General features: G+C 39.0%; 2 protein-coding genes across 6 annotated transcripts; one reads left to right on the top strand and one right to left on the bottom strand.

Moving 5' to 3' along the window:
* The first annotated feature begins 6,705 nt into the window (after positions 1-6,705).
* CHES-1-like (Checkpoint suppressor 1-like) lies at positions 6,706-32,674 on the top strand. Of its 3 annotated transcripts, none has more exons than XM_036821097.3 (6): positions 6,706-6,877; positions 25,472-27,064; positions 27,126-27,644; positions 27,707-28,606; positions 28,676-28,894; positions 29,593-32,674. In XM_036821097.3, the coding sequence occupies exons 2-6, from the start codon at positions 25,473-25,475 to the stop codon at positions 30,245-30,247; spliced, it is 3,885 nt and encodes a 1,294-aa protein (XP_036676992.2). In that variant the 5' UTR covers positions 6,706-6,877; position 25,472; the 3' UTR covers positions 30,248-32,674. The 3 variants fall into 3 exon arrangements, with proteins under 3 accessions (XP_036676992.2, XP_036676990.2, XP_036676989.2); XM_036821095.3 differs by having other exon boundaries at positions 6,706-6,881; XM_036821094.3 differs by lacking the exon at positions 6,706-6,877 and adding an exon at positions 17,437-17,662.
* A 1,561-nt stretch (positions 32,675-34,235) lies between these two features.
* On the bottom strand, positions 34,236-114,253 carry ct (homeobox protein, cut). 3 transcript variants are annotated; one of them, XM_017067727.4, is made up of 7 exons: positions 112,926-114,253; positions 71,130-72,287; positions 53,488-54,011; positions 53,190-53,368; positions 50,384-51,874; positions 42,306-42,732; positions 34,236-41,813 (listed from the first exon to the last, which is right to left on the bottom strand). In XM_017067727.4, the coding sequence occupies exons 1-7, from the start codon at positions 113,046-113,048 to the stop codon at positions 38,588-38,590; spliced, it is 7,128 nt and encodes a 2,375-aa protein (XP_016923216.3). In that variant the 5' UTR covers positions 113,049-114,253; the 3' UTR covers positions 34,236-38,587. The 3 variants fall into 3 exon arrangements, with proteins under 3 accessions (XP_016923216.3, XP_016923217.3, XP_065724317.2); XM_017067728.4 differs by having other exon boundaries at positions 50,384-51,334; positions 112,926-114,252; XM_065868245.2 differs by lacking the exon at positions 50,384-51,874 and having other exon boundaries at positions 112,926-114,252.
* Between the last annotated feature and the right edge of the window lie 3,478 nt (positions 114,254-117,731).

Raw genomic sequence — 117,731 nt, 5'->3', positions numbered from 1 at the left:
ACGCTTTTGTTTTTGTTGTTGCATTAAATTCATGCTTGTAAATGAGTTCAAAATGCTGATTATATTAAAAGAGGAACGCGCCTTATTTGCTCATACATATTTATGAGAAAATTTTCCAGATTGCGCTCGCTGTGATTTTGTATTATTTTTTTATTACTTGTTCTTTTTGTACACTGTTATTTATTGATTTAGTTTGTTTTTTCTGTCTATCCAAATTTGCTAATTGTGGCAACACGTCAACAAAAAATAAGAGCATTAATAAAAAATCAAATAGTGTTTTGTTTACGTTTATTTTTTGGACAAGTATTTTTTAACTGCGCATTTCTTAAGCAAAAAAAAAACAACAATAACAAGGGAGGATTCAAAGTAGAAAAGAATAAAATAAAAGTAAAAGAAGATAGGCGAAAAACGAAGACGCAAAATCAAAGACAAATGTAATGTGGATCATTTTGCGTCTGTTGACAAAGTGAGAGAGATGGCGAGATCGATGGCAAGCGTGGGAGAGGGAGAAGGGGCTATAAAGGGTAAGAGAAAGGCCCTCAAGAGCGCCATTCAAAGAGCGTAAGAGAGCGAGGAAGAGCCGCCGTTATTTGTTTGACATTTATCAAGAACAACAATAACAAGAAAGTATAACAACAAATAGCAAAGAGAGAGAGAGAGAGAGAGAGGAGGGAGCGGGAGGGCAATAGTGATTTGTTTGACATTTTTAAGGTTCAATAATAACAAAAACCATTAAGAAAATTTGCAACTATGTAGAACAAGGTAAATGTCAACGACAAATTTAACAGTCAAAATACAACAAAAAAATAAAAGAAAGAAAAATGTTAATGCCATATGTACAGAAAAGCAAAATAAACTAATCAGCATCACAAGAAAAAAAAATTTTATAATATAAAACAACGAAATATCCGGTAAAATTAGAGGCGAAATTAGGAGCACTTTAAAATTACGCGCTAAACTTTTAAAATGTATCACTTCTAACGCTTTTAAAAAGCCATCTATTTCAAAACACTATCTTAAATTACAAAAAAAAGCTATACACCATTAAAAAAACAATAAATTAAAGAAAATTTAACGAGCAAAATAAAATGACAAGTCAACACCAAAAAACTTATAAGAAAAATGCCATAAAAATAAACAAAGATTAACACGAGAGAGTGGAAGGGGGTGGGAGGAATGCAATTTTCCGCCTATTTTTACATGCTCTTTATTTTATGCGAGGAGAGGCAAAAGGGAGGGAGAGAGGGAGAGACGGAGAGAGAGCGAGCGCGCTCAATGCAAACAAAATTAAACATGGCTAAATGCGTCCAACCGCCCGCCACCCACTGCCCCGCCCCCTTTTAGTTTACCGCTCCCTCTCCTCCTGCCCTCCTCTGCCCACCCCTCTTCGTTTCTCAACGACCTCACCTAGACAATGAGGCAAACAGAAGGAAGAGAAGCAGGAGAAGCAGAAGAAGAAGAAGACGATGTGGAGGCACCGTGGATCGAAAATGCAAATGGAAATGGGATAAAACGATTACGAATGTGCATATGCTAACCGATCAATTCATAGATACCGTGGATATTCGAATGGGATAGTCCGAAGATTTGAAATTCTAATTTTCGAAACTATAAACAATCCAAAACAAGGCCCTTTAAACAATTACAGATCAATTGATAAACATCCCAGGTGGAGTAAATATTCCAAATGAATAAATTGATTGATTTTGAGCCAAAATCATTGACAATCGGTTGTTTTGTTTTTAAAGTGTTTCTCCGAAAAATGTTTTTTCCAAATTCAAATGCAACCCTGAATAACCTAGAAATGTTTTTTTTTACCATAACTCCGTATAGTCTGTATCTTCATGACACTGTGCTACGCATAAGCTACCATATCTCGTTGGCGTCCCATCAACAACATTTTTTTCGGGCTATGTTCGTGTGTATGGCATATAGCCTCCGATTCGGATTCACATCTCTACACCTCTAGCTGCTAAAAATGTTTTTGTTAATGCCTTTAGAATTTCGCTTTTCTGTATCTTTAGTTATTTTCCTCTCAGTAGCGCTACTTTTGATGATCGCTTTGTTTTCAGTTGATTGAAATTTAATACATTAGCCGGCACCATTCACGAGATCGGAACATTGAGGCAAAAATAATTAGATCTATCGGTTCTGTAATTGTTTATTTACACATACATTTTTTTTAAAAAACGGAACAATCCCTTTATGTATTACCTGTTGGGAGAAATAAATATGAAAGACAATGAAATACAGATCCCTGTTTGTTGTGAAAGTTAAGGTTTTTGAAACTATTAACCGGGTTCTGCTAGCTCAAGGTCAAAAATAGTAAGAGATATTATAAAAAATCTTTATAATATTAAGGTTTCCCAGTTCCAAAGACTATACATACCCCCCTTAAACGGACTGTCTTTCTACTGATCTATCCCTACCATATCTGCTATCTCTAATCACATTTTCTTACCGAATTCGATGTCAAATGTGTATGATATTGTGCGTACCTTTTAATTGCATTCAATTTCGGTGCTGTCGGCATTTGCATATTATATTTTCGTGGCTGATCCGATCCGATCCGAAACTACATACGACATTGGATGGTTGATAGTGATGATGGAGATGGTTAGTTGGTTCGGTTTGGATGGTTTCGTGGGAGTGGGGGATGTGGATGGGGATGGTGCTGTTGTGGTCGGGGGTTGTACATGGCAACAGAAAAATTGTCGGGTTTGTTTGCTTTATTGCTCCACTTTTGCTTGTGACTTTTTAGTGCCCTGGCCGCTGCTGTCGCTGCTATTTGATTTTCACATTTTTCTTTATTTTGGTATCACATGATTATACAAACATACCCCACACACGGATACAGATACAGATACAGATATACCTGCCATGTGGATGTGTGTGTTGGTCTGTTTGTTCGGTGGAAAATGTCTTTTCGAAACGATCTTTTTGTTTTATTTCATTCTTTTTTGTTACTTTTTAGTTTCGGTTTTTGAGTGACTGATCTGTTGATCTCCACATTTGTCGCTGTCGTCGTCGTTTGCTCTGCACAGCAACAACATGGTGACGTCAAAGTTTGCCTTCGTTCTTTTGTTATCTACAAATATTAAGAATCCAACAGTAGTGCTAATGATGTCGAACGAATAATGACCATTTTTGATACTATCTGGAGTTATACAAGATTTGATCACTCACTGAATTTTTGTTAAATTATAGGGTATTCTAGGGTTCGCTTTCGTTTATAACTATTATAAGCATCTATTTGAACAATTTATTATTTTATATTTAACTAGAATCGGAAAAATTTAAAGATCAGATTTGAAAAACGAATCTTTTGTAGGGTAAATTAAGTATTATACGACCCCATTGTTTAATCACGTGTTGTTGTTTTGTCTGTCACATTCCGTAGCTTCGGCCACACTGATCCTGATCCATGCTCTTCTAAGCTTTCCCGCTCTCTTTCCGCTCTTTTGACTCCGTCTTGGTGTGCTTTTTTTTGCACCTGTTTAACTGTTTTTGTTTTTCGCCGTTTTAAGAGCGTTTTTGTGGGTGGGAAGGGGGCGGGTTGTAGAGGTTTACGCCGATGGTTTCAGCAGCGGCGGCGGCGTAGAGTTCTAAATTACCCAGCGGCGGCGGCGTAGCCGTTAGAAAGAACCGGCGGCGGCGGCGGGTACGCCGCCGGTGAAATTGTCGGCGGCTGGCGGCGTAAGCATTTAATAAACTGATTTTTTTTTCCTTTTTTTAATAAGTGAGTCAAGCGAAATAACAAATTAAACTAAAACTAAATAAGAGTCTTTTCTTGACTTGATAATTAATAAGTAAGTTAAGCGAAATAACAAATTAAACTGAAATTATTGATTTTAATTATTGTTAAATGTTTTAGAGATGGGACACATGTAAGGAGATGGGAGATGAGACATTTAATCGATAACTGAAAGCGATTATTGTCGAAAATTTTTTTAGGATATATTAATAATAACCTTTTTTATTTATAAAATGAATAAAAATTTGTATGACGCCGAACGCCGCCGCCGCCGCCGCCGCGCCGGTTTTTACGTGACTCGGCGGCGGCGCGTCAAAAAAGCAAAAAATCGGCGGCGGCGGCGGCGTGGCTCGGCGGCGTATATGTCTAGCGGGTTGGGACTGCAAAGCCCCATTTTCAACGTTGCCATGGTTCTAACTGGTTTTTCGAAATTCCTTCGCACTGCAATTTCACTTGCTCATTGGTATTTGGCCCCCAGAGCGAGTTGTATAACTATTTAAGTGAGATCGTGTATGTAGACCAGGCGACAACAACTACAGTGGAAACTCCAAAGCAGAAACTTAAATTATTGTGGGTTTAAGCAAAATGTATAATAAATTATAATTAAATAAATTTCCTAATTGTTCTTAAAAAATTTGTATATGCTAAGTTAGTAATTAATTTTAAGCTCGTAGTTTATGGAGTTTCCACTGTACAACAACGAAAACCGCATGGCAAAACGAATGGAAGAGCAAAAGAGAGCGTCACAACACAGTGGCGTCGCGTAAAAAAAGTTGTGTGTAAACAATTGGGCGCGCTCTCTATCGCCCCCCGCCCCCTCTCCATACATCTTTGCGAGAGAGTTTGTTTATGCGCCGTTTGTCCCACATAATTTTTGTTTGTTAGTTTTTCTGCAGGGTTGTCAGATGTCAAAAACTTACAAGTGTATACATATGTATAAGTTTGTACATATGTATTTCCTTTTTGTTTATAATTGAACAAGAACAATTCATAAAAATATATTTAAACCTGATTGAACCTTCAAGTTTAGTATAACTTTTTTTTAGCAATAAAATTTGATTACGGGTTTTTATATTATGTATATAATTATCAGATACCAATTTGTAAAATTTGAATAGTTTGGTTTTGAAAAAAACGTTATAGATGCAAATGGTTTTATAATTTAAAAAGCCTGTTGGCAAAAATAATAGACATTATTGGTTCAATGTTTTCGATTGATAATTTTCTAAATTTATAGTAAAGTTAAGTGACAACCCTATCTTTCAGCTGCTTCCACACGAGCTTCTGCTTTAGTTTTGTGTGTGTGGTGTGTTCTATTTTCCAACACACACGTTTTTCGTTTTCGTTAATTTCGCCTCTCTCTCTCCCTCGCTCTTTCGCGTATTTTTGGCCAAAGCCACGTTGTTGGAAAAATCGGTTTGTTGGAGGCGAAAAACCGGCCGGAAAAGTGAGAGAACTGAGAAAACAATTCCTATTGGAGTTACGTGAGCGATCTCTCACTCTCTCTCTCTCTCTCTCTCTCTCAGTGCGTTTGTGTTTTTCTGTGGCAATCATAAAAATTTTGTATAATTGAGTGACAAACGAAACGATAAGAACTTTTTTCATCTTGTTGCTTATCGTATTTCTGACTTTCTTTTCCTTGCTTTGTTTGTTTCTACTCGCTCTCTCGCCTTTTCCATTTCCTAATTAACGCGTTCGCATTACAATTCGGTTTCATTAATAGACCAAAAAACTAAGAGAGTTACCAAAACTAGAGCGATATTTAATATACAAATGCAAATACGCACGCAGCGTGAAAACAATAACGGCATCTTTCGCGCTCGCTCTCTTGGCCTCTCTTAATAAATGCCGATACATTGTATTTTTGTTATTTGCGCGCGGGTGTTGCGGTACCAATAAAAACAAAAACATTAATAATAACAACAAAGTCGGAGAGAGAAAGAGAGAGGCAAATGTGATTGACTTTTTTTGCCGCTGCGTGTGACACATGCTCACCCACACAGGGTCACTTTAATACAGTGTGTAGCATTTATGTAAATGTGATGAATACCTTTTGCCGATAGTAAAAACCAGCGCACAGTGGGCCAAAAAGAGGTGTTCTCTCTACTGTTACCTAACACATTTGAGTAAATGGGTTTTGACATACAAATTATGGCATTGATAGGACAAATTTATAAATCAGCAAACATTTACTTGAAAACAATTTACATATGGAGTTACTTATGATGTTCTATGATGTAAGTAAACTATTAACTTTCTATGTATATACGTAGGTTCAAATGTAAAAGAACATGAAAGTACACATATTCTTATCATAAACAGTATTATGCTTTTGATACAATAAAAACCATTTAAAAAACAACTGTGTGTAAATTTTTCACTTAACTTTGTATTTTTTCTACTGGCACATAAGGTGTTTGTTTGCTTTTCAAAAAAGTCTTTGACGTTACATTTTGTATCATTTTGTTCCACTGTGCAAGAACAACAACGCGAGGTAACTGTAAGCGCTTCTTCTTCTTCTGCTACTCTACGTTTTGGCAACAACAAAAACCATGTGTTTGCCACGCGCTTATTACGCTCTTTGGCTCTCTTCCGCTCTCCCAGACAGAGAGCAGCAAGAGAGAAACTCTCTTCGATGCCATGTGTTTTTGTTTTTTATTTTGCCGTATGTCGAAAACAAATCAAAATCAACAAATCGCAGCCATTTCAATCAATTAGTTGATTGGGCTTATATTAATTTGGCATCTCGAATATCACAAATGCCAGAGTTTTATTTTCCAACTCCATTCCCAATTGAAAGGCAATCGAACTGTGTGTGTGCATTTGTTTTATTTGTTTTTTTGCGCTTTTTGTTGTTGCCCCGTCTCAGCTGACGGCGCTGCCGGCGTCGACGCCCACTGCGCTGCTTGTCTGGTTGGCGTTCTCGTATTTGCCGCATTCATTTTTTTGCCTTTCAGCGCAGCGGACGTAAATATACTTATTAACAAAAAAAAAAATAAAAGAAAGAAGTCAAACCCTTAAACAATAAACTGCAATAAGTAAACATCAGCGAAAAAACAAGAGCCACAAACAACGCAAAGAAAACAAACAAAACGTCGTCGTTGATGAACCAAAAGTAATTGAGTAGGTATGCCAAATCTTTTTTTTTTTTGACAAGTGTATGTGTTTAATTAATTTATGTGATAATTAATACAACAACCGAACAAAAAACGTTTTTGCAAGTGCGCCCGCTAAAAACAAGAAAGAAACAGAGAGAAAAAAAAACATTGAGAGAGAGTCGAAGAAAATAAAGAAAAGAGAGAGCGCAGCAACAAAAACAGTGAGTGCCAAATAAATAACAGGAAAATAAAAATAACAGGGAAAGCAGCAACAACACGACTAAAACAAGGCAAAACAAAACCAAAACAACAAAAAAAGCTTAAAAAACGTGGTGAAACAACAACAAATATTGAAGAAATATTTTTAGTGCTGTCTATCTCGTGTGTGTGCGTGTGTTTGTTTGTGTGTCACCAAATGTGCGTGTGTGTCCCCCGCTAGGTCGTTGTTGTTGTTGTTGTTGTTGTTGCTGCTTCTGTTATTTCCACTTCTTTTCACGCCCCCCGCTTGGAAAGACGGGAAAATTGGAAGCTAGCGAAATTATCAATGATCCCTGGAAAGAAAAGGATAGGGGCGTTCCAAAACTGAAACAGAAAAGGGGGCGGGGCACCCGCATGGAATTTATAATAATCAAAACTACAATTGTTAGTTAAAATATGCTTACTATGTACACAGAAAGAAAACAACATTAAATTGATATTATTTTTAGACTAACTACCAGAATTTAATTGTCAAAACGATGATATTTTGTTTTCATGTTTGGTTAAATTAAATAGCCTATATTATATTCAATTTTTGAATTGAAATTTCGAATCTTTAAGATCCTCTCGATCAATCATTTAAAAATTAAATCTAAATCGTCGCCACCTGTTGGGCTTTTATATAAGCACGCACTCACAAAATCACACTACGCATATCAATCAAAATCTGGGTTATTTTCCCCTCTTCGACTTCGATTCTAATGCAAATCCCATGCCGAATGTTTGACACCCTTTTACCTAAACCTATTCTCCTATTCTACCCCAAAAAGTGAATGGTTGCGCTTTACAATTTACACCTACAGGCAGTACTAACTATGACGAATTTCATGCAAATTAAACAGCTTCACGTTGAACTTTAAAAAGGGGTTGCATTGGGACCTTTTAAATTGATGTAATTAATAAAGATTCGTACTAATTTATAAGATTTCGAATTGTATACCTGTTTTCCTTTGTTAAAAACCTTGTCAAGTCCTAAATTGATGATCATATCAAAGTTTCGATCGCTTTGGTTCACAAATAGCTTGAGACGGTACAGGGGTACCTCTATATGACGAACTTTCGTGAGTTTTAAATTACAAATATGGTATTTTAAAACATTTAACTCTGTATTGAAGTCTAAAAAATATTGATTTTTTTAATTCTCAAAGTAAATAGTAGATTCTAAGCTGGTATTATTTTATTTTTAGGTATAATAGTTTTTAGGATCACAAAACAAGCAAAATAATTTTTTTATTACTCAAACAAATTTGTATCTCACGGTTTTAGTGATGATATGGTACATTTTTGGTGATGTATAGAATTTCCACTGTAGTCTACTTTGGTTTGTTGTCGCTTTTTCTCGGTTTCGCGTTGGCCTGTTACCCTCACAAGCACACTCAAATTCACACACATGCAGGGTGTGTTCGTGTGTGTGTGTGTCTGGGGTGGGGTGGGGATGGTTGGGGAGGGGGTGTGCGTCGCCGCTGCGTCAGCAAGAAAATGTTCTGGTAGAGAAACGAGGCGCAGAATATCGACAACGCTTTGTCGTTATTATACCCTGTGATTTATACCCCATTAAGGTATATTAGGCAGCTAAATTGGATGTATAGCATGTCAATTGATCGTCGTTGAATATCAAGATTCTGAATATTGCTTCAGAACTCACAAATAAATACCATCTCTATAAGAACGTATCATACTCTGAGGACTTTCTAGAAGGTTTTTGCTATTTTTGCAAGGCAAATAATCATATCTTACATTTTGAATGTACTTATCTTATTCAGAATACCGAAATACAAAGATGTACCAAAATTCATAACGATTGATAGTCGTTTGACCAAAATTGACACCCGACATTGGGGATTTTTCTTGTAATCTCATGCCTGACAATGTTATTATCTGGGTGATGACCGCAATTCGGCATTATGATACTTATAGGGTATCTTATATTTGATTTACAGAACTCATTACTGGTTTTATTTTGGCGTCGTTGTTGTTATTGCTCTTGCATATTTCGTGTGTGAGTTTGCGATCGTGTGATTTGCTGCCGCTCTTCGCTCTCTTTCTCTCCCCATCTCTCCGCCTCGCTCGCTCGCTCGCCTGCTCCCTTTCTCTATCTGACCGAGACGCTAATTTGTTGTTGTTAGTGGTGCTATATAGCATATAGCGTCGTGTCTTGATAAAGCGACCTCGCCATTGCCTGGCTTTTTGTTATTTTTTTCCCCCCAGAAAACTTAACCGTCTTCTATAGTTTGTAAAATTCTGTTGTATCATCGATGGAAAATACGATTGAAAAAAATCGGTGAAATATATATGCAGATTTGAAGATCACTTGGGACTAGCTTTGGAATGGGTGGTTTTAAGGTTCCTAAAGTATTGTGCAATTAGCTGGGCGATTATGCAACGAGCATTCAAGAAAATCCAATGAATACTTGAAACTTTAAAAGCTCTTGGTGTGTTGTATGTATTGTTTATTGTTTTTCCTCTATGTTTTTTTTTCGTGAATTTTTTGTTTCACTATTTTTTCAGGTTGCGTGTGTGCGTGTGGCGGCAATTTCCGACTTAAAAACCAATTGGAAATTGAAATTCCTTGACGCTGGGCGGGATTAAAAACTAATTGAATATCGGCCGTAACATTTCCGACGTTTCGGGGGCGGCAAAGTGGGTGGTTGGGTGGTTGTCGTCGGCACGCAAGACGCGCACCAACCAAAACCAACAACGGAAAAACCTTAAAACTCGTGCTGCCAAAGTTTAACCTCGTGTGTGTTTTTTTTAAACCTATTTCTAAATTGTAGTATTCAGAAATATCGAAGAACACTGAAGGTTTCAGATTATTTTGGTGTACATAAGAAAAGACATTTAAAAATTCCTTAATAATAATGAAGCATTAGAACACATATTATATTTACCATAATATCATTACAAAATTCATGAGTGTTAATGAATCTTGATTTTAACAGATTTATGTCAATATAAAATGTATAATATTTTCAAAACTATAAAAATGTTTGTACCCATATTTAGTTTTTTAGCATTACAACCAGGTGCATATTTTTAGGTCTAGCCACAGTTAATAAATTCGATTTAACTCCGTTTGAAATTTATTTAGGTATGGTGCATTAAAATATATTGGTACTTATTATAGATCATCAAAATTCAAAAAACTCTGAATAAAAAAAAAATTTCTTAAATTTGGAAGCAATTATTTCCATTTCAGACCTGCTAACCCAAAAAGAGTACAGCTTAAAGTTACTGGATGATTTGTTAAAACCTCGTACTATTTTTACTATTATTTTTTTAAAAGTTTTTTTTAGAACTATTCACGTGACCACTGCTGTAGAATGTGTGCTTTTTTTGAGAACCTCAGCATAGAAGGCAAAAGGCAGCCGAACTGAGGCTGAGGCGTTGCTTTTTCTGTTTGTTGATTACATAAAAAATGAAAATAATTATGTATGTACAAATGGGGTGTGTGTGAGTGCTGTGTGTGTGCCCGTGTGTTGGTGCTCAACTAAAACGCACACACGTGCAACGAGAGCTGTGCCAACACACTCACAGCCAAGTTGTTAGCGCGATAAGATATAGCGACTATTAAAACAACAACTTAACGGCGGCTATAGTGCGCAAAATGCAAACAAAAAAAAAACAAAAAAACAACTTAAAAGTAGCAACAGGAGACGACAACTTTGTTGTTTCATCGTTGTTTGTTATACAACAGCAAAGGCGGAGAAAATAGAGCAACGCATCTGCATCAAAATTAGAATTGGAATTCGATTGCAATTACAATGGGATTTAAAATAGAAGCAGCGGATATAGCAGGTCAAAAGCAAGTTAGCAACGCGCTCATTTATAGAAACATCAGATGGTATATTCAAGTACGATCGGAATATTTAAATGAAATCAGAGGAACCTGGTTGACTTAAGATCCCTTACAAAGGAAAATGCGTCAGATGGTATATTCAAATACGATAATCGGAATATTTAAATGATATCAGGGGGAAACTGGTTGACTTAAGATCCCTTTCATAAAAAAATACGTCAGATGGTATATTAAAATACGATAATCGGAAGATTCTAATAAAATCAGAGGAACCTGGTGGACTTAAGATCCCTTACATAGGAAAATACGTAAACAAACCCAAATATTTTATTCTTAAGTGTGAATGGGATTTTAAAAATATTATGATTACCTCGCTTTTTAAATTATTCAAATTTCATTCATACTTGTAAATATTCATGTATTTATTTAGCTAACATATTCTATTTCTTGACGTCAGTTTTGTAATGAGTTTTAACTTGAAACAGAAGTCCATATGATAAAACTGCCTTTATTATTAATAACCCAGTATTACTAATTCCAAGATGTGTTTCATAAGCATTGTTTAAGGATGAATAATTGCAGATTATACGAACTAAAGCAAGTACTCATATTTCAATTTTGGATTCCACTTGACGGCGATACGTTTTCATTTTCATTTCAAGGGAGCATAATTATTTTCCATTAGTAATTGTTTAGAATACACCTGTTTCCCACTCTCTCATTCAGAATAATACGGAATGTTTTCCCAGCTGTTAGCACATATTCACATGTTCGTTTTTTCATTCAATGCTGAGCAAATGCAGTATGCAAATTATAAAAAATATATATATTTATACAAATAAAAAAAAATAACGTTAATCGTTAGCCAACAGTTTGCATACGTAACGCCCGACAACTTGCTCCTATTTTCATCAATTATCAATTCCATCTATTTAACTAAATGTTTAACAAAAAAATAACGTGTCTTAGTTCTCCATACTATTTCTTCGTTTTTATTGTATTTTCCTGCTCTCGGCATATACGAATGTGCTAATTAGTGGGAAACGTTTAACGTACGAGGCTGTGTCAATTGGTTTAAGTTGGTTGATTGAAGGGCAACCCACTGTGCCTGATGCCCACTGTACGAGTGTGCCAAACAAACAAAACGAGGCAATCGAGCACAGTGTTTGTCGAAAGTTTTCATCCCATTGCTAACCATCTGCCAGCACGCACTGTTGGGCTACAGTGGTCACTCGTGTTGAAGGCCATGTGACACTGGCTTAAATTTCGACTTTTTCATATAGAAAGGCGGTAGGAACCTCTAGAATATTCAAAAAATGTTTTTATCTAGAATATTTATTATTATCTGATTGTTTGAGAAAATCCAGTCTAGGCTATAAAGCAGATATGGAAAATAAAATTTAAAAAAATACATAATATCATATAAAATCCCTCCAAGTATTCACATTTTTAATGCCGCTGAAAATAGTTTATGAAAAAATATCAATGTTATAATTAAATCGATCTTATAAATATATCGATTTTAAAGTATATAAGTTTTTTATGTTTTTTTGGGCCAGTGTTATTATTTAAAATTAAATTATGTATATTTATGTATATAATATGAAACACCTACAAGTACCCACGTTTTTAATATCGCTGAAAATTGTTGATCTAAAAAATATCGATATTATCGATACTAGTTTTTATGAAATTTTAACAGAATAAATATAGAATGAACTTTGGTACAAATTTGTAAAGTTGGGGATATCCAAATATTATGGAAGGAAAAAAAAAAGTTCTTTGAAGAAGGCTCGTATCGCTGAGTATCGTTAATGAAAAAATATCGGTATTAACGATATACATAAGATAATTTTATTAGGTATATGTTTTTTAATAAACTTTGATGAAAATGTGTAAGGATAGGGATGCCCAAATGTAATACTATAAAAAAAAAAAAAGAAAGGTTCTTTGAAGAGGGCCCACTGTAGTTTGCGATGCTCGAAAAAGTGCTTTTCGATCAATTTCCAGCTGTTTGTTATGATATATTCTTATATATAGCTGGTGACACTTTGGTGGGGTGTGTGAAATGCAGTTGTGGATTTCAGAGGAGAGCGATTAGCTTTGTTTATGGACCCCCCGGAACACTCGGCTCCCTTATTTGGCCACATCACGTATACGCCACCGATGCAGATAGTTCTCACTGTTATCAGCGCTTTTATGTTTTTTTTTGCATTTTGTTTAATTTCAGAGCACTTTTGCCTGCTGCCCACAAAAGGGTAAACAACTTGTGCTCTGTCAACACTCAACACACTCATTATTCATTATTATTTTTCCCCTGCTTTTGTTGTATGCACATATTGTTTTTATTTTTTTTCTATTTTTTTCGCGAGGGAAATGTGCGCTTTGGCTATATTTAGTTGTATTAATTGCGGTTGACCCAATTTGTTGTTCTTGCACAGGCGACGCCTTGTGTAATTGCTTAGAGCAAATCAAAAAAAAAAAAAAACAAGAGCTAAAATAAACTCATCTAAAAACACCAGATAGTGAAATGCAGATGTGCACGAGGAAAAGCCAAAAAGAACACATGATGGGTTTATTTTGGTTGAAAGACGACGAAATCAATTGAAATTGAAATTTGCAGGCGACCCAACGAAATTGAGTAAAATCGAGCGGTATAAAACCAAAATTGTCAGTTGGTAAGGTAGAGTCCCTCGTTCGTCGTCTCAGATGATCGAGGTGATTTTTTTCGTTTTTTTCGTTTTTGATTTGATTTCTTTCTGCTTTTGTGTGGATTATCGGGGACTGTAAGTTTGCCTGGCAACAGCGAAAAAGACCTAAATGCCAAAGCGACAAAAACAGCAAACAAAATGAACTAGCAACCGGACTGCATAAATACATAAATATATGTGGGCACTAAGTATGCACATTCCTATATATTATTGAATATATACCATACCATCTTACATAAACTATGTAATTTGTTGTCAAAAATCAATTAAGCAATCAATATGGCATTGATAATGGGCTATTTTTAGCTTGATAGATTGCATTTGAACCTCATTTTGTAGGTTTTGAAGGAAACTTTTTTAATTTTATTAGATCTAGAACTCAGTATTATCGATACTAGACCAAATAAAGTACATTTCTTTGACGGATCTAAATATTAAATTTTTGAAAATGCAATGTAGAAATGATAATGGACTATTCTAAGCTTGATAGATTGCATTTGAACCTCATTTTGTAGGTTTTGAAGAAAATTTTTTAATTTTATTAAATTTATAACTCAGTAATATCGATATTAGACCAAATAAAGTATATTTCTTTAACGGATCTAAACTTTATATTTTTTAAAACACAAATAAGTATAAAAAAATAATCAAAAGTAAATATTTTTTAAAATTTTTTTTGTTTTACATAGAACTTTTAGAAAAAAAATGACAATGGGCTTTTTGCGTAGAGTCTTACATAAGTTTAATTGTTTTGAATAATTTTGGAGTATATTTTTATGTTGGAGAGAATCATAAATATTTTTTTTCTTAATTTTTTGGCCAGTGTTATTATTTAAAGTAACTATTTTATTAACCACAATTGTGAACAGATTAGTGCATAGATATGTGCAAGCATTCATACATAAGTATATATATTTATGTACATTGTACATACATATTTATATATAAATACTTACCTAACATACATACATTTATATTTAGTTCTTTCTTTTGTTGTCTCTCCTACTGCAGTTTTCACCGTCTTCTTCTTTCCACTCCTTTGGTTTCTTTTCAATTTTTTTGTATTTCTTTTATTTTTATTTTTTACTTATGTTTTTTTTTTTTTTGGTGTGCCCAAAAAGCCGGCAAACTTCATTTTATTTACGCTCTTTTCTGGCGTTTTAAGCTCTCCGAACGACGCTCTCTCTGTGATTTTCTCTTTTACTTTTTTTTTTGTCTTGGCGTTTTCATTTTCAATTTCGTTGTTGTGCGTGCGCCGTGGAATGGGGAAAAAGTTGTATAAATTTATTTTTATATTCAACAAATATAGGATGATACATAAGCGGCCGTCGTTGTTCAATTTTTCGCTGCTATTGCTAAAATTAAATATGGTTAAACAAGCAACACCAAAAAGCCACTAATATGAAACTAAAAACAAACCAAACAAAATGAATGCACTGCAAGAAATCATCTATGGTAAACGAAAATGGAAAAATGTGGATTTTTAAATGTTTTGATATTAATGAAAATCTAAAAACCAGATTCTAAGAAATTATTAATCTTAAAATAATAAATTTAATTTGAATTTATTTTTTGATTTGTTCCAAAATATTATTCATTTTTTCCAGTGCATTGCTGCATTCTATTTGTTGGTATTGGAATTTTTGCGTTTGCTTTATTTTTTGTAGTGTGTGTGCGTTTGTGTTTTGGCTTCTTGTATTTCCTGCTCTATCGCTTTCCTCTTTGGCTCTCTTCTCCCCCTCCGCCCCCTCTATTTACCCCCTTTATTTGTCGCACGTGTCGTTTTAGATTTTGTTTTTTTTTTGGCGTTGCGGAAAAATGTTGGCGTTACTTTAATTAATTTAATTATCCATTTAATCAACAATGAGAGCTAGTTTTTGTTATTAGGAAAATAAACAATTATTTGGAGGGGTTTTAAAGGCTTTTAGTTATGACGTGTATTTTGAATTATTCACATTTTGGGGAAACGATTTTTGGCTTGGGATACTTTTCATTAATTTAATTAGGCGCTTGGCTAGTTTTATTTTTCGTTGCCAAAAAGCCTATTATTAAATCTATTAGATTTTGTTCAGTTTTAAAGGCAAATACATATATAGTTTTTAGTTTCTTGATAAAAAATAGTATCTAATAAGCATTTAAATTTATAAGTTTTAAGTTTTTTCTGTTGCAATTTTTGTTTTTATAGTTAACAACTTATTAAGGATTATTCCAAGAAAACTATGACATATTTTTGTTGGTGCTTTAAAAATAGTGATTGTTTTGTTTTTCAAGTCATAAAATTTATCTGGTTAAGCCTTAACAATTAATCTTTTTTAGCAGAAACAATGACGTATTTTTTTTTGGCATAAATTTGTTGTTGCCATTTTGTTTATTTATAAATATTTAGAGGATTGTAATAAAAATACAGTCTTGTGAGTCACTTGGCTAACTTAAGAGAGCGAGCCAGAAAGAGCCGATTGAAAGAGTGTTATTTATTTAAGAGTTGCAATTCAAGCCTAGCCCAAACAGCTGTTTGTTGTGCCTTATTTTTGTTTTTGCCTCTGCCCTTTGTTGTTGCCCCGAGATCCTTGCCAAAAGTTGTTTATGTTAAGGCAAACCCAAAAAAAAGAGAGAGAGAGCAAACAAAAGGGGTGGAAAGGCGGGGTGGAGAAAGCGCAAAGGGCTGCAGAGAGAAAGAGACGGGTGGCAAACTGGCCTCCATGAGCCACAAATTTAAGCAATTTGTTTTTGTTGTCAAACTATAGTTTTATTTCGCATTTTTTCGACGTATTTGTATTTCTTTCTGCTCACTTCAATAAATGGCAATGTCATGCGCGAACGCACAACACACTTATAAATATATAGAGAGGTGTACAGTGGGCGCTCGATAAGGGGAATCGATTTGGTATTGATATTTTTGATAAATGAATACAGAATGTACTACATACATATATCATTTTTTTAAATAAGAAGCAGAAGATATTTGATATACATATGTTCAAATACTACACAGAGAGAAATATCCAAGAGTATGGTTCTTGAATTAAGGACATTCCTTCTTAAAAACATTTTGCTATCAATGTTCTCAATATGATAACGAAATGGTGAGAGGTGAAATTTTAAATTGAGTTTATTAATCAACTTTTTAATAAGTTTAAACTACTGACTGGACAAATAGTTCAGTTGTGGAGATGTACAATTTAAATAACGCCAATTCAACTTGATGCAAGCACAATGAAAACATTTTCAACTTCAAAAATATCGTTATATTTTTAAGCAAATTTTCAACTCTCTGTGTTAAAATACTACTTTACAAAAAAGAGTTACGAGTTCAAATCCCACTACTGCTCAAACAATTTTTTTTCTTTATCAATATTGTACAATATTTTATCAACTCTCTCTGTGTTAAAAAACTACTTTACAAAAAAGAGTTACGAGTTCAAATCCCACTACTGCTCAAATAATTTTTTTTTTTTTATTAAAATTTTATCATATTTTGAATTAAAATCAAGTTATGTATATAGCAAAAATTCATTCCATTTTTTTGTTTATTTATTTTTGTTTATCGATGTTTACTGTACCTACTCACAAGCTTGTTTACGACGCTTTGACTTTGCTTTGGCTTTTATTTATTTTTATTTATTTTTCGCTTTGCCGGCTCTCTCTGGCTCTCTGGCTCTCGCTCTCGCACACAATGAAAGCTTTGTGTGATTTTCGCCAGAGAGAGTGTGTGTGTCTGTGGGGGGGTGTGGTGGTGGTGTGTGTGTGTGCTGGGGAGTGTGTGTGTTGGTGGGGGTCGGTTTTTCAATTGCTGTTGCCGCCGCTTCGCTTCATTCGTTTGCCTGCTCGCGTGCTTTACGGTTCGAGATTAACGAGAAAATCTTGTAAAAACCTTTAAAAAAAGTAACTTAAAATTCCCTCACTAGTTTCTAAAACTAAATGTAGAAAAAAAGATTTTGAAAATTACATCAAAAAGCCTTAAACAATTGCCTAAAGTTTTGATACACACTTTTTTTTTGCGTGCCTATAAAACGACAACAAAACTGCGAGAACGCCTTGTATGGAGGTATGTGAATCTGAATCAACACAAAAAATAAAGATAAATACAAAATAAAAGAAAACAAAATAATTTAAAGCGGGCCATAAAAGTAAAGAAATAACAAAGTGTGTGTTTGTTTGTTGGTGTTCGTGTGTGTGTGTGAGTAAAACAAAAATAATAATAAGAAATACAAATGGCAAACAAAGAGAGAAAGAGAGAGGGAGACGGAGCATGGCAGATTACAATTTGAATTTTAAATTGGTTTTTTTCCAATCAAATATATAACTTGGCATTTTGTCATCTTTTTAACCTCCCCCCCATTTTTGGTTTATTTTGCGTAATGCCCGATTTTCTACACATTCTCTGATTTCATAATCATGCATTAAACTTAGCAACTAAATGTATAAAAATAACAACAACTAAAAAAGCCAAGAAAAGAAAACCACGTTGAAATTTTGGCTTGTTTCTCTCTTTCTCTCTGGCTGCCCTTTCTCTTTGCCACTCTCTTTTCGTTACTCTTTTGCATTTGAAGCAGTTCTAACTGCTTTTCTACAGTGAAAGCTCTTGCAATGAACAGAAATCACTATTTTTTAAGCATGGATCAAGTACTAAGTTCTAGAAAATACTTACTGTACCTAGAAATGATAATAGATTTAATATTCATGAGTAATTTGCTCAAGATCTTGAAAAGAGTAGATTGAAAAAAAGGTGACACACTAAAAAAAATTAGTTCTCTCCTCCTCTCGCACTCTTTCTCTCTTTTACGCTTTCTCGCACACACACGTGCAATGACATTTGTTTTTTTTTTTTTTTGAAAACGACGCGAAAAAGCTAACAATAAAACTAACAATAAATAGACAACAACAAAAGCGATCAACAGCAATTATAAACGCCAAAAGCGTTTTTCTAGCGGCCTTGTTGCGTTTTTCAGTGTATACAAAAACTAAAAAAAAAACAAAAAAAATTGTACAAATACAACTGAGGCGGCGTGTATATAGAAAACTTAACCAAACTTGTATAGATTCGTTGGCATTTTATTTATATTTATGCCAAGCACTCGATTTTATTGTTTCCAAGAAAATATTTGTTCGCCTAGTTTTTGGTAAATAGTTTAGGCCAAATAGAACAATATTTTTGCAATCATTTGTTTATACATATGTGTATTTATAGAGGGTTGGGGATTTTTTTTTTTTTACTTGTGTCTAGACTATTATAATCACTAGACTAAGCTTTTTTTTTGCAAATATATTTTTAAAATTGTTATGGCTTAAATGAATTATTTTTAGTTTGATTTTCTTGTTGATTTCATAGTTTTCATAACTCATACGCCCTGTTGTCGGTGTTTTATTGTTCTTTTCGATGATTTGACCCAGGCGTATACGTAATGTGCAAGGCAAGGAGCGTAAGAGAGAGAGAGAGGGAGAGCGGGAGAGAGAACCGACACACAGACACTGCACACACACACACGCGCGCCCGCGGGCACTCACTCACGCACACCAGTGCGGCAACACAGACATGGCGGCCACAACGTCAGGCATTACGTATACGCCGCGTGGTTGTCGCCATTCGCCATCGCATTTCTTTTCCTCTTTCATGTGCCTTTCTTTTGTTGTTGTTTCCAACGTCTATCGAGAAAATTCTGAAATATATTTAAATACGGACAATAAAGGTAAAATACTGTGATTTTCAAGAATTTTTTTATTTTAAGGAATAAAAATTCCAAATATCAGTTTAATGGTTTAAATACACTAATTAAACTCAAAGAACATTATAACATTCATTAAGTTAACAGAAAAATTATAAAACCCCTTATTAACTATATTTTAATCACCATCAAACAGCTCTTTAAATAATTGAGAGTTTAGAGAGTTCTTAAATTTCTTTGTTTTTTAATTCCAAAACCCAAAAAAAGTGACATTCACAAAAGTCCCATTCAATAAACGTTCTCACAAATGTAACATTTCAAAAACCATTTTGAATTCACCTTTGTTCTTTCTTGTTTGTATGAATTTCAGACATTTTTGTTTATATTCCATCGAATGTGAGCGAAAGAGAGCGCTTATAACACAGAGGAAAGAGAGGAGTGTGATAAATTCTCTCAAAAAATGCTGCTGCTGCTTTTCTTTTCTTTTTTTCGCTATTTTACTCGCTTTTATTACACTTTTTTCTTTCTGTTTTTTTTTTAGCTTTTGCCTTCTATGTTATCTTGTTGATGGCCGGAAGTATGCAAAAGCTTTTCTCTCTCTTTCTCTCTCTTTGTTACGTGAAATGTTTTGAAAGCTGTTGCAATATTTTCGCCTATTGTTTATTGTATATTTTATTTGACTGTCGAAAACAAAAAGGAATTGCCAACAAAGCATTGTAATTAAAGGCAATTACAATCATATTTTATTCAACAATAAGTGTGAGTGAGAGAAAAAGAGAGAAATGCCGGCTTCTCTTGGTTTCTCTTTGGCCTTTATTTATATTCCATATTTTTTTCCATCTCACGGTCTCTTTATTTTTTTGTGCTTTTTTCTATTACTTTTATTAAAAGAGGAAATAACTCATTTAACATTTTTTCCATAGATTTTTCCCCATTTTCCCCACTGGCATTTCAATTGGGCGACAATTTTCACAACAACAGCAACAAAAACAAAACATGCTGGCTGTCAATTATTTGTTTGTTTGTGTGTGTGTATTATTATTATTGAACCAGTCGCACGCTGATTACTCCACGAGGTTTCATTTTTTCAAACGTTTCTAGGGTATCAATGGGTATTTCTACTAGGAAATCTGGGTAAACAAAAAACTTTGTGTATATACATATGTGGGAGAAAAAAGTGGGTCAGGAAAATTAAGCGGAAAAAGGGTTGATATTTACTCGTGATTAGTGGGAATTCAGGGGAACCTTATGGTAGTTTCATTCATTCTGAATTCTGATGAAGTTTTTCGTACAGTCTTTAGTACGATTATGAATGGCGTATAGTAGTATACAGAGGTATAATAAGGTTATTATGCAGATTTTTCGCATAGATAATAAACTTAAAAAACTTTTTTGTAAATTTTACCAATATAATAGTTACATAAATGGTTCCAAACCATTGAATTGTCAATTCTACCAACGGAATAGTTACTCATCCAAATACCAAATACACACAATTTACTATTTAATGGTAGTTTTACTATGAAATAGTAACCGAAGCTAAAATAAAATACAAATAACTATTTTTAACAGTTGTAAACCTTTTTTTACAGTTACGTAACTATCCCTATTGGTTAATTTTACCAATAAAAATTAGTTCTCTGTAAGATTAAGACTTATGGAAAGTATTATTTTTATTTTTTTGGTAATATTTTGATCATATTATTTTTCAAATATTTTTTAATACTAAATTTTAAAGGGTATCAAAGAGTTGTGACCTTGCACCATAGTTTAACTCCACTTGCTAGTCGGTGGTTTTTATTCGCTGCTAAGTGGCTCCCTTACGATTATTTTTTTGACACGCTCATAAGCATCCGTGTGCCGCATTTGTGCACACTTTAGTATATATCATATATCTGGATGATTCATCCTCCTCCATCACCATCATCATAATCATGTTCTCCTCAGTAGTTTCATGGCGTTTCATTAGCGTGGCTGCTTTTCTACTTTTCTACTTTTCTATTCTTTCATTTTTTTTTGGGCTTTTGTTTTTTAGCAAGCAGTTTGCCCAGGTACAGTTACCGCTGGATTTTTTTTTGGTTTGTTTTTGCCTGTTAATTGGCTCGCCGAAGAAAATACCTCTAAATGCAAGACTTGCACTCTCTCCGGCACTCTCTTTTTCCCTTTTTTTTGCGGGTGCATGTTTGGGGGGGGGGGTTTCGGTTGACATTTAAAGGAGCTCCATGCTGGAGAAAGGTCCGCAGGTCACAGCCAAAAAGCCAACCAGAGAGCAATTTTGACGGTGACGTTGACGTTTCTAGAACACAAAACTAATCTCGAAAGGTTTACAGTGCCTGCTCTAAGGAATGAAAACTTAAAACTTAACTTAGAAAATAAATAAATAGTAGAAAACCAAAAGGCACATAACAAAAACAAAGGTGTAATTCTATAAAAAAAAATTTTAGATTTAAAAATAAAAAGTTTTGTCAAAAATTGAGTATTTTTGCCTTAAAACCACAGTGTTTTGCCTGGCAAATTGCAAATAAACTTTAGAATGAGGAATGTCATACCTTGTTAAGCTCATAGTTTAATTTCCAATCCTTTGGCATTTAAACCTGAAACCTGAACTACGACTAAAAAACCACTAAAAAATGTGTATTTTTGACCAAAGTCTGAATCCCAAAAAAAACTGATCTATCTCCTTATAAAAAATGAGAAAATGTGTCAAAAAATAAATGTTCCTTAAGTTGATGGGGGTCGAAAGCATTTGTAGCAAGCTGCTCAAAACAATCGGGTTTTTGGCTGTACGCCTTGATTTGGCTAAACTACGACTGAAAAACCACTAAAAAAGGTGTATTTTTGACCAAAATCTGAATCCCAAAAATAACTAATGTACCCCCTTATATAAAATGCGAAAATGGGTCAAAAACTAAATGTTCCTTAAAGTGATAGCACTTGTAGCAAGCTGCTCAAAACAGTCTGTCTTTTAGCTGTACGCCTTGATTTAGCTAAACTACGTTAGAAAAACTGAAAAAAAAGAAGTGTATTTTTGATTGAATCTGTCTGTGATAGCAAAGCTTCACTGTAATAACAAACCGAAAAAGCGGCTCAAAAGCAAATGCGTGGCTTCTCTCCCTCACTCTCTATTTCTGCCTCTCTTTTGGAAAACAACAAAAGCAAAGATAAACAATTTCAAGAGAAATTTACTGAAAAAGAGAGCCTTTCACCGGGCAAAGAGAGTGGTAGGGTATATGTATCGGCATTTTCGATGGAGAGTCTTTACAGTGTTGCATTGTCCAAAAATTGCTGTTGCTTCTCCCATTCTTATTGTTGTTGTTGTCGCCATGCGGCCATTTTTGCTAATTAATTATGTCAAAGGCAACGCACCACCCCAAACCACCCTCTTCCTCCATTCCCAATTCTCTTCTTATCTCAAACACGTTGTTTTTGCGCGCTCTCTTTTTTTGCCGCTCTCTTGCGACGCTGCAAATTAAAATTCGTACGCGTCTTGTTATTATTTTGTTGTTGTTGAGAAAATACAAAAAAAAAATTTATAAAAAAAGGCACAATAAAAAGTTGCCAAGACAACGAGCAGACTTTCGAAAAAAAAAGAAAACAAAATTGCGTCGTTGTTGCTACAATAAGCGAATTCCAGACTACACTAAATTAAAAATTGATGGAATATGATGATAAATTTATAGGTTTTACACACATCATTTGTGGCAATACCAATACTTAAATTTGATAACCAATCTACTTAAATATAGATCGGAAGTTAAACTAATAGTGTAGAAAAGCTATGCAATTTAAAAAAATATTATTCAAGTAGCGGTGGTATTTGAACCTATACCATTGGTAGAAATAATATCGAATATTGATATTGATATCGAATTCACACTTCTAGCATATCCAATATAATGTGAAATATTTCAATCATAGAAAAATGTTTTATTTTTTTTTTCTGTGTACAATAGTAAATAAATTCCAGGCTGTACTATTTGTTTGGACGGCCAGTGTAATGACGTCGACGTCGACAGCGCTGTCCGAGTTGGAGGTCAGCGGAGCATTTTTTTGTTGTTTTTATTGCTCGTGCGTTTCGTTCTCGCAGCGTTTGTTGTGTTTTTCGCATTTACGGTTACGGTTTTGTTGTGGCGGGTACTTTTCTCCCTCTCCTCGTTCTCCACCCCCCCATTCGTCTCTTGGCCCCCCGTTTGCCATACTTTTTGCACATGCAAAACAATGGGTAATAATAAGGTAGGTTAGCAAGAAGAAGAAAAGGAAATACAGTGAAGCCTCAAATGAGGGGAATTTTAAAATGATTAGATAAGTTGTTTAAAGATTCCAAAGTTTGTGTTATACAGATAATTAATAAAGCATTTAAATATTAATATAATTAATCGATCTTTTAATAGGAATCGAAATTATCGATTGGTTAAGCAACACTTATCGGTGAAACTGTATATCTAATATTATTATAATATTCTACGTAATAAAATCTACAGAATGCTTCGTTTTCAATACCCCAAAACCATAAAAAATGCACTTAATCTCTCTTATTGCAGTTCCACTGTATCAGCTAGTAAAAGTAAATTTGCTCCTTGGACATTTCTATTGTTGACTTTTTGTTAGTTTCCGTAGTTATTCTTGTTGTGCCTGCCTCAAATGAAAATCAATAAATAATAATACACTTTGTTGGCTGCCCCACCCCTTCTACCGCTCGCCCCCTCTCTGTTTAACCAACGTTTTGGCCCTCTCTTTCGCTCTTTCGATTTGCGAGCCCAACGGCAAATATATGTTGTCCCTCGGGCCAAATGAATATTTAAGTTAATTGCCCTTGATGTAATGGCATGTGATGAGTATACGACTGAATGGATGAATAAATGATGAGTGCATTAACCGATTATTTTGGTTATCGATCGATCTTTTAATTAGATAATCGGATTTATTTGGAATAAGGAAATAGCTAGGTGAATTAGCTTATTTTTAATAAGCGATCAATGATCTTTAAACTCTCACTTTAAGCAGAAATCAAAAACTTAATTACAGTTTGTTTTCTTTTTGAGAAACTATTCGATAACTTTTTACTAAATTGGTTTTCGATCATTGATCTTTGGACTCGCATTCAATTAGAACCTATACTCAATCATTAGTTGAAGGAAATAACTACATATAGGGGGAAACTTTAAGGGAAGGTGGTACACCCGCACACAGAAATGCTGATAAGATAATCCCCACCGAAAATCAGAGAGAGAGGGGGCTAGAAGAACAGACAGAGACAGGTTGAGTATTTGAGAAAGAGAGCAGGTGAAGTGCCAACGATGTTGGCGTCATAAAAATGCCACAAAAAGCAAACACGCGTAAATTAGAAGGAACAACAGCGGGGAAAAAAAAGAAAACACAAAAAATATGTCTTTGATTGCGTAAATGGGGAGAGGCCTTATAGATAGGGTGCCCCGGGGGAAATACCCAGTAAAGTATGCAATAAAAATGGCGAAGGACGTTCAAGCCACAATGAACACACGAACTGCTAAATAATTATGCGGTTTTTTGTTTACTCACGAAAAACCAATTTGATGACCGAACAAAGTGCAGCAAATTGATCATTTCATCAGTCAATCATTAGATCATCATTGGGATTGGGCTTGGCTAAAAATACAAACTTGGCTTGAAATTGCCGGATCACCAAAAGTTATTTATAAGGAATTTCGTACCTATAATAATGAGGCAATGTTTTTAAATTGTTTAAAAATTCATAATGTACGATGAACGCATTCTTGAATGTCTGGAAGAATGGGTCATGATCCCAATATCACAATCTATTCTTTGCAATGAATATTACCATATGCCATATCTGATTATGATGTAAGATCAGATATGTATGGTCTTTTGGATTGGTTAAGCTTTAGTTAAACAAGGGGGGATTACGAATTCTGACTCAGAGTAAATGGCAAAGGCCTGATGATGTAAGAATTATTAATTTTGGTTGGATAAATCATACAGCTTAAATTAAATGTTGCATAATATTTGGTATACAACTCAACGATGATACGATTATAGTAGTAATTTATTTTAATGTTATGGGGTTATATCATAATATTATTTTTAAAAATCAAATAAAATATTTTAATATTTAAGAACCTTATATTTAAGTTATACTACTTTGAACTTATACTACATGAACTTACCTTTTCTATTTCCTTGTCCCATTGCAGCATGTCCACAGATAATCCCACACAGTTGCTGACCACCCGCGATCTAAGCCAACTGCGTGGCCATCTGCAATCCGGCGCAGCGGTGGCCTCCACGCCCACTTCTGTGGTGGCAGCGGCGCCAGTGGCTGCCGCCCATGGATACCGCACCATAGCAGCACCACCACCACCACAACCACAATCACCCGCCATCATCAGCAGCAGCAGCAGTAGCCTTAGCAGCATCAGCATCAGCTCCAGCACCACCAGCACCACAGCAACATCGTCAGCAGGAGCAGCACCATCTATTATATCACCAGTTATATTCACAAGCAATAGCAACATGCCGGCCAGTGCCTCAAAATATGTATTTCTGCAACACAATCACAATGGTGGCTTCACCGTTGCCCCAGCAACGACGACGGCGTCCACCGAAAGTCCCGGAACAGTTGGCTCCACCGGTGGCAATATAGTGCTCCTTGCTGCCGAGCCCCTGGAAATGGGTTCTGGCGAGACTTTGGTCAATGTGCGAACCACCGAAGATGATGGCGAGTTGCGTTCGTTGTCCTGGCTAAACGATAGCAATCTGATCAAGGGCATTGTGACCACGACGGCGGGACAGGCAGGGAAACGTGGTGCAGCGGTGGCCATTAAGACGACAGCGGGAGCAGGATCAACAGCGCCCAATGGCAATCTGTGCATAGTGAGCGATTTGATAGAAGAGCTGCCCACCAATCTGAGTGAAACCAGTGAACAGGAGGCGGTCGGTGGAGCAGCCAGTGGGTCAGCAGCTGTGTACAGCACCACAACGGTGCACAAAGGACCCAGTGGCACCACCACAGTGGTGGAGTACAAAGCCAGCAAGGCCAATCAACAGCAGCAACAACAGCAGCAACAACAGCAGCAACAGCAGCAGGCGACCTATTTGCCAACGCCAACGAGAACCACAATGGTGGGTCATGGCTACATGCCGGTGGTGGTGAGCAGTGCCTCAGCGCCCACTACTCTACTCTCGCCCGCCAAACAGCAGCAGCTCCAGCAGCAGCAGCAAATCTATGTGACCAGCAATGGGAGTGCAGCAGGAGTAACCCCCACCGGGGGAGGAGCCATCTACAAGGCGGCCAGCCAGGCCCTGTGCTCGCCAACCACCAGCAACAACAGCAGCGGCAGCAGCAACACCACCACCCACCATCCGCACAAGAAGTATCTGCGCGAGAAGATGCACGTCCAGATGGATCACAGCAGTCAGGTGGCCTCAACGGTAACGGTGGTCAGTTCGCCTGCCTCCTCAAACAATTCCTCGATAAGCAGCTCCAATTCTGGCTCCGTATCCGGTTCGGGATCCTCAACAGCGGCCGTTAATGGTGGCAATAGCCCAGTGCCCAAGGCGGGTAGTTTTAGCACTGTCTTCGAGGCGGTCAACTATGCCACCTCAGCGGCCAGTAGCAACAGTAATGGCAATGGCAATGGCAATGGCAACAGCACGCCCAGCAGCCAAGCGATGCTTCATGGCCAGGAGCCAGCGTCTGTGGTCACCACAACGACTCTGATCAGTGCCGGATCCCTGCCGCCGGGCTATAGCTTTGTTAACCACGTGGCCAGCACGCCGCATGTCATGTGAGTTGATTTGGATTGGGGAATTGGCTTAAGAAAACACTAACTTATGCTCTCTTTTTAGTTCCACGCCAGCGCATGTGGCCTCACCGGAAACGCCACCAGGAGCTGCCTTGTTGCCTGGGACTTACTATACCACCAGCACCACTGCAGCGGGCACAACTACAACGACCTTACAGCCGCGCAGTCTGCAGTTATCCGTTTCCCCCCCGCCGCCAAATATGACGCCCACGAGTCATGTGCACAATGGATCTCTGGGAGGAGGCGGAGGAGGTCCTGCAGGATCCGGTGGAGGAGGAGGAGGCGGAGGTGGAGGAGTCAACCTGCGCAGTCCCAACAGTTACACCAGCTACGACAACGAGGATTCGCTCAAAGAATTCGATCTGGTGGTCAGCTCACGGATGCACACAAGCACACCCCAATATTCGGTATCCAAGAACGGAGCCAATGGCTATGGCAGTGGCAACAGCAATGTGAATGGTGCTGGAGCCGGTTCCAATACGCCGCAGAAGCAAAAGCATCCCAATAACGTGCCATACGATCCGCTAGTGCATACCAATAACAAGCCGCCATATAGCTTTAGGTAACTACTACTACTAATAATATATATTGTGACCAGTACCTAATGTGCTTTTCCATTTGCAGTTCCCTGATCTTCATGGCCATCGAGGGCTCGAACGAGAAGGCTTTGCCTGTGAAGGAGATCTATGCGTGGATCGTGCAGCACTTTCCGTACTTCAAGACGGCGCCCAATGGCTGGAAGAACAGTGTGCGTCACAATCTGTCGCTGAACAAGAGCTTTGTAAAGGTGGAGAAGGCGCCGAATATGGGCAAGGGTTCGCTGTGGCGTGTGGAGCCGCAGCAGCGCCAGAATCTCATCCAGGCGTTGAATCGATCGCCCTTCTTCCCCAACTCGGCGGTGGATAAGATCAGTCCCTCGCTGAAGAGTCCTGGTGGTGGATCCGCCTACGATAGCCTCGATGGTGGCGCTGTGTCGTCCTCGGCTCAGCCGGTGGCCACAGGAGCTGGAGTTCCTGCCACCGCCGCCGCCGCAGCCGTGGCTCTGTCCACACCCACGAAAAGCAATGGTCTGGTGCTGGCCAACGGTGCTAGTCAGGCCACCAATGCAGCCAGGCCGCACAGTCCCAATGGCGGCGGCAGTGGCAGTCATGCCCGCTTCGATCCCAAGCTCTTTCCCAATCTGTCCAAGGCTTTCCGCAACATACGCGAGGATTCAGCCGGACAGCCACTTCCCCAGGATGTCATCAATGATGATGATGCGTCCGGGGACTATCACAATAATAACAATAATAATAATAACAATAGCAATGTTAACAACAATGGCAGCAAGTACAACTATGTGGGCTTGAATGGAACTGGAGGAGCTGCAACTGGTGCCACCACAAATGGAGCTTCCGATGGCATTAACTTCGAGCGACTGGCCCGCGATTGCGGAGCGGACAGCATGGATGATGTGCATGCGGCGGCGGCGATGCTCTTCCTCAAACACGGACCAAAGGCCTTTAGTGAGCCCTTCCAGAATGGGTTAGTATTACGAATAACTAGAATATATTGTTGAGCAAGTGTTAATGGCTATTATTATTTTCCTTGTAGGAGTGCCCCGGTGATAACGAGTTCTCCCAGCGAGGATCACACATACTCGGCAGGTGGCAACAGCAATGCGGACAGTGGCTCCTCCACGCCGCTGACCAATGGCAATGTGCTGGCCAACGTGGCGCAGGCTGTGGTCCAGGCTCAGAACAACCAGGGAGGAGCTGGATCCGATAGCAACTGCGCGAGCTCGGATGCCGCCTACGATAGCAGCGAGGAGAAGTGAGTTTTTTTTACTAAGTTTTATAGAGCACATATAAATATTTGGAATACAAAATATTAAAATATATATTTAAATATATGTACATATATTTTTAAATTTTTAAATGAAGAATTTGAGTAGATTTTATATGAGATAAGCCACTTTTGTTTTATTCTCTGTTTTTTAAAATTTTTAAATCAAAAAGAGTATTATTAGCTTTTATAAAATACAAACCACTTCTGTTATATTCTCTGTATACGTTATGTTTTCTTAAGCTTTGGTGCACTGATAAGAAAAACTTAGTAAGTCCAAAGTTGTTTATATTAGATTGTAATATTTTTCGATATATTTTTTATCCATTGTGGTTTTTAAATATTTATTTACACATGGAAATATAACATTTAAAAATTATAGTTCATTTAATCACTAAACTTTTATTTTAATGTCCTGTCTTATTATATTCTTTGCCTTGATTTTAATAGTTTTTGATTTAAAATCATTAAATTCAATATGTTTCGTATGGAATGTTATATTTGCGTAACTAATTCAAATAATAATATATATATAAAACGAAATTTAAATTCAATATGAAGATATAGATACAGTATAATTTGTATATATATGTATATTATAAAAGACAGATATATTGTTTATTCTTATAAAATTGTTTAATGAAGTTAAACTAATGCATGATTTTGGTATTTCTTTTTTCCAATAGTCACAACATCACGCCCGAGGAGATGGCCGATCGGCAGCGACACCGTGATGGCGTGGACGCACTGCTCTCCCTTTCCCGCTCCTCGATTGTGGAGTGCGGCTCGGTGGCCACCACCCACTATCACAGCAACGGCAGCAGTGGCAGCAGTCACGGATCCCCGCACAAGCGCGCCTCCAGTCACAGTCTGGAGGAGGAGCACCTGCAGCAGCACAGGGAGCAGCAACAGCAACACCAGCAGCAACAGCAGCAGCAGCAGCATCATCTCCAGCAGCAGCAGCAACACCTCCACCAGCAATTTGGCAGCAATGGCAATCAGGCGGTCTACACCAATGGCAGTGGCAGCAAGATGGCCTTATTAAGCAGTGCCGCTGCCAATGTGGCACTTGCCCAACAGCAGCAACAGCAACAGCAGCAGATTCACCAAGATCTGTACTCCTCGACGGGCGGGCACAATGCCAGCATATATCTGAGTGGATTGAACAATCACTGTCTGCCCGCCGGAGTGGGCGGTGTGGGCTCGGTGGGCGTGGCAGCGGGCATGCTGCCACAGCATTTGAGTGCAGCCATGGTGGCGGCGGCGGCGAGTAAGAATAAGGTGAAACCGCTTCGAGGATTACGCACCAAGATCAAGCGAAAGTCCGCCTGGATGCGGTGAATATGGCGACAGGCTGGCGGCAAATGCACCTAATACAGCCACCATTGAAATGCCTAATTATCACGCCCCCAACCGCCCTGCCCCGCCCCCCCAGCGACCTATTGTTGTCTCTTTCTAAAGCAAAAATTGTTCAAATCACAGAGCATTTAGACTAAATTTCGTAACCTTAATGGGGCTTTAAGTTGGCCCATCTTTTCCTTTTCTTTGCTCTAGTTTTCTGCAAAATTTTTTGTGTGTTTTTACCCCTTCCGTGTTTGTTATACAAATTATTGACTATTTTTTTTTTGATTATTTTAAATTTAGCCTTAAACTATTTTTTTTTTCGACCTTACTTTGCCCCGCAATTGATTGTTGGCCATTTAATTATTACTTGATTAATTATTATTATATGATTTACTAGCCATCCTAGCTGCAATTTCTTATAACTCTTAGCTGTTAAGTGCAATTCTGATTTTTTAGCTTGTAATTTTAAATTGTGCAAATATTTTACAGACCAATCGCAAAAAGAAAACACTTTTTACAAAATACCAGATGAGAGAACCAGAGTTATAGAGGAAAAGTGTCTGGTTTTTAGACCCCCCCATTCGTTGTTAGCTTTTAATAAAAAAAACTTATAGTTTATTCGATTTAACTAGCGAATTGAGGGACACAAACTAAGTAAACTTTTCCAGCGTATCAGTGACAAGGTTTATATCAAATGGAAAATAAACGAAAAACACCAACAAATTGAGCTAAGTAAGAAAAATCAAAGAAAACATGAAACGAAATAACGAAACAAAAAAATTGTAAAAAATGCCAGAAAAAGGAGAAAAAAGCAAGAAAGCAAAAGCAAACGCAACGTTTGTACAAAGAGCAACCAGAATTAAGATAGATTCTTTTTTATTTCGGCTATGGGCCGCAAGAAAATGTTTTTCCTACACTTATAAGATCCAAAAAACACCCTACTTACATGATCTAAAGAAAGCGATATAAGAAAATATACACATATACATATAGAAAGAGAGTTATATAGAGAAACTTAAGATAAGCCAAGCAAGAAACCCACAAAGGAACACACATTTAGCGCCTTATATATTGAGTCCTTAGCTAAAAACGAAAGAGAGATCTGTTGAATTGTTTGAACTGCTTTGTTATACGAATGCATGAGTACATATATATTATATAAATATATATAGCTAAGAAACCCCCTTCTCCTTTATACCCCCCCCCCCCCCCCCCCCAACACGACACTCAAGCAAATGTTAAATCAAAGATATTTAGTTGGTAAGCCAGGGAGTAAAACAAGAAACCTAATTGTAAGCTTCATTTAGATGGTTACGTAGTTGAAATGCTAAACATTTGTTAACGAGAATCAAACCGTAAGCTAGCCGATTTTAGTTGAATGAACCTCCAACAATTTACCCCGCCCCAGGTGTATATACAGAATGGAATAAGCTGTTAAAAAAATCATGCTGCACATCTTTACATAGGCATATTGTGGAAACCAAGAAATACTTATTAACATTTAAATAAGCAAAAGGAAGAACTTGACAAAGAACGCCCTAAGTGTATACACTTCATGTACCTTTTTAGCAAAAAGCAAAAACGCAAAAGCAAAGATCGCATTAAAAATTATATACATACATATTATATTTAAATTACCAATTACGAAACTAAACTAAATGTTGATGTCAAAGAGAAACCAATTTGCTAGTTGTTACAAACAAGAAAACAAACAAGAGAAAAAAAACAATGTTAAAACTATTTTGTTTCCTCAAAAACTTATTATTAAGATTATGGTTTTTTGTTTTCTAGTTTAGTTATGTAAGAATATTGCCTTGAAGCATGTTATTGGGAAAGGAATGTGACTAAATACCAGAAGCGAGAACAACAAAATAATTGTACACTTAGCTTTAACTTAAGGTCCTACAAAGAAAACCCCCCAAAAATACCCGAACCCCCTTTCAAAAGCCCCCTTCGCACGACACACAGTGAAAGACAATCGCCGCCCGTGTTGTTGTCGTTGTCGCTTAAGTTTAAACAAATTCTATGTAGCTATAGAGACACCTACGAGTAATCTATATATAAATTACAGACAGCAATAGCAAAGTACATATACGACAAATATTGTTATACAACCTTAAGCTTTAGCCGAGAAAGCTGGAGAACTATCTTCCCGAACCCACAAATCCTAAGTCCTATAAATCCTATAAATCCTATAAATCCCCTATATCTCCTATATATCCCGAAAACAACAGATGAGCTAACCAGTTTTGTTAACGTGTTTTTTCTTCTATTTTAATTATTATATCGCATCATTATTATTATTATTATTATTATTACAGTATATATATACATGCTGGTATATATACTTATATATTTAATTGATTATACAACTTTTTTTGCGTACCAAATACACACCAATCAAAATGTGAAATATTTTCTTTATTTAATGTGTTTTATTTGTTAAAGATATTTTTATTGGAGTATATCCTATTCTTTAAATTAATTATGGGTTTTTAAATGATCCTTGTTCATTTGTGTAGCCTTTTGCCTAAAAATTGGCTGATAGCAATGTGTATATAGCTTATAGTTGTACAGAAATATAGAGTTTAAATAGAGAGATCGGATTCTGTTGAACTATAGTAAGTGCCTGCCTCCTCCCTTGATGATGATTAAAAGAAAAACCCTGGGACGAAACCAGAGTAGAGCTTTGATTAACTGACGCACTGTTGCCAATTTTCATAGATTCGTTTGTTAAACTGTTAGCTTGAAGCTAGATAAAACTCGATCCTTAAGCCCCGCCTTGCTTTAGCCTCGAATAGAAATAGAACAAAGTTAAGACACACACCTACACACAATGTACAGACTACAGGGTATCCAAAACATCTCGACAAAACCGCAGGGATTGAGATATATTTGCCCACACACCACAAACATACATATATATCTCTGATGAATAGGATGATCAATCTGTTTGCCCTCCAAGGTTTCAACTAGCGCCTGTTTTTATGTCTTTAAAACCTCTGTACCAAACAAAATATTACATACAAAATATATACAAATGCAAAATAAATCAATTAAGATATGAAACACTTAAGAATTACCAAGCAAAAATTAAGCAAATCAAACATAATTTATATTTATATATATACATACATATGTATGAAAGCGAATACAAAAAAAGAAGAAGAAGTTAGGAAGAAAATGTTACCCTGTATTTTTTTAGACATAACATTTTTCTACTTTTTGGACGATGTAAAACTCAAGACAAAAACAAACAAAAAACCAAGTAACGAATGTATAAAAATGTATGCATATGAAAGGAAAACACTTTTAATTTTAGTTTGTTGCTAATTTATAGAAAATCACGGATCAAGACGAACAAACGAAGTGCGAAACAGATTTGGGACTGAACTTTGGGCCTGTATCTTTGTGTATAAGCGAATTGTGTATGACATACAATAAATAAATTACTCTCCACCCATCTGCTGATATCGAGCAAAATGAGACGACATTTGATTATTTTTGAATTTTTTATTGATTAAGTATTTGTGTCCTATGAATGGTGCTTATAGGAATGGAGCTCAAAACGTTCCCTGGTAAAGCTTTCACTTAAAAAAGCTTTTCTGAGGACCTTTTCCTAGTCCTAATGGTAAACTAAAGGTAGGTTTTAAACTCCAAACTTCCAAACCTTTTTCTAGGCTTTAAAGAGGGTTCCTAAGTTTTCAGAAAATTTCTAGCCCTTACAAATGTAAAATACATGTTACGCATAATTTTACATTTAGCTGAAAAGCGACATCTAGCGTCGTAAGAAGACACTTCAAAATATCCGTTTATACGTCCTCAAATAGTTTTGTATCAATGAGCTTCGTTTGAATTTAAAAAAAAAAACGGTTATCGTTGATAGTAAGTAATTTTGCCAATTCATCAAGTAATTAATTTAAAATCCATTTAAAAATGATTACCCCACCCACAACTCCTTCCAAAATAAAATATAACCTTCATATTGGAATACAGTAGATTCGTCTTTATTGAATTTGATTTTTCTGTTCAGTTTTACATGCTATATAAACTAGTTTATTATTCATATTATTATTATTTATATTCGCATTATTTCGTGTTTCTCATTTCGGCGACATCTCAAATGTCTCGCGTCTTTTCTCATGTCCCTCGTTTATTTTGATAATTGTTTTCGTGGCTGTTTCCGTTTCCGTTTCTGTCTTCGTTTTCGTTTTCGTTTGATTTATTTTAATTCGCTTTGGTTGTTTCTTTGCAAATCGTTTGCTGGAAATACGTTCAATAAGTGTTAAATCAAAAACACAATTACAGTTTAGCTTAATTAAAAAAAATACTCATTACCATTAATTTATTTGGGTTTGTTGTTAATTTTATGCTCGTGTGCATTTATACAAGAAATGCTACAAAAAAATGTTTGCTTTTGTTTTTTTGGTTTGTCTTTTAAGTTTATTTCGATTAATTTTCATGTTTTGCTTTGCTTAGGTCTTAGAAAATGATTTCGAGGTTGCCAAAAAGTGTATGTGCTTAAGTTTAGTATCTATGTATAATATATATATATAACTATATATGGTTTTTGGTTTTCTATTTACTTTTGTTTATATGTATATTTTTGATATTTTTGCTGCTTTTTTGTTTTTTCAATTGTTTTTTGGGCACATTTTGCTAATTTGCTTAAGAATCTTCTTAACTTTTGTCACTCCCCTCGCTTCGTTTTATTTTGTTCTGGTTTTTGTTCATTGCATTTTTTTGGGCGGATTTCAAACTGAAAAACGGAGCTGGCTCTTCTCATCAAGATCTTTGTCGGTTGAAAACTTAGGGATTCGGCTTGGTATCGGTTCAATAGATCGATTAATCGATCGATAGATCGATTGGTTTTGTGTGTTAACTACGGTTCTTGTTCTTGTTCTCCATGGCCATTCAACAGATCTGAATGCATGTATTTTTTTTATAAACGTTATTATGTTATATAGAGATTTGTATATATATCTGCTGGTTAACACTATGTGGTTATTTCAAGTCGGTTTCTATATTCTGGTTTTCGATCTGCTAAAATAACTTGCTTGTGTATCCTCTCGACTCGCTATTCCTTATGCTTTAAACATAATATTGATATGGTCTGGTTTTTGTTTTCTCTTGTTATTACTTTCTGATCTGAACTCTTCGTTTTAATTCTTGGGTTTTCTTTCTTTTCCTTATGTACATCTAGTATTTAGTGGGTGAAAAAGAGGGGAAGGTAGGACAATTGGCAAAGTCTCAAAACTGGAGAGAGTGTGTGGAGTGTGTGCGCATATCACCATGGGCTTAAATTCATTCATATTCATATCGATATCTGTGTCTATAAGTTCTAAAAAAAAAAGAATCAATTATTTCTCACTTGGTATAAAAAAGTGGCGCGTGTTTTGTTTTTGTGTGTGTTCTGAATTGGAAGGATAATTTCATATATATCGTATTTACAGCTCAACTCTTTTGATTTGAATTAATAACCGTTTCCGTTTAAATTGCTTTGTTTAAAATTAATTACGTATGTGTTTTTTTCGAGCAGTACGGATCTATGCAAAAAATTTCCACTGCCTAAGTTTCTACCATATTTTGTATATATATATTTATATATATATATAATGTGGGTCAGCGACATTCCTTCTTTAATATCTGTACGTTTTACTTTACTTGGCTAGCACCGCATATTGTTAGTAAATATAACTATTTATGGTATGTATAAAAATGCTGATCATGCATATATATAACTAGGTCTATATAGGCTTATATCGGCTGGGTGAGGGGATTCCGCCTTCTTGGGACTCCCAAAAGTATGCTATACAATTTCAGAGTGTTTCTTATCTGCTTTTGGTTTTTTTTTCTGGTGAGGGTGGGTTTTAAGGTTTTGGGGTTTCGGGAATTGGATTACAAGAGATTGCGAGTACTTTCGTTCCTCAGCGGCATTTTCTGCGATTTTTGGTGGTTTTTTTGTTGTAGGAAAATAAAAAAGGATATCGATGGGTTTTTTTTTCGTTTAAGAAAACATTTTTATTTGATAAAGTTTCGTTCATGTTCATGTATTATTGGTATGTTGTCGCTTGTGTTTTCGCTTTCTTTCCTTCTTTTAATAATATATATATATATATAATATTTATATTATAATTACAATAATAATAATAAAAATACGAAGACAAAAAAATTGTATTTAAGAAATAATTAAAACTAAAAGTTGCGAACCATTTCAACGTGTCGTGTCGGTTTTGTCTCAGCTCAACTTTCTTTATCCATATTTTGTATATATTTTATATATATTTATTTATTACTTGTTTATCTCATATTCATATAGATGTAATTTATTCTTTAGCTAAAGCGTATGAAAATGCAAAGTATTTAACTCGATAACTTAAACGCAAACAGGAGGAAAGGAGAGAAATTATAATTTAAAGAAGATCGTAACAAATTTCGCTGTCAGCGGGCAAAAGTTGTTTGCATATTTTTTAAAAATATTCTTAGTTGCTTTTTTTTTGTTTGTTTTGAGTTTTGTTTCTTGTATAAATTTCGCTTGAAGACGCAAATTGTATTTTTATTAGGTTTTTGAAATGTGTTTGGTATATGTTGGTAATTTTTTTCTCTTTATTTCTTCATCTCATATATATGTATGTAATAATAATAATAATAACGCGGCAAATTTTGGGCCTATGCAAAAATGGTTTTCGTGTAGTTTTAATTTATTTAGCTTTTTTTTTTGGTTTTGAGAAATCTGTTTTTTGTTTAGCTTAAACATTTAGCCTAGGAAAAAAAAGGTTTAAATATTTCTTAAAATTTGTTTTTTGCTCTTCTTGGTTTTCTGTGTTGTTGTCTCTTGTTCGTATAGGAAAACAGATTCATTTTTTTGTTTAATTTTTTTGCTTGTTTATTTTGTAATTTATTTAATTTTACGATTACGTTGTAAACTTAAGATCTAGGCAAAAAAAAATTGGCTGTCTTAGATTAGGGTTTTTGTGTTGTTTTTTTTTACTTTTTTCTTTTATGTAATTTCTTTAGTACGATATGCGGGTTGTGGTTTTTTATTTTCATCTTTAAATATTTTAGATTCACAGAAAAAAATTGTAGTTATTTATGCTAGGGTTTAATGCAAATTTAAATTACCGTTAGGCTAAGTTGATAAATTTTCCGCTTTTCGCTTTATATGCATATGTATAATTATATATAATTATGTATAGAATAATTAGATTATAAATAATTTAGTGCATTTTGCATGTTTATTTTTGCTATAATTATGAATTACTCAATTTGTGTGTGTGTGTGTTTTTTGTTGTTGTGTAAGTGTGGTTTGTGTATGGGTGTGTGTGTGATTTTTATGTAAATTCAGAATTTACAAAGTTTATTGTTATATATTTTTCTCGATTTGCCTTTCCCTTTCTCATCGTCATATTTTATGATTTTGGGCAACAAAAAAAGGGGGAAATGTTCTGCAAGATGCATTTCTGCCTTGCCTTTAACTATCTTTTACTTTGGATTTTCACTCCACTCCTTCCTACACGATTCCCTTTCAATATCGGTTTGTTTTTTGTTTCGTTACGTTTTTGTTTTGTTTTTTTGCTTGAGATCAAAAGATAGTTAAACAAGTCGGTTGCTGAGGGTGGTAGAAGGTAGGATTTTCTTTAGGAAGAACGACAGCAAGATCATGTGCCTCGCGAGAAATCTATGTACACCATCGAACATCATCGTCATTTATTTATGTATTTACACTTAACCAGCTAAACTGCTAATAATCATATAATAGTTTCTCAAAAAAAAAAGATATAGAATAGAATTACGTGTGTAGTTATCAATCCTACCGCCTTTGCTTACAGTCTTCAAGTAGAAACAAATCGAAAAATCGAAATCGAAAATCTTTGCAAGATCAAATCTTTCACTATCAATTGGATCTCGACGTTTTGGTTAAAGTTCTTCGGCAAGTCGGGGGTCTCTTAAATGGGGTTTTCCTTCATTAATACTTTTGCGCTGCTCTCTCTCTCTCACATCATCATTATCATCAACTTCACCAACATAATCATCGCATAGCGTCTCTAAACTTTTAGCTACAACTATTACAACTCCTCAACCTAAGGCTATCTTATTGGCTACAACTAACGCCTATATTTAGTAGTTAATGTTTAATAAAAAAAAAAACAAAAAAAATAGAGTTTTCTAGAGCCTAAGTGCTATTTACTATATATATATATATATATATTTATATATAATGTATGTATGCATGTCTCCGGGGTCCTCACATCGTTTAAACATTCAAACTTAATCACAAGTAAACGCGTTTCCATCTCCGCTCCTCACTACATTGCACTGAATTCATATTTAGTTTATCTAGTAATTCCAACCGGCTGCCGTGGTCGCAGCAGCTGTGGTTACTGCCGGTGTGGTGCCGCTGGTGGTGCTGCTACTGCTGCCGGTGGAGCTCTCCCCGCTGGCAGAGGCAGAGGCAGATGATGATGTTGATGATGGTGGTGGTGGCGGTGGCGGTGGCGCCAGTGGGGCAGGCATCTCCTCGGAGGAGCCACCACCGGTGCTGCTCAGTCGCCGAACTCGCACCATTCGCAGCTTCTCCTCGTTGACCACCTTCAGTTTCTGATCGACGGCACTGTCCTCGTTGTCCAGATGACCCAATCCCGAGACCGATTGCTCCTCATCGTCATCCTCCTCCTGCTTGATGTGCACCTCCGGCTCCATGAAGCGCTGATCAATCTCCAGCTGGGCATGCTCATGGTCCGAGTCGTTGCCGCCATCCGTTGGCTTGTTGCCATCGCCATCATCGCGTCCATACTCCGAGGCCTGCATCACGCACACCCCGTTGATGATGCGCTCGTTGTCCGCCGCCGCTGCTGCTGCCGCTGCAACGGCTGCAACCACAGCACTTGGATTGGTCACTGCCCCAGCGGGATTGACCCATTGTGGGGCAGCTGGCTTGCGTCGCGAACTTCGCACCGCATTGGACATGTAGGCGGCGGCGGCAGCCAAGGCGGATTTGTGCAATACCTTCTCATAATCGGTGGTCTTGTCCTCCGCCTCCTGGCCCTCCAGCGACTCATTGTCACTGAGATTGTGGCCACCGCCCTCCAGTTCCAGATCATCCTGATAGTCATCGCTGCGCTCACGCTTCAGTGTGGGCATCGACAGGTCCAGGCCGCTCATCTGCTCCTTGAAGGCCTGATTCAGGGCCTGCAGCTCATCACCGCTCGAGGCTCCCACAGCGGCGGCCGCTGCAGCTGCTCCGGCTGCCGCTGCCGCACCGGGAATCCCCGCCAGACTGCGTCCCAAAATGGCGGCGGCAGCAAAGTACGGCGGATAGGGAATGGGGGCACCGCTCATGCCCATTCGCTCCTTGTGCAGCTCCAGCAGACGCTGCTGCAGCAGGATGCGAAACTGGACGGGATCGAAGGGCGTGGTACTGGTGCTCTCGCGACTCGGTATTGGATTATCCTGACCGGCCGGGCCATGTGGCACCTGTTGCTTCAATCGCATGCGATGATTGTGGAACCAATTGGTGATCGTTCGCGTTGCCAAGCCCAATTCATTGGCCAGAAACTCAATGGTGCCCACATTTGGGTATGGATCCAAGGCGAAGGCCAGACGCAGTGCCTCCTTTTGCTCTTCGGAGAAGAGGACACGTTGCTTTTTGCTCGGCGGTGCTCCACCGACGCCCGAGCCCACGGATCCGGGACCCGGACTGCTGGTATAGAAGTCATTGGTATCATTGCTGGAGGTATCACTGCTATTATCCTGCTGATTGGGACCCGTGCTCCTCCTCCGTTTGCTGGCCTCACGTCGCTCGTTCTTCAGCAACTGCAGGCGCTCCACATTGTTGGCATCGCTGAGCCACAACTGCATCCGGATGAAGGGTTCCCGCCCCTTGATGGAGAGCATGTGCCAGGGCTTGGGTTTGCTCAGCAACTCAGAGACGGATCCCTGCGACAATCCCAAGACGGCCTCGCCGAATATCTTCTGGCCAATGTTGTTGGCCAGCAGTGCCTCCTTGATCTTGGTGGTGATGTCGTGGGTGTCCAGATCCTGGGTGAGGGCGGCCATTTCGTAGACGGTGGGTGACATGTGCTGGTGTAGGCTGCGCATGGCATTGGTGCCATGAACGGGCATCAGCATGGGCTTCTTTTCGCTGTTGGAGGCATTGGCGTTGCCCTGGCTGCCGGGACCACCTGGCTGGGGGCCACCCGCCGAAGGGGGCAGGCTGATGGCATGCTGCGGCGGCAGTCCGGGCGATGTCAAGAGCATACTTTGGTGGTGCAGCGCGGCTGCTGCGGCGGCCGCCTGATGGTGCTGCTGATGGGGATGTTGCTGCTGGGCGAGATGTTGCTGCTGCTGCTGCAGATGCTGTTGCGCCTGCTGTTGCAAGTGCTGCTGGGCCTGCTGCGCCTGCTGGGCCTGCTGCTGCGCCTGGGCCACCTGTTGCTGCTGCTGCATTGCCGCCGACATGGCCGCCGCCTGCATTTGCTGCATCAGATGCTGCGCCTGTGCCGGCTCCTGCAGCTTCAGTTCGCTCATCATTTTCTGCATGGGCAGTGAGGCAGCCTGCATTTTGCTGGCTAATCCCTGTGGCATCTGCGGACTGCCACTGTAGCTGCCCGTTCGCATCAGCTTCTCGGGCGCAATCTTGTACTGGCTGGCCACCAGCTTGTGCACCGCATTCTCGTCCTCCAGGAACATCTTCATGCGGATGAAGGGTTCGCGACCCTTCTGGGTGAGCATGTGCCAGGGCTTGGGTCTGGCCAGCAGATCGGAGACGGAACCCTGCGACAAGCCCAACACGGATTCGCCAAACAATCGCTGCGAGATGGAGTACTGTGAGAGGGCCTCCTTCACCCTGCGTACAATATCCTCGGTGTTCAGATTGTTGAACATATCGAATTGTTGCTGGGTGATTGGCGGCAGCACTGCCTTGGTGGGTCGCTGTGGTGTACTGTGGTGCGGCGTCACCGGCGGCTGGGTGATCAGCGAGTTGGTAATGGAGGCCATGCGCTGCAGCGGACTTGCTGTCGCGGCGAACTCCTCACCCTGGCTGCTCAGAGCTGGCGGCAGAATTGAATTGCTCAGCGGACTGGGTGCCGCGGAATTGCTGCTGGCTCCTCCAGTTGGTGGTGCCGCTGTGGGTGGTGCTCCGGCGCCGGCTGATGGTGGAACTGGTGGGGCCGGGGTGCCACCACCCTCCGATTTGCGACCATGCAGCGAACTCGGATACGCATCATCCCGTTCGCCATCCTTGGAGCAACTGCTGCTGCCGGCACTGTGTTCCAGCGAGGATCGCTGGCCATTCAGCTTGATGTCCTTGGCGGCGGCGGCGGCCAGCGAGAGATCCTGGGCGCCGTTGAGAACCTGCTGTTGCAGGGCCATAAGGCTCGAGAAGTTGGGGAACTGAGCCTGCGCCTGGGCAGCCTGTTGCTGCTGCTGGTGCTGCTGCAGCTTGGCAATCTCGCGCTCGAACACGTGACGCATATTCTCATCGGCCATGGCGGGGAAGGCGTTGCCAGCGGCTCCAGGCATGCCAGCTGCTCCTCCAAAGAGCGAGGGTGAGAAGAGGAAGCTGTGGGCGAAAGAACAAAGTAGCCAATTTAGTAATGCTTTGACAAAAGGTTCACACTCTCTCGATCTCAAAAAGTAGTCATTCACCCAGAAAAAAATCCGTTCGAAACGTTCAAAAATCAAGACCAAACGTTGTCAAAAAGTGCGTGAGCCCGTTTGTTGACAGTTCATGAACGGTCGTTCGTAAAATGTGACCGAAACTTTAGGGTCGGGTTACGAACGAATGGTGTCAGTTTAAGAACATTTCGGGCTTAACCTAAGAACATATAAAAAAAATAAATCAAGACTGCTTTCCTCTCAATTTTAAAATCTCGAAAATCAAGCTCATGGGTCCTTTCTTCTTGATTTTAAGAATGTTTCTTCTCAAGCAAGTAAGACGATTTATAATCTCCGTTTCACTTCCAAGAACAAATTCAAGAGCACCTTCGTCTTGATTTCAAGAACTTTTCTTCTTGCATTCTTACATTTATACCAAAGCCTCTTGTATACCCACCTTGGAAAAGCCGTCTCCCTGGGAGTGCGGGCAATCAGCTCCTGGTAGAGACGAGCCATCTTGTCCTGTGCCAAATCCTCGTGCCGCAATCGCTGCTGCTGCTCCCGTTCCCTCTGCTCCCGCTCCCTTTCCCGCTGCTGGGCGGCAGCGGCCTGGTCGGGATTCAGATGCTGGTGCTGCTTCAGCTGCTGTTCCACCTTGAAGAACGGCGATGTGCAGCTCTGTGGCGGCGATTTGCTGTCCTCATTGCTGTGCGAATCCTCACCGCCGTGACTACGACGCTCCTGCTCCCGATGCGGCACCACACCGCCCTGCTTCATCAGCGACGAGGCCTCGCTGAGGATGTGGGCAATCCGATCCTCGGACATGGAATCATCGCCGCCAGCGCCGCCGGCACCACGACCCGCATACTGCGGCAGGCCAGAATCTGCAAGAAAAACGCAAGATGATGATATTGCAGATTAGTATTTGTAGGAGGAGATAGGCCGAGATGATCGTAAAGCCCATTAAATGCTGTAAAAATTTATGCCAAGCCGGGGCTCATTTATATGAGGGGATGCTCGCTCGATTGGCAGCACATGATGGTTTCTGGTATTTGGAACTCAAACCAGACCGAAACCAATTAAGCCATAAAGCGTTCAAAAAGCCAAAGCGAATTTGCGGCCATAAAGCGGCGCTGCAGTTCAAAAGGGTCCCCGCCAAGTGTCCACCAAAAAGCCACGCCTCTTCCCTAACCGCCTCCATCCAATGCACTGACAGAAAATTTCGAATGGTGGGGGCAGGGGCTGCTCAATTATAACCAGCCGGACACAAACGCTGGACATGAATGGGTGTATAAAAAATATTTGTGTAAATTCCCTTCCATTTTTTTTTTTGGGTTGTAACTCCCTTGCCACGAGTTTTTCGGACCTCAAATAGTTGTTCGATGCAAAAGCGTTGCGCTAATTTGGCACGCGCCAAGCCCCAAACCCTGGGAAAAATGCTCATCGAAGCGAGCGTCCAGGAGTTGAATAAACGAAACGAAACGAAATGAATAAATGAATGAATTCAATTGCAATTGAGAGGGCGGTCGGAGGAAATGCAAATGAAAAATAAAAAAACAAACAAAAAATCGCAACGATAAAGGGCAGGCGAAAAAAAATTGTAAAACTGAAAATTGTTTTGCTGAAATTCAATTGAAAACGAAATGGAGAAGCGTTTTGCTTTTTGGCTTTTTGCTTCTCGTGACAGAGAATCGAGTGGTAAATTGCAAAATAATCACACAAGTGGTTCGAGCCACCCACACACTCATACACTCGTACACTTTCAACTGGCGCCCAAACAGGGACCAGCCCATACCAATGCGACATGGCGCCCAAACAGGGACCATTGAATTTCCTGTGTGATGTCCTGCGGCATGTTTTTGTGGCTGCCACAGCAAAAACATCAATCAGCCGCACACGTTCAGCGGAATGGAACGCAATGTGCTATGGAATGGTATGGTATAAGTAGAAATCAACTGGAATGGTTGGCCAGCGAAATGAAATAACTGAAAATCGCTTTACAATTGCCAAGCATAATCGATGCCCAAAGGAGCAAACACTTGGCCGCAAATAAAACTGCAAGAATTGGACGCCAGCGGAAACGGAAATCAACACATGAATGACAAATGTCCAGGCACCGGCTAACGTTTCCTCTTTCCTCCATTCAACATCCTGGCCGACAGCCATTGAAGCGAGAGATTTGAAAAATAGGTGGTTAGTATGAGGCGACTACCCACACCCCACAGCCGACGAGTAGATGGATAAAGGCGATAAAATGGCCAACTACAATAGATCCTTCACTCCCATTTGGATTTTTGCCTGCCATTTCGTTGCCATGGCATAAAAATTGGAAAAATGATATTGTGGGGAGTATTCTTTTTTTTTCATCTTATGTGTGGACTGCTCCTTGTCGTCGCTTCATTTGGGGATTACAAAGTGTTTTTGTGTTATAAAGTCGAAGATGACATTGATGACACCTGGAATGACCCAGACCAGAGATGGTATGGCGTTGGTCAGACACAGACAGCTTAAGCGGTCTTAACGGATGATTGTGGCCAGCTGGCTGGGATTGGGTTGAGTTATGGCATAGCTGGGGATAGGTCGCTTTAAGGGACTTGCTCTATAAATCTCTATTTAAGAGTTCATTTGAGCAAAAAACTGAAATTCCAATTAGTAAAGTTGAAACTTTTCTTTAACCAATTTCCATATTTATTTGTAATGGTACATCATTTTAATATTTGGCCACAAATTTAAGAGTCTCACGTGGCGCATTTTATTTGCTGAGCAGACAAAGCTAACGCCCCTCCACAAATTCTATATATTCCAAAGGATTTTACCCCATTTCCCCCGAAGTTGCCCGCAGTTTTTTGGACCAACTTTCGCTGCCATCCTTTATGGCCATCATTCAACTTTTTACTATATATATATATATATAGAAATATAGATAGCGACGTGGTTCGGTAGTTGGGGCAGCAGATATGGATATATATTTGTCGTTACCGTTGGCCACTTTTTTGTCTGCGATTTACATTATTTTTTCCGTTGTGTGTTCCCCAACCAACAGATGCTGAATTTGAATTTTTTGTTTTGTAATTTATTAGAGAGGAACATGTTGACCAAATTGTCATTCAAAGGGATTTCGGACCGGCAAACGGAGGGAAGAAATATGCGCACCAGATATGAGCTATCATATTTGTCTAGCACATACATTTATATGTATATATATATGTATGGGAATATCTATATTGTACAATTTTTATATGACAATCTATCCCATCTCGTACCCCTGGCAATTTGCTTGATGAATATTTGCCTATTATAACAAATCAGAGGACCCAAGAACCCAGGAGCGGGGCCACGAGATTCACCCAGACAGTGGAGTGAAGTGGCTGCTTTCAGCTCCAGAAGGTCTTGGGGCCTTGGGGTTGATTCGTTTGTTTTTTATTCTAATACAATAAATATTTGCCAGCACACAAATATGTAATCATACTTCAGCATGTCGCGTCGATCCGAAAGGGTTATATATTTCTATATAAATATGTAAAGGGGATGGTGTAAAAATAAAAAACAAAACATATAGGAGGTAGGAATTGAACGGCACATTGAAATTGGCACACGCACGCAATTTGCATTAATTGCAAGAAAAATTTTCTAATTAAAATGCCAGTCATTTGTTTTTCCTTTTTCTCCCCCCCCCCCAGAACCAGTGACTCCTTTGGGCCCCCATTTCCATGTGTTCTGTGTTTCTGTGTATTAGCAAAAGTGTCAATTAAAAATAAAAAAAAAAAGGGGAAGACAAGGCTGAAGAAGTGCCTTCAAATGGAACTGGAAACGAAATTGGAGGCTTCTTCTTCTAGCTGAGCAGAAAGCAAACGTAGCATGTAGAATTGAAGAGTTTCGACAGGACGAAAGGGGTTTTTTCCCTATAGAAACGAATGTGGGTTCCTTCTGCACTGCAGAGAGTCGTCACCTGTTATCAAAAAAAAAAAAATAAAGCGTTTCACTGCCATTTAACCCATTCCAATTGCACCTTCGCACTCATTGTTTGTCTTGCAATTAAGCAGAAAATATGAGAGAAAGAGACGGCCTAGGGGGTTGAGGGAAAGAGACAGAGACAGCAGCCAGGAATTTTCATTTAAGGGGGGGGGGGCCCAAGGAAAATGGGAATGGGAAATGGGTAACGTGCAACAACTTTGTCTTGCATTTTAATTTGTTTTCGTCATGATTTCGCTTTGTTCCCGCTCTGTTCCACCTTTCAGGCAACCACTTCTTTACTCCTTCCTTTTGCCGCTGTTGTCAAAGTTCATTACAAAGTAATTAGCTGCCTTATATGCAAAATAAAAAGCACAAAAATCACAAAAATCAAGCACGAACACGACATGTGCAACATTAATTTGCTGTGTGTGTGAGTGTGTGTCTGGTTCGGAAAAACTTTCCCATTTAGTCTGCTTATATTTTTTATTTTATTTATTTTTTATTACAGTATTTTTCGGTTAGTCCTCATCAAATTATTAGCACTCCCTGATCGGAGGCCATTACTCTTCGGCCGGGGCTCTTTCATTCCTGATTGCCTCATTTCGTTCATCACAAAAGATATCAAAGAAATTCAAAATAAAATAAATTTTAGCTACGTCCGTTGTGGTTGTTGTTGTTGTTGCTGGCGATCGTCAGATTTATGAAAATTGTTGAGCGAGCTTTATGCTAATTTATGCGTATTGTTTGACCGGCCCACGCAGTCAAACCTCCCCCTACCAACCCAAAAAAAAAAGGAAGAAAGAAAACCACCTCATCTGTCTGTTTTTGTTACCGCAATGAGTCGCCACACTTAAGCGATGCCACAAAATTTTAATGGCCCAGTGCTGGTATTTCAGGGATGTCACCAAAAATATCGATTTATAAAGTATCGATAAATATTATTTTATATTTATATAGCCCTTAATGCATATGTTTAAATTTGTACAAGTGTTAGATCTTTATCCCTCTTATTTCCTATACAAATTATAAGAAATATATACGATCTCCGATATTTTATCCATGTTATCGTTTTATTATCGACATTATATTTTTTTTCGATAGGTTTTTCAGCCCAACTATCGATACAGGCACATCCACAGCACAGGTATGTGCTTAATGTGTATAAATAAAATCAAATAAAATGGAATACAATCGAGAGGGGGCCAAGAATCGCGCAAAGGCGAAGGAATTGATACGCCCCGTTGGTCACTTAGTCAGAGCAATATCTCCCAGTATTTCTTTTATTTTCCTCGTGTGGCATCAACACCCATACACACACTTTTAGCCCGCTTTATGGCTTGTGACAAATAATTTGTGAAGCGGCCGCAAATAAATGTGTGGCAGTCTGCCTTGCTTCTTTGGCTTTTTGTTTTTATTCAGCCGCATCTTCTGGCGTTTGGAATGCTTTTGTTTTGTCGAATCCCGTGTGTTTTTGTGTGTTCTATTCTTAGGCACTCGCACTCTTTTTTTTTCTCTTCTACATTATTTTATTTTTTTGGCCTGGCCCGAGTTGGCCTGGCTAAAAGCAAATAAACGACAACGGCGGTGTCTGCTGAAAATTATGTGTTAATATGCTAGTATTATTAGCTGCTATAATGGCTCCGTTAGCCTCCCACTTTTCCGGCCTGCGACTCCCCTGACTTTCCCTCTAAAACACAAAAAAAAACTCCCATCTCCATTCGGCGCTTTTGTCATTACGTATACGCCGCGTAATTTCTTCTTTTTTTTCGCTTTATTTGCCTTGGCTTTGAGCGCCCTGCTAAACGAGTTTCAATTGAGCACTTAACTCGCCCCTGGTCTTTCCTATTTTCCTAGGTTTTTTTCTCTCTGTTTAACATTCTGCAAAAGTCCTGTCAACAGTTTTTTGTGCGTTTGTGGTTTGAGCAAAGTTTACTAAGGGGGTTTAGTAAAAAAAAAAAGAAAAAATTCCTGAATAACCCCATAAAATATAAAACTATTAAGAAAAGATATAGCGAACTAATATATTGCCTCGCAAATCAAACGTAACTATTTAATGTTCGGTAGGCCTAGCTTAAAAACCAATGTAAATGGCAATTTTAAACCCCTAACCGTTTATCGATATTGCCCTGTTTTGAACTCTTTCACCCTACGCCTGCATTTTAATATGCAACAATTGTCGTCAAATGTTGCAAATGCAAAAAAAAAGGAAGAAAAAAGTAGGAAGCAAATAGAAGCCGGCAAAGAAATAGGGAAAACAAACCGAAAACGCAAAAACTTTTGCGTCAAGCTAGTGGTGCTCTGTCCCTACCCCAGGCAACCACCCTAGACCACCCTAAACCACCCACTGCCACCCTGAAATACCACCCAAAACCCCCCCACCCCTTTTAGCCAGCCACAAAGACGACTTCAAACGCTCGGCACGTCAGCGTTTTGCATGCCTCGTTGAAGTCAGTTGCAGTTGGTATTTGTTGGTGCTGTTGTTATTGTTGTTGCTCTGGTTGTTGTTGCTGTTGTCGTCATCGCTGGTTGTTGTTTACATTTAATTCAACTTCACGTTGTTCGCTATATGTATGCTTATTTTGTTGTATTTTATTTTTTTATGATTTTTTTTCTGTTGTATTTTGTTTCAAGCCTTTCACAGACCAATTGTCACGGCAGTCGTCGCGTCGAACGCCCCCTAACCCCACATTTTACCACCATAACCTCACTTTTCACCACCATAACCTCACTTTTCACCATCCCAGCCCCCCTTTTTACCCACCCATTTTTAACCGTTTCGTTCATAACGCGCTTTAAACAATTACAATTCAAAATTCATTGACGCGCATCCTGGGTTAACTTTTGCCACAATGACTTCAAAGTATTGTTAACCAACAGAGTTGACAGGGGCGCACAAGTTAGGGGGGGTTAAGAGTTCACTTGGAAAAAATTAGGATCGAAGATCAGGATAATTGAAATATTATATTAATATCACTAATATAAAAGAATTAATATTTGTATTATCAAATTACTAACTGGGTTTCTATAGAACCAACTATATATTTACTCATAATTAGCAAAGGGTAACTAAAAAACTGCAGGATAACCTCTGTTGCACTTTAGCCTTTGGCCCACCGCAATCCTACCACCCTTAACCCTCTGCTGGCCAACTTTAACCCCCTGCCCTGCCATCAGCAACTCCTCTCTATAAACAGTCACAGTTAGTTTAGCTGCCATGAGTAATCGTCATAAATTAATTGTCAACATTTGCATGCACTTAGACCAACACACACACACACGCACAGTCACACACATTTGATTAACTTTGTGGCAGGTGAGGAGAAAGGGGCGTAGGCAAAAATGTGTAGAGAGGGGGGTCTCCAATGCGTGCTGGCACTTTAAACATACTTTTGCATTGACATATTTTCGCTTTTTCCGCTGCCAGAAAGTTTTACGGCCATAAAATTGATGACTAATCAATAAGGGAGCGGGAAACCAAGACAACTAGATAACAAGAGTAGACAGGGGCGTACTTTAAGGGGGGCTTAGACAGAAATTAAGAAAGCAGAATAAAAATATCTTATTTTTGTGGAAATATTAAAGGTATAAAAATGAGAAGTTCTTATTTCTAGACATCTCTATAGATATGTACCCATTATAATGCGATTCTTAGGATCTACTGTGAATGAAAACCGAAAAACTAAACTAAACACAGCAAAAAAAAATCGAAAAACGAGACAAAATGAAACGAATTCCTGTTCATTTTCACGCCTAATGTGCGAATTTGCCGAAATTTATGGCGACAGGCAAATGGCCGCTCCAACTGCACCGCAAATGTCTCTCTTTGGTCCGCCCACCCCTCCCAGCCCCCGCCACTGGCAGTCTCAACCCATAGCGAACCCCCCTCCCCCCAGAAAATGGCGTCGTCAAGTTTGTCGCTGCTGCTGCTGTGTGGCTGCTGTTGGCACGTTGATTATACGCAAAAATCAAAAATAATTAAAATTTCACAATTTAATGTTTTGGCCGCCGGCCAAACGAAATGAAAAACGCCAAAAGCCGCAAAAAATCAAAATAAAAAAAAAATTAAGAGAGAGAAAGCCAAAGAAAGAGAGGGGACCGAGCGAGGACATCGTTTGAAGTTCGGGTTGAAGGATTTTCCTCAATCGGTTATGGCCTGCGGTTTGAATCGGGCTTGGTTTCGAAACTAGTTCAATGAACTGATAAGTAAAGAATTCTAGAAAATTATGGATTCAAATGTCTACATTTTTAAATTTCATTAAAATTTTGTTGAATTTACTTGCATAAAAATTTTTTCAAATGTAATGATTAAAAAAAAAATTTTTTAATTACTAAACAATTATATTTAAAATATTTTCTACATCCTTTTTACTAATTTAGTTAGGCAGGAAGCGGGCAACTTTATCTCAATGCCCACCTGTCCAACTTGCTAAGCCCTTCATATTATATCAACCCCTTCCTTAACCCCTTCCGTAACCCCTTCCCTAACCCCTTCTGTAACCCCTTCTTAACACATTCTCACCCCCTTCCTTAACCCCTTCTTTACCCCTTCTACCCACCCGCTTTACAGGCTAATCCACTCACCTTTCTTGGGTATCAGCGATTTGAGCAGCATGACGGCATTATCGTCACAGGCCCAGGCGTGCATTTTGCGGTAGCTATCGCGTCCCTTCTCCGTCAGCTTGTCCCACGGCTTGGGTTTGCTCAACAGCTCCGAAACGGTGCCCTGCGACAGGCCCAAAATATATTTGGCAAACAGTCGCTGCCCGATGTTGTGCACCGACAGGAGTTCTCTCACTCGCCGCGAGATGTGCAGGGTATCCAGTGCCTGATTGGCATACTTGTCCATATTATAGCGCAGCATCTCCTGCAGTTTGGCCTCCATGGGATCACCCTTGGGTATAAGGGATTCACCCAATCGCCCGGCCATCGATGCACCCGGTGGCAATTGCAATTCCGAGTCAGCGAATCGATAATGACCACGTCCATCGCCACCGGCGGCCACTTGGGCGGCGGCAAATTGGAATGCCGGCAGACCGGGCAGGAATCCCGGACCCAGGGCGGCGGCATGTTGGGCATGGGCGGCCATGGCGGCGGCGGCGGCCAAACCATTGCTATCCTCCTGGAGCAGCGATTTGTTGCCATTCAGTGTGCTGGCCAAACTGGCAGCCAATTGAGCGGTGGCATTGCTGGTGGCATTCGTGTTGCCGCTGCCATTGCTGCCACTGTTGGCAGCCGCAGTGGGTGTACTCGAATTCGAACTGGACTCGTTGCCGGCCTGCTGGTGGTGCAGGTGGTGCGCCGCCGAAGGATGCAGCAGGCCATGGCCATGCAGATGGTGTCCATGATGGTGGTTCAAACTGTCGTTGGTGGCTGGATTGCTGTTGCTGCCGCTGTTTTGCAGGTGATGATGATGTTGCTGCTGGTGGAGGTGTTGCTGCTGCTGGTGGTGTTGCTGGTGATGTTGCTGCTGGTGGTGTTGCTGCTGCTGTTGGTGGTGTTGCTGCTGCTGCTGCTGTTGTTGGTGGTGGGCATCTAGGCGAGAAGAGTTGGAAGAGTTGGAAAATGTTGAGTTAACCAGTTGACTAAGCAAGGCTGTGGACGATGGTCCATGTTGTTGCTGTTGCTGTTGCAGTTGCTGCTGTTGTTGCTGTGGAAAGTGTAGATGTTGCTGTTGCTGTTGCTGCGGGGGCGGTGGTGGCGGTGGCGGCAGCAATTGTGCCTGCTGCTCGGCCCTAAGACTTTGATAAATTGTTGGCGTTTTGCTCCCTTGGCTGGCATTTGTATTATTCGTATTATTTGTATTATTCCCCGATTCGAAGCCCCTTCGCCAATAATCGTTGACCAGTTGCTCCGGCAGGATCACCGGATCCTCCTCCTCCTCCTCATCCACATCTTCGATTTCCTGTTTGGGCGCCATTTCATGGCCAACTTTCGTTTCCTTTTCGTTGGCCAGTGTTGCATCACTTGTTGTGGCCAGTGTTGCAGGTGTGGCATGTGTGGCCAGTGTTGCAAGTGCTGCAGTTGCTGGTTCTTCATCATCTTCTTCTTCTTCTGCTTCATTTCGGTTGATTTCTGGGGATAACAACAAACAAATTGGGCTATTTGTTGTTGCTGCTTTTGAAAGCAAGATCATAATTTGATATTTTGGTCAACAACATCCAAGGAACAAAACGCCAAAAATTAATCAAAATTTGTCTTTAGCCGGTTCTTTGTTTTTTCTTTAATTAACTTTTTACTTTCGAATTTCTTTCTTTTTTTCGCCAATTTAGTGCAACAAAATAACAAAGAATCTCTGGTGTGTTGGAGTATACATATATATAATATATATTTTTTGTAAGGCATATAAAAACGATTTATGATTGAAAATAGCGATAAAGAGAGATGGAGTGTGTCGTTCTGCTATCGATAAACATGCAGAACACAACAACAACAACAACTTCGACATCAACAACAACAACGATAACATTGATATCAACAAAACAACAACAAGAGCAAGAATAACCATCGAACGCTCACATTCGCTCGATGCAAATATTTTGTCAGAGGTGGAAATAAAAGGCAAGTAAGAAAAAAAAAATGAGGAAAAAAATGAAGAGCTGTTTGCCTTTTTGGCCCATAAAATCTGGCGCCGTCTGCCTTTATATAAAGAAAGCCCCCTACCAATGTCCACCCCCTCCACCACCCAGATATAATTATTCTTCTTCTTTGGACGGTTTATCCTCCGCCGGCGATAAGCGGTTAAATAAACCATAAAAAGAAAAAAAAAGACGAAGAAATACAACGTAGTCGTCGTCGGTTTCAAATCAAAGCGATTGATAAACCAAGAAATATCGGACAGGCGGAGGAAGCAGGATGGAGGTGGGAAGAACAAGAAGTAGGAGAGGCAAACAGCAGCAAGGCAAGCCGGAAGTACAGTACGCACTAGGGTGGACCGATATCTAAAGGTTTTTATGCCATTTAAAAAAGTGGACCATAATAAACTTTGTTACTTCTTTAAGAAGAAAATAATTTGATAAAAATGAATGAACTTGCCTATTATAGATTCAGTGTTATATTTGATATGACAAAAAAAAATTTTTTTTAAGTAAAATTATATTATTTTTTAATGTAAGTTATTAGTTTTGGCCTTATAAATACCAATTTAAACTTGCCAATAATTAACTATGATATTGTTTTGTTTAAAAAAAAAATTTCTTTCAAGAAAGTAAAAAAAAGTATTGTTTTGCAATGTTTTAACATAAGGAATCATTTAATAGACTTTTTTTATACAATTTGTACATTTTCTGTATATATTCGTTGTACTTTTTGTACCAAATCTTTATATGCCGATCCACCCTGCTCAAAAACATAACCCAGCTGATAACTGCAACGCGAACTCGGGACTCACCTTCGCTGATGGCATCACTGGCGCCATTCTTGAGCGCCTCGGCGGCCAGGGCTTTGGTCCGCTCGATGAGCAGCGCCTGGAATTTGTTGGGGTCATTGGCGCAGGCGGCGGCAGCGGCGGCCGCAGCGGCAGTGGCCAGGGCCGAATTCGGACTGAGCACATTCAGATCCAGCGGACTGCTGTAAGTGGATTATAAAAAAGATTTCAGATTAATTAGTTATGAAGAAACCACATTATAACTTATAATATAATATATTGTATTTTTCACAACATTATCTCGAGTCTTCGGGGCACTTACTGCTGTTCCTTTTTGATTTTGAGCTCGTTGCTATCGGTTGTGGTGGCATTGACCGCCTCCCGATCCTCGGTCTCCTCCTCCTCCTCGTCATCCTCCTCCTCGCGATGATGTGGCTGCTCCTCTGGCTTAACCTCCGCCTCCTCGGGATCCACCAGCATGGCCTGATCCTCATCCTCGTCCTCATCCTCCGCGGGTGCAATGGCGGCCTTTGTGGCTTCCGGCAGATCACCAATGGTTATGGATGATGAGGCATCCAGTGGGGCGGCTCCGCCACTGGTGGTGCTGTTCAGCTTCTTGTTGTTGTCGCTGCTCTGGCTGTTGTTGTTGTTGTTGGTGGCAGCAGCTGCCGCCAAGGCGGTTGCCTCGGCCAGCGCCTCATTGATCTGCTGCTTGTCCAGACGGGCCTCCAATCGCATGATGTGCTGCCGCTTGACCTCCAGGTGCTCCTCCAGTCGCTGGATTTGCACCAGGTGCGTCTGCTCCAGCGCCCTCAGGCGTTGCAGCTCGTCCAGAAGTGCTTTAATCTGGAAAGGAGAATGGGAAAATATGGGGATTTAATATAGGTTATAAAAAATACTATAATATTAAGAATGGATCTATCAAAATAGGATCTATCAAGATAGGATATGTTAGGATATGACCTATTGAGATGGTATATCCTAAGAAAGGATCTACCAAGATAGGGTCTATCAAAATATAATCTATTAAGACGGGATCCAGCATGATAAGATAGGATTCAATCATCTATAAACTTGCATTTAAATATAATACAGCTTAATATATTATATACATATAAGCTATAGGACATTTTATAATATATGATATGATATAAAGTTATCCATTAAAGAATATAAATCTTTTAAATAACAAAACAAAGTCTTGCATATTAAATTTCTACAGCTTAATATATCACATATGAGTTATAAGAAATTCGGAATACCAAGATATAACCATCTTGAGTTTGAAAATACTACAGCTTCATTTATTATAATTAAGTTTAAAGCAAATCTATCATTTAATAAATAATCTTCTCGATTAAAATACAAATATTTTAAGAATCAACCCATAGATGTGCTTTTAAGAAATCCTACAACCTGACTTATTATACATCTGTAACTTATTTAATTAAAAGATAATTCCTATAGATCCACCCTTATCTAACGTTATTGCCATTTCCCATTGATTGCTGTTGTCTTGTGTTTTACCCATTTACCTTCTGGGAAAATTCACATTTTCCTCACATGTGCATACGTGCGTGCATGTGTGTGTGTGAAAAGTTCTCGAGAGTTATAAAATAATTTTTAATAAAATTAACAACGACGTCAATGTCGCTCGGCGGTGATTGCCAGGGACTCTGATGCTGATGTGGGTGGTATGTATGGAGTAGATATGTACCACCACCAGGGCACAAACCACCCAACCGCCAAATGCCGCCAGGTACAGTGAAGCCCCAGCCCAGCGAATGGGCCACACCCCCAAGGCTTTGCCGATGTGGGCTTTGTTTGGGAACTTTGTTTGTTTGATGAAAATATGATAATTGGCAAATTTGACAAGGGAATTTTTCTTAAGTGCGTCGACAACACACACACACACATATGTATGTATAGCTCCTTCCCTTTTCTTAATTTTCCTGCAACCCCCACTCTAAAATAACCCCCACTCATTTTCTTGGTGAAAGTTGACAAGATAAAGTTTTTCGACAGCGCCGTGTGGTATGCAACGAAATTTTTTAATGACAGCCAGGTGGGCGTGTCCCGCCCCCTCATCCATGTGTGTGTGTGTATTTGTTATTATGTGATTAAAATTAATTTTATGGCGCGGTTTTTAATTGACGCATCTGCCAGAGGGCCCAAAAACACACAAGCTTTACCTGGAAGAGAAAGTTGAAATGTATCAAACAAGCAAAAAGTTAAATTATTGATTAAACCAATAAGAAAATTGATTAGCCCATCAATCAAATAATTTTTCTTTATAATATTTAGCTGTTCTGGAAGAAAAGTATCCATATCGAGCGGGTTTTCTGGTTTCCAACTTTAACCCATATGCAAAATGTATAAGTTGTGGAATCAACATAATTCTAACTACGAATTTGCGTGTCATTGCGTGATTTGTGTCGAACATGGGCATAAACAATAATTTCATCAACATGGGAACACCAGCAACCAACCAACATGGGGGCCCCACTTCATGTGTCTATTTTATCAATATTTGTGGAGGGGCCCCTGATGATTATTGGCCATAAACAATGGGCCAGAACCATAGCACATAATTGGCATTAAAAAAGCATCAAGAACATGCGTGTATGGCCATGTGGCATGCCGAAAAATGCAAAACAGCCGCCAGCCGGTTAATTCTATTATCAATCAAAGGACCCCAGGATATGTGAAAGGATAAGGGTGGGGGTTTAAGTTTGGGTTAGGGTTTTTGGGTCTGGGGTTTTTGGAATGACAGGATGAAGGGGGGGGTCTACGAAAATGCTGGCATGCGTGTTCGATTTTTCATTAGCATACGGGATACTACGGAGACTACGAAAGAGCCACCCTTTTTCGAAAGTAGAGACATGACAAGACGACAAACGACGACTCAAATTAATTGCATAAAAATCTTATGGGTGCGGTAAGCCCATGAGGGGGTGGCTCTTCTAATTGCCAACTGCTTGGCAGACAACCCCCTTTTGCTTCTTTTGCAAAATGAAATTTTTCAGCTTTCTTAAATAAACGTAATTAGCGAAAGTCGCGGGGTAGATTCCATCTTCATCTCACGTACTTCTGTGAAAAGATGAGCTTGTCCTCACATGTGGCAACTGTACCAATATATCTGCAATTCCTTAAGCAAAATTGGCAACAAAAGCCTGAAAAACTTAATTAGTAAAAACAGAAATGACAATGAAGTTTGGTAAATATGCAAATTGTATGCCAAAAATTAAGGGGCGAAATACTGTCATTGGGTTTGATCGTATTTCCACAAAATTTTCGAAAAACTCCCTGGTCAAAAGAAGAAATATTAAAACGATAAATCAACTTTCTGGATTTTGAACAGCACACAGACAGTAGAAATCATTTTCAACCCTTGAGCACAAACTTTCTGCAACTCTTCTGTGGTTGATGAGGCTGCAAATGGTGGGTGGGGGTTATTATTATATATGTAACATCTAACAGCAATCAAACAAACTATAACAAATACTTTTGAAAGGGGGGTTGAGGGGGTTTTCTAACTCCTGTGTTGGTTTTTGCCTCCTGTATTGACTGTGAAATTATGAAAATTTAAATTTTTCCCAACTCATTCCCCCAAAAAAGGCAACCGACAAAGCTGGACAAAAGACTGGACCGGAGAGTTGTGTTCCTGCTGGATTTTCCCTAGTTTGGGTAATAATTTTTGCCTTACGCATTGATAGAACGGGAATGTGGAACATTAGCAGCGAGCGAAAAGCAAACGATTTGTAATTAACAAAATTGCCAAGCAGCCGAAAAGTACCTCATTCCGCCTTGCATTTCGTTTTACCCTTTTGCATAACAATTGACAAAGCAGTCAATATACATATATGGGGGGATTTTCCTGGAGATAGAGAGGTTGGGGGAATTTTCAAGAGGAGAGTTTGGGATCTGAAACAACAATAACAAACACTCGAAGGCAAAAGACGAGAAACGTCGCACAATTGGCAGCAGGAGATTCGCCTACACAGGGGATAATAGCTAAGAAATGTTATAATATTGGTCTAAAAACAATATTATTAAAAACCAATATTGAAAAACCTAAAAGACAATTGTATTCCAACTACAAAAACTCTTTAAGAATATAAATTAACAAAAAGAACATTTCTTAACTTTGTGTCTTAAGGTCTAGTAGTTATAATCAAGAATGAATTCTTCTTGAAATTTGTAGTGTAAGAAGAGGTACCATAATTTAAAAACCTAAAAGTCTAACAATTATTCCAACTAAAAATATAATAAAAAAATATTAGAAACACAAATTAATAAAGAGAAAAGTTCCTAACTGCATGCATCAAGGTATAGAATTTATAATCAAGAACGAAAACCTCTTGAAATTTGTATTACATGGAGAGTACCATAATTAAATAAAAAACCTAAAGTACCAACAAGTATTCACACTATAAATTTAATAAGAAAGTTAACAAACAGAAAAGTTCTTAACTTTATGCATTAAGATATATTAGTTATTATCAAGAACGAGTACCTCTTGAAAATTTTCTTATATGGAGAGTACCATATTTAAGAACCAGCAAACATTTCTTCAAGTGCAGAAGAAGGAAGCATAAAATGCCAAAAGGAATTAAGGTTATGCCTCAGTCTGTCTCTGTACATATATATGTATATTCCACATGAGGCAAGGGTTTTCAGCCTAGAGAGTGGGTGGTGGTGGGGGTGTAAAAAAAGGGTTTAATCAGCGAGCAGCAGCATCTCACACACACTCACACGAACACAGGGACACCAATCTACAAATACAAATTAACAATAAGCAATCAAAGACACACACACACACATTCTCACAACGAAGCTCTTCAGGGCTTGCTTATAAAATAATTCTCTTCTGTATTCTTTTTTTTTTTTGTATTTTGTATTTTGTTCTAGACTTTTAGGCCGTCAGCTGCCAATGGCAAAGGCAAAAACCGTCAAAGGAATTAAAATTCATTCGGGCATAAAAATTTTAAAATATATATATGACTGGCAGCAGAGAGAGAGTGGATGTGGATGTGGATGTGGAGTGATGGATAGAGATAGCGCATATAAAAAAGGGGTAACTTTTGCCAGCGGCAACATCAACATCAGGTGGCAGTGGGGGAGGCTGAAGGCTGGAAGGCTGGCTGGGGGTTGACTCTGTTGTTAATTTCCAAAAAGCCAAAAGACAAATGAGTAAAAGGCAACAGCCGGGGAAGAAGCTTCGTCTCAATGTCGTCAACTGGTTTTTTTTTTCAGGCGCTCCTTGCTGAATTGGGGCACACAGAAAGAAATTTTGATGATTTTATAAAAAAAAATTTATTTTAATGTTACCAGTAAATAAGAAGCTATGGTTTTGAGTATCAACCCACTTTATATTTACTTCACAAACAATTTTTTTTTTAATTTTTGTCGGTAATTAATAAGCCATGGTTTTGAGTATCAACCTACTTTATATTTAGTTCCATTTTCTGATTACAAAAAAAATTTATAAAAATAATTTTATTATCAGTAAATAACAAGCAAAGGTTTTGAGTATCAACCTACTTCATATTTACTTCACTTTTATTATTATAAAAAAAAGTATTATCAGTAAATCCCGAGCTAGGATTTTGAGTATAAACCTACTTTTTATAAAGTTCGCAATTATAAGAAATTATTATAACTTTGTTTAAGATTTTATATTGTTCTATCTAAAATTTAAGAAAATAAAATGAAATATAGTCTTATTCGGATTTTTAATAAGCTTATAAGCTTTGTAGATATTTTTTATTAATCTTTATATTCTCTTTTTTCTCTCAGTGATCGTTCTTGGCCGTGCAGCTTGTCATTGATTTTTGATTGTTTCAAGTGTTGGCAAAGGAGTATAGCTCGCGATGTTTCGACGGGTTGTGGATGGCCGGGTAAGGGGTACGAGCACGGGGCCTTCGAGTGATAAAAAGGGGGCATTTGCCGGGGGAGGAAGCTTTAAAGTCTGCCAAGTGCACCCCAGAGCTTTGACGCCAAGGCCTTTGTTTGTTTGTATCGCTGTGGATGTTGCATTTTTGCAACTGGCAATGCCCAAGTTGGCAATTTGCAACAAAAGATAACAAAGAATATGACGAGCGAGAGCGCAAACAGAAACGATGGAAAAAATAATACAAGAAAAAAGAGTGAAATGAAAACAAAACACGAAATAAAAATAAAAGCGGAGAAAAGCAAACAGAAATACAAAGCAGAAACAAAGACCCCGAAAGAGGTCACATATGGAGGAGTCCCTACTGTAAGTACCTCAACCCAGCCTCCCAGCCTCCCAGCCAACTTTTACCCCATCAAAAATGATTCATCTGGAAGATTTCTGTATTTATGATATTTATGAGATGGTACTTTCAGATTTTTCCCTTCCCTTTTTGCAAGCTTAAATTCGATTCAAGCATTTTTGCCACTGTTTTTTTAAAGCAATATTATCATAGGTAACCCCTTAGGCACTCTGAATACTTACGGATTTAACAATTCAAACAGTTCAATTGAATATTTCGCCCGTGCTTTTGATTGCACGCCCTTATTCACTCACTCAATCGCCTAATTCATTCACTTATTCATTCATTCCCACTGACAGACAATTCATCAACTTAAAGACCTCAAATCGCAGGTAATTTCCCCAGAATTTTTGCATTATTTGTCAATTGCCGGGGGGCGTTTAAGAGGGGGGGAGGGGGCTTTGCGTTTTCTGGGGCGGGGGGTTTTTCGGAAAATTCAAGGGGGGGCCCTGGCAATTTACAACAATTCAAAGGCATAAATCAAACATTTTGCAAGTTGAAGTTGGCACGAAAACGTGGGGTTTTGGTGGCTCAAAAAGGGTTGGGGGGTAGGGGGGTTTGTCAGTTAGTCAGTCAAATAGTCATTCAGTCAGTCAGTCATTCGTTCATTCGCTTATTTACGCACACACGCACACAGTTTCAGAGTTATTGAATTGATTTGAAGGGGGGTTTGAAGCACCCCAACCCCCCTTGGGGCACGCAATTCGCAACTCGTTCGTCTTTCTCCTTTCTTCTTCCCCCCCCCCCCCCCTCGCTGTTGTTGTATTTTTTGGATTATAAAGTTTTGTAATTAAAATTTGACAGCTTTACAATTCCCAGGACCCCCCTATATTGCCCCCCTTATCATTTAGAATATCAGAGGGGGGCAAAATCTTCTTTGCCGCGCATTTTCTTATTAGAATTTTACAATTTTCGATTTATGTTTCGATTTTATTGTCTGCCATTTTGTGCGTGAGAAAGGGCTGCCCCCCTTTTCGTGGATTTTTGCCTCTGCCCTTGTCTCGCATTTAACCCTTGAGTGGGCTAGCTGCTTGCCTTTAACCCCTCAGCCCTTGACATGTGTATATTTTTAATCAAAGTTGCCCACCTTTAACCCACACTTTGCCAGCACTTTTGTTTCTAATTCGTTAAACTTTTGCTTAATAATTGTCTGGCTGGCATCGAAAAAAAAGCCCTTGACTTTTATTCATATTGCCCAAAAAAAAAAACAACACACGAAAAATAGAAAAAGTTGAATCAGGTTTTTATATATTTTTTGTCGATAAGCACTCGACCTGAGATGGGTGGCCCATGGGTTATTTGGGGCCCAGTCACATGTCTAATCCTTTTGCTTATTGATATGATATCTGCACACGCGAAACAAAACAAAAAAAAATCCGAAAAAGGTTGTATATGCCAGCAAAATTTTATTTTATATGGGTTTTTTGGTTTTTTTCTCTTTTTTTTGGGGGGGGTTTGAGAGGTCTTTCATAATCAAAAAACGTTAAAATCATAGTCTAGACAATAATTTATGAGCACGGCACATTGCTCATCTCTCGGTTCTGGTTTTTTGGTCCTTTGCCCGCATGGAGGAAAGCCAAACCCCTTGTCCCCCCCCCCCCCCCCCCTCCCGCTTAACCCTCGAATGCCAATCAACATCTCTCGAGCAAACAGTCGTAAGGCTCGAACCGAAAGTCCTCTCCATCCTGTCTGATGATCCTGCTGTCATTGTTTTCTGTGTGTGCCTTTCATTTTTGTGTTCTCCTTTCCTTTTTTTTTTGTATGTTTCGGTTATTTTTTGTTAGCCCTCAATGGATATGTATATGAAAATATGAGCACGGATGGGTATAAAATTCCAAATATGGGGGGGTTTGTCAGTTTCTAATGGTTTCAACTTCCTTCCGCTTGCAGTTGTCCTTTTTGCCAGCTTTTTGTGTGCTTCGAGTGAGATTTTTCGAAAAACAAAAAATTGGGGGGGTTAAGCAGGTGTCTGCAACTGCAACACACAAAGCTACTTAAGGGGTTAAGGGGGTCAGTTAGGGGGTTAAAGTCATATGCTCGACAGCTGCAAGTTGGTAGGGCAAATAAAGGCGAAAAAATGAAGATATCGATGAAATCAAAAAAGCCGCTAAGCAAATACGAAATTTATTTCGATCCAAAGAAAGTCGCTGGCAATTTTTTTGTATTTTTTTTTGTAGGCGTGGCAGTAAGGGGCGGCAGTACTATGACGGGACACTAATTTGATTTGAACATCAGCGTCAAGTTCTAATTGAATTTTCAGCCCCTCATCGCTGTCTGTGCATCGATTAACTCGCCTCCTTCTAAACTCAATCTTCGTTTGATGACAATTTCATTCCTATTAGTAGTCGCTTGGACCACAGAGGGCCATGGGGGGGTTAAATGCCAATGGAAATGCATAAAAAGCACCGAAAAAGAAGTCGGGAAAAATAGATATGGCCAGCTTATTTTAATTGCCCGTCTTGTTTTGGAGCAGAGGTGGGGTTAAAAAGGAAATGGCAGTGAAATTGAGGTTTTGGCTTAGCCAACAGTGGGTTAAGTCTTAAAGAAAATATTATGGAAATGTTTAAAAATTGTTTAATTGATTTATATTACATGGTATTTGTTTTAGCAAGCAATATTTTGGTATTTATATCATCCCAAATTAAAGTAAAACCAAAGAAAGCATGTTTTAGTGTTGCTAAATTAACCCCACAACGCCCACTGTGCGTCTGGGACTGCGGTCGCATTTTGACCGAGCCACGGCAATTATTTTGACGACGCTTAATTTGCGTTGAGTTGGAGATTTCTCGGATGCGGATGATGACGACGACGAAAACGGAGATGAGATGAGATGAGTTGAGATACGTTGAGATGAGTTGAGTTCAGATGAGATGGTGATGGGGATGGCGACGATGTCGCGGTTAACTTGCATCAAAATTGAAGCGACAGCATAGCAAACTAATTAAAGCCCAGCCATTTACCGCCCCAAATTGAATGATTTTTATGCTTAGCCTTTTTTAATTGTTCGAATTTTTTTTGGACCTGCGTTTGATGGTCTTAAAAATATATATATAAAGAACTTAAATGCAGAGCATCAGGCGCCATACTGACATTTCATCAGGGTGTTTTTTTTTGATCCCCCCTTTAATTTGAAATCAATTGTCTAGTTAATTGCTTGGCTTCCGTCTGGCCTTCTTTTTGGGGCACGTAAAATAAAGATTTTTCTATATACATTTGTGTGCCATATTTAATCGCGTATTACTACCGCTTCTCTGGGCAATTGCAGCAAATTCTTGGTCTTGTTTTTCTTTTGCTGCTGTACTTGGCTATCTATCATAATAATCGCTTTGGACTGTCACACGTACACACATCGCACCGAAGGTTAGCAAACAAAAACGCCAACGGAGGCTAATCAAACACATCAGCAACATCAGGCAGCCACTTTTAACTTTAGCCATGACTGCGAGAGAATTTATACATAATATCTGGTAACGCTTTTTGCCACTCACTATCTTCAAGATAATAAATTCAAATGCAAAGTTAATTAATTGCCGAGTTTGCCATTTGCCGTGGGATAAGCAAAAAAAAGAGCAAACTGCCTGCAAACTCAATTTAATGGTAAATTAATTAATAAAAAGAAATGCAATTTGATTTATCGACAGGCAAGGTGAAGAAGAAGAAGAAGAAGTAGGAGTGTCTGTGCTTCTTGTGCTAATTGAAATGCTAAATTTCCGTTCATGCCTGTAATTGACTTGGAGGCCCAGAGGTGCGATGTGGAATCGAAATTGACAATTTTGCAGATTGCCAGAAATTGCCAGAGATTTTCCGTGTGAGTTTCCCACCTCCCCTTCGCAAAAAATTAATGGCTACAAGACTTTGGGCCAAGACTTGGCAGATTTTTCATTTAAGCACCCCCAACCAACCCAACCTTCTTCGCTCGATTATTTGTTGGCCATAAATCACAGGCAATTCGGTTTTTCTTTTTGGCCAATTGCATTTTCGACTTGTCACCGTTTTAATGGCCTCCAATTAGATAGAGCCGTGTGCATGTTTCTATATTTATTTAAGGGGGCAAACAAAAAAAGCGAAAAAAAATAGAAAACATTAAAAAACAAGGAAAAAACGATTTTCCCTTTAATGAGCCGCGGGAAAGTTCAAAATCCAACAATAATGCTGATGCAACACAGACGACAACGCCGCCGTCGCATCAACAATAATAATTTTTTTAAATTCCAAATTGAACTGAACTAGCTCACGCAACAACAAAAGCCCGGCGAACGAAAATAAGGAAATAATCAATTTAAAAAAATCAAAATCACACATTTACCCAGCACAAAACTATACTAGGTACTAAAAGTACACATCAACAACTACGAACAACTACAACACCAACTACAACTACACTTATAACAACAGCAACAGCAACAAACTCAGAGGCAATCAGTCAATGTGCGAAAGAGAGGGGCCTGGTCGGCCAGATAGAGAGGCATTATCTATATGGCCGGACTGCTCAGACACTCGCCGATCAGAATCCATATGCGATAAATAAATTGAATTTATCCGCAATTGGTCGAAAAAGCCAGAGGGTTGGTGTCTACAGGCTTCTGAAAGTGTGGGTGTGTGTGCTGCACGATCAGGGGCGCACCGAAAAAGGGGATCCCCTAGGGGGTTTAAAAAAAAAGATCGAAATAAAGTAAAATATATTTATATTTAATGGTAACACCTCTCTGGATATTAGAAAAAATGATAATATGATACGATATTGTATGATATGATATGATATGATATGATATGATATGCTATGATATGATATAATATGATATGATATGATATGATATGATATGATATGATATGATATAATATTGTATGATATGATATTATATGATATTATATGACATGATATGATACGATATGGATACATACTATAATAGGTATAATATAATATTGTCATATATGATATTATATTATAGATTTATAAGGAATTTATTCTCGAATTCTCGAAATTCTTCGAATTGGACAACATTTCTCGAAAGTAAAAATCAGAACCGACCTTATAGCTAAGTAATCCTTCCGAGTTCCCTAAAAACTCCCTATTTTCAACCTAAAAAACCCCTTTTGCCCACGCCACTGCACACGATAATGACTGTTTTTCACTTTAATCAGCAAATACAAATAGCAACAACAGCACGATAAGCACAACAGCAACAGCAACATCAGCAACACACAACAGCAACAGCAACAGCAACATCAACATACAGCAGCAATCATTGCAGGCAGTAGTAGTCCTAAACTAAGCTCAATGTCTCCAGTAATCCATGTGCTATGGTATTCGTGTGCTGATTGATTTGAATTGAATAATTGCAATTGTGCGGCTGGCATATTCGTATTCGTATTTGTATTTGCATTATTATTATTATTATCCCGTATGGCCGTATGGCTTTTTATTCGTTTTTTTGTGTTCGAATTGAGACTAATGACATGTGGAAAGACCATTTCAATAACTAAACCACTAGCTAATCCAATACGCAATTCAAACATATTATATATCTGTTTACCCTCACCCGTTTCATATTTGATTTCTTCTCAAGGAGAGCACTTCACGGAATAATTTACTTTTTTTGTAGACAAACTTTTGCTTCCATTGGCATAATAACTCATACTAAATTCGAATAATCGCCAATAATATTTTGATTGCTTCGTTTTTTGGGACATTTGTCAAAAGTGCAAAAAGCAACAAATAAACTTGATGAGAATCAAATTAATAAAAAATCTAAAATAATTGAGCTCTTGCCTTGGAATCAAAGATTACGGATTATTTGATTAGAAAAAGAGAGAAAGAGGGAGAGGGCTAGAGGGAAAGAGGGAAAGAGAGAGCGAGTGAAATGTATGAGAGTTTGACAACAAATTTCTCAGGCGGATCGATGAGTTGTTTAAACAGTTGATCTGGTTTTCTGCCCGCCTTGCCGGCTGGGTTTAATTTTAGACCATTTGCGTTAGACATTTGATGGATTTTCCGCTCGATTTGCATTTAAAAATAACACATACTCGCATTGTCTTTCGCCTGGAGCGTGTACCCAAATATTTGGCTCTGTTAGCCAAATTGTGGCAAATAATCTAGTATAACCCTATAGGGGTTTTGCCTATGACGTCAACACATCACCCGTGTATGGAAAACATATACTCCAAATTCCAATTAGCCGTGAAAGCCCATCCGTCAATGCGTGAATTAGAATTAGAATTATATTTTTGGGATCGAATTAAATGGGCAATCGGCAGCAGCAGTCACGCGATGATAAGCACAAATCGAATTTTGTGCATGAAAAATTATGATTATTTCTATTATTTCTAAACCGATTATCTATCACGCCCGAACTGTCGGTTTATGCTGGTCAATGGATGATTGGATGGTTGGTGTCAACGAGATGCGGGACCCAAAAACCCAGTGCTCAATAATCGGTTCCCTTATCAGTCCAAGTATTTTGCTAAATGTTCTAAAAATACTTAATATTTTCTGTTTAAAAGCAATCTGTTCACTTGTAGTTTTAACTCTTTAGATAAACCGTATAATATTTATATAATAAAACCTCAAACTTATCAATGACTTCCCATTCATGGGGGACTCCATAAATGTTTGTGGTTTTCTCTACTGCTTATCAGATATATATTTTAATTTCATATTATTTTTTACCAGCGCCCTAGTGTTATGATAAACAACTAAAACTAGCCGCAAAGCAAAGTTCATGAAAAAAAAATTGATTTCGTTTTGGGGTTTGGCCTTTTTTTTGCCCTCGTTGTTTTTTTGTTGTTGTGCATAAAATAAATATGTGGAAATATGTCGATAAAGAAATTCTATAAATAAGTACACATTTTTGTAGGGGCAGATAAAAAAAAATTTAAAACGAAATCGAGAATGTTATTTAATAAATACATTTCTTGTATTCCGCTGGTTTTTTCCGCATATGCTATTTGTTTTTGTTTGCCCGCAAGTGATAAAAAAAATGAGAGAAATATAACAAAGTGCCACCGAACGTGTCGTTTTTGTTTGAAAATAATGTGTGTTTAGTATTAGTAACAAAAAAAAAAAATGAAAAAAAAACAAAATCGAAGCGGAAGCGGTGCTGGCTGCTAATTTGTTGTTCATTTGTTTGCGCTGTCAAGAAGCGTTTAATTTTTCTGCTCTTTATTTTTTGATTATTTTTTTATGCCTTTTTTTTTGGATGCGTTTTATTTTTGGAAGCGAGACGCGGCCCAAAGCACTTTGTCTATAAAAATGCACTTCTGCGAAAAAATAAACACATGCCTCATAGCCAAAACAAACGCACTGCGAGTGAGGAATGAGGAGTGGAGCTGCACTTCGACTCTAACAACAAACAACTGTTGCAATTCCATTTAACATGATTTCTGGGCAAAAATTTCAGCCCCCATACAGATGAGTTGAAAAAACTGGTAGCGTAAAAATCACAAATCACATAAAATATAATAATATACCTAATGATTGGCAAGGACTATTGTACTTAGGGTATCAAATTTCATTTTTGGTGATCAAATAATTAATAAAGTTTGCTATAATAATCGAAAAACAGAAATGATTATAAAATATTTATCATGTATTTTGTGATTTTTTCAATCAATCCCTCTATAATAATATAATATAAAATACAAAAATTTTTACAAAAATATTTTCCATTTATTTTCAGATTTTTTTTTTGAATTCTTCCCAAAACCACTATTATTTTGCCCTCGACTGTAGGATATATCCCAGGGCCTCTCCGTTCATATTCCTGTCGATCATCTTTGGCTGCCGCTTCGAGGACAAAAAAATATTGTCGCATATTTATGAACATGTGTAACAGATAAATCTGAATCTACGCACACAGCAGCGCTCATAAGTGATTTAGTTGTCAGTCGAGTGCATTTATCACAGCTGTGCATGGACGCTGGTTAAGGGGGGGTTGTTTCCATTTTTCAGGCTGGTGAGGGGGTGCAAGAGGTGTCTCCCGGGCGCCAGTAATCAAACTAATGAGCTTGGGCCCACCAGCAGGCGGCAAAAATAGCTTTTAATGGATTTCAAATACACTCCTGCCCATATTTATACGACACCTCGACAATTTTAGTTTCGACCCTCGTAGGAGAATGGGAAAGCAAAAGAAAGCCAAAATGAGTATGCAGAACGAAAGCTGTATTAATTCTGCTTTAATTCTGATCTTCTTATCCTGGTTGCATCTTGCGTTTTCAAGTAGCGGTAACAAGAGCTCAAAAACTCCATTTTTGCTATGCCTGCAATTGTAACAAAATTATACGACACTTTTCAATTTTGTTTGATTTAAGTAATGTTTTAATGGTTAAACTGTTATTTAATAATTAATTTGGCCACCATGAGCCTTTCCTACCTCAAAAAGCCTTTTATGCATTGAATTTATCAAATTTTTAAATAAATTTATATCTAAAAGAGCCCATTGAGCCAAAATTTCTTCCTTAAGACTTTCAACGCTCTTAAACTGGGTGTTATTGGCGTACACTCGCCTGGCTAAGAGTCCCCATATGTTTTCAATGGGGTTTAGATCCGGAGAGCACGCTGGCCATTCCAAAACATTTACATTTTGAACATTTAGGAAGCCCAGCGACTCTCTGCTCCTGTGAATTGATGCGTTATCCTGCATGAAAACAAGGTTTCTGTCCATATTTGTTTCCAAATATGGCAGAAGACGCTCTTCCAATACTCTCTTATAATCTCCACTACTCATCCTGCAGCTTGTGAAGCAGAGATCAAGCGTTCCCGACGCATTAAAGGCTCCCCAAACCATTGCGGATCCGCCTCCAAAATTTCGTTTGGAAAAAATAAGTGGATCCTTTCTCAAATCTCTCCAATAGTGCCGAAAACCATCTGGGCCGTCAAGATTAAATTTTTTCTCATCAGAAAAAATTATCTAAATGAGAAATTATGAACAAATCTGTGTAAACAAAATCGAGCTGAAATTGCATACCGAGGCCCAGTTTCTCTGAAGGTTGTTTTCAGCAAATTGAAGTCGCGCTGTTTTGTGGCGCGGCTTTAAGGACGGGGCCTTTTTCAATATTCCTCTAACAATTACTTCGGATGTTTTCAGCGCCCGCCAAACAGTCATCCTGGACACAGGCTTAGTGCAACCTGCGGCAATGGTGGAGCACGAAGCAAAAGAATTGCTCGCTTCCAAAATTATGCGACGTTTATCGCGGTCATCCAGTTTTGGTTTTCTCCCAGAACTGCGCTTCACACTATATTCTTCCGGATTTCTTAGAAAATTGGGTTTAACACAACGCGTTCGCCCAATTTTTCTAGAAATTTCGCTCACATTAAAGCCTGCATCGTTGTAGGCTTTAATTCTACCTTTCTCGCCCTCAGACAATAAACGTCCAGCCGGCATTTCATTCAAAATTAATTTAATTGATCTCAGAAATACTATACAAAATAATTTAAACCACACTTGTCGCTCTAATCAAACAAAATTGAAAAGTGTCGTATAATTTTGTTACAATTGCAGGCATAGCAAAAATGGAGTTTTTGAGCTTTTGTTACCGCTACTTGAAAACGCAATATGCAACCAGAGATAAGAAGATCAGAATTAAAGCAGAATTAATACAGCTTTCGTTCTGCATACTCATTTTGGCTTTCTTTTGCTTTCATATTCTCCTAAGAGGGTCGAAACTAAAATTATTGAGGTGTCGTATAAATATGGGCAGGAGTGTAAGAAAACGCGCACAAAACGCCAGCAAAACGCGGGCTAAAAGCCAAAGTCGCGCGGTAGGTCAGGGGTGCACAGCAAGGGGGGTTTTAACACCTGCTCACTATAATTTTTTATACATTTCAGGAATATATATTCTTGCTTCGCAGGTCAATATATTTTCTAATACCAAAAAGCGTGCTTAAAAATCACTTAGAGCTCTGAAAACCCCCTTGCCAGAAGCCCGTCTAAGCCACTGGTTGGGTGGTAGGGTGTCTGGCCAAGTGAAGTGATAAAACATTAAAGAAATGCGCTTCTTCTACTTTTTTCTTCCTTTTTTTAAGCAACACCTAGGGGTTGCTAATGGAAAAGAAGCTGCTGCTGCTGCTGTTGCACTTAATGGCAAATGATAATGATTGATGCTAAAATGCAATGCACCACTCCCGTGTGCACATCTTCAAATCAGCACAAAAAGCCACACGAAACACTTCAAGTCGAAGCTTTTCACGGGTGGTTTTTCTGGATAAGCAATCATTCAATGCGGTGTGCATTGTTACAAAAGGAACAAAAAATATAAGAAAAGAGGGGAAGATTTGTACTTATTTTTACATTAGGGAAATTGGTACCCCTTATAAGGGGTATGGGTTCTATAAAAATATGTTTTCTTTAAGTATATTTAACATCTCAAATAATTCCTAAACTTAAGTACCCCTACTTATAAAGTCTTTATTCCATCTCATCTCTTTGCTCTATTGTATCCCTTTTCCCCTTCTCATCTGGTACTGTGTAAACAAAGGCATTCAACAAATTTGTAGGCGTAAAAATTGTCTTGTCAATATTTTAATGATATCACTTTACACCCCCGTGTTTTTAGTCCTTGTCCTTGGGCACCCCGTCCTTATTTGCCTGCCGCAAAAGTTTCCTTCTAACTTTCTCCCTTGGCCTGATGTTGGGTTGATTTTTACAGTCCCAGGGAAAAAGGCTCAAATCCCTGGCTGTATGTTTTTTTATTCTCCCAGTTTTTGGGTTTTTTTTTTATATAATGCCTGTTTGTCCCTTTTTGCTGCTTCTTCTTGTTCTTGGGCGTGTAAAGAAGAAGTCAAAAGTCCCGCCGCTCATTTGTTTGCCTTGTACAATTTTTTTTTTGTTTTCTATTTTTTTTCCGGCTTCGGTTTCGTCGTACTCGGGCAACATTTTTTCTGTTTGGCTAGAAAATTACAAGAAAAGTGGCCGAGTGGGTGGAAAAGTGAGGGGGGGTTTTGTTTATTTGTGCAAGTGTTTTCTCAATTGTGCGTACTGGTTTGAGGGGACGGCGGTCGGTCAGTCGTGCGTCGTCGTCTGCGGTTGAAATTCCTCTTCTTGGTTTCCGTATTTTTTTTTATTTTAACGCTTCTTTCACTCCTTTTGGCAGCCCATGGCATCCTTTTTGCCCCCCGAAGCACACACACACACACTAGCACATTCCAAATTCCGGTGTGGGCGGCGACGTTTGTCTAATCTTAACGGTTTTACATTTCATTGCGCTGGGTAATTGTCTGTCGGTGGTTGGGGGGGGGCTTGGGTTTTTAAGGATATTCGACCTTAGTCCGCTACAGTTTATTAAATTAAAAAGTCACTTAAAGTTGCCTCTTTTCGATGGGCAGACTTCAGAGGTTTGATGTCTATGGTTTGGTGTTTAATCCTCAGTACTTTGGCTAACAAGGGGTTAACTTCCGGTTAGAACTTGTTGGATAAGATGTGACTTATAACTTAAAGGATTACTTGTTGTTAAAATACTTTAGCATTTCCACCTAACTAAAAACTTATATTCAACTCATAAGCTAACCTGTAGTTAAGTTTATTAACAGCTGGTTAACCTCATGTCAACGCTTTCTAACAGTTCTAACAGATTTGTGGCTGGAAACATATCTATTTCTAACCTCCTGTCAACTTTCTCTCCGAAAACCTGATCTTATATTTTCCTACTTAACCTCCAGTTAACTTAAACTTACCTCTTTATCTTTGGCAGCTAATAGAACAGCAGGCTGGCCATTGTTGTTGTTATTGTTCTTCTTCTTGCGCTTCTCGCTGTTGCCGCTGCTGCTGTTGTTGTTGTTGGTGTTGCTGGTGGCGGTGCTGCTGGTGTTGTTGTTATTGCTGGTGTTCGTATTGTTGTTGGCGCAATCATCGTCCTCCGCGGAATTGGCAACATGTTGCTCACTCTCATTGCCACCATTGTTGTTCTTTCGACTACAACTATTATTGCTATCGGTTGTGTGATTATTGCTAACATTTAAAGCCTCCCCCGCATCCTTGTTCTCCTCAAGATCTGCATCCTGCTGCTGCTGCTGCTGCTGTTGTGTTGTTGCACTTGGCTCAGTTCTGGTTTCTTGCTGTGCATCCAGCTCCATATCATCAGCATTCGATAGCATCGAGGCATTCTCCTCCTCGTCGTCCTCGTCCTCATCCTCCTCCTCCTCCTCCTCATCCAGCTCCTCATCGTCCTGGTGACTGTTGTTGCTGGTGTGATTGATGTTGCTGCTGCTGCTGCCGCTCTTGATGTTGCCAGTTGCAATCGGTGTTGCTGCCGCCGCTGCTGCTGCTGCTGCTCCTGTTGCCGTTACTGCTGGCTGTTCTGTGGGTAGTGCAACTTCATTCGCCGGCGAATGCATTGGCGATTGCTGTTGCTGCTGCTGTTGCAATGCCGCCGCCGCTGCCGCAGCTGCCGCCTCCATCATCATCATCTGCTGGGCGTGATTGAAGAAGAGCTTCGGATTGAGGCAGGCGCCGCCGACACCACCGACACCGCCGCTCTGTTGCAAACTGCTCTGCAACTGCTGCTGCTGCTCGGCGCTGAGCAACGGCGGCGAGGGCGACGGCGTGTTTGTGTTTGCCAGCAGATTGCTGCCGTTCTGCTGCTGCAGCGTTATGGCCGCTGCAACAATGGAGCTGTTCAGCAGCTTGTCGCTGTCGCTTTCCAAATGTAACTGGTGCTGCTGCTGCTGCTGCTGCTGCTGCTGATCCTCCTCACTGTCGTTGGTTGCTGCTGCAATTGCTGTTGCTGCTGCTGCTGCTGTGTCGCTGTTGTCGCTGTTGAGGTTGCTGTCGGGATTGCCGGTGGATAGCTGCTCTTTGAGTGTGTTCACTTCCTTCTCGGCCAGGGTAGCGCGCTGGAAAATATCAATTAAACAAGTCAAATTAGTGATTTGGATTTTAATTTGACAAAAGGAATTAGTGCAATTACGCCCAAGTGACATAACAGTCAGTGAAATGACGCCAGTTAAAAAAAACCCAGTGATATAAACCCCATGGGAGTAAAAAAAAGGAAACAATAACCAAAAAAAGTAATTTCACCAAACATGGGCGTTATTTCACTGAGCGTTAATTCACTCTTAATATTGAGAGATTTAATTTGAATTATATAGATATTGGCCATATAGGTACACTTGTAGTGCCTTCAAATTAATACATCTTCCTTAATTATATAAAAATAAGGATGACATTTTCCACTGGTCTTCAAAGAAACATCAACACCCCGTTCTCAAAAGCTAGGCAATGTCAGGCACATATGTTGCTTTTGGCACGAACAAAAAGCAAAAAGTTTCCAGACCCCCAACCACCGTTTCGGCCTTAGCCAACTATCGACCCTCATTAATTTTACTTTTAAAGTCATTACGGGTTAAATTTAGCCAAATTAATACGTTGCAAAAACTTTTGTCGGGCCCCCAACCCCCCCACAGAAAATGCCAGGACCAAAACTCCCAATCCCAAGCCCAAGCCCAAACCAAAACACAAACTAAATACCAAATACCAAATAGGCCAAAAGGAGTCAGACGGAAGGCTTAAAAAACATTCCGGGGTATTTCCGTCTGCATTAGCAACCAAAACAAAAACAAGGATCTAGAGCCAGGACCAACAAATTTATAGTTTATCGTCGGTATCGATAAGCCCAACTTGAAAATTTTCCCTGCTATTAGTGACCTGACCTTCGATGGTTCCTGCTTTCTCTGGATTCCAAAATGCCAAATGAGAAATTAAAACAACAAAACAGAAACCAAAATAAAAAAGAGAGGAGAACTCCCAAAGAAGGTTACAAAAATATGCGGTGCAAACTTTTTTGGCAAATTAGTCTGGGCCCCAGACCAGAATCACAATCTCCCCCAAGTTTTAAGGCTTCCATTCCATTACAATCCCCACATTTCCCTAAGCTCAAGCAAATGGCAATGACTTTTGCTTCGATTTTCCGTTGATTTGTTCGGTTTTTCTTTTCCTTTTTTTTTTGTTTTTGGGTTTTTGTGCAATTTTATTTGTATAAATACCGGAAGCTAGCAAAAAACCCAGGACTTCAGTGGGCGTTGCAGGCAATAAAGAACTTTGGAAATTAGTCGATGGGCTAGTGCTGTTAGCAAAAACTATTTGGTGTGAGTTTTAAGCCTTTTGCCATTCGGTTCTTGGCCAAGAGTTCTACTTCATATCGATGAAGGTCCTTCGTTCGGTACTGCCTACGATTTAAGGAATAAACTTAAGCAGGAAGTCGTTACACAGAGTGTAGAAATGGGCAAAGGGTTTTGTGGAGGTTGGGGATTTGAAGTTAGAGGAACTTAGGTATTTTATCTTAACTTGAGATAAATACTGAAAATACTAAAAATGGTATATTTTTTAATACCAACTTGAGTACATTTTTTCTTTCAGAACTCCCCCTAATGGCTTCGACATTCGATGATTTCGAGTACGCTTAATGACAATATCCCTGGGAAAACCGAATGGCAAAAAGCAAATCATTTTTCTTGCCCTGCCAGGCATATTTGTCAACATCATCATCCTCATTACGAAGGAATCGAGGGGAATGTAGGATGGTGGATGGGGTTCGGGAGTTCGAGTTGGAATCGCATAGATATATATTTATGATATTTAAAAGCTCTTAAGTACAAACAACAGACAAGTGGTTGGGTGCAGTTTCGTTGTCCTTCGGCCGACGTCCTTTCGAATGCCAGACACACAGGCAGACAGCTGGAAAGTGGGTGGTTTGGGTGTTTTGGGTGTTTTGGCTACCGATGGGTGGATTTTGGGTGGTGCTGGGTGGCTCTCTTGGTGGTTCAGTGGTTGCTCTGTTTTAAGACCTCGGTTGGCGGCCACTGTCTTGTTGTTGCCATTTTCCCGTGAGCTGCTTAAGCTTGAAAATTGTTTTCATAATGGAGAGAAAGAGAAAAGGATACTTTTCCGTTTTCATTTTCATTTTGATTCCCGGTTTCCATTTCTTTTGCTGACTTTTTGCTGGACCAAAAGGACCACCAAAATCGATCACTGAAACGAAATCCCCGTGGGAAAGGCGGCACTTGTTGGTGTCCGGTTTTTCCACCTCGGAAAATAGTTTTCTTGCCCAGTCTGGGCAAATCAATTAATGCCAGCCAGTCTAACGATTTCTGGCCCACTTTGAGTTCGGCCTGGCAGCAGTTGCCAACCAAATGAGTTAATTAACTAAAATGCGGGTGGCTTTGCTGGGCATTTTTTTGGTTTTTTTGCAAATTGGAGAGGGGTCTTTTGGTTTTTTTTTCTTTTTTTTTGGGGGGGCTCTGCCCACTTCAATGGCCCTCGTCCTTTTTGGCCCCGTGTGTGTGGTCAGCTTATGGCAAGGCAAGGCTTTTCGTATTTTCGTATTGAGCACCCTTTTAGCGTGCCCCGGCTCCCCTTTTTATTTTGGGTTTCATTTAATATTTTGCCGGTTGCCACTTCAAAGGAGCTTTTTCCAAAAAAAAAAAAAAAAAATATATATATCTACTGGGTAAAAAACTCTCGCGCGCGAACCAAAAATGTTAAGTGAAATGTTAGTCCCTTGTCTAAGGATCTGTTAAAATTCCAGTCATACTAAAATTGAATTCAAAATAAGGGAATGGGTTTGATGAAATGTATCATTCAAGCTAAGGGAACATAACTATACATATATTTAATACTTAAAGATTTAGTATTTCTTCAATCTTTTATAAAACTCCAGCTAGTAATTAAGAATTTAATATTTCTTTCCCTCTTTTCAATTGCAATTTCTATGGATCTTCAGGCTGCAATTGTATCAACTATTGGCAAGACCAACTCGAAAGTCCTTATAGCATTTTGAGCGCCTGTTTCTGATTCTGATTCTGTATTTTATTTTTATTTTATATTATTTTTTTCTGCTCTCCATAGCGCCGTGTGTGTGTGTTTGAGTTGTTTGCTCGCAATTGTCGTGTGCTTGGCACATGTCAACTCATTCGCCAAAAAGCCCCTGCCACCCCGTTTTTGCCACACCCTCCGAAGTTGCAGCATGCGGCATTGTCTCAAGCTGTTTGTCTGAAGTGAGTTTGCCTCAAGACCCGCGAGCGGGGAATTCTTCTCGCTCTTTGGGCAAGAATCTGTAGCAGCAGCAGCTGCTGTCAGGACTTCGGGACCTCGGGATTTCTCTAGCAGCTACAGGATTTCTGAACCATTTTTTTCTACCGGGGGAGTTTGGGCAAGAGCACTTTTTGTAATTAGTACGAAGGCAATGTTATGAATTGTGCTTCAACTTAAGCTCGAGTGCCTTCGTCTTCTTCTTCTTCTTCTCTTCCACGGGGGCCTCATTCGTTCAACCCCCTGTTGCCCGAAAAAGGGTAGCTGTAGCTACATTCATTCACTCATTTTTGGAAAGGGTTAACACGCGAGGCCTGCATTGTGCGGTTTTTGGACAATAAATCAAAGCAAATCAATGCAACAACAAATGGAGTTAAGAAGGGGGGTTAAGGTGGCACACGCCGTAACTCCTTTGAAGCCTGGTATTCTGAACTTTCTAGTTAGCTGCGAGAGTCGAAGGACTCTTGAAAAGAGGCCCTCCCTTAACCCATGACTGCCACTTAAACGCCTACATGACATGACAGCCTGTCATGGGTAAGAAGCTATGCCCCCAATCCCCATTTTAAAACAGAGAAAAAAAAATAAAGAAGATGACGACGAACCCAAAGCGTTTTTCACAATTACACACACATTAAACAGCACAAGCCAAAGATAAAGCCCTGGAAAAAGTAGAAGATGTCTAGAAGGGGTTAAATATATATATACATGTGCCTGTGTAATGAGAGCGAAAAATTATTGTAGCCTGACATTAGGCGCAGACAAAGAGGGGGGGGTTAAAAAAAAGTGGAAATGGAGGTTAAGCCTACGCTTTGACAGCCACAAATGCTGATATACGGATATATATCTTTATAAATGGTATATATACATCAGAGGAAAAATAGAGCACACATATGATAAGATATAATAGGATTATGCGGATAGAATATGGATTGAATAAACTAGGAAACTAAAATAAAATAGAAAAAATATATCTCAAGTTTAAATTCTTTTATATACCAACACAAAATAATATCCCCTTCCAAACCCCCTTAATAATCCTTTGCCATAGCTTATTTAAGCAGCTCAACTGCTATCCATTAATTGCTCGGTCTGCTTTTCGACTAAATACTCCAGGAACTTCAACTCAAAATCCCCCACTTTTCGTTTAACCCCCCCTACCCAAAGAATATTCTTCAGATTCGAGGCATGCCTTTGCATTTGCTTTACAATTTCAAACATCATTAGCAACGCACACAGAGGCGGTGGGTTTTTTTTTTGTTGGGGGGGGGGGCTTCTGAAATACACACACGCACACATGTGCATATCCCTTTTTGCTAATTATTTATTTAAATATTAAACAAAAAATACCCAAAAACACACACAGAGAGAAGGAACGAGTTCAAACCCCACCCCAAAAAGAAAATAAATAAAACTGCAACAAAAAACCAAAAAAAAAAAAGTGAAAAGAGTGGCATAAAATCAACACACACACACATATACACCGAAATAACCACTCACACACACTCATGCAGAGCAAGAGAAAAGACGAAAATGATGTATTGATGCTGAAAGAGAGGGGGCGATGATATGGGGATCCTGTCTGCACACAAATAAAAAACACACACACACAGAAGACAAGGAGGAGTAGAAGAAAAAGAAAGGCGAGAAAGAGAGGCAGATAGACATGCCTGTGTGTGTGTGTGCAAATACATAACTGTACATTCGTCGAGATACCGTTAGAGATTTGAGCTCTCTTCTTTTTTGGCTAACTAATATTTTCTAATTTAAAATTCTGTTTCTTTTTTATTGCCTCACACACACACACACAGACAAAGCAACCCCCATACATATGTAAATTTATAACATTTTCTATTTACTTATCAAAAATCAGGCAAAAGGCATTGAGAAGGGGTTGCTGTTTTTATTTTATTTTATTTTTATTTTCGAGGTTGGGGGTTCTGTTGGTAACTGAAAACTGCGTGCACGCCCAAATGTATGCTATACAAAATATAAATTAGCTTTGATATGCGAAGCTGCTGACGAAGATGAGAAAAGTCAGGGGTGTGTGTGTGTGGGGGGGGGGGGGGGTGTAAAAGATGGGGCGTGATATAGGGGTTGGGGACCCTGTAAAAAAGGATTATATACACGCGTGCCCTGCATATGTGTCTGTTTTGTGTAAAAAGATGCTGGAAAAAAGGATTAATGCGTGCGCCAAAGCAAGAAGAAGACGAGACTTTGTGTGTGTGTGGGGGGGGGGTTTCGATTTTTAATGCGTCACATGACAGCGAAAAAGAATTTCGGGGGGAGAAACTCAAGTTCCTACGATTTTTTCCAAGCCCAAAAGTGTCAAAGTGTGTGTGTGCGGAGCTCAAAAGATACAGTTACAGTATTCATAATACCCAAACATCTGCGAGTGTGTGTGAGTGGGCATCAAATTAGAGGATTTCTAATTGCCAAGGGCGTAGAGGAGGGGGTTATAAAAGGGGTTAGAGGAAGAGCAAGCAGCGGAAATTCAAATGGAGGTTTAATATAAAGAGAAATGTTGATCAATATATGATATAAGAAAAGATACCTTAACTTTTTATTATACAATGAGTTATAAAGCATAGTTTAGGTGAACTTTTAGCTAATCCCTTCATTTCAGCCACCTTCATTAGACAAAAAATGTTAATTCCTTTTGCTAATATAGGTATACCAAGTTTCCCAGCCCTATGGTGATTAACGAGGGCTTTGCCAACCCCCCTTTTTCTAAGCAACCCTTTTGGAATTTCCACCTCCCCCCCCCACATTGAGTGACCAAAAGTAATAATAATTTTTTGGCTTATCCTTATTATTACATAACGTATGCATACCTTTTTTTGTAGTACCCATACCACCCAGAAAGCAGGACCAATCGTACATCAAAAATGAATGCTGGACATCGCACATGTAGGTATTAGATGACCCTTTTTTGTGATCCAGTGGATGGGTGGGTGTTTTTGGACCCATTGTTCTGTCTACCTCATACCAACAATTTTTTCGATAGGCCTTTTTTGGTTAGGATTTTTGTTGTACGTATTTTTTTGTTCTCTCCTTTTTTGCTAAGTAAATAATTAAGCATTACACTGACCAAATAGCACGAAATAAAGGGGGTTTGGGGATGGTCAAGTCAAGGCAGAAAACGGGCCCAGACAAATACAAATAAATATAACTCATATGTGGGCATTGTGTGGGTTCGAAAGGGGTTTGGGGTTTTGAAGGATGTGTGTGTGTTGGTTCGGTTCGGTCAGGCCATACAAATAATGATTAGAAAACCCCGCCCCCGAAACCCTTGTAATTTTTGACATTTTTATGCGGGCCTCAAAATGCTTTCAGTTGGGGATAAAAAGGGGACAGCCGAAGGGTTGTGCACATTACCTAAAATTTGACATTTTAAAATCTAAACGAAATTAATGATTTCAGTTTTTGCTTCGCCAGTGTGTGGTACAGTTGTGCACAAAAGGCTTGCGTATGTGAATGTGAATACCTAATTAAATATTATGTGAATCCTTTCTGGCCTTAATCAGAGCAAAAGCATTAATATAAATGAACGTATTAATGTTTAAGGCCCCCCCCCCCCAAAAAAGACACCCACCCACATCGAGAGAATCAATAATTCTTTTGGGTGCTAGAGAAGAAGAAGTGGAAGAGAGGCTATAGTCTGATGAAAAATCTCTTAATTAAACCGAAAATGAAGCAATTTATTATTTGCGCTTTATAGACAAGTTTCTTTGCTCCTGCGGACGAGACCCTTTTTCAATCAAAATTTCCAATCAATGTCAATTCATTATGCCCCGAGTTGCTCCATCTCTATACCCAAAAAACCAAGGCAACCCAAGGATGAGGTGATGGTGGTTATAGGATGATGGCTGCTTCAAAATTCTGCTACTAAAGCAACCCCAAAGACAAAACTCAGTTGGCATTTTTAATGAAAAGCCACGACGACGACGGCGATGGAAGCCCAAAAGTTGCCTGTCAAGTTTTGCCTAATCAAAATCGACAAGATTTTATAGTTTGGTGGGGGGTTTGGATGGTTGAAGTTGGGTTTGTGATCTCTATAGCCAGATAGATGGAAGACCTCACCTTTTTGCGCCGGCTTAGCCTAAAGAGTGTGTGACAAACAAATATTTGAGAACGTAAATCAGAAATCTTTCGCTTTCATTTGGCAATCCTTTTGTGAGGCGAAACTCTAATAGAATGGGTAAGGAGTAGGGAAATTTTGGGGTGGCTTGTGCTGTCCTGGCAAAATCGAAAAACATTTCGTGTATTAAAACCGAAACGAATTAATTTAATTAATTACAATCATGTCTTATTAGAGACGTATGAAGGAGACGACGACGACGACGAAGACGACGAAGGAGTTTTCCTTTGGAAAATTCGGGGAGGGGGGAGAAGGAAAATTGGGAAAAAGGACGACAGTTTTGTTGCTGGCAAAGTGAAACAACAGCGCGTGTCAGCTGCCAAAGAGTTGCTTTTGTTTCAAGTGCTGCCAGCGGAGGAGCTTAGTGGGTTAAATTTCGATGAGTTTGGGTGGCATTTGTTTTTGGGGGGCGGCGGTGGGTTAAGGGTGAACTTTTTGGTGGTGGCGCCAAAATTTTATGCTCACATCATTTATAAATGCCTGATTTGTTATTTACAAAACGAGACAAGTTGCGGCATTTCGGAATTTTCTTTAAGGGAAGGGGTTGGGTTCCTGTTTTTGGGTTTGCAAAATATAATACATATATGTATGTGTGTGTGCCTGCCACTTAATTTGAATTTGAATAATTGCCCAAGTAGGAGAATTCGCTTTGTTTTCAGTGGGTTTATTTGGGTTACATTTAAAGTTGGATTCCTTTCTTTAAGAAAATCAATTCTTTATAGACTGCAACTCACTGAATCAGACAACACTATATATAAGACAAGACTTCTTTTAACACTTTGTTGGCCATTGTTGCTGCCACTGATGTTAATTAATTTCTGTAAAAATATTTATTATTATTAGTCGACCCGCAAATCGCGATGGCAATGCACTCGGCCAGCCAGCCACTCGATATATATATGTTTATATATCTGCATAAAAATGCATGCCACTGATTCGCACTGGCTGAAGAGCGACCCCCCTTCCCCCTTAACACCCGGCACCCCTGTTTATTTTTTTAATTTTTTTACCCCCCTCAACGACTTGACTGTCACTAAACGGCTCATCTAACTGCAATGCTTCATAGAAATTTGTTTGTATGGCCGGAGGAACGTATCGGAAAAGGGAGCATTATGGGGTTAAGGGGACCAGGGGCGGCACTGGGGGGGTTAACGGGGGGGTCTGGCTGGCGGGCAACTTATTTTTACAACAACAATGAACCAGAGAGCAAGAGAGAGAGGGGTAGAGCGAAAGTGTGAGAGAGAGCGAACACAAATCACAGAAATGAAAATCGAAAAGTGCATGCTTCTCCCATATAATATCAGGCTAATGAACAGACACAAACATGCATATACGATATATATATATAATGTACAGGCGGAAAAAATATATAGGTCATAGACTGGATTTTTTAAAGATCATTATAAAGATAATATATCATATAATATCAGTATTTATTGTATGATCTCTTGATACAAAATATATTAAGCTGTATTCCTATCATCAGTAAACATTTTTTGAACTATAAATATAAATGGAAATGATCTTATTCTGATGTTTTGAAACTATCCAGATTTGTTATACTGACTTTTATATTAGGTTATATTATAATTTTTCGAGGTAGAAATCAATAAACCTTTAATAAATTATAAATATAACTAAAAATGATCTTATACTGATGTTTTAAAACTATAATCTTTATAAGCGAATGTATTATCTGAACTCTTTATAGATGATATATGTTTATATTAAGCTACATTCTAGTTTTTCAAGGTAGACCCCACATCCTATCATCAGTAAATATTTATTAATGATCTATGGAAACTGCCTAGACTTTTTTCCCTGTGCATCTGTATCTGCGAATGTATATGTATATCAAAATACCATATACTTTGTAGCCGAGAGTGGGGGCAACAACAAATTTACACTCCAACAGACGATGTCGTCGTGCCAGTCACTCAGTCAGCCAGAGCGGCTGTCTATAATGCAGCCCCGCCCCCCTCCCCCAACGCCTCCGTCCCATATTCCCCATATCGGTTGGGATATAGTATAGACTCACATATATATAATCATACATATGCATATGCATTTGTGTCTTCATATCCCTCGACTCTTCTATAAAAATAGGCAAATAATTATTTAAGAATTTCTTGATTAATTGGCAACGTTGTTGTTGTTGATGTTGTTGTTGGTGATGTTGCTGTTGTAGTTGGTGCTCTTGTGGTTGTTGCTGTAGTTGTTGGGGCATGCAAATGTTGCCGCCGTCGTTTGGCAAAAAGCGAGTGAAAGAGTTGGCAAGAGGGATGGGGAAAGAGATGGCAGACTGATGAGGCATTTTGGCCAACACTTGATTGCATTTTCAATTGTTTGCCGTTATGCATTTTTGCCAATAATTCACATAAATGGCGAACGGGGTCCGCCGTCTCTCAAAACACATTGCAATTGTTTTCTATGTTTTTAGAGGAGACACAACAACCCAAGACTAAGTTGCAACTTTGTTGCAAACAAAAAACAGAGGGAGAGAGTTTAAGATTGCTATTTTAATGGGCGATTTTAATTGGATAAATGGGAATGAAGTCAAGTATTTGTAATGAAATGTCATTCAGTTGATATGATGAGTTAATGTGCAGTTCACAAGTTAGATAATGATTTGAAAGGGCTAGCTAATGAAGTCAATGGAATGCTAATTATGCATTTAACATTTGTTTCTAATTAACCTAGTGGAATGTTAATGTTTTCTAATAAACTAGAGAAGTTAAGTGAGTTTTTAAACAACAAATGATATGATATATTCGCAATATCCAAAAGGACTTCACCCCAAACCACTAGACAGTGCGACAGTTCTTCTATCTGCAGAAGGCAATTAGCATATTTTATATCAATTCTTGTCATACACGCATTCCACACCTTGCCATTTAGTCAGACCCCCCTCTCCACCCATGTACACACTTTGAAAATCACCCAACCTCCGTAGAATTCAAGTGTCACCGCCCTAACAATTGACAAAGTTGCACAAAGGCTTGCCGAAAGAGACGGGTAGATGGAGGGCAGAAAGAGACGAGACATCGCACTCCTTTTTGAAGCCCCCCCCTCTCTATCCCTCTTACTTTTCTACAACTACACCTCTGCCCTCCTCTACTGCCTGTATTTTCACGTCTGTCTGATGTGTGGCTCTCGTTTATTTTTATCAACTTTAGTTTTTGGCCTTTTTTGCACTTATTATGCGACAGAAAGAGACAGCGCGATGGAGAGACATTTCGCATATTCAGATTCATCTTGTCGTTCCGCATAAATAACTGTCGCCTTCTCCCTTTCTCCTCGCCCGCTCGCTCTTCGGTCTTCTGTCTGGCATGATGCATGCATTATTTCATTAAAGTATTACAATATTAATTCGATTTTCACTAATTGACAAGAAGAACAAGAGCAGACAGAGCCAGAACAAAGCGGGGAGAATTGAAATGCAGGGAATTGGATTCTATATGGCACCTCTGACATGGTATCGATAAAGTTTTCGTTGTATATTTCTATAATAATATCAAAATAAGTTATCCTTTATCATAAAACTTTGAAATATAATGTGAATTTGAAAAGCCATATCATAATACTCTGATATTTTAACTTTTACTACTATATTTTTATAATAAAATCAAAATAAGTTAACCCTTATCATAAAATTCTGAAACAACAATACTATCCCCGTTATATATCTGTTTTGGAATACTCCTTGATTTAATAGTACAAATTCTTAATAATTTGATGATTATATTTTAACTATCATATCATAATAGGTTATCCCTCACCCCTCTTCCACTCTCTATATCTTCTTTGGGGACGCTCCCAATCCCAGGCTTAGTTTTGACCTGATTTTCGAGGTTGTTTAGCTGACTTAAAGCTACTCGAAAAAAAGAGATAAGCCCTCGCAAAAATTCGCGGATAAACAAAGGAAAAAAGGCATATAGCAGACAGAATCGGGGGGAATGGGCTATAAGGTGGGTGGTTTTCAGAGTCTGCAAATGTTGCGGTTTTTACGCACAACATTGGGTGTGTGTATGTGTGTGAGTGTGTGTGTGTGGGGGGGGGGGGGGGGGGGGCTTTGGGGATGCCAGCAAGAGCAAAAGAGAGGGGTAGAGACAAACTGTTGCTCGGCATTTTGCGTTGGCATGTTTGGTATGCTTCTGACCCCAAAGTACAAATCAATTGCATGTGTATGCTGCGGTGACTGTGCGTGTGTGTGTGTGTATCATTTGCACAACACACACAGACACACAGAGTCGCACAGATATTAACCCATACTGTGACAAGCTGGCCACGTGCTGTGCCGGACTGCTATGGCCATAGCGATTGCGAGTGCCTTTTGGTCAATGCCAGCCAGCCATCCAGCCATCCAGCCAGCCGACTGACTGCCGGTCGGCCTTGTCTCCCTGCGAAATTGTGTCAATTGCAGTGGCCACTGGGAGATGTCACCACCCACCACCCACCACCCACACCCCATCACCCCACTTTTCACACCCCCCCAACACCCCCAACACCCACACAAACACACACACATTGTCCACAATGTCAACAACATGCGCAGGTTGCGCGAATTTTCGCAAAAAGGGGGCTGGGTAATTTCCCAGTTCGTTGCTTTTTGGGGAACTCCCGAGGCCTATGACTTTTCAATGTCAAGCTAAGGTTAATGAGGATGATAAACAGGAGTTCCGAAAGGTTTCTATAGGTAAAACAATATAAGATTCCGAATTTTAAAACACTTTTTTAATCTATAACCTTTGACTTTTAGGTATTATTTAAATGTATTTCTAAAGTCTCTAACCAGGATTGTTTCTAGGGGTCTGATAATATGATATTCTGCATTTTAAACGGTGCCATTATTAAAATATCTATAGCTATACTCTCTAAACAGGAGTTGAAAATATTTCTAGATTTCTAATGATTTGAGATTCTGAATTTTTAAAGAGCTTTTTAGTCTTATCTCTATCTATAACTATCCTCTATGTGTTTTCTAGATCTATATCTATAACCTTGGAAAAATGTATAGATTGCAATATCTATTTTCCCTTGAATTGGACATTCTTTAAGCTGCAGTTTACAATTCTTCCCACTTCCTCCAATCTTTTTTCTTCTTTTTTATCAATTCTTCAACGGCTGAGCAGGCAGCGTATGGCCTGACCTTCAATGCGAAATCAAAATCAAAATTAAAATCGAATGCTCCCACGCATTCAATGGATGAATGCTTAATGATGATCTGCCCAACAAAGAGCAAAAAAAAAATACGACAAAAACCGAAACGAGGCGAACGCTTAATTTAATTTCCTCCAGACAAAATGTGAAATTCGATCGAAAGCATTTTGTATGCCGAAAAAACAAAAAGCCCCACAAAGAATCGCTCAAAGACCGAGGCATTTTTTTATTTTTTTTTTTGGTTTTTGCATATCGACAAGGGCAAACAGGAAATCCATGTTTATGTTTAAATTAATAATAATACAAGAGAGCCGGGCAAATATATATGTATATATATATATAATATAAGAAGGGTATCAATGAAATGCTGCCCATTGAACGAACTCTGATGGCGATAATGATGTCGTTGATGATGATGATGATGATGATGATGCTGACGTTATGCGGGACAGCATTAATACAATAAATTATATTATGGCTCTTCCTGTTTGCCCCGATAAAAAACAAGAAGAAGAGCCCCGAAGAACGAAATTGAACAATATTTTTCGCTCTCTTCTTTGGCCTTTCTTATTTTGCGGGGGATTGATAATAATGCCTGGTCGTGGCTGGGATCTTGCCAGATCTTGAGCGTCTGATTTGTGCAAATAATTGAAATTTGCATATAATGAAGGCGACACACTGGGGGCGTTCAATAAAGGGGGTGGGGGGTTGTAGGTTGCTGTATCTTTTCAAGATTTTTTACAATTTTTTTTTATTTTATTTTTCCTTTTATGAATGAAGCATTTCATGCACAGTAGCTGCAATCAAGTCGTGTGCTAACTCTTTCGGTGCCAGGATCAGTCTATTGTGAACTGGCAACATAAATTACATTTAAGGTGAAGTAACCCCGGGTACCTTGAAAAAGATAAAAAAAAAAACAAGAAGAAACCCTAAAGCCCAAAAACTGGTCCGCAAATTGATGATCATCCCGTAATGAGCATGATGATGTTGCCGTTGCGCCCACTTTGTGTGGGCGAGATGTTGCTGGTGTGTCTGCGATGTTGCTGCCGTGCTGTTGCTGTTGTTGCTGTTGCTGCTGTTGCTGCTGCTAATGGCAGACAGACGAGACAAGTTTTGACATATTTTGTTGCAGGAGGATGGAGCGAACAGCAAAGGCAACAGCCACGACATGAATGAAACGCAAATGAATGAAATGCGGCTCGAAGGCAGCAAAAAAAAATATAAATATATATGGAGGGAAAAAAAGAAATGAGAGTAAGAGAAATCTGAAAACAGGACCCCAATCGCATGTATGTGTGTAGTTATCATTATAAAGCCAGTCGCGACAAACATCATTAGTTTGCTCACCACCTTAAGTGGAGCACAGAGTCTGGCCAAAAAAAAAATCCAGGCAAAAACTTACGAATTCTGAATGAGAGCAATGAAGTGGGTATATTACCTGCAATAAGAAGAAATACGATCATTATTAATAATATAATAGTAGTATATTCATAACAATACAGTAAAAATACATTCTCAATATCATTTTCAAGAAGAAATAGTTCTTGATATTGACTTATACTATCTTAAATCATTAACCAAAAGATAAAAAGTGTAAAAACTAGTTCTGAATCACTCACTAACAGTGGCGTATAAAGAATTTGGTTGTGGGGGGGGGGGGGTTTTTTTTTTTTTTTTTTTAAAAAACTTGGTGAGTAAAAATAAAAAAATTTGGAATAAAATACATATGACATATACTTTTTAGCCCGAGTTGGGGGATCTACCCCCATAACTAAACCCCCCCTTGAGGATCCAAGCATGCTTACTACTGTACTCAATATACATTGTATCAACCTGTGATCAAGGTTAGGTAATATCACTTTATTAAATCTACAAAGATATCATTTTTCTCTTTAAAAAAAAGTGTATAGCTAATGAATCACTAGGCATTTCCTCTTCAAGCCAAAGCAATCGATATACCTACATATAAATGGTCTGGTTTTTTGCCATACTAGGCAATATCAGCTTCCGTAATCTGGGAAATTCACAAAAAAACAAGGGAGAACGCTATAGTCGAGTACCTCGACTATCAGATACCCGTTACTCAGCTAAATGGAGATATGCAAGCAGCAAAGCGAGATTAAAATGCGCCACCTACCGGCGGTATACAGATTTAAGCGTTATGGGCGTTAGAGTGGGCGTGGCAAATTTTTTTTTGGATCAATCGATAGGTATTGACGAGACCAATACATTTCAGTTAAAATTTTTTATCTAGCATGAAAATTGTGGGCGTCACAGGGTTTTGCGGTTTGTGGGCGTTAAAGTGGGCGTGGCAAATTTTTTTTTGGGTCAATCGATAGGTATTGATGAGAACATTACATTTCAGTTAAAATTTTCTATCTAGCATCAAAACTGTAGGAGCCACAGTTTTGGGCGGTTTGTGGGCGTTAGAGTGGGCGTGGCACTCTACTGAAACAAACTTGCGCTGCGCAGGAATCTCAGGAATCTGCGTGCCTAATCCCAGTATTGTAACTCTCATAGTTTCCGAGATCTCAGCGTTCATACGGACAGACGGACAGACGGACAGACGGACAGACGGACAGACGGACAGACGGACAGACGGACAGACGGACAGACGGACATGGCTAGATCGACTCGGCTAGTGATCCTGATCAAGAATATATATACTTTATGGGGTCGGAAACGCTTCCTTCTGCCTGTTACATACTTTCCGACGAATCTAGTATACCCTTTTACTCTACGAGTAACGGGTATAAAAAATGAAATACAACTTGTGAACTCATACCCACTAATCACAAATCAATAAAGCACGGAAATCGATCTTGGCAATCGTTTAATAGAAACTCTTTTGGTAGAAACACAAAGTAGGCTGTAAGTATTTAAGATCCAAAACCAAGTCGGTCGGAATACGTCGGTAGCCGATATAACGCGTCAAATAGCAATTAACAACTGATGTAGATAATTCACTGGACAAAATATTCTGAGCGCGAAAAAACTTGAGCCCACCGAGACATACGGACAAATACCCACATAAATATATATATATCAAATCCATATAAATACACATGTGACTCTGTGTGTGTGTATATAAATCCACACACGCAATGGCCGCAGCATTTTGTGATAAACGACAAAATAAAATCAAATCTAAAGCTCCCAAAAAAAAAGGGAACCAGCAGAATGAAATAAAATAATCACAAGGCAGCTACTGAAGCTATGTGTGTGTGGCATTAGTTGGATAAAGCTAAAGAAGAGCAACAATTTCTAAACAAATACATCATCATCATCATAATTATAAAATTAAATTCCTGTTGCCTTTTTTTATCAATTTTATTTGTGGCCCAGCAGAGGAGGAGGCGGAGCAGGGGATCAGGTGTTATAAAGGCCATACATTTTGTGTAGCAATGTTTAAGTATTGCTAAAGATACCAAGAGCCACAGATACATATACACGTACACCCGCCAGATAAAGTTAGAGTCGAATGTGTGCTTAAGATATCTAGACATATAGCTGCCATATTTATATAGAGACGTAATCAAGTCAGTCAAGTGGAGCGTCGTCTATTGGCCAAAGGTACAGATACAGAGCGATACTGTACCGCCCCGTACTACAGATAAGATCTGCGCCTTATCTGCCCCTGATATATATATATATATATATGTATGCCTATATAAAAGAGATATATATTAAGCGTATAGTATATATCTCCTCGCCTGCTTAGTGGACAAACAAATAGGTGTATAAATAAAAACAAATTACAACAAAAAAGTAAATGAGACGAGGGTGCCAGAGCCAGATAAGCCCCCAAAGGCAATTCAAGAAGAAGTGGCAGTCATATCTGGCTGACGAGCACGAGATATAGCCATAGATATAGCCGTGATATCAGTTAATCGGCCGGCCATATAGTCGCGCACACACACATTCAAATTCAACCAAGAATGAGATACAGATTCACCGCATGGCGGAGACAATCGTCATAAATTGTTTAGTTGTTGTCTAAACATGTTGAAAGATTTATGGTAGGGCTATACGGCCATCATATAGTGATTTGTAAGAAATCGGCCAGATATACGTGCAGATATATATACATGGGTATATAAATTAGGCGAGGTGACTATGTGGCACTCTGATTAGGCAATGGCGTCAGTTGGTTAGTTAAGTGTGAAAAGTGGAAACCTTGAGCTACTTGAAGTATTTGCTCTTGACGTCTGGAGGTTTTCCAGCGACCAAAGGTGTTATAGAGTAGTACGAGATCTTAAAACATCATTTAAAGACTAATGTATGGTATTGTTGATTTTTAAAGCTAAGGACTACGATATGACATGTCAACTTTGCGAAACGATAAAAAATATATGAAAAACCAAATCGAAATGACATGCAGCCATGGCAAAGGAACAAAAAATCCTATATATCCCCTCTATCTGTGCACACAATCGAGGGAATATATAAACGAGCATGCTGATATATGTACGTTGCCCATCTATATATCTATATGTATCAAGCAAAATCCCTACAATAAAACGGGGCGGAGCACAAGTGGCAAAAAAAAAAAAAAAGAAATAAAAAAAATTCTGAAAAAAAATCGAAACGAAACGAAAAGAAATGAAGGAAATGGGAAATGCGAAAGGAAAAGAAGAAAAATCCGCCAAGTGAAAAGAAATCGGAGCCAGCTGAAGCTCGAATGGCAGTGGAAATGCGAATGGAAATGGGAAAATGGGGGGGGTGGGTCGGACGAAAAATGGAGGTGGAAGGAAGCCTCAGCATCCAGCAAATCCTGATGCTCCAACGAATGTATCTGTATTTGTATCTGTCTCTGTCGCTACACACACACACACACACACACGTGTGTGTATGTGAGTATCTCTATCTGTAGCTTTGGCTGTAGATGTATCTGTATCTGTAGTTGCCAGCACTCGAATAAAATCGAATAAGCATAAAAACGCATGCCATAAGGATACGTGTGTGTGTCCTGAGTACATAAGCCGATGCTGTATCCATAAGATATGGTATACACATGTCTAAGCGGGCTGGATTTGGGTTGGCTGCGCCTCGAACGCATATTCAATAATGACATAAATAACACATACGCACACCTGCTTCCAAACCTCCTTCCAAAAACCCCCATCCCACCCCCTTCTTTACACCTGCTTTTCCTCCTTACCGCTCGTTGAGTGCGCTGCTTAGCACCTAAAAGCATGCTACTATTTTTTCCACTCGCCACTTGACAACAACAAGGGTTCCACCAACACACTCACACACTCTCACACACACGCTCACACGCACACGTGCTCTGCTGTATCTGTGTGTGTGCACTTGATTACATTCCTGCTTCTTCTTCTTTTTTCGTCTTTATCCCTCTTTGGTCCTTTTTTTCCTTTGGCTCCCTACACATGTATATAATATATATTGACGTTAACCATCCCCCCCCCCCCACAACGCTGGTTGGGCGCCTTTGGAACTTGTCAACCCAAACCACCCGAAAACCCAATCTCCACCCCAATTCAATGCCCCAAAACGCACAGGCAAAAAAGTAGGGGTTGTAGGGGGTTGGTATCCAAAAAAAAAAAAAAAAAAAAAGAGAAAAATAATAATAATAAAGAAAAAAAAACCGAAGCTTTAAGGGCGCTGAGAGAGAGCGACATCGCCATCGACAGGGAAACGAACCCGAACCGAAAAACGAAGCGTACGAAGCTCCTCTCGAAAAGCGTAGTTCCGAAGAGGGTGGGCGCTACTGGGTGGTAAACACTGGATACTGGGTGGCAGCCTCCCGTTTCAGGGACCTTAGCTGTTGATGGCTTCCCAATCGAAATCGATGTTCGTATGTATTTCGCTCCTTTTTCTCGGTTACGTTTCGGTCTTTTTTTTCTTCTTTTTTTTTTACCGAACCACCCTAGTATAGAAATTTCACTCGTTTGGTCTCTCTCTTTCTCTGGCTCGCTGGTACTCTCTCCCCCTCTTCTTTTTTTTTTGGGTGGGCCTTGGTTGACAATATTCCTTGGGCAGCTTTAAGGCTTCAACGAGGTTCGGCATTGAGTCGAGTGAAAGTGCCGCCTTGTAAATTTTTTTTTTCTTTTCCATCTTTCACCCAGCCACCCATTGCTGCTTCTTCTTCCTTCTGTTTTATGGCTGTCTGGTAGTAAGTCCCCCCCCCCCCCCTCATTGGTTTTTTGTGTCTTGTTTTTTTTACACTCATTTTTCCCTTCTTGTTAGATTTTCTTTTTTTTTTGTGACGCTAAAGCTTCGGTTTTCGAGTTCGGGTGCCAAGATAGAAAGGGACAGCAAGTGCTGAGCAAGAGAGGACCTTTTCCCAAATTAAAATAGGGGGAGGGGGGTTCGAACGAACCAAAAAAAAAAGGAACCCATACGGGCAATACCAAATTGGATTGGTTTCAGTTTCGGTTCGGTTCGGTTCGGTTTATGGGGGGGGGAAGGGAAGTGGGTGTAGAACTTTGTCAGGGGGGTTGGTTTTTGGGTGATTGGATGGATGTCGTGTATTGGCAGCTAGGGGAGGGTGATTGGGTGACTGAGAAGGAGCACAGCATTTTCCTCTCCTTTCTTTTTCCGCTCTTTTTTTTTTTTGGTTGTCTCCCTCGCTTTCCTTTTTTTTCCGCACATAAAAATTTGTGCGTCAATTGAATTCGATTGGACGAATCCAGAAACGCACGACTGGATTTGTGTGTGTGTGTGTGTGTGTGTGTGTAGGGAGCGAAAGAAAGAACGGAAAAAAAGGGCAGAGCTGTTGGCAGCGCAGTCAGCGACAACGAAAAGCTGTTAACCTTTCGCACATAAACACACTCACACAGAGAGAGATACCCACCGTATACCGTATATATATATGGATTGCTTTCAATACATATCGGCAACGCCTTTCGGGCCCCACTTGTGATTGGTTTTCACCGCACAGGCACTGGCACAGGCACACACATACGCAGCGTGGTACCGAGTATATACATAGGGAGGCAGGGGTAGCTGATATATTCCCACAGTAGTTGACCCCAAGTAACTCGATTTCTGCTAGAGCTGGCCAGATGAAACTTTGGGAGGGCCTTGTTTGGGCCATTTAGTGTCGAATTTGAGCAGGGCAAAGAAATGCGCCAATTGGGTGGCGAAGAAAATGGTTTAGTTCGCTTTATAACCCAAGGAACTGGGCTCCTGATTAACCTGGCAACTTCAATTGTCTTGTAAACGTATTTTGGGGTGCCCATGTGAAGTATTTTAAAGGTACAACAGTAAGCATTTGACTAAAGTCGAGATCTAAGCACTTTTAGTGTTAGTCCCTATGAATCTTCATTTTAATTGTTCCTTAAATACTTTTATATGTATATCTCAATTGTTAGATCTTTTGTTCTTAAAATACAATTAAATTACTGATAAATCATAAAGAACTCATTTGATTTACAAACCAAATTTCGTTCAAACCTTAACTTATCAGACCTTTTAAATGAAATTTTATGCAGCATTAGTAACACACTTTAATCCATAATTTAATAAGCTTAGTCATGTATATATGTATATATACCAAGTATTTTAGTTTCTCTAAGATTAATTTAACTCGAATAATCTGTAATTTGCTTATTTGGCAACCAACTAACATAATTCAAGGGCAAAGCATTATTTAACAAATTAAATATTCTCTAATCTTACATATTTGGGTTATTTAAAGGAATTCCCTTAGTCAAAGTTGTGATAAGCCCGCCTACTATCGAAAACTAAAGTGCTAAGAACCGAAACACCCAAAGCACTTTGGTTCATGGAATATAAATTAAATAAAAAACGCTAAATTAATGATTCACAGGGGGGAACTTGCTTATCGCAAGTGAGAATGGCAAATAAACCAGTTATCGATCGTGAAGAAGAGTGCTGGTATGCCAGAGATCGCAACGTAATCGGAATGGGAATCGAAAATCGGTAGTATGGTATCGTATGTGGTTCGAACCGCTCGTCCATTGGCCCCTCCACCTTTTTCGGTTTTCGGTTCGCCTGTCGATAGCTGACACACACACATGTGTGGATTTTCGAAACCAGTCAGGCAGAGCGAACGAATCATCGGCCGTGCGCTTGTGTGTGTGTGCGCCAGTCAATAACGTCCAATCAGGTTTGTTAAAAATCTATCTATATATGATGTTCATGATGACGGCGACGCAGTCGATGTCCGCACACTCACACACACGTGAAAGACAGAGAGACGGCGAGAGATGTTGAATGAGCGAGAGAGTGAGAGGGAGAGACCCTCTCGAAAAACGGACTCAACTGCAGGCGAAATGTGCGCCACCCCCTCCCCTTCCCACCCGTCAACGCTTCCTATACCGTTGCTTTCATTCATTTGCTTTGCTCTGGGTTATCGAACACACATTGAACCGAACTGCTCTCACTCGCTCGCTCGCTCTCTCTCTCGCTCGCATCCTCCTTCTCCCTCGCTCGCACCACCAGGCTCTCTCTCCCCGTCTTTATCTCTCACGATGGCAGTTTCACTCAATGATTCGCTGCGTATTGAGCCTTATTTTGAGTGTTCTCTCTCACTCACACTCTCTTGAAAAAAATCAAGCAAAAAAACCAAATAAATAATTGTTGTTGCCCCTGCAGTTTCTTGATTGCAATGCAAAGAGAGAGAGCTCTCTCCGCTCTCTCCTCTCCTTTCCATTCAATCTCTCCCTCTCGCACTCGCTCTCTTGTGAATTTGTTGTTTATTTCTTTTTTTTCACTGATTGATTTTCCATAATATCCAACCCCAGGCAGCGACGCCGGCAGAGGCAGCGCTGCCCGCGCTCCGCTATGAGTGTGTCTATGTGTGTGTGTGTATTGAACTCTTGGCCAATGGCAAAAATTTCCAATTGCGTACGATTTTCCAATCAAAATGGCACACAAAGAAAATAAAACGGTAAACGACAGGCGCTGTCAGAGGGATGCTCACACAGACAAATGCATAAAAAAGAGGTGCAAAACAAAGTGCAGCCACACTTAAAATGAAGTGCAGCCATACTAAAGCTGCTTTTAATGCAGCATTCGATATTGATGCATTATAAAGGGTCATAGCTAAAATACCTGATGTTAACTACAACATATCCCTATTCTAACATCCTAACCCCTCTTTACTAAAACCCCTTCCCCCGCCCCCCTTGAATTCACACAAAAATCAGGAGGTCCAAGCGCAGCAAGTACTGGCTCCTTGTGCGCATCTCTGACATATTTCCAATATCATTGGTCGATAAATACCGAGTAAAACGAATCGAAACGAAACGTACGAAAATGTCATGTCGGTAGGGGGGACTTTAAGGGGCTGGCCTCGTACATAGATCCCTCCTAGCCCACACACACACTAACCATTTTGGGGGGACAAGTAAAAAATGAGAAAGGACTCGCTTATTTTGTCGTTTATAGTTGGCCATATATGTTGGTACATATGTATACGTTCACCACTTGTTGTTGTTAGTTGGGTGTCGATTTGCTGTTGTTGTTATAGGACAACCATGTGTAAAGTTGGAACAAATACACTCGACTCTTTCAGTTGAAGGACCTATCGAAAGGGCGTTCCATTAAAACGAAGTTCATAAATAGATGGTTCTAAAGTAATATCCCTATACAACAAATTCTTAGAAATAGTGATTACTAATATCCCTAGTATATAATCCAATCATCTTAATAACCAATATGTACCAATATACCAAAATGATAGAAATAGTAACCACTAAATCTCTTTGTTTAAAAGCTTCAGCTTAGTCTCATCAGATGCATTCTCTCCACTTGTATGCAGCCTGAGTTCTCAAGAGATTTTCGTTTCCTCCCAAGATTTCCGATTACCGATTCCGATTGGTTTCCGATTGCCCAAGAGTTCCCTTACCCACACATACGAGAGACAAATCCCTCTTTTATCCCCATGGCCATAAACGAAGTCTGCCAATACAAAAAGAAGGCGTTGTACTGAGAGACCCATCCCCAGACTTAAGAGGGATACCCGCAAGGTTTTTTTTTTTGGGGGGGGGGGAGATGGGAGTTTTATAGAGGGGGTTCTAATATGGTATGGGTATGAGGGTAGGGTCTTTCGGGGAGTCAGTGTCGACGCACTCAGGACTGAACTGAACTGAACAGAACAGAACGGAACGGACATGGACAGCCGGGAGAAGAGAGAGGAGGATATCCTATACCCAGTGCAGGCGTCGTCCTTCGTACTCGTCGTAATAACGAGTTGGGAAAAGGAAGAAGAAGAAGATGGAGGAGCTGGGGGGGGGGGGAGGGAAGAGGAAGCACTGGGTCCTGCCGAGGACTACACAAACGATGATGATGACGACGACGACGACGACAATGTCCTTTCACATTTGTCGTTTTGGCCGAGACGATGGCTTCAGCTTTAGCCCACAGTTCGCTGCTGTCTCTTTCCCTGTCTGTGTATTGGTGTGCCTGCGTCTGTGTGTGTGTGTGTGTGTGGAGGTTCTAACTGTGTGTATGAGTGTGTGTGAGGGTGTTTGAGGGGGTGGCATAAAAAAGTTTACTTGTCTGCGATGCTGTCTGCCCCAAACTGCTGCCAATTTTTATGCGCTCCCTACATTTTTTTTTTCCTTTTTTTTTATATCCACCTCCAGACCGAACCGAACCCACTACCATCCTACCAACCCACCTACCACCCCCTCTTTTGGCTGCTGCTTTATTTCATTTCATCTTCACTTTCGGGTTTCGTTTTCTTTCTTTCTTTCTGACGTGTATAGATTTTTGTTCGGTAGGGATGAATGCCAGCTTTCGGGGGGTGGATGGTGGATGGGATATATATACGATGGATATAGGGGGTTGACTGGAGGAGGAGCCGTACATTCCGATTCAAGGATATTTCCCGATATGTGGAAAAAGAAGAGCTGCGAGGAGGAGGAAGAAAAAAAATGAAATAAAATCAAGAGAAACTCGAAGCGAAAGAAAAGACAGGAAAAATGGGAGGAAATTGGGTAGGGGCTTTTGGGGTCTTTGGGAGGTCCTAGGAGTTCGACTCGCTCTCTTTCTCACTCTATAAGTGTGTGTATGTGTGTGTGTGTGTGTGGCTCCTGTTCTTGATTGCGCGCGTTAGCAGAAATGAAAATCGGGAGGAAAATATATGTACAAAAAAAGAAAATACAACAAAAATAAAAAAAGAAGAACGAGGAAAAATGAAAGAAAAACGAAGTTGGAGAAGAAGAAAAAGCAATCGCGGCATATAAGAAATAAAAAAAAATAAGGGAATTTATTTCTTTTCGAGCGCGCGCAGGATTTTTGCCATTTTCTATATATATACATGGCCAGCAATCCATACATAGCCATGCATATATATGGCTATAGATATTTGTGTGCATGCTATATACAATCTAGAATGGCTGGAGCACTTTTCTGAATAGCTTTGGCCGTGTACATGGCAATAAATTGCCCTCTGCCAGCGCTATTTGATGATTTTTATGCTCCCTATCTTCACTTCCCCACTTCCTGGCGCCCCCCCTACTACCTCCCCCGTGTGGAGTAACCTCACGTAACTCGGTTACTTGAGTGGCTATGAAGCTGAGACTTGACTTAGGCTTAAGCTCCTGCCTGGTCCATCAATAATAACTGAAAATCTTTCCAGTTCCGACAGCTTAGGGTTGTGGGCACTGGGGAAGTTTCCTGCTGCAACAGATTTTATGAGTGATTTGGTTCTCTATTGTCAACCGCTGGAAAACTAACCCAAGGAACTTGACTTCTGAGGGAGCTAGTGATAGGAAACTTGGTCCAATTAAAGCTTGTATTAAGTTAACAAACATATATTCAAATCAATTAAATCCCCACATGCAAAGGCATTATAATAGGAAACTAAACTTGATTGATGATTATAATAATTGAATCAACATGTTCGAAACATATACCCACATGCAAAATGCTAATAATCAAATCATTGATCAGTTCACCTTAAACCTAATTCATTTGAAACAAAAGCCACCTACATGTTTCCCCAATAGTAGCCCCTAGGCCAAACTAACCCAAGTAACTTGACTTCTGCTCGGGCAATAATGACTAAACTTTGCACGATTGAAACTTTGATTGGAAATCCGAACATGTATAAAAATCAAAGAAATCCAGACATGCCAACCCACAAAAAACCAAAAAATAAGCAACAGAAGCGAAGCCACATTTATGGCGATCGCGCAGCTTAAAACATCCGGTAGTTAAACAATCTTACAATGAGCCTAAGCTCGGCTAAGTTGACTTCAATTATCAGACTCAGTTCGGTTCGGTTTGGATTTGGTTTCGGTTCTTTTTTTTTTTTGTTTTTTTTTGGAATGGGTTATGGGATATGGGGAATGATGGAATGGGAATTGGGATTGTCTCGTCCGGCGGGGCCAGATAATAATCATTAGTATGATCAATTGCCCGGGCAGCGAGCAGAAAAAGTGTTGCGTTTAACTGGTAAATCAGTTCGACTACCGGCTGAGTCCGTATCTGAGATATGAGATCCACCGCCGGACGTTGGCGGCGGAAAGACACTTAATTGAATTCGATTTGACGACTGGATGGATGGATGGATGGACTGGACTGGACTGACTACTGAATACCGACTACCGACTACGATGGCACTGAGCGGGTCCGACTTTGGCATGTCAATGTAGAACAAACGGAAGTCGCTCCAAAATAAATTGAAAGCAAAGCAAAGCCAAGCTGAGCTCTGAGATCAGAGCATAAATAGCCCGAAAATCAAAGGCAATCAGCAGTGAAACAAAAGTCGAAACAGAAGCGGGGCCAACATTTTATTGTTCTACTCCCATATACACTATATGTATGCTGTGTGTGTTTGTGGGCAGCTTCCTGTCTTCATCATAAAAAATCAAAGTAATAATGCGTGTACTTGCGTTTGCCACTTTATAGATTTATTAGGCGGCAGACCCCAGTACCCAGTACCCAGTACCCAGTATCCCAGACCCTCTCTTCCTTTTACGGATCGTATGTACGTTCCCAACTTTTTATGCTCAACGGAAATTCAAATTAAAATTGAATGCCATAAGGGAGCGGGAGTGCATCTGACAATGATGCGTTTCGCCCGCCTTTAATTTGATTTCTCCAGTTCGGTTCGCTTTTGGTTCGAGTTGGGATTTGCATAAGAACAGAACTGAACCTCTATTCAGATGAAGTCGTGGCGATCGAACATTAACTCGCAAGAGTAGTGCACAAAAAAAAAAAAGAATAAAATCAGATGAACATTTAATGCGCGGGCGTGCATATAAATCAAAATGCGGACTTATGTTTCTCCAACAATGAAATATGTGATTCAATGACTTCCTCCCAATTAAAGGCTGCGCTTGGCTGTCTATTTTTGGCTTCCTCCAGGAATTACAGACCTCATTTTCGGGGTCTCCCTCTAGCCGTAAAAGGTGTGCTCCTCCGATCTGCCCATATATCATATATGTTATATCTAGAGTGCCTGTGTGCGGGATGTGCGACGAATTCAATGAGATGCGCTCGGGATCAAGGAGGAGAATACGTATATCCCACATTAAGATGGGAACCAAGGAGCTATGAAGTGTTATGTCCAACAGATGTGCGCGATAAGTGCAACCAAAACAATAACTTGGGGATATTCCTGGGTGTCATAAAAAAAACAAACTGTCGACTTTTGGGAAAACTATTTAGCAAAGTAGTTTGTTTATTTCATAAACTAATACAAAATCAAGTAAGATTGCAAAATACTGGAATTTTTTTTAATCTCTTAGTCAGTTTCCGTTTTTTTTGTTTCTTTCCAAAACTTCTCATTTAAAATTCTATAGCCGAAACAAAAATCAAATAAAAATTCTTAGGATTACATACATTTTTTAATCAGCTAATTTCTTTATCACTGATTCATTTCCTGCCTGCATTCCGTCAAATTTGTGTACTTACATATAAGTTTTATTAAAAAACTAAGCAAAATATACTTTTTGGGGGTCACACCAATGTGACACGTCAATCTACACATACCTGCAAGAAAAGATAAATAACCATATAGTTAGACATGTTTAAAGAGGGTTATCTTATAAAGCTAATGCTGTAAAATTAGATCAATTGGAAATTTAAAGGTTTGTATGTATATTTCTGTGTCAAGTCGCGACTTTGGCTTCAATTTCAAAGCGATTAAATGGGGCCTTGAGTGGAGTTTTTGGGCTTAAAGCCGCCCAACTGTTGCCACCCCAAAAAAGAGTGAAATGTTCTAATTAAAGCCAACAGTAAAAGGCACAAACACTCGCTGGCAAACACACCAACACACACATTTAGCCAGAATGGCAGACGGGAAAAGACGGAAAATGTGCCAAGAGGCAGCGATGATGATGATGAGGTTGATGATGATTTTGATGATGATGACGACAACGACGACGACGACGACTACGTCGGCAGTGAAAACTAACCTCAGACAACAAAACAATAACGAAAATTCTAAGCAAGCCGACAACGACGTCGTCAGCTGGCCCGGCGAAAAACTAGCAAAAGAAATTAAATTTAAAGGAAAAACCGAGGTAGTCCTACTACACTACTACAAATCCCCCCCCCCCTCGTTGGAAAAAAAACTAGGAAAGAAAACCTTGCCTAGTGTAAGGCGCCCTGAAGTAAATTAAACGCCCTAGCCCTCTCTCTTTCACTCCGGCTAGCCCCTTCTCTTTCTTCAGCTGGCAGGCAAAGTAGCAAAATTAGTAGCAAAAAGAGCCGAGCAAAAAGACGAAGACGTGGTCTAAAAAAGGGGGTAGAAGTGGAGTAGTGTGTGTGTGTGTATGAGTGTGTTTTGGGGTAGGGGGTTTCTCCAAGCCAGAGAAAGACAAGGCACTTTTGGCTTTGTATTAGTGTTGTTGTTTGTTTGTGAGTGTATTCTTTTTTTTTGTGTGCTGTCTTAAACTTAGACCACGTCCTTGAGCTTCAATATGCCAGGCTAAATATATATGTATATGTGTGTGTGTGTGTGTGTTTGTGGGAGAGAGCTGTTGAGCCTATGTCTAAAAGGCTGAGACAACTTTAAAGCGAGCAACAGTTTAAGCCAGTAGAAAGAGCTAGACACAACTGGTTATTAAAGTTCTTTAATTTATATAATTCAAAATATGAATCTCTGCCTTGCTTCTCACATGCAGCTGGTCACTTTAATATTAAAAGCTGGTCACTCTTAAAAGAAAACAAACTTGTTTCAACTTAAATTAATTTGGAGTCTTGAGTTCTACTTGTAGAATTTCGACTGTTTGCTTAAAGACTTTTGTGAATGCTAAATTTTAACTGTAAACACACACTCACACACACACACTTTTAATTACGCACGTTTTGCGGTGACGACAGAGAGAGAGTTTGCGTGTGGGAGTGAAATGGGTGGTGTGGCTGCATGTGCGCGTCTCGGAAAATGCCGCAAACGCATGATTCCCCCACCTCCTCCAACCACCGCCCAAAAACCACCCCCCCATTTGCTTTGTTGTTGCTGCTGCTGCGTGCATTGCATGTGTCCTTGAAAGTTTTTGGCATAGTTTTTGGCTGGCACCGAAACACAAGCCAAAGCAGTTAATGCTCTCTAAAACCCAACAGTTGTGTGCGTGCGTGAATGTGAGTGTAGGTTAATGACACTGCAGGCTGGCCACACTAGCATTAAAGTGCGAGTAGCTTGCCAAACTGGTCACACTAACATTAAAGTATGAGTTACGCTGGCCACACTAGTGGCAAAATCTAAACCTAAGCAAACACTGTGCCGCCGACATTGATTCGGCCGAAATCAAATTAAACACTCGAGACCCTTCGGCACAGGCCACTTAAGATTCATCAGTTGACCCTCGTTGTTTTCGTTGGTTTTATTGAAGCAGGGCTTATCATAAGCCACCGATCTGGGCCAAGAGCATGATATGACAGAAATTATGACTTCATAAACGGTTTACTCGAACTATGAACGAAAAAAAAACATACACACAACACTAGAGAATTCAATAGAAATTTACCAAAAACCCTCAAAACCCCCCCACTCTCCAGACGGATGCCAAAAATGTTTGGCAATTAAGCGAAGGGAAAACTTTTGGCCCATACATTATATCATAATTAAAGGGAATATACGATACATACGATGTGTGCTGCTTATCAGTGCTTGCCAATTATGAGAAGGAGGGGGGCATGGTCCTGCCCTCGCTTTTATGACCTCTTAAATATTTATGATGCCCCGATACCAAATGAGCCAGCCAAATGAGCAAAACTATCATGGGCACACACCAAAAAAACCCGGGGAAAGAAAACCAACACCACAAGAAACAGAACCATTTGAAATAAATTTTAACAAATTAACAGTGGCAAACTAATCCCCGAAACATAACAATGGACCATCGCCCACACACGCAAAAGTATTGGCAATCACCATAAATTGTCACAACTGATATCCTAGACTATGGCATATAGACATATACTAAATCTGCATATATACTATATGGTAGCGCGTCGGGAAAAGTTATAAAATTTTATGACAAACTTTGCTTTTCTTTGTTTTGTCTGCCTCCTTGGATTTTCAATAAATTTTCAGGTTTTTTTCTAACTGAATGCCCAGTAAAATTATTATTCGTATATTCTGGTTGAGAATTTATTTGCCTGGCCCGATCGAAATATTGTGAAATCAAAAAAACAAATAAATTAAAAGGAAAATATACGATAAAAAAAAGAAGAAAAAAAATATAACATGTGAACTAGAAGAGACACCAGAACAAAGCATGCAATGCGCTCTAGTTCCCATCGAATCAAATATACGGCGGCAAGAATTAGTTCCCCAACAATGGGCCACGAAAACTATGCCAAATTGGGGGAAGGGACGCCGACGGGCGGTGGGGGGTGTTGGGGCCCTGAAAAGCAACAAAAACAAAAACAAAAAACAAGAACTGAAACCGAAACTCAACTGAACTGAACACAGAAAAGTCAAATTCAAATTCAAATTCTATCGATGTGTGGATATTTTTATCGAAGTCGAGTCGAGACCGGAGCAGATCACTTCGTCATGTCACATGAACAACAAAGAGGAAGAGCGCAATCGCCCCCCCTCAAAAAAAATAAAACCCCCCTCCCATCACACTCTTTCGCACGAGAGATATATACATATATATATATTTAGTACAATATAATACCTTTTAATTTAATATGCAGCTGACGTGCGCTCTACGATCGCCGTCCGATCAGTCAGTCAGTTCGCTTTTGTCTCTCTGTTGGCCATTCGCCGTATCTGTTTCTGTCTCTTTCGGGGTTTTCGGTTGAAAATAAAATAAATCGAAATGACAGATCATTAAAATTTACAACAACACCAGGCCCCACAGTCAGAGGCCCAGTAGTCACAGTCCCAGTCCCGATTCTGATTCCGATCCCAGAAAAGGCAACCAGCGCCATCGGTTCTCTGGGCATTATTTTTTCATGCCTCCCGAAAAAAATAACAAGAGTATAATGGACCGACTGGGAAATACCCGCTACCTATTACCAGAACATGTTGCATACCCAAAGGGCGTTATCTAACTAACCATCATGAACTTACTTTCTTATAAATTGTCCGATTTGCATGATTTTTGGTATGCGAGTTAATAATGTGAGCATAATCAAAACAACCTTTATTCGATGCACTTTACTCTTAAAGATCCTGAGATACAGTGGTGTCACATAAGTTAACTTTCATAAAAACTTCCCGATTCTTATGATTTTTGGTATGGGAGCTAATATTACAAGCATAACTAAAAAAAACTTCGTAATATGCACCTGACTCTTAAGGATCCTGAGTTCTATTAGTGTCACAAAAGTTATCTTTCTTATAAATTGTCTGATTTGCCTGATTTTTGGTATGGGAGTTAATAGCGTAAGCCTAAATAAAAAACTCTTCTTAAAGTACCCCTGGCTCATTAAGATCCTGAGATCCAGTAGCATCACCTCAGATATCCACAAACACAGCATACCCAACGCAATGCCGGGTATACAAAAACTGAAAACAAAACGAAGCCACCGCCGCACCGAGTTATATTTGTCGTTGTCGATCAGTTTTTATGTCGTTCGATATGGCAGCAGCGAAAATTTTTTATTAGCCTCTTCCCCAGTGACGATGGCTGCCAACAAGTGCAATTTGATTTTATGCATGTCTATATGTATGGAAATTGTGTTTCCTTGTTCTTTCGAAAATTTCGAGAACCGTAGAGTTGAGTTGCTGCAGATGCACAAAAATCAACTGAGATCATCAACTTGCCAAAAAGGAGAAGCTGAACGATTTGAGCAAAAAAACCGAAATAAACTGAAAAACGCCTTTTCCAGACTCGTTTAATTTTTCCCCGAATTTCCTCACACACACACATTTTCCTCTCGGCCTGCAGATCCATAAATTAATAAATGAAGATGTTTTTTTCCCCCGCACATTAAAAAACTGTTTTTCCACGCCCCCATATATTTTCCCCAAAGAGCGAACCATCAATGAAATGCATAATATTTACGTCCATAATTTTTTCTAATATTTTCAACAGCTGACATCGAGTAACACCAAAAACTCAAGAGCCCCATGGCTCATGTGTGTGTATAATTGACACTCAATTATTTGAGGGCGGGGGTGTTGTGCTGTTGTCTATATGGTTTTATTTTTTTGGAGGGGAGTGGAGGGCATTACGCTATGCCATTATCTGAGCTACTTAGCAACCGTTCAACTGCCACTTGTTGGAGACCGACACCCCCCATTTCCACCAAACAAAAAAAAAAGGAAACCGAAATATAAAAAACCAAACTAGCTAATAATACAACAACAAGCAGCCACTTGAGGCCCCATCACAGTATATATAGAGTGGCACAAAAGATTTCCGCTGACAAAAAAAAAAAAAACCAAATCTCTTTCTTCTTTCAAAAGAAGAAAAATTGAAGCGCGATTGATCACATTGATCGCTGGCTGCCAGTTGTGTGTGTCTGTATATCTAAACAGACAAAGTATTTAGTAAAACACGGGCACCAACAAATATCTCAAGTAGCTGTCTCTGCTGGGGCACTGAGAAAAAAACAATGGTATTATCAAAATCAAGTAAGAGGTGACCAGAAATGAAATATATACCTTATCAGGCTAAAATGAAAACATCTAAATCACTGTAGAATTGAAATTCCTTGGGTATACATGTTTATTATCGTTAGAATAACTTACTAAAAACCATTATAAGTAGTATCAAGTTCATTTATTTTTCTCCAGTGTCCTGTTGATCTGCGCTCTCCTCATTGTCGCTGTACATTTGCAGCTGATCTATATAATAATTCATATGTTTAAGCATTATTTGGGAACAACAGGCGAAGATGATCGCACAATGAGAGGGAACTTGAAAAAGCCGCGTCAGCAGAAGTAGAAATCTATCTGGATGTTGATGAGGGGTCGTCTTCAATTGAATGCGGAGTTTTGAGTAGAAGAAGCTTCGGAATACAGAGGCATTAGTGTGTGAAAAGCAAATCGCTTGGCTCGATGAGAATTTTTCCCCGACTTGCATGTAGGCGTTTAGGGTCTCCTCGTAAACCCCCGCACATATCGAAGTCCCGAGATCTGAATATCGAACTCTTGAGCTATGCGCGTTATGCCACCAAAGTTCTTGAGTTCTATCAATCGTTCAAGTTGCATTTCAAGCGAAAGATGAAAATGATATGGTTAAGCACACACACACACACAGCGTAAAAAATCGTGTGATCAATAGGGAAATCAAGTTATATGGTAGCGGAAAAAAAAGAAGAATCTAAATATAGGAAAGGGAAGCCAACATGTGCGCATTGTTTGTCACTGTTTGGCCGCAGACTTTTGTCAGCCACCGTACGGCAATAATTAAAAACATAAAAAAAGAAGGGAAAAAAAAACCGGCAAAGGGTAGCCCAAAAACTGAAAGACTGACGAACGACCAAAGACTGGAGATCCGGAGAATTGGAGAAGACGAGGCTGCGCGCGGAAGAATCGGAGATGAGGGAAGTGAGAGTATTTTGCCTACTTAATCATTGTCTTTGTGTTGCTCTCGTGTGCGTGCAACATGCAGCACATCTTCAACTCCATCTACATCTCGTTCTCCATGTGCAACTGCAACCGTTGCTACTTGATTTGATTTACGCCTGCCAATGCTTTATGATTGAGTGGGGCACATACTCTGAGATAAAATGCATAAATGTGTTTTTATTTTACTCGGGATCGGTATAGGGATCGAAATCGGGATGCCCCCTTCTTTTTAACCAACCCCCGATATATTCATGCCGCATATGCCGCTGATATATATTTTTCTCCCCCTCTCTATCTCTCTTTTATTTTTTTACGTCTGTTGCCTTGCAATGAGGCGCAACATTTTGTGGCATGCTGCAGGCATAGCTAGAAAAAATGCAAAAAAAAAAATTAAACTACAGAAAAAATATCAAAAAAAATCGAGAATTTAATCCCAGCTGTCCATATGAAAAAAAAGCCAAAGGAATATATAATTTCGTTTGATTTTTTTCCATTTTTTTTTTTGGTGCTGCGCTTCTCTCGAATTTAAAAATTTGGAATTGTGCTCAGCTCATTGAATAAATCAAACTCATTTGCATACCAACTGATAAATTATAGCGAAACAGGCCCGACAATTGACAAACTGGCCCAGGCCCGGTCGAAAAACCGAAGCCAATTCGAAAATCCAACCCCAGGACCAACCCTTCCGGCGGAAAAGAGCAACCACCCATGTGAAAGGGTCAAACAGCAGATGAGGCTGGCAGGGGGAAATCCTCCCAAGACAGTTCTCCAAAGGGTAAGCGAAAGGGAATTAATCGAACGATGACAAGATCCGAGCTGAAAACGAGTTCTTCTCGTGGGATTATGTCCTGGCAAGCGAAGGGATATCACACGGTATCTCTATGAAAAACAACACAGGATGATCAAGCAGTACAGTCGAGGAAATTAATTCAATTAGGTTAACCATAGAGAATTTGAAAGAAAAAAATATATAGAGCAGAGCAGCTTGACAGGTAAAGCTTGCATCCCAAAGGGTTCCTTCGAAACACACAGAATTTAATATTATAACCATACCCTATAAAATATATCCACTAAATCACTATAAATCACTATGAAATTTGTACAGCGCATTTTAATAACCAGTACAGTTTCAAAGAGAATCAGCTTGGCAGGTATAGTTTGCATCCCAAAGGGTTCCTTCGAAACGCACAGAATTTAATATTATAACCATACCCTATAAAATATATCCACTAAATCACTATAAATTACTATGAAATTTGTACAGCGCATTTTAATAACCAGTACAGTTTCAAAAGAAGCAGCTTGACAGGTAAAGCTTGCATCCCAAAGGGTTCCTTCGGAACACAAAGAATTTAATATTATAACCATACCTTATAAAATATATCCATTATATCACTATGAAATTTGTACAGCGCATTTTAATAACCAGTACAGTTTCAAGTTTCCAACTAATTATCAACAAGGTTGCTCCAGCCCCCAGCACATGATTATTTTTAAAGCGAAAACCTTGTGTTTCTAAGTAAGTTTTACTTGGAACCCCTTATCGCATATAAAAAGCACCCGAAAATTCCAACGAGCGCTCTTCAGGAGGAAATTTCAAGGCTTATTCCCTGTGAAAACAATCAGCAATCTAACACACAAACACACACACATATCGTAATGCCGCAGTGCAAAACCGCAAAACGATATGGAATCTTGGGGGAAATTTCACATAATTAATTATATAAACATTTCGACAAGCTGCCGTTATTTGTGCAACCATAAAGCTCAATCGAGCGTCTGTCGATTCCGATGAAAAAGAAATATACACACGCTTGATTCTAGATTCTAGATTGTAGATTCTATATTCTAGAAGTGCCCAGCTCGGGGGCCTCTCCTCCTAAGGTAAACAGTCAAAGTTATGCCACATCAAATATTTCAATAACATCAAATTAAACATAAAACTGCTTTGTGCACATAGAAAACAGAGGCGGCGATGGCGGAGGGGGGGGCCTGATGGGGGAGGAATGGATTGCAAATGGTAACAAGCACTCAAAAGTCAAAGCGAATTAAATTCTAAACTAATTTTCATGTCGTGCCAAAAATAATAAAAAGAGAGCGAGGCAGACGGCGAAATGCATATATTGCAGGGGCGTGGGCGAAAGGGGGGCGCGTCTGGCGTGGGCGTGTTAGGCGCGCAAAAACCAACAACTTAATTAAAGCATCAATAAAAAATTGTAAAAACATCTGAAAAACGCCACGAGGACAACGCTGTAAAAATGTGTGCAAAAATTCGGTACAAAATACAAGAAAAAAAAAAAAGATCAAGAGAAGAAATTTTTTTTTTTGCCTTAATGGAGTGAGCCCGCCAATAAAATCCTTGATCCCCCCTGCCAATAATGATGATTCCTTTTTAATGTGCACTCCTCGGGCGTTGGTCATTACTCAAGAAACGAACTTTTCAGGGGATTCTTCTGTGGGACTCTTCGAAAGACTTTTTTTCTTTTATTTTTTTTTGTTTGTAGCTCTTCACTTTTTGCATTCAACGTATCGATCACACAAAATGTTGCCAATACCAAGGGGATCTAGAGAGGAGAAGCTCACAAAACTCATCATCATCAGTTGGTTCGTTCGGTTCTATATATGTGTATATTCTTCCTCTTTGCTTTCCTCTCGAAAAAGGGGCGTGCACAAAATGATATTTTATTCAATATCCTCAACATCAGTAGGTCTGTTTGAGTTTTTTGCCTTCTTCGTTTTAACGATTTGTCCTTTTCAAGCGAGAAAAAGAAAAACTCGCCGTGTAGGAAATCAAATTGATGGCGAGACACACATGAGAAACCTGAAATTAAAAACTCATAAGATATCGACTGATATATTGAGCTGCACAAATTACTGACAACTGAAAGATGAAAGAAGCATCAGCGCGCGGGGCTCACACACAAAAAAAAAACAGAAAAACAAAGACAAAGATTTCCAAGACAGGTTTGCCATCCTTTCCCCTTTTTTCCGCTCCACAATCGGTTTTTGGTTTGGCTTTTTCCTATGTCCCTCTGGATGTACAAGTATATATAGGTATATATGTATATATGCATATAAAAAGACAATTAGTTGTTATTAAGTTGTACACAAAAGCCGTCGAATCTTTTCTTTTCCGCTGATGCCAATGCCGCTTCTTCATTTTTGGCATCGCCAGCTTTTGTGAGACGGTTCGGTTCGGTTCGGTTCAGTTTGGTTCGGTCCTCTAGATGCGGAATTAATGATGCAATGACAATTGATGCACACCACGCAAAGCGCATTTAGCATTTATGATATTTATGCTCAATTAGTGTCGCTGTTGCCGTGTGGCGATTTAGCTGGAGATCTTTCCCCCAGTCTCCCCCCATAGCGAGTGTGAAGTTTCAGCTTGATTTGATGGCTGCAAGCTGAGTTACATGAGGTTAGTCGAGAGACGACTGCTGGACACTATTTATATGTACTAATTTTGGTGTTTACTACAAGTATGTGAAGTTTCAGGTTGATTTAATAACTGGAACCGGAGTTACAAGAGGTTGGTGGCAAGACAGGTACTGATTATGCTGTTTATGGCAGATATAAGATTGATTTTATGGCTGAAAGTTGAGCTATTTGAGTGCTGAGTTATTTAATGTGGGTATTTTACAGATGAACGAATACTGTAATACCAATTTTCATTTTAAAAAGCAATAAGTTAAATTTTAATTTGATTTGATGACCACAAGCTGAGTTCCTTGAGATTTATTTTGCGGATAGCTGTGGATAGCTATTAAAAACCGCTCAAACACAATACCCACATACTTCTCAATGCCCACTTTAGTATGATGTGAAATTTCAATTGACTAAGACGACTGCAAGCTGAGTTACTTGAGGTCATTGCATAGATGGATGCTTCATTCGATTGAAAATCGGCTAATTACCGCCTAAACATATCACATGGGAAATTTGAAGTGCGTTTGATGGCTAGTTCCCAAGTTACTTGAGGACACTCCACTCGGCCGGCTTCAATTAGCTTCAATGGCTATTCGTAATTAATGCCATAAACCGGAAAGAGAGGGAAACAGCAAATAATAATCATAATAAAAATTGATCAAGCACACACACACATAGTTCATGAACTCAATTTTTAATAATAATTTCCAAATGATTTTTTATTTCACATTATTAGTTGCGTGGTAGTTCAGATCGAGATCGAGTTCGAGTTCTCGGGTTCTCGGGTTCAGATCGCCATCTCCACCCACAAGCTTTTAATTGTTCGATTTTCATTTCGATTCGTCTCGTTTCGTTTCGATTCGTTCGTCGCATTCTGCTGTATAGATACGATACAATATTGTACGATGTATGGATGGTATGGTATGGTATGGTATGGATATTTCGGTTGCTGTTCGCTTCTGTTTTAATTTCCGTGCTGACAAATTAATTTAATTATATTAACATATCTTTCCAGCGATCGAACGATTGAACCGACTGAAATATTTTCGTCTGTTTTTTGTGTTTGTCTATATGTCGTACGTATTCTGGTGCGTTGTGTGTGGGTGGTTGAATTCGGTCTGTGATTCTTGGTATAACCCCTTTTTTTTCCCGGGGTCTCTGACTCATTAGCTGGCTTCTGTGCCCGAGAGCGAGTAAATTGCACTTAAAACGCTAAAAATTATACGACACACGCCGCTCCGTCCACCGATCGGATCTCTATCTGTATTTTGTATCTGTATCTGTATCTGGTATGGTATATATATATGGTAACTCATATCTGGGGTATCTGTGTGTGCCCGGGCTTCCGAAGGGCTTAAAGGACAACCCTTGGCTGCTCATTTTCGATTTTCGGCATATGCAAATGCCTTCGACCGGAGGATAGACGCCATCTTTGAAAATTAAACTTTATAAACTATCAATGCTCGTCCCCGGCACTTCGTATTTTGTATTTCGTACTTTATATCCGTATCTGCATCTGTGATGGTGCCGGATGGTGGTGGTGACTACCCTATAAACCGGTTTCAATTCGATTAAAAACGGAACCCAAACTCGATTTTCTCTCATCTTTTTTCATTTTAATTTTGGATTTTGTAGTTTTTTTTTTAAGTCAGCAAATGCATTTGGCAATTAGTTTGGTTTTGTTGTCTTTCCCTATTTTCAGTATTTCTCGTTTGGATCAGCACAAATCAAATCAATGACAAAAAACCTCATCTTTCGTCTAGTTTTTGGGTTTTCGGATTTCGGTAATTGTAGAAGCTACAAACAAACGAAAAAAATCTGTTCGATGTTAATGGGTCAAGTTTATAGATTGCATTACGGAAATTAATTTTGCTCTTTTTTTAACTTTTGGTTCTTCTTTGGTTTGCTGCTTCTTGTTCTTGCTCTTGTTTTTTATTACTATTTTTTTGTGATCGTTTTTTTTCGGTGCCACCGTTCTATATATTTAATGACAAAACTTTGTGTTAATCAAGCACATTTTTATTGTTGCCTTTTCGATTTCGATTTGTGTCAATTTTTTCGCGCGCGCTCTGTTCTTGAAATGTAAATAAATAAATAAGAGAAATACTATAAAAAGTATTTCATCAACTCATTTGGACAGCTGTAGACGTCTGTCTGCGGTTTGTTTAATTTACTTAATAAACTTCTATTTTTGGTTGGCAAATTAAGAAATTCTTGAATAACCTTTTTATTCGCCGTAGAGAAATGGTATTTATGGATCGAGTTCTAATTTTGTTCTCTGCTCTCACATAAAAAAATGAAAAAGATACATAAGTTGATCAGCTTGCGAAGGCATGACGAAACCTTTCAAATATTGATTCATTGATTACAATCGATCATTGGTTGAGGGGTCTTGAAAGTTTTGGGTGCCTCGAAGCTTTTGAAAGCCATCAAATGGTCGTTAGGAACAGGGGAAAAAAGATCGCAAGACATAGGTGTATTTATATAGGGTTTTTAAGGTTTACTTGGGTCATCTAAAATAATAACACAAAATATCTAGTAAATATATTATAACAGGATACAGAAAACCTGTTATGGCATTAAAGAAATCCCCTTTGATAAAATCCTGCGTACACCCCTGACTTTAAACGATCCTATAGAGTTTTGCGGCTTCTCTTTAGATTATCAAATATAATAACACATAATATTTTATTATTTAGTTTTATATGATAAAAAACAAAAACGTCTTCTGAAATTTCAAAATCCCCTTTGCTAAAATCCTGCGGACAACCATGACTTTAAACAATCCTAACGAGTTCTGAGGTTTCTCTTTGGATTATCATATATAATAATACAAAACATTTAGTTAAATATTTTAATACGATAATATTATAAACCTGTTCTCATATTTTAAAATCCCCTTTGCTTAAATCCTGCGTACACCCCTGACTTTATACAATCCTAACGAGTTCTGCGGCTTCGTTTTTTTTTTATTTCTTTGTTGTGGTTCTCGAGAAAAAGTCGATAGGATGGCTTTGCGTTTTGCTTATTCAAGTTTTATTGATTGCAGTTTGCATCGCCACATCTTGTATGAAAATATTTTTGTAGAGCGAGGAAAACGCCATTCACCGACGGCAAATGTCTAGATTTTCCGGGAAATTTTCTTGGCTGTCTGTCTCTCTAGCTTTTCAGGATCAATCGAAGAAGAGACTCCAATTAAAAATGTACCCGCCTGTCGACGCAACCTAATTAACTTGCCAAACCATATAGAGGGTATATTTTTGTATATGTAGGAGAGAAATATTCAAAATTATACATAAATTCGAGTTGATATTTCCATGTCTGGTCTGGCAGTTTTTATTTTCGCCCTTTTTTTTTGTGCATCTAATGTTATTTTGCCGCCTTATTTGTTGGGAGTCTGGCATTTGGCCAGCGAAATTCTTAGCAACGTCTGGCCCCCGCCCCCCGATTTTCCACGCCCCCTTCCCTCAGCATTATCTCCTGTCTGGCCGATCTTGTCTGGCTATAGGTTTTTTATTTTCACTATTTAAAAAATACTAAGGTAGCTAAAAAGAAAAACTTATCCAAGCAATAAATTGTTCAATTATTATTTGCTTGTTGCACTTTGCATTTTTCCCCTTTGTCTTGTGTAAACAAATTTTTCAGAAATCAATAATAGCAAAAACAACAACTAAAAAACAACAAGAAAATAAATTTACAACAAGAAATTAGACAACAATAACGGGGCAGCAACAATAAAAACACATTTGCCATAGACACGCAAACTCAATTAGTTAACTTAAGTTAAGTTAAGCAGTTGGCGGGGCAAAAATATGGGGGCTGCAGGGGGTTAAAGTGGGCGGTTGGGCGCTCAAGGGTTATTGTTGTCAATTGTGGGAGTTTCAAGCAAAAGCAATATCATAGAACTCGGAAAACTATTCACATACGTTGAAAACTGTGAATGAAACTGGATTTTCGGTATTTTCATAATATTATTGTTTTCCAAGCTAATCAAATATTATTTATTGGAAAGTTTCTATCATACATTCCCTAAAAATTTTAATATTTCCCTGTTCCCAAATCAAACTATTCCATTTATCTAAAATTCACTCAAAACTTTTCACTTAAAATTTCAGAATTCAATTTATTTCATTCACTTAAGATCTTATATGGTTTATCAAATACCCAAAACCCTATATTTAAATGAAAATATGCAGGGCATTTTTTTGAGATACAGCACTTGAAAACTTTGGGTGTCACATTTTGTGAATCAAATTTGATTTCATTCATAACAACATTGCCAAACCACAAGAATCAAATTATAAGCCGCTTATAACAGGTGTAATTTCACCTTTTTGCTGTCTAAATTAAAATGCATTTATAGAACCTGAGATTAACAAAAGACCATCTTTTTGGAACTGACAAAAATAAAAACAGTTGAGATGCTGTTTTTAAAAACACTGATTAACAGATGTAATATTATTTATAGGAATGGATATTTATGGGAGCCATTTAGTTCGCTTCCTTTATAGGAACAGGTGTAATATCACCTATATATAATGCGTTTAAAATTCCTATTGACTTTTGTATGATGTTGATATGGTTTGATATGGATCCATTATAATGCCAACTTCACTAATACAGTAAGTTTAAATTCCAATTCACCATTTTACTATGTTAATATGGTATGATATGGATCCATTATGATACCAACTTCACACATTTCGTAAGTTTAAAATTCCAATTGACCATTTCATGATGTTGATATGTCATGGATCCATTATGATACCAAGTGTTCCGAGTTTTCGCGACTTTTCTTACCTGTTGCCAAAACTGTGCCAATAAATAAATTTGCTCCTTTTTGAAAAACCAATCGTTGATTGATTGAACAGCCGTCAGATCCATATCGGCTGTCCCAGCGGCTTGTGGCAATGTTGGCTGCATTCGTGGGCTTTCTTGGGTTAATTCAATTCTCAGTCAGTTCTTGTTTCGGTTTTTGGTTTTTTGGTTTTTTCGTTTTTGTGTTCTCTTAGTTTTTGGATTTGGATTCTACCAATTTGGGGCTAATAAGGCCTGGCATTATATGTGTTCTCGATATTTTTGTTAGTTATATTGGATTTGTTGTTTGTTTATTTGTTGTTTTTTGTTTTGTTATAGTCATCACATTTACACCTTAAGTATTATGTTTTTGTTACGTGCTCAAAAAAATTCATAAACAAGCCAATTTTCTGTGTGTTATTATTATTGTAATGGTTATGTTTCTTGATTTTTTTCACTTTAGTTCCGAAAAATAATTTCTTATAAAGGGGGGCTTTTGTTGTTGTTGTTGTGTGGGGGGGATTGTTGTAGTTGTAGTTGTTGTCGAATGGTGAGGGTTTGCTGTTGTTGTTTTGGTTGTTGTTGCCTGTTGTTGTTGTGTGTGTGATTTTCTTTCTATTCAAGCCATTATTATAACAAATATTATTATTATTATTATTATTGTGTTGCTGTTGTTGTTGTTGCTTTTTGGCTATGGCTTATTTTGCACATGTTTGCTGTCGTTGTTGTTGTGGCCGCTGTAGCTTTTGCTTATGCTGTTGTTGTTGTTGTTTACACTTGACACTCATACACGCGCACATATTTTTGTTAGCGAACAGAAATACACTTGAAAAAAATAATAAACAGTTTCTCTTTCTTCTTTCGCTTTACGCTTTTCGTTCGTTTTAGTCCTTCTTCGTGGTTGTTGTTGTTGTGTGCTTGGTTTTTGGATGATCTTTACCGTTTCTTCTTCTTGGCAAGCGAGATTCTTTCATTGATTTCCATTGATATAATTTGAATTTGACTTTTGATAATTGTGTGGGTGTGGTGGGGGGGTTTGGATGTGATTCTTCTGCACACGCACACACACACACACGCACACGCACACGCTCACACACGAGGTTTTGGTAGAGAGTAGGGGGGCACACACGCACACACACCCGCGCCGCGGCTGAAGAAGAAGAAGAGCAAGCAGCAGAAGAAGAAGCAGAACCAGCAGCAGAAGAATGCAGGCACTGCCTTCTCAGCGGGGCCGTGTAGAATCCAACAAAAATCTTCTGAAATTCTCGATTTCTTTCGGCGACGGACGAACGAAGCGACGTTGCCAGTCACGAATGCTGTTGATGACTGAACAAATCGAACGTTAACGAAGCGCCGACAACCCTCTGCCGCCGAGAGCGCCGGCTGCGGCGTCCGCAGCGGCAGAGGGCGCCACAAGCACACACACACACGCACGCCTACCCTCCTCTGCTCACTCACTCGCTCGCTCGCTCTCTCTCTCGCTCGCTCTCTCGCTCTCGAGAGAATCTCACTCAATTTTCCTGCACTGCTTTTGATTTCTTTCAATAGCTTTTTGATTTTCTCACTTTTTTTTTGTCTCCTTCCCATCTCCCCCTTTTTTTCTCTCTTTTACTTTTATTTACCTTTTTTTTACTCTTATTTTGAGCATTTTTCTGCGCCGCCGCATGTCAGTTGCATGTATTGAAATTCATTCATTCACAGACACTTGGGATATGGCCCTCTCGCTCGCACGCCGCTTTTCTTATTGGAAACGAACGAGCCAGCCGCTCTCTTCTCTCCGCTCCGCTCCTCTCCTTGCCGTTTGTTGTTGCTGCTGTTTATTGAGCGCAGGATTGAGTGCAACGTCGACTGCGACGCCGGCAGAGGGATTTCGGTTGCGGATTTTTCAAAACTTATGATTTTTTTTATTTTGGGTGTTGAGTGCAGGGGGTTTACCTGAAATTAGTATTAGGTTCGCTTCGGGAGTTCGGAAATTGCCAAGGATTTTTAACGCAATTTTTTAAGGAAATGCCAAAATTTCTTTGTAATATCCGGAACTCAAAATCAGGTGGGAATCTTTTTACAGGTGTTAAAAGAAAAATATTTCAAAGATAAATTCTTTGAAAAACCCATATGAAAATATTAAACTTAATATGTAGTAAAAAATATGTTTTTATTTAACATTTCAGTTTATAAAATCCAAAAAAAATTTTTTTCTAATTTGTGTATAAAATATCACCTTTTTCAAAAGGATTAATAAAAATAAATGCTTTATTTAAGAATCCAAAATAATAATTTAAATAATTTAAATATGCATTTTAAGAAATAGTTTTCTATTTCTTTTTATTGAATTCCCAGACTAATTTTAAGAGTTTCCAAAAATATTTTTTGATTTTGAACAATCTATCTTTGACCCCTTTGAAGTATTTTTGTGATGTACCTTAAATTGCAATCCAAACTTAATTCCCATGACTGCCTCTGTTTGGCTCCTCAGAAATCCATGGAATATTAAATGGGCCCCCTGCCCAAACCCCCCCTGGTATTTCGTCTTTTTTCCGCACACCCCTGGAATTTTGCTGTCCCGTTGCGGGATTTTCGCATAAGGAAAAGTTCAAATTGTATCGAAGCGCCAAGTGCAATGCAGACGCCCCCGCCCCTGGTTTTTCCCGCCCCTATTTTTCCTCTTAACCCATGATTTTGGGGGGAGGGGGCTGGGATTTTCCAAGGGGTTATGGCTTACACCTAAAACGAGACTCAGAAACCAAGTCGCAGTCGCAGATGCGTTGCTGCAGTCTGAGAGGAAAATCGGTTGAAAGGCGGGTAAAAATGGGTGGCAGTATGGGTTAAACGGGGTGTACGGGTAGTATTGGGGGCTTGGATCTGCTCGGGGACTTTATCGTCGGCTGGCAAATAACGAAAATAACGGGAGAGCCGAGAGAAAGGGCAGCGCCACCTACACGAAGACAAAAAACGATGCTCGGTTCCGCCGACTCCGACCAAAAATATACTCACCCCGAAAAAAATACTCGTTTCATTTTATTACTCGGGGTTTTTTAATCCAAAGGTAAGGTTCTTAGCCACATATTATTGGTTATGACAATTGGTAGTATTTTTCTACACATTCGTTAATAAATTTTGGCTATAAAAGTATATTATGCTAAAATATCTCAAAACTAAGATATCAATACAAATATGATTCTTTATACCATGTTTAATAGAATAATTAATATTAAAAAACAAGTAATAATGTTTTTACTTCTTTTTCAAAATAAGTTAGTCCCTACGTTAACTGGATATTTTTTTAAGTTAAGGAATTTCCCCAAATACACAGATTAAAAATTTTTTTCATTTGATCTTAAAAATTTAACAAATATATAAAAATAATAAATATAATCTATTGAAAATTATATTACTAGTAACTATTCTTATTATGTTAATAAAACATACCTGTAACTATTTATTATAAACTAAATACCTCTTAAAAATCTAAAAATACTTAACTTTTTCCCCTCTAAATCAAAAAACAAATAAAATGCATCTTAAACCCCTCAAAATTCCCACAAAAATCAAGTGTCTCTGCCAACCAGCGAAATTCCAACTGGATTATAATCAGCGAAACCCAAACAAGCACTCAATCTAGAAAGCACTAAATATTTTCACTCACCCAGTCTCTCGTTTGAGTCGAAATTCCAAGGGGTTCGAACTTGTTTTCGAAACGTTTTCGAACTTGTTGAGTCGATAAGACTTGTATGAAGAATTCCCATTCATTGGAAGGCGATTCTCTTACCTGTTCGATGGCTTTTATACCGATCCAATATTTTTAGAATGTTTTCCTTAGTAGCTTGATATTAAATATATTATATTTCCTATCTATAATGTCGATTGGCAGAACAATAATACAACATCGATTCAGTTAAAAATGAACATTGAAACAGCGCTTACCCAGATCGAATAAGATCAATTGATTTAAGGGTTCCAGATAATTATAAGATTGTAATTTCTTATAGAATAAGTTAACGTTGGATTTTCAATATTAATTTATGGGTATAGTTTAATTAGTTATTTTTAATTTTTGATATAGGGCTTATCAAGGAAGTTTTAAGACACATTATTAAAAGGCATCATTGTTATTTTATTGTTAATGTTATTTATTCCAGTACTTTAAGTAATTATTTAACTTATTTATTAAAAAAAAGTATGCGAAGAACATATTATTTTCAAATACTTTTAGTTTCTTCTTTGTTTTAACCAATACTATTAATAATTAAAATAATATTCCACAATAAAATTTTATAAAACTGCATAAAATCCGAATAGCTAAAATTCCTAAGTAATCCTTAACCCTTGATCGCGCGATTAACCCGCCTCAGAAAAAGCTCACTCAAGCGCCGAAAAAAAGCACTCAGTTGACAGGCGCTCTCAATTTTCGATAATTCGCATAATAAAAACCAAACCAAATCGCACACACACACACACACAGACAAGTGTCACATAAAAAGTCGAAGAAGAAGCGCGGCGGCAGCGACGCCGACGCAGGCAGCGGCAGTGGCAGAGGGCAAAAGACAGACAAAAAAAGAAGAAAAAAGCGAAGCAAACGATTTAAGCCCCGCCCCATTTGATTGGCGAGCAAAAAGAAAAGCAGAAAAACAGAAAAGTAGACGACGACAACGTCAATGGACAACACACACACACGTGTGGCAAGTGCATGTGTGTGTGTGCGATTCCGCTGCCGACGTCGCTGCTACCTGCGCAGCGGCAGAGGAGCATCCAATATCTGTTGCTCTCGCAAAAACTTACAAAAATCGACAACAAATGAGAGAAATAATATTT

This window comes from Drosophila suzukii, chromosome X (assembly GCF_043229965.1).
Source record: "Drosophila suzukii chromosome X, CBGP_Dsuzu_IsoJpt1.0, whole genome shotgun sequence".
Classification (NCBI taxonomy): domain Eukaryota; kingdom Metazoa; phylum Arthropoda; class Insecta; order Diptera; family Drosophilidae; genus Drosophila; species Drosophila suzukii.
Note: the sequence above shows the minus strand (reverse complement) of the source record. Positions and strands in the feature narration are given on the sequence as shown.

Excerpts from the sequence above, each read along its gene's own strand:
- CHES-1-like (XM_036821097.3), top strand. The coding sequence starts at position 25,473 with ATGTCCACAGATAATCCCACACAGTTGCTGACCACCCGCGATCTAAGC. Across the intron at positions 27,065-27,125 it reads GCCAGCACGCCGCATGTCAT|TTCCACGCCAGCGCATGTGG; the intron begins GTGAGTTGATTT and ends CTCTCTTTTTAG. Across the intron at positions 27,645-27,706 it reads AAGCCGCCATATAGCTTTAG|TTCCCTGATCTTCATGGCCA; the intron begins GTAACTACTACT and ends TTCCATTTGCAG.
- ct (XM_017067727.4), bottom strand. The coding sequence starts at position 113,048 with ATGCAGCCAACATTGCCACAAGCCGCTGGGACAGCCGATATGGATCTG. Across the intron at positions 53,369-53,487 it reads AAAATCAAAAAGGAACAGCA|CAGTCCGCTGGATCTGAATG; the intron begins GTAAGTGCCCCG and ends ATCCACTTACAG. Across the intron at positions 41,814-42,305 it reads AGGGAGACGGCTTTTCCAAG|CTTCCTCTTCTCACCCTCGC; the intron begins GTGGGTATACAA and ends TTTCGCCCACAG.